The sequence below is a fragment of the Eleutherodactylus coqui genome, chromosome 2, assembly GCF_035609145.1.
Source record: "Eleutherodactylus coqui strain aEleCoq1 chromosome 2, aEleCoq1.hap1, whole genome shotgun sequence".
Classification (NCBI taxonomy): domain Eukaryota; kingdom Metazoa; phylum Chordata; class Amphibia; order Anura; family Eleutherodactylidae; genus Eleutherodactylus; species Eleutherodactylus coqui.
The window spans coordinates 248,396,467-248,540,645 of NC_089838.1; the positions used below are offsets into that span (position 1 = coordinate 248,396,467).

The window sequence follows — 144,179 nt, forward strand, 5'->3', positions numbered from 1 at the left end:
CTCCAAATACCGTATTAGTCTATTGGCCATTGATTCCTATTTGCTGCAGCAGCAATAAGGTCCATCCAACCTGCTACTTACCCAGACAATACAGGAGGGGGCCGTGTTTCCAATATACCCCCCCGCCCCTCCTCATTTCCCCAAGAAGTAAAAACTAAATTGCTACATTCAAAAAAAAATTGAATACACATATTATTTCTCCTCCACATACTTACTTTTAATTAATGAAACTAACATTAAATACATGAGGCATTCCCTTTATATGCGATTGATAACACATTTTAATGATGCATTTCCTAGGCTGCTTCTTTGTTTTCTGCTATGCAACCAACAATTAAGCTGTGGATTTTTAGAGTGAATGTTCTTTGAAATAAAATGAATTTACTCTATCCGTGCATTGTTTCTTTGTTATAAAACTATTTAGCTCACTTGACTTGGGTTTCATGAAATATATGAATGCAACCTCATGTTAAGTAAGACATATCCAACAAATGCTTCAGTATTGTTACTATAATACTGATATATCAGCCATCTATGGAAATATGAGTTTCAAGACAGGTGCCGTGAAGGGCTCCTGTAGTCTATTCATGGTGCTGGGTAAAGCTGCTGCGGGGGAGCTTGATTTCTCTACTCCTTTTTTGCTATATCAATCCTTTCTCTTAATGTAGCGATTTGGCTAATATACAATGAGTGCAAAAAGTCTTCAGACTCTCATCTTTTTTATATTTTGCTGTGTTGTGGCTTTGTGCAAATAAAAAAAAATTCAAGTATTTTCACATAATTCCGAACCCAGTACTACATAATGACAACGTGGAAACAGAATATTCAAAATCTTTGTAAGTTTTTAAAAAATTAAAAAATAACATTTTGTATTTACATAACTATTCAGACCCTTTGGTATGATATTTGAGATTTAGCTCTATGGGCCTCCCATTTCTCTTGATGATCTTTGAGATGTTACTACACCTTGATTGGAGTCACCTATGGTAAATTCAGTTGATTGGATCTAATTTTAAAAGACACAGCACTGTCTAGATAAGGTCTCACAGCTCGCAATGCATATCAGAGCCAAAGCTAAGTCATGAGGAAGACAGAACTGCTCTGAGACAGGATTGTGTGGAGGCACAGATATGGAGAAAGCTATAATACATTTTCTACTGCACTGCAAGTTCCCAAGAGCCCAGCGGCCTCCGTAATTCTTAAATGGAAGATGTTTTAAATAACAAGAACTCTTCCTAGAGCTGTCCAACCCACCAAACTAAGTAATCAGGGAAGAAGGGTATTGGTAAGAGAAGGGAGCAAGAACCTAATGGTCACTCTGTCTGAGATTCAACAATCTTGTGTGCAGATGGGAGAAACTTTCAAAAAGTCAATGATTACTTCAGCACTCCACCAATATGGGCTTTATGGCAGAGTAGTCAGAGAGAAGCCTCTGAAGAAACCAAGATTCAACTTTTTGGCTTCAATCCTAGGCAATATGTTTGGAGGAAACTAGGCACTGTTCATCCCCTATCCAATGCTATCCCTACAGTAAGGCCTGTGATGGCAGTACCATGCTGTGGGGATGTTTTTCAGCAGTTGGGAGACGAAGACTGGTCAGAGTTCTTGGATGGCTGAATGGAGCAAAGTACAGAGATATTCTTATCCACAGCGCAAGGTTCACCTTTCAATAAGACAATGACCGTAAGCACCCAGCCACGACAACACTGGATTGGCTTAGGGACAATTCTATGAACCAATCAAACATCTGTGGGGAGCCCCGAAGGAGCTTAAGAGAATCTGCAAGGAAAAAAATGGCAGAAAATTCACAAATCCGGGTGTACAGACCTTGTAGTATCATACCCAACCAGACTGGGGTCTGTAATTGATGCCAAAGGTGCTTTAACTAAATACTGAGTACAGGGTGTGAATACTTATGTCAATGCAAAATGTTAGTTTTTCATCTTTACAAAATTACAAATTTACAAAGATTTCTAAACTTTCTATCTATCTATCTATCTGCGAGAGATAGATCTGCGAGAGATAGATCTGCGAGAGATAGATCTGCGAGAGATAGATCTGCGAGAGATAGATCTGCGAGAGATAGATCTGCGAGAGATAGATCTGCGAGAGATAGATCTGCGAGAGATAGATCTGCGAGAGATAGATCTGCGAGAGATAGATCTGCGAGAGATAGATCTGCGAGAGATAGATCTGCGAGAGATAGATCTGCGAGAGATAGATCTGCGAGAGATAGAGAAAAAATAATTTTTTTAAAGAAGGAATCCGACTCCAAATTTTTTCTGCAACAGGACAACAACCTAAAACATACATCCCATTTAATTAGGAACTATCGTCAGTTTAAAGAACAACTTGGGGTCCTGGAAGTTATGATTTGGCCCCCACGGAGTCCTGATCACAACATGATCCAGTCTGTCTGGGATTACATGAAGAGGCAGAGGGTTTTGAGCAAGCCACATCCAGAGAAGATCTGTGCTTAGTTTTCCAAAATGTTTGGAAAAACCTCCCTGCCATGTTCCTTTAAAAACTGTGTGCAAGTGTACCTAGTAGATATTATGGTGTTTTGAAGACAAAGGATGGTCACATCAAATATTTACACCATATTGCATTTTCTTAATTGACAATAAAACTATTGACACTTCTATTCTTACTTTGAAACAGTTTTTCCACGCCTGCCAAAAACTTTTGCGAAGAAATAGCAGTGATACCCGGACCTTAGTGCCTTAGGGGGAAGGAAGGCCCCTGAAACAGTCTGGAGTCAGAGGTCCGGTGCTGTAACAGTTCCGATTAGTACAGAATGCAGTTCACAGATACCAGTAGTAAGGGCCGGCTCACACGAGCATATGCCTAAAATGTTGCATGTATAATGCAGTGTTTTACCTCCGTGTGAGCTGGCGTTTCGCTGCCTATGGCAGCAATTTTGGACTGTGCATGACAGCGTATCTCACGCATGCTGTCATGCACAGTCTTCCTGGTTCCTTTTTTTTTTAAATTTCTCGCTCTGTTGCTTAGCAATAGTGCAAATAAACGCCATACATATGCAATGAATATACACAAATGTGAATGGATCAATGAAACTCAATGTACTTTTATTAGATCCATTGATTATGTATTATGCGTGTGTATATCACAGGCATAATACATGATTAAATTACGCTCCTGTGAGCTTGTCCTTAGGGGTTTAGATCTTACAGTTATCCAGAGGTCAGTATGTCATAATTAGGTTATATTGTGATACAGGTTCAGGACATAATGCAGCAGATGGCGTTACAAAAATATGCAATATTTATTTATGAACCCAATTATGCAAGAGAATAGTCGTAAAATTACAAATAAATAGTCACACTTATCATCGAATCATCTGTTGCTAAATACGACTAAGTGTTCAAAAGAAACGTTACCAGGTGAATTAGACAAAATAATCGTAATACTCTTTTAAGGTCACTAGCAGCAATATTTCACAAAGCTCAGTTTCTTTACACCATAGTGCAGGCCTATCGATATACTATACAGTACTTCTTCTAAGGGTTAAAGGGGTTTTCCAAGCAAAAATACTATTGATGACCTATCCTCATGATAGGTCATCAATACTTGATCGTCTGGGGTCTGCTACACACAGGGATCAAACAGAAGTAACTGCTCCGACCCCTGCGTAGTGGCTGGCACTTGTTACTGCAGTGCACCTGCAAGGAAACACACTCCGGTTAGATAGGTGAGAGATTAGATTTGAATATTTCTTCAACTTCAGGGGATGGTTTGACAGATGGTCTCTCTATCCTTGTTGCTAGAACTCATGGAGGTCTCTGACTCAACTCAACTGAGTTTTGTTTCTCGCCAGCTGCGGCATATCTATAACTTACACAAGGGCCAGCTGCTCTGGGTCCTTAGCAGAGGCGTAACTTGAAGCCCCTGGGGCCCAATGCAAAACCTGTAACAGGGCCCCCACATATAATGCTTTATTCATAGTACTGGGCTCCCTATATGAAGAAGAGGGGCCTTATGGGCCCCCCAAGGCTCCTGGGCCCGGGTGCAACTGCATCCCCTGTATCCTCTATAGTTATGCCTCTGGTCCTTAGTGCAAATGCATGTGGGACATACCCTACAAACTTTCTCAATGGTTTCTTCTAATACAGTACACAACTGGCTGCAACCCCTGAAATGTCTTGATGACTCCAGAATGACCATTTTGTTCAGAAGCCTTCCAAAAGGCACAGAATTCAATGGGAGCTGCACTGTAGTACCAATCCAAGCCGCTAGGCTATGGCCAGCAAATTCTGACCACAGTGACAGTAGCCCCAGGAATCAGCTGATCATCAGGGATCCAAGTCGCATGTCTCCACCGGTCATCAATAGAGTACTCTTTAAACAGTCCAGGAATGCCCCTATGATACTCACCAGATCCCCGTTCCAGTGCTGTGTCCCCACAAAGTTTCCGCGAGCTCACAGCTGGCTGAGAAGAGTCACGCTGTGTGCGAATGGCAACTTTGCGCGAACCCAGTGCTGCAACAAGGGAAATGGTGAGTATCAAACACAACTCCCCAGGCTCCCTGTTCCCTCAGGGAACATAGTTTATGGGGCTCTAATGAAATGACAAGTTCCCTTTAAGCTGTATCCACTATTACTGATGATATGTATACATGTTTTTAACAATCATATAAATATGCATTTTCACACTATGCATTAATAATAAAATATAAGAATGCGGAAAGCTCTCAAGGTGACTTTGTCTTCTGACTTATTTCAGTTACATCACTGTGACATGGGATAATAATGACCCTAAAATCCTATTGCCAGAAGAGGCTTTGTATTATAGAAGCAGTAGACAAATTTATTTACAACTTACCAATAAGTCGAGATCTTAAACAAATCTCTTGGGGCTCTTTTCCAACTAACTAGTATATGCTTGCCGTCAAAGGGACTGTAAGCCACCTCCTTTGGGAGTTGTGTTGCTGCATGGAGGTCACAAGCTAATCTAGAGCTCAATGAGTGTTGCACACCTTTAAGTGAGCAAGAACAGAAATCGTTAGCTGCCCAATCTTTTTGCCATTCAGTAAATAAACTACATTCTGCGTTTGCAGCAGATGCTGAAATATGCACTTTCCCAAGCTCCCTCATATCTTCTCACGTCTGATTTTTCAGTTTTACAGTTCAATAATTTTCATTTAATAGGCTTCTCTGGCTTAGTATCAAGTCTTCTAAGCAGGTGAATTTACACACATTCTGAATGAAAGTGTCTTTTTAAGTGATGCAGTCATGTAGCAGTCATGGCACCGTTCCACCAGATTCTAGTAATTCTTTTTCAAACATTTGTTTAGTATTTAGTGGAAGCAGTAAATTCAGTCATAAGAATGTAACATGAACAGCACACAAAAGGAATAAAGACAGAAAAAAAGAATAGGGGATTTACTAAGCTAAATACGCCAGAAATCTTGCTCTATTTGTGGAAAAAAGCGGAGGCACTTGACTTGCACCACAATTAGGGTGGCTTAAAACGAGCGTGTTTTTGTGAGTACATAGGTGCGCAACCATGTACGTGCAAAAACACGCGTGAATGCAGCTCCATGCATTGCCTTCAATGGAGCCGCGGCTGCTGACAGCAGCTCCATTGAAGGCAATGGTCTGCCAGCACCCCTAAATTGTTTTCCACGGAAGGGCTTTACATATAAGCCCTCTGCTGAAAAACAAGAATTTTAGTGTAAAGAAAAACTAAATACTTACCTGTCCACTGCTGCCGTGTCCTTGTGGGGATGAAGGAAACATCTGCCTTATGCGGCAGATGTTTCCTTCATCCCTGGCAGGAAAAAGAATTCCCTGCTGCACCTGCCATTCATGAATGGGTGCGTGAGTGCTGCCTCTGATTGGCTGAGTGCTGGGACCAATCAAAGGCAGCTCTCAGCTGTCATTCAATAGCTGAGAGCTGCCTCTGATTGGTCCCAGCGCTCAGCCAATCAGAGGTAGCACTCACCCATTCATGAATTCATGAATGGGTGAGTGAGTGCTACCTCTAATTGGTTGAGTGCTGGGACCAATCAGAGGCAGCTCTCAGCTGTCATTCAATAGCTGAGAGCTGCCTCTGATTGGTCACAGTGCTCAGCCAATCAGAGACAGCCCATTCAGCAGGCGGGGATTTTTTATATTTAAAGCCCTTCCCTGAAAAACATTTAAAGGATACCGGCAGCTGGATCCCCTATTGCAGCTGTCATCTGTGACAGCTGTGGTAGGGATTTATTTATTCCCCGCAGGGATGAAGAATTCCTTTGCTGTATCTGTCACAGATGTGGCAGGTGCAGCAGGGAATTATTTTTCCTCTTGGGAATGAGGGAAACATCTGCCGCATGCGGCAGATGTGTTCTTCAGCCCCGCGGCGACACGGCAGCGGCGGATAGCGCATGTCTGTTATCCCTTAAAGTTCCTCCGTCTTTACTAAGGGTGGGAGTCTTATGTTGAGATTTCTTTAGATGTATTGTGCTGGCCAATACATTAAAGTGGGGGTTTATATAATCCACCTCCTTCTCTTAGAAGTTGCTGATTATAATCATTAAAGTATAATTATTCATCTCTTGTTGATGAAGTTTGTCTAGTTCATATGTCTCTTGGTGCCGTCATTCTGGTTAAGTAACTGCTGTATTTATTGATTGGTGTTGCTTCTGCCATTGCCCCTGCTGTCTATAGCTGTTACCAGCTGTTAATAGACATTCCCTGACTCCATCTAGGGTCAGTGCAGGTGACCCAGGTTTGGGTTGTGGGGCCATCCTTGTCAGGGCGATCGCCCCACTTTTGGCACGGTTTTTCCTTTTCTGACTGGTAGGGCTAGATTTTTCTCCCTTAGTTGTGTTTGGTGGTTTTTGTGTTATACGTGGGAGATACTGGTGTTTATTTGCTCTGTGTGAACACTGCTTAGCATCCATGCTGGTTGTGGTGCATAATGCTTAGCACAGATGTAACAGTCTCATACACCTACGTTGACAAAAAAAAATGTGTTGACCACTAGAACCTAAAATGGGAAGTAATTTTTGGTTCTTAAATGGGTTCTGTCTAGAACTCCCCACTGCTACCCCCCGTGCCGCCACGGCGCCCCCCGAATCTTTACGCGCGAGTACCGCTGTACTCGAAAATGGCGGTGCTCGGGTGCGTAAGTACTCGTAACGAGTACGTTCGCTCATCTCTAGTTCTGTCAGTCAAAAAAAAAAATCAATACTTACCTATTCCTCCGCAATCAGTCTTCTTACCGCATTTTCTCCTCGCCGATATTCTCCTGACTCCTGCCGTCTCCCCAGGTCACCTCACCTCCAGACGGCTGATTGTTCCTGTGATGAAGTGTCCATTGTCGGCATTCTCCTTCCTGCAGGTTAGTGTACGTTACGTCACTAGTGACGTAGTGTTTACTGGTTAGCAGGAAATACCGAACTCCTATACAGCGCTATTGCCGAGACTGCACATGCGCTGTCTCGCGACAGTACTATGTGAACACTTGTGGTGAGACAGTGTGCATGCGCAATCTCTGCAATAGCCTGGTGTTCCCTGCTAGGCAATGAACGTTACATCACTAGTGACTAGAGAGGAGCGAGCATACTCGCTAAGGACAATTGCTCAATCAAGCATTGTCCTTAGCGAGTATCTCCCCGCTCGGAAGAAAAGTTTCGGCTGCCCGCGCGGGTGACAGGGAGATGCGGCCATGAGCAGGAGGGTGCGGGGGGGGGGGGGGGACGGGAGAAAAAGATCTCTCCCCGCTCGCCCCCGCCGCCGGCAGCCGAATCTTTGCTCCCGAGCGGGCAGGTACTTGCTAAGGGCAATGCTCGCTCATCTCTACTAGTGACGTAACCTACACTGACCTACCAGAAGGAGACTGCTGAGAATGGACACTTCAAAACAGGAGGAAGAGGATCCGGCCGGCTGGAGGTGAGGTGATCCGGGAGACTGGAAGAGACAGGAGAAGATCAGCAAGGAGAAGATGCAATAAGAAGACTGATGGGGGAGAAATAGGCAAGTATTGATTTTTTTTTCTAATGACAAAACCCTTTAAGGCCAAAATTTGTTATGTTACTAAGGAGTTTAAAATGTATTTAAGGCAACTAAGTTCTGCGCCAAATATATTCACGACACATAAATTCAAAATCTACAACAAATAAACGACATTTTCGGGAGGCTTTTTCCAATTCTACCATGACTGTTAGGGGGTTAATGAGTCTTGACTGTTATTATAGACATACTTCTAGTAAATAGTCCTTTTGCACTAGGAATTCATTTAGATTAGAATGATGTAATCCCACATTGTGCCACTTGACCTAATATTACTTGAAAAATATGCTGCCCATGAATTCACATATCTTTCCAGGACACAATCTCCTTATTGCTGCTACTGCTACAATCCTTCTTTACTGACCTATTATGTGGGTAGCAAAGTAATAGTCAAACATAAGCTTTAAAATGCTGAAATAATGGTCCTTTAATAGCTCCATTATATGATTATCCTATTTTCAGATTATGGCATATATGTATGTGTGCTATATTATACAATATGGAATTGTTCCAGCTCATTTATTTCCTTAGGTTTCATATACCAATAAACATAAGTTGCTGCACATACTGTGGCTTCACAAATTAACATATGAATTAAAAGATTAATGAATGAGGTGGGATGACAGTTACATCTAATCAACAGTCCTGTAAATATAAAAGTGGTCCACACAGGAAACCAAACACAATGAATTCATGAATATGAAGTCAGGGAGCAATTTATTCTTTCTTCATCACTTGCCAACTATTTATCTTTCCATATTTATGTCCTGCTGCGTTCAAAGACCATTTAAGTTAAGTAACCTGAGAAGTATCCTTAAATGAATTGATTATGTGTATGACAGCATCACCTGCTCTGAGATCTTCAGAATATGCTCATGAGCAATCTGTCTGTAAAACGAGCCTGTCGCTAGAACAGGTTACCACTGCAAGCCCACGGCATGTTTCATATGACCCCAAAGCAAGAAAAAAAAAAATAGTATGCATTCAAAGAGGACTTGCCATGGCGTAGAATTAGCGGGCTCCACTGATTATACCCATTTGTTATTCATACTCCACTTCCTTCATCTGGATTTGTCTCTTGGTGCTCAATGTGTCACGTGGACAGTTCTCACCACTCTCAATAAGTTATGTTGGATTGTCGATCAAGTCTGATGCACACATTGAGAGACGTCAGTATAGGCTACCCACTTGACAGATTGAAGACATTGGGAGCTAAATCTATGAAGCCTTCCAGGTGAAGGATGGCAAGTATCAAACAAATTAAATGTAGAAAATGGTGTGGACAGCGCCTTGGTATAACAAAAATCTTGAGAGTGGTTTTCCCAGATGCTCACATAATCGACCTCAGTGGAGAGCCGCATGCAAGAGAGAATAGACCCCATCTAGTGGTGGGGGTAAGACAATGAGAAGATAGGTATAAAGATGGGCCTCCGGGTGAGCACAAAGGCTCTATTTGAAGGAGCCGAAATGCATTGCATACTGGGGTCCTCACCCGGAGGCCCGTCTTTATACTCGTCTATCCTTGTGAAGAAAATTTGGATGCCCCTTCTTCTGAAGACATGGTTCCGATTTATTGCTTCGGTTTAAGGAGATTCTGGATATTTCGGGGGGGGGGGGGGGGACTGTACACTAAGCTTTGCTGTTTTCCTCCCCTCTCATGAGTGACTAAACTCTGATCCTCTTGACATATAGAAGTCTGAGCGCATTGTTTTTTGTCTGTCTTCTTAAAAAAATTAACTGGGTATAGAGTCAACGAGATCACAGCTGTAGAGTCCTGCAGCCAACCACGCTGATTCTATGCCATGACAAGTGCCTTTTAACATCAACCACACAGTTTACTAAACATAATAGTGAGCATATGTAGACCTAAGGGTGTTCAGACTTGCTGCATGGATTCAATGTCACAACATGTAAATGACCAGCACCTCTACTTGCTGAAGAGAACCTGTCATGTTCCCAGGTCAGTAGGGCCAGCTGCATAGCCTTGCAGCTCTACTGCAGCTTTTATTTGCTTTCTACTTACTTCTTCCCCCCGTTCCCTAGTACCAAGTCACGTTAGATATAGTTCCCAATATTTTGAAGCTGACGAGTGAGTGCTCTCCGTTGTTTACAGTCAATGGGTTATGTCAGATTTAATTGACAGTGAGTGGTGGAGAAAAGCTATGATAGAGTCAGTGATCACCAAGCTGCAAAGCTATGCAGATTGCCCCGCTGATTAAAAGGACATAATAGGCCCTCTTTAAGTCCAGCTGCCGCCTGGCAATTCGCAGTGATCTGTATATGGTTATAGGGGATCACTGCAGCATGTATGAAAACCTTCAAGCAGCTAGAGAAATAAATCAGTAAGAATGGAGCCATTAGAATATGCCAATCTGACTAATGAGTACTCAGCCTCGGACTCACACACAGGGGGACAAGTTAATCCCCAGATGTGCCCTCAACCAAAAATGGGCCCCCTGCACACGAGGTACATCGACAGTAAGGCCAGGAACCTCCTTCTCGTAGTTGCTGTGGGGCTTCCATTACCAAGCTCCTTGCTGCTGCATGTGCTACATGAGCGAGCATGTATTCCCTGCTCACAAGTTTTCTCTCTATGGGTGTGCCCATGTAGGGGAAATGTAGAATAAAAGGCCAGGTATTTGCTTGCAGAGCAGCATTCTTCTGGCTCATAGTGACTGGACCTAAGGGGGGGGGGCGACATCCCTTTATGATGTTCATATGCCCTAATAGGACTTATAGACAGGTGGTGTCTTTATGAAACAGCCTCTTTAAATAATGACCTATTGGATGTACTTGGATAATTTTTTTGTTGTTCTTGCTTGAATAAAAAATACATTATTCTAAAGGCCCTTTTACACGGGACGATTATCATTCAGGGTTGTTCAAAACCCCGTGCTTCTGTGGAGTTGTGAATGATAGTTGCCCCGTGTAAATCCATGCACAGACTGAACGAGAGGCAGGTGGGGGGAGAGCAGGAAGATAATGCTTTCCGGCCAGCTCACCTCCCTGCTGGCTGTGCTGTGAGCGATCCAGCGATACTCACTCCTGGGTAACAGCATAAGTGCGAGCATCACAAGGATGCACTGTTGGGAAACCTCTGCCCGACATTCTTCCTGTGTAAAAGAGTCTTTAGCCTTAGATTCATTGTCCTTTTTTGAAAGTGCCTATTAAAACAGCCATGCATTTGGCTGATAACACTAAATGCACTGGTGTAACTATAGAGGATGCAGGGGATGCGGTTGCACCCGGGCCCAGGAGCCTTAGGGGGCCCATAAGGCCTCTCTTCTCCATATAGGGAGCCCAGTACTATGAATAAAGCATAATAGTTCTGGGCCCTGTTACAGGTTTTGAATTGGGGTCCAGAAGCTTCAAGTTACACCTCTGACTAAATTATATTTGTTTCTAAATAGGACATGCAATTCACTGTATCCATGAAAGTGGTTTTACACATAGCCAGTTTTATTTTAAAAAAAGCCCTAACAGTAAGGGCGCCCACCCACTGGCGATTTTTTTTTCTTTGCGTTTTGCGTTTTTTCTCAAGAGCAATTCGAATTGAATGTACTCCTGTCCACTGGCGTTTTTTTTTGCGTTGCGTTGCGTTTTTTAACAGGAACTGTCAGTTGCATATGTGTCCTTATTTTTCTCCTAATGCACCCATGAAAGTCAATGGAAATTAATGGAAAAGCCGCGAAAACGCGGCAAAAAACGCCGCGAAAAACACGCGGGAAAACGCTGCGTTTTTCACGCACGAAAAATCGCAAACGCCAGTGGGTGGGCGCCCTAAGGCTGTCCTTTTTGCCCATAGCAACCAATCAGAGCTCAGCTTTCATTCCTTAAACTGCTTTGAGACCCCATAGTCTTTGGAAAAACTGTGTTTTTTTTCCTTCATTTTTTAATGCTGTGGCCACATATTAGTTATAGGTCAATAGTAAAATTGAAATGCACTAGAGATGAGCGAACCTACTCGGCCACGCCCCTTTTTCGGCCGAGCGGCGCTTTTTGTGAGTACTTCCGTACTCGGGCGAAAAGTTTCGGGGGCGCCCTGGGTGAGTGGGGGGTTGCAGCGGGGAGAGGGAGAGGGCTCCCCCCTGTTCCCCGCTGCTACCCCCCCGATCCGCCACGCCTCCCCCCGCCCCCCGAATCTTTTCACCCGAGTACGGAAGTACTCGAAAATCGCGGTGCTCGATCGAGTAATTACTCGAAATGAGTACGTTTGCTCATCTCTAAAATGCACTAAAAACAGTGCATTTTTGTGTGGACTTTCATATAATTGTGCGCATATTTAAAGCATTCTCTATAGGCTTCTATATAGGAAATAAAAAAAATGCATGAAAAAAGCATGTCATAAATTTGTGAATAAAAGAAATGTCACCCAAAACGCCTGTAAAAAATGCATGAAAGTCACGCCACTTTTCACAAATGAAAATGCATGTGTGAAGACAACCAATCCTGCAATTAACCCACATGTGATGCCTCTTGGGTAGTCCAATGGGCATATACAGTGATCCCTCGCTATATTGCGGTTTCAGTGCATCCTAGATTTTAGATAGACCATATATAATTCAGTTTTTTTTCGCTACATCACGGAATTTTGCGGTACATGCAGGAAATACAGTACGCCACTGGTGCTTGCTAACGTGAGATTGTACACGGCACATTATTGGCTGACGGAATGTGTTCTGTATCCTGGGAGCTGATTGGCTCTCTGATCATAGCATGTTGTTCGTTTGTTCATTGTGTGTAAACTGCAGTTGCTAAAAAGCGCATGATTCATTCACTTTTGCGATTGTTTGGCAGTTCACCTGACAGATTGATTTGTGTAAATATAATGCCACTACTTCACGGATTTTCATGTCTCTGGAAGATAACTCCCGCGATAGATGAGGGATCACTGTACTGCTTTGCATTCAGCACATTTTTGTAGGAGCCCCCGAATGTAGGAGAAGTGAGCTGTTCAGTGCTAGAAAGCAATAAAAGCTTATTGAAAAGAAAGTAAATTAAAAACTTCATTAGGCCCCCTTTATATACTCTTTTTTTTGTTTTGGTGGTTTTTGCCTTTTTATATGTGCTTTTTTGCGACAGGGAGGCCTATGAAAAGAGGTCACATGAAGAGCATATTCCTTGATTTAAAAAAACTCCATAGACCCCAAAAAAGCACCAAAAGTGAGGGAAAACATCACAAGTTTCACTATTTGTAATGTGCTTCATATTTAACTGCTATCTAAGGCTTGTGTCACCCGAGCATATTTCCGCATTTATTTGCATGAAAAAATTTTGTGCGCAATACGCAGAATCACAGAATGGTAGAGTTGGAAGAAACCTTCAGGGTCATCAGGTCCAACCCCCTGCTCGGTGCAGGATCACTAAACCATCCCAGACAGATATCTGTCCAGCCTCTGTTTGAAGACGTCCATTGAAGGAGCACCTATTGATTTCAATGGTTAGTTCACATGCGTGCGCAATTGCATTATGCAAAGAAAACATGCAGCATGCTCTAATTTCCTTTGCACTTTTGCAGGATAAGAACACATCTTGACTCATTAAACCATTTCACTTGCTGAAATCATCAGTGCATGTTTTTTGCATGTGCAAATGCGTGTGCAAAAAGTACAGTAAAAACCGCTATTGCACACACAAATGTGCAACACCAGATGCACAAAAACACATTCGTTTTTGTGACACAAGCCCTACAGCTGGGGTGGCCACCAGGCTGGTAGGTAACTAACTTTTTCGATATTTATACTGGTAGGACTCTGCAGTGTATACAGACCAGATATTGTACAGTATATCTGAGATATAAGTTACATATGTATTTAGGAAGCTGTAGAGGGCGACTATGTGCTGACACACAGCCAAATCACATTCTTTTGTTAAGCCGCATCCCAAAGCCACACCCCTTTTAACTTTTGAGGAGAAAGGTGACAACCCCACTTACAGCGAACATCTGGCCACTGATTTTTGTAAGAAAAAAATACTGAAAAAAATTGCCAGTAAAAACGTTGCAAAAAAGTGTTTTTCTGTAACACCCCCTTATGAGCATTTATTCCATATTTTTATGAATATATTGCTTGTTATGTACCATACTCCACAGTCCCAGTGGGATTCAATCTACCATAATTTGATTACCCATACCTCATAAAAACTAGAGCCAGTATCAAAGGAAGGCAACTAACCAATCAGTATAGTTTGGGAGGAAACTACAGGACCCAGACGAAGCCTGCAAATACATCATGTAATGATGAACCATATGTTATGTGCAGCCGGGCAAGCAGTAGTTATACAATGCTTTATGTTACATTGTGTTCTACCCAGTTTCCCTGAAAATAAGACCTACCCTGAAAATAAGCCTTACCTTTACCTGGAAATATAAACCCTACCCCAAAAATAAGCCCTTGCTGCTCTCCGGAGCTCCGCTGTGCGTTTTGCAGTCCTCTTTCGCCCACAAAAGATCACTTCCTGGTCACAGGATTCATAAATCCCACCTCCAGGAAGCGATGGCTCTGATTATTTCTCGAGCGCTGCTCAGCCAATGAATGCAGCACTTGATGAACCAATACGATGGCTGTAATTAGTTCATCGAGCGCTGCATTCATTGGTTGAGCAGCCTTCAAATAACCAATCACAGCCATAACATTGTGGAGGCAGGATTTATGAATTGGCCAATCAATGCCATGGCTCAGCATGTCAGAGCCCTGGAGGAGCAGCGGGAGGAATGTGGACCGAGCCTGTTAGGTAAGTATAATGAGACATTCCCTGAAAATAAGACCTAGTGACTTTTTGGGGCACAAATTAATATAAGACAGGGTCTTATTTTGGGGGAAACACGGTAGATCATTTCAACCTTCTCTAATGACACGTTTTCCGACTACCCTTTGCAATGTCCATTTGCTATGAATGATTTTGCTCACAATTCAGTGCCTTCCTTTTCGATACATGTCAGTTGTTGCTATTGGTGGCTATTGTAGGATAGCAATTGGAGGATTTTGTATAGAAAGTCTATATTTTCATGAAGGGTGAAGAATGCACAATCCTCTATACAGTTTCCCAATGGAGCCCAAAGAGAAATCCAATAATCACTCAGGGGATCCTCTACCTGTAATGTTCCATATGCATATTTCATGCTAATCCTGCCTTTGCAGATTCCAAAGCAGCATCCCAATGCTGCAAGCCAACACTTAGCCAATGACGACTATGTTAATTTTGGTCTATAGGACAGGAATATATACTTTTTTAATTTTGCCTCTTTAGGGCTACTGCCCACAGCCGGATTTCCGCCGCGTAAAACGCTGCAGAAATCTGTGGCATATGCGCGGACGGCTTCCATTGTAGTCAATGGAAGCCGCCCGTCACTCTATACTTCAGCTGTAGCAGAGCAGAAGTAAAGCGTGAATACATGCCCCGCCCACTGCTGGCCGTGTCATATGATGGTGGTCACCCCCCCTAACAATTTACTTGGGCCAGACCATAATCAGCAAGGCACACGTGCTGGCACATCTTAGCTAAGCACCACACTAGCTGCAACCAAGGCCAATCACTGCCTGCGGATGACACCGCTGCCTCTTCTCCTGGGTTACATGCTGGCATTGCTGTCTAAACACCCCCCCCCCCCCCTCCCCTCCACATGAGCCTGTGTCCACAGCGTACTTCAATTTTTCCCAGCGCAGCGTTCAGCTGTTCTCATGCCACACGGTCGCTTGATGGCCACACCACCCTCATGTCTATTTATAAGTGCGTATTGGATAAGGAGGAAGCAGAGACACACACTGCAGAAGAGGGTTGGCAGGGCCTGGAAGTGACCCCCTTTGAAATTGTGGGTGATGTCCCACTATGCTGATGAGAATTGATGATAAATTAACGTATGATCAGAAGTCCAATCCCATGCCACCTCCGTGACAATATTGTTTGGAGCCACAGAAGTGGCCATAAAGGGGACTCAGATGCCAGCACTTCTACAGATCTCCACAATTCAGCAACACATTCTAAAACCAAAGATTGGTTTGAAGCAGGAGGTGTCGCAAAAGTAGCCACCACAGGTATACAGTGAACCTGTGAAAGTCTCATGATATCAGTTAAGCTTCCTTGGAATGCTACGAGGACAGTGTGATCTATCAAGAAATTTGAGTGGCCAAAGCAGGACCCCGCGCTGAGCAGCAGATCTGGAGCAGATTTTACATACCGACCAGCGCTGACCCCAGGGATGTGTGCGTTTATTAGGCCTAAACCAATCCTGCTGTTTACCACTCAGGGTATTTTACGTTCGCTTACATCCAAAAACAGACAGTGTGCAACGAGTTGTCTTGTTATACAGTGCTAATCAGAATTCCAATGCCCATGACACCTCCATCACAAAATTGTCAGGAGCCACAAACGTGACCATGAAGCGGGCTCGGATGCTAGTACTTCTACACAATTCTACAACGCTGTCAAAAACCAAAGATTGCTTGGAAGCAGAAGGTGTCACACAAGTAGCCACCACAGGTATACAGTGAACCTGTGAAAGTCTCATTAAATCAGTTACGCATCCTTTGATCGCTACAAGCACAGCATAAACCATGAAGAAATTTGAGTGGCCAAAGCAGGACAATTCTGTTACGATCGTGTGGGCAGGCAAAGCACGGGACACGATCGTGACCAAAGGGGAAGCACACGGGTATCACCAGGGTCACACGGGACTCACACCGGTTTCAGGCAACTGACCCTGTGCTACAAGGAGGAATGAGAGTGGCCCTACCTGAGCGAGGACATTGCCCCAATAAGGGCAGCCCAGCGGTCTTCGGATCTGGGCCCTAGCTGATCCTAGGAGCCACGCACCAGAACAGGATGCATTCACATGCCACATGACAGACCCAGAATGCACTGCATACAACATGCAACCACTAGTAACAGATTGGAAGCTGAATATAAATACCAGGCATTGGTTGACATTTTGTACAAGATGTTGAAAGCTAGCAGGCCACTTCACGGCTCCTGGTTAAACTGCTAGTCCCTACACTAACCAGGAGTCCAACAGAACCGGACACCATTCACACAGCACGCTGCAACAGGACAGGACACAGGTTGCAGGACACACATCAAACTAACACAAAACTGACAGAATTTAAACGTATGAAAAAACATGAACCAAGTCACACTGCAAACCTCACCAGACAAGTATTCATGACTGCTCACCTGAGGGGCCATGCAGTGACTGACCAGGGGCTGGGTTTATATGTGAGCACAGATCCAGGGGATTGGCTAGCAGAAAGTACCACACCCAGCCAGCTCAATCATTAACCCTGAGATTGCTGTGCTGCTGGAATCACAATAGTACATGTCTCAGCAGCACACATAACAAATTCATTCTGTGTATGTGTCAGACAGTTGAACATCACGCTGGGAAACCTTTGTGTACTCAGTGCTTGAGTTATCGACAACTGAACGCTGTGCTGGGACACATTGGTGGAGGCAGTGGAGGTAAGGGTGTGGGTGCAGGCCGGGAGACGCTCGTGCCTGCATCCTGAGAGGGGGATCTCAGTGACAGGATGTGACACAGGGGAAGAGGCAGTGGTGTGACCCACAGGCGGTAAATGGCCTTTGTTCCACATCGTCGGGTGCTTAGCCATCGTATGCCTGTGCATGCTGGTGGTAGTCAGGCTGGTAGTGGTGGCTCCCCTGCTGATCTTGGTGCAGCACAGGTTGCACACCGTTTGTCGGTCGCCCGCACTCTCATTGAAAAACCTCCAGACCTTCAATCACCTAGCCTTCTGCACGGTAGCTTGCCGCGAGGAGGTGCTGTGGGGAACAGTTGGGGGTGTATTTACTGTGGCCCTGCTTCTCTCCCTGACCACCCCACTGCCTCTTCCAACCTGTTCTGCTGCAGCACTTGCCTCCCCCTCTGAAGCCCTGTCTTCAGTAGGCTTAGCAACCCAGGTGGGGTCAGTCACCTCATCATCCACCAGCTCTTCCTTTGAATACTCAATCTGCTCCTCCCTCAGACTTACTGCCCTAACAACAACCTCACTGACAGACAACTGTGTCCCATCCTCATGATCCACAAATATCTCTTGAGACAGTAATTGGAAGTCCCCACCCTCACCACCGAGTCTGTAAAAGGTCCAAATTTTGGGCATTGGTCACGACAAACTCCTCACGTGGCTGTGGACCCGTTTTTCCCCACTCAGGGCAGGGACCCGAGAAGAGTTCTTTGGTGTATGCCTGTTCATAATCTCTTCTTTTCCTGGAGTGAACAGGCTGGGAGGAAGGAGGAGCAGCCTGAGGATTCAGATGTGCAGTCCTTTGGCTGACGTTAGTGGACTGCGTGGAAGACTGGCTGTTGGATAAAGTACTGGAGGCGTTATCCGCTATCCATGTCAGCACCTGAGCCCACAAAAAAACTAAAAATCAGAGAAATGATAGGAGATTTCTTTCTTCCTTTGTACTATGTGTACACCCCTGGCATTATACTGCATAAAACCTGTAACAGCATAATACAGCCGACATGCTTGAAAAAAAATTTGTGCGCACTAATGGTCCCAGCCAGCCAAAATGCTGATGCACACAATGAGAGGAGTAGTAATCCTAGAAAGGACTGTTGGGTTCTGGTAGTAAGGATCCCTGACTAATCGCAACCTAATCCCTACCCTAAAGCTTTCCCTATAGCAGCAGCTCTATCCCTAAGCGTATGTAGCATGCGTCTGAGGCGAGCCGCGGGTGGCCGGAGTTTAAATACTTGGCAGTCACCTGATCAGCCCAGCCACTCACTGCTGTAGACGTGCAGAGGGTTGACAGGTCACAGCAGCAAGTGGTAAAGCCTTCCCTGCATGTTTAGTGGCTAAAAAATGGCGCTAAACATGCGGGGAGGGGACATAAAAGTTTCTCGAGCACCTCGTGGTGCTTGAGCGAGTAACGAGCTCCATCGAGTATGTTAATGCTCGCTCATCTCTAATTCCAATACATCAGATCACATGGCCGAATTCCCGCAGCGTAAAAGCGTCCGGCCAGCCGGCCAATGTAGAGCCCGGCGTGCCGAAAAGATAGTCCTGGAATTATCTTTCTGGCCAGAATACGTCAGCTGCTGCATAGACTTCTATGGGAGCCTTTGACAGCTGCCAGAAAAGGGAGGTGGGAGGGAGTTTAGCAGCGTGACTGCTAAACTCTCTCCCTCTTCTCTCCTCTCCTCTGGCAGTTTGCAATGGGAGGGGGTGGGATGAAGCTAAGGTGCGCCCCCTCCCATTGCTGGCTGTGGACAAGGGGCGAGGAGGGGCATTAGATTTATGTGCCCGTTCACACGTTTTTACGGCGCCGGCGGGTGCATGAGGCCTAACAGGGAATGTAACTAGACAACCCTGAGGTTTGTTAATGAACTTTGATTGTATCACAGGGATTCCTTCACAAGCCCAAGCGCCTTTGTGCAATACGCATTGCGATTTTCCGTGTGTGCATGCATTTTACTTTATTTTTTTTGTGCGTATTTGCATACAAAAAAACACACAAGCATACTTCCATTGATTTCAATGGGCAATTAAGTTTAATTAGTTTAATATGTGCTATTTTCAAGCCCAATACGCATAAAAATAAAACATGGATAATTTCTTTGCGCAAATGAATTGTGTACGCAACATACGCTCAAGCAAATGCACAATATACAGTAAATAGCATCCATTGGTTTCAATGGCATCATTCACATGAGTGTATTTTGTGTGGCATTTCATTTGCACATAAAAATACGCAGAATGTTCGATTTTCTGTGTGTATTTCGCATGAACGTGACACATATTAAACTAACTTAACTTAATTGTCTATAGAAATCAATGAGAGCATGCTGGTGTGTTTTTTGTGTACACAAATACACACTACATGTGTGGGCAAAAAATACAGTAAAACACGCACAGGCGTGTACAAAAATGCAACGCCAGTCACACATATGCGCGTGTAAATGTGCTTACGCCCATGTGAAGCCGACCTGTTTCTATAAAAGTGGCAATCAGTGGTGATCATGGCACTCAAAGGGTCAAATGGCAGTGATCAAGGATTTCTCTGATCTGTGCGGTTAGGGCGAGCTCTGCCTGTCTATTACAGCTGTTACTCTGCTCCTGATCACACGCTAGCAGTGCCCATGGGACCAGTATCATGAGTGCCACCACTCTTGTTGAAATGAAAGGTGTCGAAGGTGCAACTATCCTCGATTCATTCATGGAACTTTGGAAGCCTCATTTTGGTGATCAGTGAATATCCCGGTGGTCTAACTCCCACCAAACTATCAGCTTTTATCTATCCGGTGACTAAGTGAAAACTTTAAAAAAAAAGTGAAGCAACCAGAATACCTCCATAAAGCTGGTATTACATGGAATCTAATTAGAGATGAGCGAACGCACTCGTTTCGAGTAATTACTCGATCGAGTACCGCTATTTTCGAGTACTTCCGTACTCGGGTGAAAAGATTCGTGGGGCGCCGGGGGACGGGGGGGGGGGGGCCGTGGCGGCACGGGGGTAGCAGCGGGGAACAGGGGGGAGCCCTCTCCCCCCCACTCCCCGCTGCAACCCCCCACTCACCCACGGCGCCCCCCAAATCTTTTCGCCCGAGTACGGAAGTACTCGAAAATCGCGGTACTCGGGCAAAAAAGGGGCGTGGCCGAGTACGCTCGCTCATCTCTAAATCTAATAGTCACAAGAAAACTAATATTCCCTGAAAGCCAAAAGCAACCTTGTGATGACAACTGCAAAAATGTTGGTAACCACTGTGTAGTCCCGCCATCATGAAAAACAAAATGTAAAAAAAAAAATCAATTATTAGTTGACTAAGGCCTCTTTCACACAGGCAACACAATATCGAGGCAAGAAAATCACAACAATATCGCATCAGTGGCTTGTGCGATATCGCTGTGTTTTATCACGGCAATTTTGCGATTTTGTGTCACTACAAAGTTGCACGTGGTGCTACAAAGTCGTGCAACATTGTAGCGCTCTTTTGCTGGGATTTTTTGGGGGATAAGGGGTCTTGAAATATAAGCCCTATACCAAAAATAATCCCTAGATGCATAAAAAAACAAAAAAAAAACAAATACATCACCTAACAGCCGCTATTCACTCCGCCACGTCTTCTCTGCAGCTTGTAGTTTTCTCTCAGTGCTTCCTCAGCGCTTGATAAACCAATTGGTTCACCCCAACCAATCACAGGCATTCAATGGATGACTGTGATAGGTTCATCAAGTGTGGGCTCTGATTGGCTGAGCCACAGCGCTTCAGAGCCAATCAGAACCACGCTCGATGAACCAATCACAGCCATTTTTTGTTTTTCTATGCAACTAAGGCTTATTTTAGGGGTTTTACAGTAGGATTTCCTACTGTAAAAGTTGCATTGCACCGTGTTTTCGTGCAATGCGATGCAACAGAAAGGAAGTCACCATAGGAAAACATGGGCTACAAAACATCGCAAAATGTGGTAAAATTTAACAACCCGCAATTTTTTTTCACAATGTCGCAGGCTATAAAACATCGCTAATGTGAAGGAGCCAACAGGAAAGGATGGGCTTCACATACGTGCGATATGTAGCACTGACACTTTGCGAGAAAATCTTGCGATTCTGTCGCACGTGTGAAACCTTCCATAAATACCTACGGTAGTAGACATGTTTAACTGGTAATATTTCTCTATACTGTTTAGCATGTATTTTTCATGTGTTAAAACAAAGACCCTGTTCTATTTTTAAAATCTACCCTTGAAATTCTTAAGAATTCTTGACACCTGAAGAACGGTGCTGGGAGAGACAAAGGAATTACATAGCTGGCGGGAAATTATATGATAGACATTAACTGCGCAAAATGAATAAAATAACACATTAACAACGCTCGTGGTAATATTTCACCTAAGGCATGAAGAGTTTCTAAATCATTGTCAAGCGTTCCATAATTAACATTCTTAGTGAGAATTTTCCTCTTAAGCTCCAAGAAGTCACAGATACTATACATCTCTAGTACCAGACTCATTTTAGATGCCTTAACTCCCTTTATAATACTTAATTCAAAGTTTACCCCATATACGTTTTTCAGGATAGATGGAAAAAGGAAATAGAAATTTATAATATACTACAGTAAGGTAAAGTCCCCTGGTGCAGTCATGACTGACTACAAGGGTGATGTCACATTGTGACGTTTTCTTGGCAGACTGTTTTTGCAGGGTGGTTTGCTGTTGCCTTCCCCAGTCATTTTTTACCCCCCAGAAAGCTGGGTACTCATTTTACCGATCTCGGAAGGATGGAAGGCTGAGTCAACCTTGAGCCGGTTACCTGAACCATGCAGGGATTAATCCGGCAACCTTCAGGTCGTGAGCAAGATCTTAGGACTGCATTTCTGCTTCCTTAATAGAGATGAGCGAACGTACTCGTCCGAGCTTGATATTCGTGCGAATATTAGGGTGTTCGGGATGCTCGTTACTCGTAACGAGTACCACGCGGTGTTCTGGTTACTTTCAGTTTCCTCTCTGAGACGTTAGCGCGCTTTTCTGGCCAATTGAAAGAGAGGGAAGGCATTACAACTTCCCCCTGTGACGTTCAAGCCCTATACCACCCCCCTGCTGTGAGTGGCTGGGGCGATCAGATGTCACCCGAGTATAAAAGTCGGCCCCTCCCGCGGCTCGCCTCAGATGTCTTGTGAGTTAGTGAGGGACAGTGCTGCTGGTGCCTGAGCTGCTGTAGGGAGAGCGTTAGGAGTTAGTGTAGGCTTCAAAAACCCCAAAGGTCCTTCTTAGGGCCACATCTACCTGTGTGCAGGCTGCTGCTAGCAGTGGTTTTTTTTTTTTTTTCCTCAAAATCGGCAGTGCAGAGCATTGCACCCGGCATTAGGGACAGAAGTGGTGCTTAGGCAGGGAGAGTGTTAGGAGTGAGTGTAGCCTTCAAGAACCTCAACGGACCTTTCTAGGGCCACATTTAACTGTGTGGAGTACTGTGCAGGCTGCTGTTAGCAGTGTTGCATATTTTTTTTTTCTAAAAATCGTCTGTGCAGAGCATTGCACCCTCCATTGATACTACAGGGACAGAATTGTGTAGGCAGGGCCACAACACAGTTATTGTTCATTGAATATCCGCAGTGGGGCCCTCCCTTTGCAAAAAAGCAGGGAAAAAATTATATTTGGCCTGCCTGTGTCAGTCCTAAGGTCTCCGTGTACGTGTGTGCTGCGTGGAGAACGTACAAAAATCAAACGCAACCAGCTACGGTTTACTGCAGGCTTGCGCCATTGTCTTTCCTGACTGGCAAATACCTGCTCTGCCAGAGTTAATAACTCTGCTACACTAAAGTTGTGTGACACTTTTTCAGGGCCACACCACAGTTATTAAACGTATTGTTCATTGAATATCCGCAGTGGGGCCCTCCCTTTGCAAAAAAGCAGGGAAAAAATTATATTTGGCCTGCCTCTGTCAGTCCTAAGGTCTCCGTGTACGTGTGTGCTGCGTGGAGAACGTACAAAAATCAAACGCAACCAGCTACGGTTTACTGCAGGCTTGCGCCATTGTCTTTCCTGACTGGCAAATACCTGCTCTGCCAGAGTTAATAACTCTGCTACACTAAAGTTGTGTGACACTTTTTCAGGGCCACACCACAGTTATTAAACGTATTGTTCATTGAATATCCGCAGTGGGGCCCTCCCTTTGCAAAAAAGCAGGGAAAAAATTATATTTGGCCTGCCTGTGTCAGTCCTAAGGTCTCCGTGTACGTGTGTGCTGCGTGGAGAACGTACAAAAATCAAACGCAACCAGCTACGGTTTACTGCAGGCTTGCGCCATTGTCTTTCCTGACTGGCAAATACCTGCTCTGCCAGAGTTAATAACTCTGCTACACTAAAGTTGTGTGACACTTTTTCAGGGCCACACCACAGTTATTAAACGTATTGTTCATTGAATATCCGCAGTGGGGCCCTCCCTTTGCAAAAAAGCAGGGAAAAAATTATATTTGGCCTGCCTCTGTCAGTCCTAAGGTCTCCGTGTACGTGTGTGCTGCGTGGAGAACGTACAAAAATCAAACGCAACCAGCTACGGTTTACTGCAGGCTTGCGCCATTGTCTTTCCTGACTGGCAAATACCTGCTCTGCCAGAGTTAATAACTCTGCTACACTAAAGTTGTGTGACACTTTTTCAGGGCCACACCACAGTTATTAAACGTATTGTTCATTGAATATCCGCAGTGGGGCCCTCCCTTTGCAAAAAAGCAGGGAAAAAATTATATTTGGCCTGCCTGTGTCAGTCCTAAGGTCTCCGTGTACGTGTGTGCTGCGTGGAGAACGTACAAAAATCAAACGCAACCAGCTACGGTTTACTGCAGGCTTGCGCCATTGTCTTTACTGACTGGCAAATACCTGCTCTGCCAGAGTTAATAACTCTGCTACACTAAAGTTGTGTGACACTTTTTCAGGGCCACACCACAGTTATTAAACGTATTGTTCATTGAATATACGCAGTGGGGCCCTCCCTTTGCAAAAAAGCAGGGAAAAAATTATATTTGGCCTGCCTCTGTCAGTCCTAAGGTCTCCGTGTACGTGTGTGCTGCGTGGAGAACGTACAAAAATCAAACGCAACCAGCTACGGTTTACTGCAGGCTTGCGCCATTGTCTTTCCTGACTGGCAAATACCTGCTCTGCCAGAGTTAATAACTCTGCTACACTAAAGTTGTGTGACACTTTTTCAGGGCCACACCACAGTTATTAAACGTATTGTTCATTGAATATCCGCAGTGGGGCCCTCCCTTTGCAAAAAAGCAGGGAAAAAATTATATTTGGCCTGCCTGTGTCAGTCCTAAGGTCTCCGTGTACGTGTGTGCTGCGTGGAGAACGTACAAAAATCAAACGCAACCAGCTACGGTTTACTGCAGGCTTGCGCCATTGTCTTTCCTGACTGACAAATACCTGCTCTGCCAGAGTTAATAACTCTGCTACACTAAAGTTGTGTAACACTTTTTCAGGGCCACAACACAGTTATTAAACGTATTGTTCATTGAATATACGCAGTGGGGCCCTCCCTTTGCAAAAAAGCAGGGAAAAAATTATATTTGGCCTGCCTGTGTCAGTCCTAAGGTCTCCGTGTACGTGTGTGCTGCGTGGAGAACGTACAAAAATCAAACGCAACCAGCTACGGTTTACTGCAGGCTTGCGCCATTGTCTTTACTGACTGGCAAATACCTGCTCTGCCAGAGTGAATAACTCTGCTACACTAAAGTTGTGCGACACTTTTTCAGGGCCACACCACAGTTATTAAACGTATTGTTCATTGAATATCCGCAGTGGGGCCCTCCCTTTGCAAAAAAGCAGGGAAAAAATTATATTTGGCCTGCCTCTGTCAGTCCTAAGGTCTCCGTGTACGTGTGTGCTGCGTGGAGAACGTACAAAAATCAAATGCAACCAGCTACGGTTTACTGCAGGCTTGCGCCATTGTCTTTCCTGACTGGCAAATACCTGCTCTGCCAGAGTTAATAACTCTGCTACACTAAAGTTGTGTGACACTTTTTCAGGGCCACACCACAGTTATTAAACGTATTGTTCATTGAATATACGCAGTGGGGCCTTCCCTTTGCAAAAAAGCGAAAAAATTATATTTGGCCTGCAGGCTTGCGCCAATTTATTTCCTGCCTGTGAAATCAAATCACTGGTAATACAGCATGCTGAGGGGTAGGGGTAGGCCTAGAGGACGTGGACGCGGCCGAGGACGCGGAGGGCCAAGTGAGGGTGTGGGCACAGGCCGAGCTCCTGATCCAGGTGTGTCGCAGCCGACTGCTGCGCGATTAGGAGAGAGGCACGTTTCTGGCGTCCCCACATTCATCGCCCAATTAATGGGTCCACGCGGGAGACCTTTATTAGAAAATGAGCAGTGTGAGCAGGTCCTGTCCTGGATGGCAGAAAGTGCTTCGAGCAAGCTATCATCCACCCAGAGTTCTGCGCCGTCCAGTGCTGCAAATCCGAATCCTCTGTCTGCTGCTCCTCCTTCCTCCCAGCCTCCTCACTCCACTACAATGACACATGCTCAGGAGCGGGAACACTCCCAGGAACTTTTCTCAGGCCCCTGCTCAGATTGGGCAGCAGTGGTTCCTCTACCACCAGAGGAGTTTATCGTCACTGATGCCCAACCATTGGAAAGTTCCCGGGGTCCGGGGGATGAGGCTGGGGACTTCCGGCAACTGTCTCAAGACCTTTCAGTGGGTGAGGAGGACGATGACGATGAGACACAGTTGTCTTGCAGTGAGGTAGTAGTAAGGGCAGTAAGTCCGAGGGAGCAGCGCACAGAGGATTCGGAGGAAGAGCAGCAGGACGATGAGGTGACTGACCCCACCTGGTGTGCAACGCCTACACAGGACAGGTCTTCAGAGGGGGAGGCACGGGCAGCAGCAGGGCAGGTTGCAAGAGGCAGTGAGGTGGCCAGGGGTAGAGGCAGGGCCAGACCGAATAATCCACCAAGTGTTTCCCAAAGCGCCCCCTCGCGCCATGCCACCCTGCAGAGGCCGAGGTGCTCTAAGGTCTGGCAGTTTTTCACAGAGACGCCTGACGACCGACGAACAGTGGTGTGCAACCTTTGTCGCGCCAAGATCAGCCGGGGAGCCACCACCAACAGCCTGACCAACACCAGCATGCGCAGACATATGATGGCCAAGCACCCCACAAGGTGGGACGAAGGCCGTTCACCGCCTCCGGTTTGCACTGCTGCCTTTCCCCTTGTGCCCCAACCTGCCACTGAGATACAACCCCCCTCTCAGGACACAGGCACGACCATCTCATGGCCTGCACCCACACCCTCACCTCCGCTGTCCTCGGCCCAATCCAGCAATGTCTCGCACCGCACCGTCCAGTCGTCGCTAGCGCAACTGTTGGAGCGCAAGCGCAAGTACGCCGCCACGCACCCGCACGCTCAATCGTTAACCGTCCACATAGCCAAATTTATCAGCCTTGAGATGCTGCCATATAGGGTTGTGGAAACGGAGTCCTTCAAAGCTATGATGGCGGCGGCGGCCCCGCGCTACTCAGTTCCCAGTCGCCACTACTTTTCCCGATGTGCCGTCCCAGCCCTGCACGACCACGTCTCCCGCAACATTGTACGCGCCCTCACCAATGCGGTTAGTGGCAAGGTCCACTTAACTACGGACACGTGGACAAGCACAGGCGGCCAGGGCCACTACATCTCCCTGACGGCACATTGGGTGAATTTAGTGGAGGCTGGGACAGAGTCAGAGCCTGGGACCGCTCACGTCCTACCCACCCCCAGAATTGCGGGCCCCAGCTCGGTGGTGGTATGTTCGGCGGTGTATGCTTCTTCCACTAAAGCACCCTCCTCCTCCTCCTCCTCCTCAACCTCTATCTCGCAATCTAGATGTGTCAGCAGCAGCAGGACGTCGCCAGCAGTCGGTGTCGCGCGGCGTGGCAGCACAGCGGTGGGCAAGCGTCAGCAGGCCGTGCTGAAACTACTCAGCTTAGGAGATAGGAGGCACACGGCACACGAACTGCTGCAGGGTCTGACAGAGCAGACCGACCGTTGGCTTGCGCCACTGAGCCTCCAACCGGGCATGGTCGTGTGTGACAACGGCCGTAACCTGGTGGCGGCTCTGCAGCTCGGCAGCCTCACGCACGTGCCATGCCTGGCCCACGTCTTTAATTTGGTGGTTCAGCGCTTTCTGAAAAGCTACCCACGCTTGTCAGACCTGCTCGTAAAGGTGCGCCGGCTCTGCGCACATTTCCGCAAGTCCCACACGGACGCTGCCACCCTGCGCACCCTGCAACATCGCTTTAATCTGCCAGTGCACCGACTGCTGTGTGACGTGCCCACACGGTGGAACTCTACGCTCCACATGTTGGCTAGGCTCTATGAGCAGCGTAGAGCTATAGTGGAATACCAACTCCAACATGGGCGGCGCAGTGGGAGTCAGCCTCCTCAATTCTTTTCAGAAGAGTGGGCCTGGTTGGCAGACATCTGCCAGGTCCTTGGAAACTTTGAGCAGTCTACCCAGGTGGTGAGCGGCGATGCTGCAATCATTAGCGTCACCATTCCTCTGCTATGCATCTTGAGAAGTTCCCTGCAAACCATAAAGGCAGCCGCTTTGCGCTCGGAAACCGAGCCGGGGGAAGACAGTATGTCACTGGATAGTCAGAGCACCCTCCTGTCTATATCTCAGCGCGTTCAGGAGGAGGAGGAGGAGCATGAGGAGGATGAGGAGGAGGGGGAAGAGACAGCCTGGCCCACTGCTGACGGTACCCATGCTGCTTGCCTGTCATCATTTCAGCGTGTATGGCCTGAGGAGGAGGAGGAGGAGGAGGAGGATCCTGAAAGGTACCCTGGCACACATGGCTGACTTCATGTTAGGATGCTTTTCTCGTGACCCTCGCATTCAACGCATTCTGGCCACTACGGATTACTGGGTGTACACACTGCTCGACCCACGCTATAAGGAGAACCTTCCCACTCTCATTCCCGAAGAGGAAAGGGGTTCGAGAGTGTTGCTATACCACAGGACCCTGGCGGACAAGCTGATGGTAAAATTCCCATCCGACAGCGGTAGTGGCAGAAGGCGCAGTTCCGAGGGCCAGGTAGCAGGGGAGGTGCGTAGATCGAGCAGCATGTACAGCCCAGGCAGTGCAACAGTCTTTAAGGGCCTGGCCAGCTTTATGGCTCCCCAGCAAGACTGTGTCACCGCTCCCCAGTCAAGGCTGAGTCGGCGGGAGCACTGTAAAAGGATGGTGAGGGAGTACGTAGCCGATCGCACGACCATCCTCCGTGACGCCTCTGCCCCCTACAAGTACTGGGTGTCGAAGCTGGACACGTGGCCTGAACTAGCGCTGTATGCCCTGGAGGTGCTTGCTTGTCTTGCGGCTAGCGTCTTGTCGGAGAGGGTGTTTAGTGCGGCTGGGGGAATCATCACAGATAAGCGTACCCGCCTGTCAACCGACAGTGCCGACAGGCTTACACTCATCAAGATGAACAAAGCCTGGATTTCCCCAGACTTCTCTTCTCCACCAGCGGACAGCAGCGATACGTAGGCAATACGTAGGCTGCACCCGCGGATGGAAGCTACGTTCTCTCTCACCATCCAAAACGGGGACATTTCTGCTTCATCAATCTGTGTCTAATATTCCTCCTCCTCCTCCTGCTCCTCCTCCTGAAACCTCACGTAATCACGCTGAACGGGCAATTTTTCTTAGGGCCACAAGGCTCACTCATCTAATTTTTAGAAACAATTTTTATATGTTTCAATGCTCTTAAAAGCGTTGAAACTTTAACTTGAACCAATTTTTCGTTAAACTGGGCTGCCTCCAAGCCTAGTTACCACTTAAGCCACATTAACCAAAGCGATTAATGGGTTTCACCTGCCATCTTGGTTGGGCATGGCCAATTTTTACTGAGGTACATTAGTACTGTTGGTACACCAATTTTTTGGGGCCCTCACCTACAGTGTAATCATAGCAATTTGTATGTTCTTCGCCTGCACTCATGGTACAGAAGTGTGTGTGGGGTTGGCCTACACTTTAGCTACATAAATGTAACTTGGGCCTTGGCTATACTAAGGCTACTGAAATGGAACTAAGACTGCGCTCCCACTATACTGCTGCTTCGGAATTGTTACTGGGGCCTGTCTTGAGTGCTACTATTGCTGACATGGAACGAAGACTGCGCTCCCGCTATACTGCTGCTTCGGAATTGTTACTGGGGCCTGTCTTGAGTGCTACTATTGCTGACATGGAACGAAGACTGCGCTCCCGCTATACTGCTGCTTCGGAATTGTTACTGGGGCCTGTCTTGAGTGCTACTATTGCTGACATGGAACGAAGACTGCGCTCCTCCTATAATGCTGCTAGTGATATGTTAGTGGGGCCTGTCCTAATGCTACGGCTGAAATGTTACGAATTATGGGCTCTGCCTATACCGCTGCTAATGGTATGTCTCTGGGGTGTGGAAACAGAGGCTTCCCAAAGACATGATGGCGGCGAGGCCATTTCCCACCAACGTGGTTACTGTTAAGATGCATATAACCACGGACACGTGGAGAGGACACGTAGTGCCTCAAAAACATCCCCCTCCTCCTCCAACAGGGAAAACATTCTTGGCAAATGCCTTTGCATTGGTTCGTCTGGTGGCAGTCCAAGAATTTCACCTTTACCAACACTACAAGAGAGCCCCCCCACCATCCCCCGCCACGGCCCACTTAATCCTGGCCACATTCCGAAAACCAACAAAATAAAACCGCGCTACTAGGTCCGCAGTCACCACCACATTACCACCAACGCGGTTACTGTTAAGGTACATATTACCAGTCTGACTGGGGCATGCAGACACCTTGACAGAATGAATAGTGTGTGGCACATAGGTTCCCCATTGCTATGCCCACGTGTGCAGCTCCTGATGGCGGTGGCACAGGATTCTATTTCTCATTGCTTCTGTACAGCATTGTGGGCTATCGCCCCGCCCCTTTTAAAGAGGGTCGCTGCCTAGCCGTGCCAACCCCTCTGCAGTGTGTGCCTGCGGTTCCTCCTCATGGCAGACGCACTTCTAAATAGACATGAGGGTGGTGTGGCATGAGGGCAGCTGAAGGCTGCGCAGGGACACTTTGGTGTGCGCTGTGGGGGGGAGGGGGGGCGGTTGGTCAGCATGTAACCCAGGAGAAGTGGCAGCGGAGTGTCATCCAGGCAGTGATTGTGCTTTGTTGTAGCTAGTGTGGTGCTTAGCAAAGGTATGCCATGCTAATGAGGGCTTTTCAGAAGTAAATGTTTTTGGGAGGGGGGGGGCCCCACTCTTGCCGCTATTGTGGCTTAATAGTGGGACCTGTGAACTTGAGATGCAGCCCAACACGTAGCCCCTCGCCTGCCCTATCCGTTGCTGTGTCGTTCCCATCACTTTCTTGAATTGCCCAGATTTTCACACATGAAAACCTTAGCGAGCATCGGTGAAATACAAAAATGCTCGGGTCGCCCATTGACTTCAATGGGGTTTGTTATTCGAAAAGAACCCTCGAGCATCGCGAAAAGTTCGTTCCGAGTAACGAGCACCCGAGCATTTTGGTGCTCGCTCATCTCTATTCCTTAACACTTGGCGCGACACGGGGCTCATTTATACTAAAGTAGGATCGCATAATTGTCCAGTTCTAGTAAGAATTAGCACTGTGGAATATTTGCAACTATGTTGACCGATTTCCATAGTTTTCTTACCACTGATTTTCATTACGAGTGCTGATTTACTGCTATATTAACCACAAACGTATTTACTGACCAGCACAAATTTTACAAGGCCTGAAAGTTGTTACAAATGCCTGGAATGAAACGTTGGAGTAAAATTTGGTTTACCTTGGCAATTGCAAATGATAGTGAAGCACGATATGTTCAGTAATTCTGTGTATGTTAGTTAAAAAAAGAGAAGAGGCCTACACCTGATAGTGTATTTCCTAGTACAGAGATCTGTATAAAATCAAGTGGCCTTACAAGGTCCTCTTTATAAAGAGGTTTATTACATGAAAATCCCAACTTATTTGTTTTTTTCCTACTACTATTGCCAAGACAGTGGACCTACTGTGCCACAAACAGATTTGGCTTAGGGCAATTTCTATGAGCAGCAATTGGGGTTTCCTGGTATTCATCCTTTAATCACACAAATTGGGATCTGGTCGTCATTGCAGGAACTCCAAGACCATTAACCCAGAAGTAGTCTTGAAGTTGTGGCAACAAAGGTTGTCATGGTTAGTGTTGAGTAAACTGAATCGGTCAAACCCTCTTTTAGATCAAACTTTACTAAAAGTTTGGTTCAGAGTGGGAGGGTTCATCCTTCCTAAACTCACAGGGGGAGGAAGGTAGTGGTCCATGGTCAGATTTGAACCTAGGACCCCAGCACTGCATGGTAACTGTGCCAACCACTGAGCCACAGAACCACCACTGACATTATACTTCTATTTTAGGGTTGTTGGTGAAGTTCTAGATTAGTTCAAACTAAATGAAGTTCGGCAAACCAGCTAAACCAAACTTTTTAAAAGTTCACTCAATACTGTTGGTTCTGGGATTGCTGCAATGCTGATCGGCTGGTGTAGGTTTTGCAGGTGGTTTTCCATCTTCTGGCCCTGGTGGGTGTGGTATTAGGTTAGACATGCTGTTACGTGTGCTGCTGGGATCTGTAGTTCTAAGCTTCCTAGCAGCAAAGCCCTCACAGAGTTAATTGATTGAGCTGGCTGGGTGTGGTACTTCCTGCTAACCATCTCCTGGGTCTGTGCTCACATATAAACCCAGCTCCTGGTCAGTCTCTGGCTGGGTCCCAGGGTGAGCAGTCATGTTACTTCTGTATTCTGTAACTTGTTATCAGTTATGTGCAGCTTGTTCCCACTCTGATCTGTGTTTGCAAGTAGATCTTTTGTGTTTCTCTGCTTCCTCTAGATGATTTGGACACCTGTAGTCCTGGTCTGCAGCACATGCAGCTTCCCCCTTTAGAGGTGCGGCCTCCAAACATCTTATATCTTACTCTGTGTGTCAGTTGCTGGATCCCTAGCACAGTTCCCTATGTCAGCTTGTGTGGCTGATTGTCTATCCCCCCTATATGAGGACACATGCACTGCTGTGAGTTTCATCTGTGTGCATGTGAGTTCTGGGTGGAGTTCATGCGGTTTCCACTATATGTTGTAGTCTGCAGTTAGCCTGTGCCTGTAAGCAAGTATCCTGTGCTCTGTCCTGTTCCTGTTGCAGCTGGCTGTGTGATCTGTGCTCTATCCTGTTCCTGTTGCAGCTGGCTGTGTGATCTGTGCTCTGTCCTGTTCCTGTTGCAGCTGGCTGTGTGATCTGTGCTCTGTCCTGTTCCTGTTGCAGCTGGCTGTGTGATCTGTGCTCTGTCCTGTTCCTGTTGCAGCTGGCTGTGTGATCTGTGCTCTGTCCTGTTCCTGTTGCAGTTGGCTATGTAATCTGTGCTCTGTCCTGTTCGATGTTGCAGCTGGCTGTGTGATCTGTGCTCTGTCCTGTTCCTGTTGCAGCATGGTGTGTGATCTGAGCTCTGTCATGTTCATGTTGCAGCGTGCTGTGTGAACTGTGTCTGGTTCTACTGGACTCCTGGTTAGTGTAGGGACTAGCGGTATAACCATGAGCCATGAAGTTGGCCCGCAAGCTTCCACGTTTTGTACAAAATGTCAACTAATACCTGGTATTTACATTCAGTTTATCATCTGTTACTAGTGGTTGCATTTTGGCTGCTGTATGCTATGTATTCTGTCTCTGTGTGTCCTGTTGTTCAGTTCCTGTCATGTGGCATGTGAATGCATCCCTAGCGAGTACCTGCCCGTCCGGAAGAAAAGGTTCGGCTGCTGACGCGGGTGAGAGGTGAGTTGCGGCAGTGAGAAAGGGGGAGCGGGGGGGGGGGAGAGGGAGAGAGAGATCTCCCCTCCGTTCCTCTCCGCTCTCCCCCGCCGCTTCCCGCCGGCAGCCGTACCTTTTCTTCCAAGTGGGCAGGTACTCGCTAAGGGCAATGCTCGATTGAGTAATCGATGGTATGCTCGCTCATCTCTAATCATAACTGATAGCAGGAGGGGGTTGGACATGCCGTCAGCCAAGATCAGTGGCAGTAACAATTATGTTACTTTCTTCACATTAAAACAGTATTAAAGATGAGGTCAAGAGTTTGCATCTCATTTGCTCTGAAGAAGCAATGATACATTGTAAAATGTTGAGCTCATTTTAATACTGTTTTAATGTCAATAAAAACAGGAAAGAAAAGGCCGAGTTGAGTTTTTCATCTCATGGTTTCTAGACTGCCAAAAGATAATGAAGAACTCAGGTTATCTCCCACTGTAATAAGTCACTTTCCAATGAGCACCTTGTAAGTGCAAATTCTTTTATATGGATTGCTGTACTTGAAAATACTACACTATCAAGCTCAGGTCTCTCTCCTCTATTTTTCAACTATTACAGACTACTCACCTGATTTCCTTCTTATAGCAGGGGAAATGCCTTGAAACAACTTATTTAGATTAGATAAAGTTCAAGTGAGACGATTTCTTGCACATATTTAGGCAATGTATCTCAGCAGCTCAAGAGTCATGCGAATTTTACATTGGCCATCTTACACACCATATGTTCCTTCCCAGTAGACTCCCAACCCATATCTATGAGTGACATTGCTATGAACATATAAAGCAAGTAAATACCACTTTATAATTAAGACTACAGATTAAGGATTTATTTAAAATACCAAATTAATTTTAGCCAGACTTAGTATTCAAGAACCTATTACATAGGTAGATAATGCCCAAAAAAGTGTTCTTAGGAACTTTCATTCCAGATTATCACTCCATGTAAATAAGGCAGTAATCAGCTAAAAAACGAGAAAACGCTCATTTCTCATTTGATTGGCTCTTTTGTTGCCGGCAGTATAGCTTCCTGTATAAAGAGGGAATGTGCTACATCTGCAGTGGCTGAAGTTGTGGTATGAATGTATGTAACTGACTGTTGTGAATGAGTCCTGTGTGTGTGTCCCTTTAACTGCGTGAATCACATGATTAAAAGGCTTGGGTCAGGGGCGTACTTAAAGGCTCAGGGGCCCAGGTGCAAAAGTTCAGCTCGGGCCCCCCCCCCCCCCCCCCAGGCACTTTTCCCTGGAGAAGGAGCATTTTGAGAGGTTGGCTAAGGAGGAAGCTGATCGCCGAGTGTTGCTGCAACAGACGAATGTTCAGTATGAACAGCGCTTAAAAGAGATGAGAAGTAAGAAAGAAAAGTTTAAGGGATATCTTTCATCAGCCCATGAAGAGATACAAGACCTCAGAGATGTAGCCAGAGATGAGGCTGACTGCAGAGTATGTCTGGAGGCACAAGCTGCGCAGTATGAACAGGACTGTAAGAAACTGCAAATGAAAACCCAAGAGTTGGAGATGACGTGTTGCAAGTTAGAAAGAGCTTCTACAGATGCACGTAATCAAACTACAGGTTTGCAGAATCAGGTTGCAGAGTTGAAAATGCAGCTAGCAAAGAAAAATGGTGACTGGGAGTGCCAAGTAAGTCAGCTCAAGGAAGAGCTGGAAATACAGAAAGCTGCATGCAGTCAGACCAAAAAGCAAGCAGAGTTCTTGGAAGACTTACTGGGTCACAAGGAAAACCAGGAAGTGCTGCTTGAGAGACTGGTGTCCCAGCTACAGACAAGCTTGGATGAGGAAGCTGAAGTACATGGAACCCAAATCCAGGAGCTGGAACGGAGTCATGCTGTAGCTGTGGGAAAACTGTCCAAGCTGTTGAAGCAACTTGAAAAAGTGAAAGAAACATTGGAAAGTGAGTGTCTTGAGCTGTCCCAAAAGGTGAAGGGGTTGTTGGAAGACAAGTATGCATATGAATGCAAGAAAGACACAGTAGAGATGCAGCTTCAAGAGCTACAAATAAAGATAACGAAAAGTGACAGTGTGCAGACCGCATTGTCTGAGCAGGTGAGCAGGCTGCAGGAGAAGCTGGAAGCTCAGAGTGAAGAGTCTCAGAAGTTACTGCAAGAACAGAAGCAGCAGAAGCTTGGCCTCAGTGTACACCTGAAGGCTATGCAAGATGAGAAAAATGTGCTCCTCAAGCAAGTAGGGGAGGATGCAAAAGCTAAGAGAAACCTATCAGAGCAGATTGCAACACTTCAGGCTGAGGTGGTGGATCTGGAAGATAGAGTGGAGAAGAGTGCTTTGTGTCTGGATTCTGTGGAAGAGCAGAAAAGAGAAATACAAGGAGAATTAGAAACTACAAGGCAGCAGTGTGAAGAGAAGATAGCTGCTTGTGATAAGCTCGAGAAGGTTAAAGTACATCTTCAGCAAGAGATAGAAGGTGCTTCTGTGAAGCTTGGTCTCCAAAAGGACCTTGTGTCCAAACTAAGAAAGACACAGCAACTATGTGAACAGCAGCTTACAGAGGAGAAAATCAGGTCGGCAATATATGTCACTGAATATGAGCGTGCTGAAGAAAGGGTCTGTATGAAAGAGACCGAAGTGTTAACTTTAACGCACACCCTGAAAATGATGTCAAAGAGGGAAGAGAAACTGTATGAGAACCCTGCATGCTGGGTCACGGTTGAAGAGCAAGACAGTGAAATCCTAGAAGTGGAAGCGCTAAATCAGCTGTTTTGTCTTCAAACTGATGTCTATGATGAACTTGAGAAGTTTACAGTGAGTCTTCAGCAGGAAGTAGAAGACATTAGTGTGGAGCTTGGTTACCAATGTCAGATGGCATCCAACTGGGAGAAGAAACAAAAGATGTGTGAACAGTGGCTTACTGAGGAGAAGTCAGTGTTTCCTAAAGTTGCAAAAGAAAAGCGTAACAAGCTTGTGCACACTGAAATGCAAGGCTGGATTAGTGCTAAGACAGATGCTGAGAAGAGAACCCGGGTACGGGAAAAGCCCAAAGGTGTGTTCCAACGACCGGTAGCAAAAATGGAGATCCTGCTGGAGAATATTAAGAAAGAGACTGAAGCGCTAACCCTGAAGCGCCCCCTAAAAGTAGTGTCAGGAAAAGGAGCAGAGCTTCAGCAGTTCTCAGAGAAGTTGTGCACGAAGATAAAATGCTGTAAATCAGATAGCCAAGCGGCTGAAAGAAGTGTTCTGAGACCAGACATGTCTAAAACCCAGTTCAGACAGAGAAGAAAAAAGGGGATTTTGTTAAAGAATCTGAAAAAGTTACAAGTAGTAAAGAGTGCCAATTTATGTTTACAAAAGGAGACTACTGAGGCTCAGAAGGTCTCACAAGTGGACGCAGAAGTCTTGAAAGAACTGCTGCAAAAGAATAGTGACGTACAAAAGCAAACCCCAAAAGTGAAGAAACTGTTTGTCCAAGTGGTAGAAGCCTATCACAGGGATGCTGGCTCCAAGGACCAGCTCATCAGCGAACTGAATACTACCAAGAAAAAGTCAGTCAGAGGTAAAGGAACTGGAAGAACATAGAGACAAGGTTCTTGCACTAGAAAGAGACCCCCGAGCCTGGAGCTTTGACCCTGGAGGGCCAAGAAGAAAAGACTTTGAGCATGGGACCAAGGCCCAACACCCAGGCCTTGTCGAGGACGCATTTCAGGACAGCTAAGTGTCCGAACCCACGGGCTCGAACAGAGGGGGAGGGTATGTGAGACAGTGACTGACAAAGTGCTGGAGGGTGGATACGTGCCACCGAGCGGCCTGGGCTCGGTGGAGGAAGCCAGCATTTCTGTGTCAGTAACGTTATGTTACTGACACGTTGTAGCTTTGTAAGTGGCTCCAAGCCGCATAGTTCGGGCCGGCTTTTCCTGGAGTGGTCAAAGCGAAGGGTGGGATAGCCACTCCCACGTACCAGGTGAGGCTGGTACCAGGCCTTATAAAGCCTGGGCCTGCAGGTCAAAGACAGAGAGAGTGTCTGGCTGAGAGCCAGGGAGAGAGTGTCTGGCTGAGAGCCAGGGAGAGAGTGTCTGGCTGAGAGCCAGGGAGAGAGTGTCTGGCTGAGAGCCAGGGAGAGAGTGTCTGGCTGAGAGCCAGGGAGAGAGTGTCTGGCTGAGAGCCAGGGAGAGAGTGTCTGGCTGAGAGCCAGGGAGAGAGTGTCTGGCTGAGAGCCAGGGAGAGAGTGTCTGGCTGAGAGCCAGGGAGAGAGTGTCTGGCTGAGAGCCAGGGAGAGAGTGTCTGGCTGAGAGCCAGAGAGAGGGCTCTGTGGAGCAAGGAGCCCAGCTAGCCCAGCGTGTGGGCTGAGAGAGCCAAAGGCGAGGTTGACAGGGTGACGCCCCTAACCTCAACACCCAGGAGGGTGTGGTGAGACCTCCACAGGTCTGAGGACCGGACTGGCTGTGTGCAGCAAGCAAAAAGTATTCTGACAGTGAGTAGTCAGGAACAAGTATATGTATAGTGAGTGCTCAGACGAGCAGGTGTTTATTTCCGTTTTGGTTTTGTTTCTGCTGCAATAAACCCAGGCAAAGCCTGAACTAAAGAACGTTGTTGCCCGGTGTCACTGTCTCTGGCCGCGGATGCCCACGCTGCTACTGCCCCTAAACGCTAATCCCTCACGATAGATAGATAGGTATGAGATAGATAGTTAGATAGAGAGATATGAGATAGATAGATATGAGATAGATAGATATGAGATAGATAGTTAGATAGATTGATAGATAGATATATGGGATAGATAGATATGAGACAGATAGATAGATAGATATGAGATAGATAGATAGAAAGATAGATATGAGATAGATAGATAGATAGTTAGATAGATATAGGAGATAGATAGATAGATAGATAGTTAGATATGAGATAGATATGAGATAGATAGATATGAGACAGATAGTTAGATAGATATGAGATAGATAGATAGATAGATAGATAGATAGATAGATAGATAGATATATATAGGGGATAGATAGATATAGGAGATAGATAGGAGAGAGATATATGGGATTGATAGACAGACACATAGAAAGACATACAGACAGGCAGACAAGCAGATACATACCCTGGTGCCCGGACTACCTCTCTGCTGAGGAGAGCAGCTCTACACATTGTCGGCCGGACTGAAGCAGCAGGGAGATGACCTCATCCCTGGGCCACTCGATGTCTTGCTGTGCTGTGCCCGTGTGCCGGTAAGTCCTCTCTGCTCTCCCCCCCTCCTCCTCTTCCCCTGTCTTCTCTTCAAGTCCTCCCCCTCCCTTCTCCTACTCTAGTCTCTGGCTCGTGCTGTCGGCCGGCCGGACCGCACTAATTTAGCAAGCGGCGGCCGACAGCGCGAAGTGAAAGTAAAGCAGTATACGCTGGAGGGGGGCCCCTGGGCCCCCTCAAGCTCAAGGGCCGGGTCGCCGTTGCGACCCCGGAACCCCCTGACGGTACGCCTATGGCTTGGGTAGTTGAGGGGCAGAGTTTAGAGAGAAGAGTTGAGAAAATGTAGTCAGAGGTGGTGGACGTTCCGGCGCTGAGCTAGGCATAGAGTAACGGGTCTCCTGCCACTGCCAGATAACTGAGACTGAAGAAGTCTAGTGTTCGTAGGGAAGAGTGTCTCCTAGAAAGCCTGTAACATTGAAGGTGTGGAAGAGAAGTGAATATCTTTAAAGAAGATTAACCCCTTAACGACCAGCCCATAGTGTTTTTACGTCCTGCCCAAGTGGGCTTTATTCTCTGAGGACGTAAAAACACGTCTCCTGCAGAGAATAAAGCCCCGTGGGCTCTGGATGTGACAGCTCCATGCTGTCGGTGCCCGCAGGTAGCCGACAGCATGGAGCTGTCATCCTGGGCTGCGGGCAGTCCCCCTCGGCATTGCGATCGGCGTAATCCAATGGATAGCGCCGATCGCAAAACAGTAAATAAAAGTGCCTTAAAAGTTAAAGATTCAGCTGTCCTGATGGATCAAATCCATCAGGGCAGCTGAAAATACTCACCCAGGTTCTCCGATGTCTGCCGCGGAGAAAGGGTCCTCCGGGACCCGGCGCGGCTCTTCTGAGCATGCGCGCCAGACGAATGATGTCACGCGTGTGCGCAGAAGAATGGGAACCCCAGGGAGTTTAAAATCTCCTGGTTCCCGGCTCCTGAAGGTAGCCGGGAACCAGGAGATGTCCCCAGGGACCGCGGCGAGCGGTCCCCGGACCAGCGATCGCCGCTATCCAATGGATAGCGGCGATCGCGAAAAAGTTTTTAAAAAAAGTAAAAATCAGCTTAATTTCACCTCCCCTCATGGATCGGACTCACCCCCGGTCCTCAGCGGCGTCCCGGGACCTGAGCCCCCTTCTGCACATGCGCGCCCGATGTCAATCATGTGCACAGAGAGGCTCAGGGCCCGGGAAATTTAAAATCCCTCTGCTCCTGGCTGCCATGTGTAGCCAAGAGCAGAGGGATGTCCCTGCAGAGATGATCACTGTTATCCAATGGATAGCAGTGATCATTTAAAGTTAAAAAAAAAGTATAAAAAAGTAATTAAAAAAAGTGTAAAAAAGTTTAAAAAAAAGTTTAAAAAGTAAAAAGAAAGGTTTAAAAAGTAAAAAAAAAAGTTTAAAACGCTTACATTTCATCTCCCCTCACGAATCATATCCGTGAGGGAGGATGAAATTACGTACCTAAGGCCCCCGGATTTATCCGCGGACCTTACCACAGCTTCTGCGCACGTGGCCGCCGCCAAAGCGGCAGACGCATGCGCAAAAGCCGTGGATTGCCAGGATAACTTAAAATCTCCCTGCTCTTGGCTACAAGCGGTTCCTGATCATGTGTTCGCCGTTATCCAATGGATAATGGCAATCACGTAAAAGTTTTTTTAAAAAAAGTTAGTTTCATCTCCCCTCACCAATGCGATTAGTGAGAGGCGATGAAACTTTTTACCGGAGGCCTCCGTATTTGCACCCCGACGCGATCCTCATCCGTGAACTTTCCCGGATTCTGCACATGCGACCGCCGGCAAAATACCGGACACATGCGCAGGAATTGGGGAGCCCAGGAAACTTAAAATCTCCTTGCTCCCAGCGACCAACGATCGCCGAGAGCCTGGAGCAGTGACGGGTGGCCTCGTTGAGCGGTCCCCGGTCACGTGATAAAAAGGTAGCGATCTACCTTAGGTCGGTCTCACATGACCGGATACGAATTACGGATTCCGCATGCCTCTGATCTGCGGTAATACGCAGATCAATCGCATTGGATTACACAATTCCGCTCACATTAGTGGGTTGGAATTTCGTAATCCACTCGCAGAAAACAGAACGCAGCAGGTTTTATTTTACTGCGGATATACGCAACATAGAGCCCATTGTGCTCCATGGTCACAGATATACCGGCTGCCCATACACAACTACATTGTATACAGGCTGCGGGTACCCGCGTCATCGCTAAGCGACGGTGCGGGAAATACAAGCAAAAAAAAGTACTGCGCATGACCACCTGTGTGGGTAGGCAGTTATGCGCAGTACATTACGGGTCCGTAAGCAGGGTCACAGCCGGGCTCACAGCTGGGATCCGCTGCCGGCCTCCGCAAGCGGATTCCACCTACGGCTGCGTGAGCCCGGCGTTATTCAGACCGCTACCTGTAATACGTAATTTACAAGAAGCCCCAGGAACGCTCGCCTTCATGCAGTTCCAGGAGCAGCTTGTTGAGTGCCTTCTGTGTGAGACCGCCGCACCTCAGCAAGCTTATGGACACTCACAGAGCGCCACTTTTTACACCCCATCCCCACCGCTGAGGTAACAAAATACCCCCAAGCGAGAGAGGAGGGGGAATACCCGGTTTTCTTGCCCCATGTGCCCAACCCAACCAGTCTCCGTAATTACCCGTCTTCAGACATAAAACGTGGTTTATATTATTACTTTTATCTAATATTTAGGGAATGCCAAAAAAATGGGGATGGCGGGGGAGGGGAGGGGATTATTTTTAGGATGTCAATTTTTTTTCCATATAAGTGGGCAATGGGGCCTTGAATTTATTCAGTTGTACCCTGAAATCCAGCGGGCATTCCCTCCATTATGGGCCTAGCCATGTGTCCTGTAAGTAGTTTAGGGCCACAATGGGTATGTTTCTGAACATGGGACAAACAGGGGTATACATTTCGGGGTGAAGGTCTTCATTCCTATGTGTGCTGTACAAAAAAAACAGTTTTTAAATTGACAAAATTGCCAAAAAAATGAAAATCGTAATTTTTTCCTTCTGCTTTGCTTAGATTCAGTCAAATACTGTGGGGTCAAAATACGCAGTACACCCCTAGATGAATTTGCTAAGGGGTCTAGTTTTCAAAATGGGGTCATTTGGGGGGGGGGTTCTTTTTCGTTTTGGCAGCTCAATATCTCTACAAGTGGGCAAGGGGGCCTGGAATTTATTCAGTTGTACCCTGAAATCCAACGGGTGCTCCTTCCATTATAGGCCTAGCCATGTTTCCTTTAAGTAGATTAGGGCCACAATGGGTATATTTCTGAACACGGGACAAACGGGGGTACCCATTTTGGGGTGAACGTCTTCATTCCTATGTACACTGTACAAAAAAAACTGTTTTTAAATTGACAAAATTGCCAAAAAAATGAAAATCGTAATTTTTTCCTTCTGCTTGGCTTAGATTCATTCAAAAACTGTGAAGTCAAAATAGTCATCGTACCGCTAGATAAATTCATTAAGGGGTCTACTTTTCAAAATGGGGTCACTTGTGGGGGTTCTTCATTGTTTTGGTCACTCAAGGGCTCTACAAGTGGGCAATGGGGACTAAATCTCCTTCAAGCAAAATTTCTGTTCCGAAAGCCACCGGTTGCTCCTTTCATTTTGGGCCCCATTGTGCATACAGACGTAATACTGGGGCCACAATGGGTATATTTCTGAACACGGGACAAACGGGGGTACCCATTTTTGGGTGCAAGTCTTCATTCATATATGTGCTGTACAAAAAAAAACTGCTTTTAAAATGACAGAATTACTAAAAAAAATGAAAATCGTAATTTTTTTCCTTCGGCTTGGCTTAGATTCATTCAAAAACTGTGAAGTCAAAAAAGTCATCGTACCCCTAGATAAATTCGTTAAGGGGTTTACTTTTCAAAATGTGGTTACTTGTGAGGGTTCTCCATCGTTTTGGTCACTCAATGGCTCTACAAGTGTGCAATAGGGCCTAAATCTCCTTCTAGCAAAATTTCTGTTCCGAAAGCCACCGGTTGCTCCTTTCATTTTGGGCCCCATTGTGCATACAGACATAATACTAGGGCCACAATGGGTATGTTTCTGAGCACGGGATAAACAGGGGTATCCATTCTGGGGTGCAAATCCTCATTTTCATGTGTACTATAGAAAAAAGTCCTGTCTTTAAAATGACATATTTGCAAAAATATGAAATTTTCGTTTTTCTCTTTTAAATTGCATTGACTCCTGAAAAAAAAACTGTGGGGTTAAAATACTCATGACACCCCTCAGTGAATACGTTAAGGGGTGTAGTTTTTAAAATGGGGTCACTTGTGGGGTATCTATCATTTTGCCTCCTATGAGCCTTTGGAATCTTGGCTTGATGTAGGAAAACAGTGTTCCTCAAAATGCTGAAAAGTAATGTTAAATTTGTACGTCTCCTAAAAGGTTAAAAAAAAACGAAAGTTCTTCCAATGTGCGCCCAAAATAAAGTAAACGGATGGAAATATTTATCTTAGCAAAAATTTCTATATTATGTTTGCACATATTTGAGATATTGCGGTTGGAAATGTGAAAAAATGACGATTTTTTCAAAATTTTCCCAATTTTGGCGCTTTTAATAAATAAACACAAATTCTATCCGTCTTTTTTTTCCGCCTAAATGAAGTACAACATGTGGCGAAAAAAGAATGTCAGAATCGCTTGGATATGCAAAACCTTTCTGGTGTTTTTCCATGCTAAAGTGACACATGTCAGATTTGCAAAATTTGGCCTGGTCATTAAGGAGCACCCAGGCTTGGTCACTAAGGGGTTAATATATCTGCACAATTTACTACTTGTTGGAAAATCCAAGCTAAAAAGTTAAATAAAGTACAACCGTGCCCCTCCAGTTGAGTTCCTGGAAAATTGGTGTTGGACTGAGGACTCTTTATTTCACGCCATGTAATTACCAGCCTAAAAGAAGTGCTGGCGTCACGTGAAATTCAGATTCTTTAATACTTTGTTTATGTACTATGAGCAACTGGGCTAGGCCAAGCTGCCGCCGCTGATTCCATCTTGTTTCCCCGTGGTCGCCCCCGTCTCAGCGCACCTGCCACTCGGGTCATCGCACATCCTCCCCTGTGGAGGTTGCATTAGTATATTGGTCTATTCGGCTTCAGTAGCCAGGAAGCAGTAGATTTCAGATGTCCCATGCCGATTGGGTCGTCTGCATCACTATTTTCACTTAGGTGCGCATGCGCACAAAACGGCAGAGGATCCGTTCTGGACCAGATCATTGTGGGGCATCGCGGAGGATGGGGGTGAGTAGTTTCAGCCCCCCTCATGGATGCGATCCGTGAGGGGAGCTGAAACTAACTTTTAAAAACTTTTTACTTACTTTATTGCGGTCAGCACTATCCATTGGATAGTACCGATCGCATAACTGCTTCATGTTGTCTGCTACCTCCGGGAAAAGACAGTATGGAGCTGTCCCGTCCTCAGCTCACGGGGCTTTAATCCTCAGGAAATGCATGTTTTTACGTCCCTGAGGATTAAAGCCCACTTAGCTAAGACGAAAAAAACACTATAGGCCGTCACTAAGGGGTTAAAGTTCTCTGGATTGCTAAAAGTCTCAGCAGATGGACCCCCAGCAGTCAGACATTTATCCCCTATTTTGTGGATAAGGGGATAAATATCTTTAGTGGGAAAACCTTTTTAACCCTTTCATGACGCGGCCCTTTTTTTTTCCATTTTCATCCCCCCCCCCCCCACTTAAAAAATCATAATTCCTTTATTTATCCATCGACTTCGCTGTATGAGCGCTTGTTTTTTGCGGGACGAGTTGTATTTTTCAAAGGTGCTATTTAATGTACCATATAATGTACTGAAAAACTTTTAAAAAATTTGAAGTGGAGTAAAATGAAAAAAAAAAAGACATTTCGCCATCTTTCAGTGCATCATGACATGATACCTTTATTCTATGGGTCGGTATGATTACTATGATACAAAACTTGTATAGTTTTTTTTTAACTACTCTTTTTTTTCAAAGACATTTAAATTTTTTTAAATTATTTTCTGCGATCATCTTGTGCGCACAATAACTTTTTTATTTTTCCATCGACGTAGCTCAGCGATAGCTCGTTTTTTGCAGGATGTCCTGTAGTTTCCGTTAGTAAAAATTCAAAATACATACGACTTTATGATCGCTTTTTATTGCGTTTTTTCTGGGAGACAGGGTGACTGAAAAAGTGCATTCTGGCGTTCTTTTTTTTTTTTGGACGACGTTCACTGTGCGGGGTAAATAATTTACTACTTTGATAGATCGGACTTTTACGGACGCGGCGATACCAAATATGTATTTTTATTTTATTATTTAGACTTTTTAATTATAGATATGGCAAAAGGGGGGTGATTTAAACTTTTATTACTTTATTGCTCTTTTTTTTAACTTTACTTTTAAGTCCCCCTGGGGGACTACAATATGCGATACTTTGATCGCTCCTGCAGTATGACGTAATGCTATAGCATTACGTCATACTGCATTCTGACAGGCAGCCTATCAAGCCACCCACATGGAAGGCCCCCGGCAGCCATGACACCTGCACGGCTCCTGCAACCTCTCTGCAAACATACCCCGATGCTCCAGGACGTAAATGTACGTCCTGGAGCGGGAAGGGGTTAACAATACACTGACATTCGAAAATTCATGGGATAGCTGTTAGCATGCAGCGTTTGCTGGTTCTCCCGGGACGGCGGTGTGCAGGGTCCCGCGGTCAGGGCGTGTCCCCCCAGCTTGTTGTCCAGCTGCCGGGGGAGCAGGTGCCTGGCGGGCGTGGTGCTGGTAGCGCACTGCGCCACGCGCGCGCACCTGTGAATGCAGCTGCCGTGCATGAGCTTTCTTTTATTATGTTCTTTTGGGAGTGGGCTGTCTCCCTCTCTCTGCCCCTGTGCAGAGACTTTTGTTTAAAGGTCGGGCAGAGACTGACAATCACTGCCAGTTATTGGTTTCCCTCAGTGTGCTAGCTAGTCTGTCTCTGTTGGTCTCCTGCTTTACTTTGCTATTATTCGCCAGGTTTTTCCATCTGCCTCAGTTCTGCTTAGTATTGTTTGTGTTGGTTACTTACATCTGCCTTTTCTGTCAGTATTCTACCCTTTCCATCCAGGTACGCCAGCGTCCCTTTTTCGGTCCCTAGTAAGAGTAGGGATCGCCGCCCAGTTGCCCACCTGGAGTTAGCCAGGAGTGGAGGCAAGTAGGCAGGGACAGGGGTTGTGGGTGAGATCTAGGACACCTGGGCTGGCGTATTAAGGGTAGTATACCGTAAAATAATAACTGGCCCTTAAAATTGCTCTCCAATGGAGGCCATGAGTACCCTCGCAAGTCAGCTGCTGGGTTTAGCGGTCGTGATCCAAGACCTGTCCGGTCGTATGGCAGCCCAGGAACAGGGGGAGTTAATGCATGTTTCTACCAACCCTTCTATTCCTGAGCCCAAGTGTCCACTTCCTGAGGTATTTTCAGGGGAGAGGAGCAAGTTTTTTGTTTTTTCAGTAGGCATGTAAATTGTATTTTCGGATGCGGCCCCGCTCCTCTGTCTCAGAATCCCAGAAAGTTAGATTGATTATGTCCTTACTTCGGGCCCCCCCCCCAGACATGGGCCTACTCCTTACCCAAGAGTTCAACTTGCCTGCAGTCAGTTGATTTGTTTTTTCGGTACTTGGAAGTACTTCTGATGAGCCAGACCGTGCGGGTTGGCGTCATCCCATCTCATGTCTCTACGGCAGCAGTGGGTAGAGAGCTATTGCTCAAAATTTAGACAGTATGCAGGTGAAACCTCTTGGAATGATAGCTCCCTTAAAGATGTGTTTTTGTTGGATCTTTCTGACATAGTCAAAGATCTACTCATTTCTTATCCCGCTCCTGTGACACTCAATGATACGATGGAATTGGAGGTCAAAGCTGACAGGAGGCTGAGATCTAGAAAAGAGGAACGTCAGGTCCGTAAGGCTACGGAATCCGGCAGACCCGCTTCCACTTCTCCCATGCCAACTTCTGGTGCTGAGCCTATGGAAGTGGATCGCCTAAGTCCCGCGGAACGGCAACGGTTCTGGATGACTCATCGCCTCTGCCTCTATTGTAGGAAAGCCGGACATCGTGTAGCGACCTGTCCTCAGAAGTGTCTACAACATCAGTCTGAACCGGTGGAAAACTTGAGATCCTAGGCGATTTTTGGGAGGATAGCCTAGGATCACAAGTACTCCTCCCTAAGTTGTTGGTGCCTTGTCAGATTGGCTTCCGGAATTCCACTCGGTCCGGTCAAGCTTTTATTGATTCGGGGGCTGCCGCCAATTTGATTTGTTTAAGTTTTGTCAGGCCTCTGATGACTGAATTCTCGGCATTAAAGATTCCCATACGCTTCAATAGTAGCGATTCTACCCCTCTACCTGCAGGGGTTGTACAATGGAGGACTCCCATGTTACAGATCACTGTGGGTGTTCTCCATTCTTCGAATCTGTTGTTCTTGGAAATGGAAAGGATGTCTGTTGATGTAGTACTTGGTATGCCCTGGTTGGCACTGCACAATCCCTGCTTTAAATGGTCCACTCGGGAATTGACACTCGGGGTTGTCCTGTCATAGTCACTTAGCTACTATATCCATATGTTCAGCAGATACCATACTTATTCCTGAGTATTTGTCTCATTTTCATGATGTATTTTCCAAGAAACTGTCTGAGACTTTGCCTCCCCATAGGGAGTGGGACTGTGGTATTGATTTGATCCCAGACAGTCCCATCCCTAAGGGAGCCATTTTCAATTTGTCTGGGAATGAGCACGAAGCCCTTAAGTCCTATATTTTGGAGTCTCTGGCCAAACAACACATCAGGCCATCCAGTTCCCCTGCTGGGGCAGGTCTCTTCTTTGTAGAGAAGGATGGGACATTGAGGCCTTGTGTGGATTATCGGGCTTTGAATAAAATTACAGTGAAGAACCAATGCTCCTTGCCCCTGATTCCTGATTTATTGAACCAGGTGGAAGGGGCCCACTGGTTTTCCAAATTGGACCTAAGGGGGGCTTACAATGTAATTCGCATCCGAAAGGGAGATGAGTGGAAGACCGCATTCAACACCTCGTTCGGACATTTTGAATGTCTAGTCATGCCCTTCGGACTTTGTAATGCCCCCGCTGTGTTCCAGGTATTTATGAACACGGTCTTCCATGACTTCCTGGGGGTATTTTTGGTCATATATCTCGATGACATTCTGGTGTATTCCCCAGACTGGGATTCACATGTGCGGCACCTGAGGCTGGTTCTGACCCGTTTGCGTGAGTACCAACTTTTTGTCAAGTTGGAGGAATGCATTTTTGGTACTAAACAAGTGTCTTTCCTTGGTTATGTGATTTCACCCACGGAGATTAAAATGGAGTCTGATAAAGTGGCAGCAATCTCCCAATAGGTCAGACCAGATAACCTGAAAGCTCTCCAGCAGTTTTTAGGTTTCGCAAATTTCTACTGTAGATTCATTAAGAATTATTTTGTTATTGCTCAACCCCTGACCGATCTTACCAAGAAGGGTGCCGACTTGGTAAGATGATCGCCAGAGGCCCTAGAGGCTTTTCGTCGTCTTAAACAGGCGTTTACTGCTGCCCCGGTCCTAGTACAGCCTGATGCGCGGCAACCATTCTTCATTGAGGTTGATGCGTCTAAGGTGGGGGCGGGGGCTGTATTGTCTCAGGAAGTCAGCGGAAGACCTGGGTATAGTTCATGTGCATTCTTCTCGTGGAAGTTCAGTTCGGCCGAACGTAACTACGACGTGGGTAATCGTGAGTTATTGTCGATTAAGTGGTCTCTAGAAGAGTGGTGTCACCATCCTGAGGGGGCAAGGCATCCCATTACCGTGTATACTGATCATAAAAACTTGGTATATCTCGCCAATGCTAAGAGACTCACAGCTCGTTAGGCCAGGTGGGCGTTGTTTTTCGCCAGATTTAACCTCATTGTTACATATATTCCAGGTGAGAAGAACGTGAAGGCAGACGCCCTCTCACGGAGTTTCGATTTGCCGGAAAGTGAGACAGTGGCTCCCGAGAATATCTTGGCACCTGGGGAGTTGGTGGCAGCTGTAGAATCTGATCTTGTTCCTCAGCTACAAAATTGTCAGCAGGACGCACCCTCGGGGGGGCCGGAGGGCAGATGGTTTGTGCCAGAGACCTTGCATCTCAGAGCCATTGAAGAGTCTCACTCATCTGTTTTCGCAGGCCATCCAGGGGTTCAGGGAACTCTGGATCTTTGTACTAGACACTACTGGTGGCCAGGCATGTCTCGGGAGATCCGTGACTTGGTTTAGGGATGCTCTGTCTGTGCACGCAGTAAAAGTCGGCGGCTGCATCTGGAGAGGCCTCTGAGACCGTTACTGCTGCCTTTTCGTCCGTGGTCGCATTTATCGGTAGATTTTACCGATCTACCTGAGTCTCAGAAGTTCACCACTATCCTTGTTGTTGTAGACTATTTCTCAAAGATGGCACATTTCGTGGCGCTAAAGAAGCTACCTTCTGCGATAGAATTTTCCAAGCTTTTTTTAAAAGAAATAATTCGTCTACATGGGGTTCCCGAGAACATTGTATCTGATCGCGGTGTTCAGTTTGTTGCGCAATTTTGGCGAGCCTTCTGCAGAAACCTGGGAACGTCACTTTCCTTCTCGTCAGCATTCCACCCGCAAACTAATGGTCAAACTGAGCAGAAGAACCAGGATTTAGTGCAATATTTATGGTTGTTTGCTAGCAAAAAGGCTCATCAGTGGGCAGAATTCCTGCCTTGGCAGAGTTTGCGCTAAACAACCGTACTTGTTCTTCCACTGGGGTATCTCCATTCCTGTGTGTGTATGGTCAGCATCCTCGTTTCCTTACAGCTATTTCTACTCCATCTGCCTGTCCTGCAGCTGATGTCACCACAGATGCGCTGCAGGGGGTATGGAAAGAAGTACTGAAAAACCTGGAAGCAACGGGGGCTTGTATGCAGTTGCGTAGTGGGAAGAGTCTGTCAGTATCTGAACTTTACAGGATGGGAAGGTATATTTGTCTTCTAGAAATCTCAAATTGAAGGTTCCGTCTTTGAAACTGGCGCCGCGTTACGTGGGTCGCTTTGTCATAATGCATGTAGTAAATCCGCTTGCTTATGAACTTAAATGAAATAAAAGAGAAAAAAACCTCAGCGCTCGCACCGTAGAATAAATGAAAATGGAATGTACTGAAGTTATGTCACTTACTTCCAGGAGGCGCCTTTAGGGTAGGCGCCTCCTAATCCAAATAGGCGTATCAGAAATGGCACCGATCAACAATGATGAACAGGTTCCACGATTTTAATAAAATAAAATAAAATAATATATAAAATAAAATAATATATAATACACAACGCGTTTCGGCCGCACGGCCTTTTTCAAGTGTACACTTGAAAAAGGCCGTGCGGCCGAAACGCGTTGTGTATTATATATTATTTTATTTTATTTTATTAAAATCGTGGAACCTGTTCATCATTGTTGATCGGTGCCATTTCTGATACGCCTATTTGGATTAGGAGGCGCCTACCCTAAAGGCGCCTCCTGGAAGTAAGTGACATAACTTCAGTACATTCCATTTTCATTTATTCTACGGTGCGAGCGCTGAGGTTTTTTTCTCTTTTATTTCATTTATGTCTTCCTCCTTCATGCCATGACTGGAGTTTCCCTCTAGCTGCTCTCTCTCATGAGATTGTTTACAGCACCTATGAATATTCATCTTCACCTGGGAATCAAGACTACTCACCTACCACACTCTCCAGTATCCTTCTAGTGAGCGCCAAATCCTTATTTATCACCCTGCTTATGAACTTGATTTGCCAGCTACATGGCGGGTTCATAGGGTTTTTCATAAGACATTATTGAAACTTTTTGTCCCTATTATGTGAGTGAGGTTGAACACTGGCCAACCTGCTCATGGCAAGGTGACGTCAATTATCGGACTTAAAACGAGGCATGATAGTGGGTTCCAGCAGGATGGAGCATTCAACTTGTGAAGTTGTGCAAGCATTTAACATTCCTCGACCCATAGAGTCACTTATGTATTGGGAATACATCATTTAAGATATTACCACCCACAGTGGACAGAGCAGCGGCTACCAACAAGTGCTTAATGATCGAGACTAACGGCGTCTGGCAAGAATTGTATATGTAAACATGACTCCACAAGAATTCACATTGATATTTAAAGGGGTTTTCCACGGAAATACTATTGATGATCTATCCTTAGGATAGCTCATCAATAGTTGATTGCCCAAGGTCCGCTGCTCGGAACTACGACCGATCAGCTATGCGAGCGCATGCGGTCAGCGTCACAATCACAAAGCGGAAATCAATGAGAGCTGTGCCTGCAGTTACAAGTACCGGCCACTACATGGGAGGAGGCTTCCGCTCCGACCTCTGTTATTGCGGCGCTGACAGCATGCGCCTGCACAACTGATCAGTCGGGATCCTGAGCAATGGATCCCGGCGATCAACTATTGATGACCTATCCTGAGGATAGGTCATCAATAATATTTCCACTGAAAAACCCCTTTAATGCAGGAGGTCTCACATGCAAATCCTGGAGGTTCTTAAGCTTCCATGGGATATGAGAAAAGGAGACCCACCAGAGTGCCTCTTTAAACAAAATAATAATTGGACCTAGAGAACTGGCAACAAGTTGGCGTTGTCTGATTAATCATGGTATCAATTGTTACAGGCTAATGGTATGGCACAAACCTTGGACCCCAGTTTTCAACAAGGCACTGTCCAGGCTGGTGATAGTTCCATACTGGTGTGGGGTGTGTTCTCATGGCATAGGTTGGGTCCACTGGCCCACCTAAACATGTCATTGATTGATGCCCGCTTTGTTTCACTGCTTGGTGACCAATTGCAGCCCTCCATGGACTTCATGTACCTCCACAATAATGGGATACTGCAGCAGGATAATGCACCATGCCATCACACCCAAGTTGTACAGAATTGGTTCAAGGAGTATTCGAGAGACTTCCTACAAATAAGGTTATAGGATGTGGTGAAGAGGTCCATTCGCACCAGGGTCCTGCACCTACAAATACCAAAGAGTTGTGGATGGTTACCCAGATGGCACGGCTCAACATCCCTCCAAACATCTTCCATCTACTTGTGGAATCGATGCCATGTCAAGTTGCTATACTTTGCCAAGCTAAGTGGGGGGAGGGGGGTAAATATTAGTTCCCATGTCCCATGACCTTTGGGATGTTAGTATATTTTGGGAGGGTCACTGATTGTTTACTGAGAAAATGGTGGTTTACTATCTGCAATCTGGATATCTTTTGGTCTGAAACACTGCAATACAGCAGGGCAGAACATGGTATTCAAGAAGCTGATAGTGCCCCCTCTTGGTATAATGCCCTGGCATGCATGTTCATGTTTAAAGACCATCTCCTTCGCATTTTAAATGACCTAAAAAATTATTAAAATGCACAGATTCCATTTGACTGGGAAGTAATACTGGATACACTATCTTATATATAGTATACGGTAGTATAAAATAGTGCAACCGATAACCATTGGTATAGTAATCTCATAGCACGGTTCTGTGTCGGCATCTTCATTGTGCGGGCATTCACACTGGCACTGTTATAGCTCTGTTATGAGGTATGGTTTATCTGCATTTTTCTAAAAATGAAAAAAAAAATTCTTAAAAGTTATGCCAACTATAAAGTTACATTTTTCGTTGCAAAAGTTTTTTTTTTTTTGGAACTTCCTTCCATGTTATACAGTCTGCAGGTAATGGACGCAGGTCCCTGGGCAAAATGACAAACCATATTTGGACTACAGCGACTACGCTATACGGCGCACACTAAGAGAGGCAATCGCAAGCCCCAAAGACTACCCTAGCGCATGCGCCTGGTGACGGAAGCCGTGTACGCACGCGCAGAGAGTCGCTTGTTACCGGTGGACAACTGAGCATGCGTGGAAGAGTTTCGCGTTTTGCCTAGTTAGCGCTGACAACGCGAGAGTGAAGTCTGCGCATGCCCGGTCCTGAACGGTGAGTACCCGGAGGTCCTAGCGCTGGAAGCTTATCAGTGCTGAGCACCGTCACTTACCGGCGGGGAGTGTCAGTGCGGCCGCTATGATGAGCTTGCTGTGTGCCGGGCGGGGGAGTCAGCAGATAGACGCTTCCTTTCTTACGCTTCTTAGTTAACCGTTTGTCTGCCGAGTTTACGAATACTTTGTAGTGGGGGGAGCCGTCCGACGTCCCGCTGCTGCCTGCGGGGGGAGGGGGTGGGCGACAGTCACTATAAAGTGAAGGAAGTGGCCATGGGTAATGCAGGCAGTGACCCTTCACAGCTGAGGGTTCGTTACAGTGGGGTGTAGTAATCCCCTGGGAGTTTACAAGCAGGAGTCACAATTATTTACACTCATGGATACTTTGTTGCAAGTGCAGAAGTTGTGCTGCTGATGGATCCGTGGGGGGAGATGGGCCGCCTGCACATGAGCGTGTGGTAAATGGCCGTGTGAGCCTGTGTATCGCCACGTATGGCTGCCCGCACACAGCCAGGTCGGGTTCTGACCTGATGCCCAGCCGGTGACCCCGCGTACATGTCCGGATTCTTGTTATCCCTGCTGAGGATCTACCGGCCGGCGCACATGCGCAGTGCGGATAATGCAGCACCGTCGGTAGGCGATGGTGCGAATCCCGCGGCCTTTCCGCAGTGATGATTGGGGAAGGGCCGCGGGCCGCGTGACTTCCATTGACTTTAATAAAACCGTCTACGCTGGAATAGAACATGCTGCGATTTTCCCTCTGCAAGCGGAAAATCACAATTGATTTCCGCTCATGGAAAGGGAGAAGCAGTTTTTAATAGCATGCTATGGCGGTATTTGCTGCTGGAATCCGGAGGTGGATCCCTCCCCCTCCCCCCGTCCGCTCCAGATTCCACAATGCAAATCCGCCCGTGTGCAGGAGGCCCATTGCAGCGATTTTACCCACAAAGCCCAGCGTATCTCACGCATGCACGGCCTCTCTGGTGTCCTTTTTTTAAGTTTCCCGCTCTGTAGTTTAGCGACGTTGCGTTCTAAACGCTGCTCATACGCAATGTGGTAGTGTATGTCCAGCTTAGAGAACGATAGGGCTCTATCGTGTAATACGCGGTAAGACAGAACAGGCCGCTTTCTTCTTTATTCATTGCGTGTAAACCGCACGTAAACGCAATTGTGAACGGATCAATGAAAATCAGTGTACTTTCATGGATGCCATTCACCGTGCATTATGCGCGCATTTATATAGCGTGCACGCAGTAAGAATGCACCCATGTCAATGAGCCCATAATGGGAGTTTAAAAAAAAAATTGCCGTTTTTTTTTGGGGGGGGGGGGGTTTCCGTTGATTCTTCAAGAATCGCGCATTTGTTTTCTATGAAGGCATGAAAAAATGCATTGACATTGCAATCTATGTGATTTTCGTGCGAGAGTGATGCATTTTTAATGCAGGTTGTCATGGGGACCATATCAAAAAAGGACCAAGAAGCGCATGATAAAATCGCATGAGAGTAGCAAAAAAAATTGCATGGAAAGTGGTCAGTTTTTCACAGATCAAAATCGCGCTCATTCTGACGTGTGTATATCGGCCGGGGGTGATAGACGCTGTCCCTCTCTGCAGGGGGAGGAGGCGGTCTGGGCCGAGAGCAGTGCACTGAGCTCCCGCCCCCTCTCCGCCCCTTGCCACTGTTTGCAATGAGAGGGAGTGGGACTTAGCTCCGCCCCCATCCCTCCCATTGCAAAGTCCCACTCCCTCTCATTGCAAACAGCGGCGAGGGTCGGAGGGAGCTCAGTGCACTGCTTCCGGCCCAGACCGCCTCCTCCCCCTGCAGAGAGACGTTAAAGTCCCAGTGAAATCAATGGGTGATGCCTTTCGAGGAACGAGAAAAAATAGTACATGCCGCGATTTATTTTCCTTGCAGCATCGCTATGAGGGAAAACCTCGCTCATGTGTATGACTCCACTCAAAAGAATGGATTTCATATTTTGTGAGTCTCTCTCCGGCCTCGGAGCTCCTTCAGACGACTGGATTTGCCCATGCAATATGTAGAGAATAGGACTGATGGATTTCAGTGGGTTTGTTCTTTTCGCTGTATTTTGCACACACGGAAAAAAAATTTGACCTGCTCTATTTTTCTGCATATTTGCGCAGCAAGAGCCCCTAAAAGTCTATGTGAGGTGCGCAAATGCAGGAACGTGTGCAATACACCATGTAATTCCAGGAAGAAGAGGGCACATGTGGACCTCATGAGGCTAAATAGCCTTTTAAATCACGGTGGGGGTGTTTTACTCGCAAATGTGAACAAGCCCTGCGTGCGCAAAAAGTACAGTACTACACGCAAATCAAAGCCGCTCATTGCGCAAATACGTTCCCAAGCCTTTCACGGCTGCACATACGGTTGTCTAAAGCTGCCCTAAGGCCTCACTCACACAGGCGTTTGCAGAAACGCAGCGTTTTTCAACGCTGCGTTTACTGCAGATTCCGCCTGGTTTCAGCAGCGCTGGCATACTTTATGCCAGCGTTTTGGCTGCGTTTTTAGCACAAAACGCAGCCAAGGATGCTGAAAGAAAAAAAAAGCAATACTCACCTAGCCGCTGCAGTCCGGGTCTATGCCGCTGGTCTCTGCCGCTGATCCAGGCTTCCCCTGCACTGACAAATCTAATGCTGTAGGCCGGGTTTGAGAACCCCGCCTCCAGCAATAGATTGCTGTGATTGGTTCTCGGCGCAGGCTCGATGCCCAATAACAGCCCTTCATTGACTGCCTCAGCCAATCAGAGCTTGCCGGCTATGATTGGCTGAGGCAGTCAATGAAGGGCTGCGACTTGTTCTCGGTGCTTGTTCGATGCCCAATCACAGCAGCCGCGACCTGGATGGCAGCGGCTAGGTGAGTATTGTTTCTTTTTTCTATCTAGATTTTCGGGGTAGGGCTTATATCGCAAGCCCTCCCCCCTGAAAATCAGTGTGCGGTTAACGCTGCCAAAAACGCAGCACCAAGTTTTGCTGCGTTTTCAGCTGTGCCCATTCATTTCAGTGGGTGAAGCAGGGCTGAAAACGCCAAAAGATAGAACATGCATCGCTGTCAAAGCGCAGCGTTAAAGATGCTGCGTTTTCAGCCTTGTGTGAGCAGCCCCATTGAAATGAATGGGTGCGTTGCCCAGCATTTAGCGCAGCGCTAAAAATGCAGCGCTAAAGGCTGTACAGAAACGCCGGTGTGAGTGAGGCCTTGGGCTTTGTGCACATCAGCGTTTTTCTTTTTGTTTTGTTTTTCTGATTCTTTAAGGTAGCAAGAAAACAAAAGTGACTTGCTGAACAGATGTGTCTTGGGACAGAACCAAGCTGACCCGGTTATAACAGGTCCATTTCTGTCCAGCGTTGTACAGGACGAAATCATGCTGCATGCGGCGCTATATTATCCTGCTTTTTAACTAAATTTCTTGACGGATGCTCCGAACAGATCCTCCAAGCCCTACTCCTGTCCAATATCTAGAGAGTTGCCATGTCAGCCTGACCAATGATTCTTCTCTTTCTGATAACAGGTTTTGAATTACCCCGCCTCCAGCAAGCAAGTGTTGTGATTGGATCGAGCACCAGCCAGTCAGAGCTCGACCAGTCACAGCCGTTCAGTGAAAAATAAGACTGTGCCTCTTTTGGGGCAAAATTCAATATAAAACAGTGTTTTATTTTCGGGGAAACACAGTAGTATTCAGTTAAAACTTTAGAATACCTTGAGTATCATCCTTCCACTTTTCCCCGCTGACCCTCCGGTTCCTGATGAATTTCGGGAAGGTAATGATGACATCATAACGCTTGGTCATGACAATACTTTAGCTATTTACCATCTGAAGGGAGCCAGTGATTGGCTGTAGCGGTCAGATGACCCTATTGTCAGGGATGTGATCGCCTGCCTCCTGCACCCGGTAGTAGGGACAGGAGAGCTGGCAGTGGTGGGAGAACAGGATGAGTACTTTACTACTGCAGGCTGAACTAGGTTTACAGAATACTGTGTCCCTGGATAACCCCTTTAATAAAGGCACGCACACTATATGATAGATTTGGCTCATCTTGGAAGACATTAGACATCTACGGAATACTTGACAAATGACTAATCACGGGAGGGTAGGGGGCTCCAACCAAGTCCATCTGGAGTAGGGCAGCACTTGCCTGACCACGGCTCCTTTCGCTTCTATGGCACTGATGGAGATGGCAGTCAGTAATCTGCAGCTTCCCCCCTTGCAGCGCTGCAGACTGAAAAAATTACCTAAGAACCAAATATTACTTTTAGTCATTAAAATGAAAGGAGTTGTCCAGGACTTTTGGATCTTAATTATTAATATTCTATCTGGGATCCCTACTGATCAGCCGATGTTGTCACTAAGGACTGTGCAGGAAGCAGATCGTGCTGACTACAATGCCCTGGGTTGGGATGGTTGGCGCAGATCCCAATAAATTCAGTAGCAACTGCGCCTGCAATAACAATCCGCTGCGCTATGGTCAGTGCGATCTGCTTACTGTGCTGTCCATAGTGATAGCAGCACTAAGAGTCAGCTAATTGCCATTGGTTATGCCATAAATGTTGGCCTATCTGTTTTGGATATCCAAGTGTTGGGGAACGTGGTCCTGTGACCCCTGTGTTCGGCTTAATATCCACAGAGGGATCGGAATCCGCATTCGGGAACCCACAGTGGAATCCGACTCTGCCTATGGCCAAGGACCCTGCGGGTTCTCTGCTTACCTGTCTGGATCTTCATTTTCCGCGGATGTGTGCGGAAGTGCCGGCCAGCACGCCACTGCACATGTGCAGCGGAGATTTTTTTTAAAAATCTGCTTTCTTGCAGAATCTGCAGCCCATCAGCAATTCAATTGCGAATTGGACGGCTTCGATTGACTGCAATAGAAGTTGTCTGTGAGGGATCCACAGCAAAATGGAGCATGCTGCGAGCGATTTGTTTTCTGGACCAGAAGGTCCGCAAAACAAATCCGCATGCTATAATTAAGCTGCAGATGCCCATGTCTCCCTGTGGGTGGCTTGAATTGCGGATCATCCAAGTGCGTGCTGCAATTCAAATGCGCCCGAGGGCATGAGGCCTTATTTGGCTACATGTGTAAGGTCTTATGTCCACGGCACGCAAGGATTTTTCATGTGGACTTTCACACCGGATGCACTGGGACTTATTAAATTGATTTTTTTATTGTTTGTGGAAGATAGAAGATGTGATTCAGGTGGGCATGGAGGCTGTAGTACCCTGTTATACCGCCGCTAGCTTGGATACAAGATGTGATACGGGTGGGCATGGAGGCTCTAGTACCCTGTTGTACCGCCTCAAGTTTGGATACCAGATGGGATGCAGATTGGCATGGAGACGCTAGTACCCTGTTGTACCACCTCTAGCTTGTATACAAGATGTGATACGGGTGGGCATGTAGGCTCTAGAACCCTGTTGTACTGCCTCTAGCTTGGATGTAAGATGTGATACGGGTGGACATGGAGGCTCTAGTATCCTGTATGGTAGCCTGTGACATATCAGTCCTCATTTGCTGTAACTGAGCCTCTAGATCGTGTAAACTCATAGGCTGTCAAAGTTGGCACCCCAGATGGTCCCATACATGTTCTATTGGCAATACATCTGGCGACTAGGCAGCAACGGAAGTGTGGTAATGTTGTAGAAGCTTTCCTGTGACATCCTTGTGTGTGCAGCCGAGCATTATCCTGCTGGAAAATGCCTTTTGGAAGCCGTCATGAGAGGAACACGTGTGGCTGCAGGATGTCCTGAACATATCGCTGAACTGCCATTGTCCTTCATACCACTACTAGGGGTGACCGACTGTTCTATGTGATGGTCCACAGAGCATCGCACCAGCAGTGGGGGACAATGCTCCACAGTGCCTGGAAATGTTTCCAACAGACATAGAGGTGTAAAGATGGTGACACCTGTCTTGGGATGGTGGACAATGAAACAGTTGGATCTGCTCGTGATTGTCGAACGATCAGACGATGCTCTCTACAGGTGGTCTGTTGAGGATGTCCTGAGCCCGGTCACCTTGTGTGCGCCCTCATGAATACACTTGTCCCAACACCTCATAACTCTGCTCAGAACAGCCCAGGTGGCGGGCGATTTGTCAATACGACTGTCCAGCTTCTTGCATTCCAATAATGCATCTCCTCTCAAACTCTGTTAACTGGGATGAAATGTCTTCGATTGCGCTGCAGAGCATCTAGTGGTCAACAAGCTCTACACAAGCGGAAAAAGGTGTCTACAAGGAGCCTCTGAGAGCCTTTATTTAGGCCAAGGGTGGAACCACTTTTAGGGCTTCAGGTGGCAAGACCATTCATCTAATCATGCCAAAATAAATTGCATATCTGCCTGCGGCCGGGCTCACACGAGCGCAGATCGCGGCATGCCACCCACGGGTGACACATGCTCAGCATGCAGCAAGTATGCAATGACATTGTCTGAATGTCATTGCATACTTGCATGTATTATTATGCTACAATTTTTCTTGCACACGTATTTCATACAATTCGTCTATGGGAGATTGGTACAGCACATTCCTTGCACAAAACCCGCACACAGAATACACTGTAACAATATGCTGGTGTTCGGCTGGCCTGTGATGTAACTGTATGCTGAGTTTTGCAGAAAAATGACAACTTCTTTTAGGTGTTATTTTTTTTTTTTGACAATGAGTGTAAATCTGTCATGTTTGGTTCCTTCAGTCATAGATTTCCCACTTTTTCTCTAACTCCAGCTAATAAACGTTTCTACAATTGCATCACACTGGAGTGCCTATAATAATTCTTATCAGTAAATATTGAGTATCATTTGCACGGCTCATCTCATGATGGATATACTTGGCATATTATTACTTTCATAGTATCACTGATTTGCCAAAGTTATGGCTTGTTGAAGATCAGCAACTCAACGTGATTGGGTTCTTGTTGGATGAACATGCAAGCCACACCATTCGTAGGAACTTTCAAACCAACTCTGCACAGCTTGGGCTTGATGGCATGGTGGATTATCCTGTTGGGATATCCTATCATTATGGGGGTTCATGAAGTCCATGAAGGACTGCAAGTTGTCACCAATCAGCGAAACGTATTAAAGGGAAAATTGCATTCTCCTTTTGACCAAAGTGGTGCTAAAATATTGTGATATTCGGTTTCTAGAAATGATCAAAGAACACAATGAATCAGCTGTAGGTGCACATTATGTGGGTGATGGGGTGGATCATTCTCTTGTCCTCCATAGAAATATCATCAAAGAAGTCAACAGCACAAGAATCCTTGGTGCACATGTACTTAGACATTTTAATCACTGGTCTCGGTGCAGTGCCCGCTGGGGGAAGATTGGGATGAATTTATTAAAACGCTCACTCCTCTTGATAAATTCCGTATATCTCTGGCCATGCCATGTAATAAATTTGTCGGGCTGCTGGTGACCCTACCACTTCCACTAAGCCCCTCCCTGTTTTTAAGGTAAAAAGGACCAAAAAAAAACTTTTTTTTTTTTTTTTTAACATGTGTCTGGCTTGTACAAAAATGAGTGGTTTACTAGGCCAGAATTCTGGTGCAAGGTTCTTATTAAATTTCCCCTTTCATTTTCAAAATGCAAGATTGAATCCTGGCTTATTCCCAACTTCATGAACACGCAACATTTCAGCTGCAAACACTTAGTGTTACAAATGACATATAAATTGTATAACCAATCTCTTATAAATAACTTGGGTAAAAGGTCGTCTGTGGAGAAGCTTGACGTATGGCAAACTGAGAATGCAAATGCCGTGTTAATGTAGCCTAAGCTAGAGGAGTGATAGTTGCTTGTCAACATAAATACTCTTTCACTCAAAACACTGGAACATATTGGATACTGAATCGCTAACTTGTGGAATATGAGCGGAATATTCAATGGGCAGAATTTCAAAACCAACATATGAGCCCTGTATCTGTATGTAAGGCTAAACTCACATCCGCGCTAGGGTTACCGGATTCCTGTTCCATTATTGGAGCAGGAGAACGGAATCCCCTGGATGAACCCAACTGTGCCGAACTGACCCCTTGACAATAATGGGGTCTGTTCAGTTCCTGTACCTGTCTGGCAGGTTTACCCGATGAAAAAGTCCTACGAGCACGACTTTTTCTTCTGGTGTTTAATACCAGACTTGCGCCAAAGGTTCTGAAGCCTTACATCTACATTATACATGTGTTGGTCTGCTGAAAAGTCCACTTTAAAGGAACATTTAGCTAAATAAGGAAACCTTAAGGTAATTACTAGAGATGAGCGAATATACTCGTTTCGAGTAATTACTCGATCGAGCACCGCGATTTTCGAGTACTTCTGTTCTCGGGTGAAAAGATTCGGGGGGCGGGGGGAGGCGTGGCGGAGCCGGGAACAGGGGGGAGCCCTCTCTCTCTCCCTCTTCCCCCCCCCCCCCCCCCACTCCCCGCTGCAACCCCCCACTCACCCACGGCGCCCCCCGAATCTTTTCACCCGAGTACGGAAGTACTCGAAAATCGCGGCGCTCTGGCGAAAAAGGGGCGTGGCCGAGTAGGCTCTCTCATCTCTAGTAATTACCTTTTATGATTTGGTAATGTTTTGTGATATAAAGTTTCAATATTGTTCCGGTTTTGCTGACTTTTTTTCAAATTTTTTTTTTTTTTTTTTAATAGATGAAGTCATGTTTAAGATGGATAATGACGCCCCTACTATTAGACCTAGAAGAATTCAGAACCAAAATGTAATCCATCGCCTTGAACGTCGGAAGATCAGTTCTGGGAAGCCTGGTTCTCACTGGCACCAAGTTCGCATCTTCCATCAGAATGTATTTCCTAACTACACGGTGGTCAATGTGGAAAAGCCGCCTTGTTTCCTGCGCAAATTTTCCCCTGACGGTAGATACTTTATTGCCTTTTCCTCAGATCAGACGTCTTTAGAGATTTACGAGTATCAAGGCTGCCAGGCGGCTGAAGATCTTTTAAATGGGTACGAAGGAGAAATCTTAGCAAACTCTAACGATCAGAGGTCTGTGAACATTCGAGGACGCTTATTTGAGCGCTTTTTTGTTCTCCTCCATATCACTAATGTGGCTTCAAATGGGGAGCACTTGAACAGAGAATGCAGCTTATTTACTGATGACTGTCGTTATGTCATTGTGGGATCAGCAGCCTATCTGCCTGAGGAACCGTATCCACCTTTTTATGAAATTTACCGTAACAGTGAATCCGTGACTCCCAACCCAAGATCTCCACTAGAAGACTATTCTCTTCATATAATAGACCTCCATACAGGCAGACTCTGTGACACAAGGACCTTTAAATGTGATAAAATCATCCTTTCGCACAATCAAGGCCTGTACTTATATAAAAACATTTTGGCTATTCTCTCTGTGCAGCAACAAACAATCCATGTATTTCAGGTGACCGCAGAAGGCACGTTCATTGATGTACGGACAATAGGACGATTTTGTTATGAGGATGACCTTTTAATATTGTCAGCCGTTTACCCCGAAGTCCAACGTGAAACTCAAACTGGAATGGCAAATTTATACAAAGAACCATTTATTAATTCGTTGAAGCACAGACTTCTGGTATATTTGTGGAGGAGAGCAGAGCGTGATGGTAGTGCTATGGCCAAAAGACGTTTTTTCCAGTATTTTGACCAGTTGAGGCAACTCAGGATGTGGAAAATGCAACTACTTGATGAAAGCCACCTATTTATCAAGTATACTAGTGAGGATGTGGTTACACTACGAGTCAACGACCCATCACAGGTACAGGTATAAAGAAACTCCTAAATTCCTTTCATAAGGGTGGGAACATGTTATTTAAAGGGGTTTAGTGAGTAGGGGGATGGTATAAAATTAAATAAAACATAACCACCTTAAGTCGCTCCCCCGCCAGCCAGTGCAGAAGCACTGATGCCTGCTGCTCCGAATCCAAACAAAGCTATGGCAGATGTGCTGTTCATAGTGCTCCACTGAGCCAATCACTAACTTGTGGAAGCCTGTGATTGGTTAAAGCATCATGCATAATCACAGGCTTCGGTGGTCACATGCTGTTCATGGCAAAATCGCTCCTAAAGGCTATGATTTAACAAAGTGGTCACATGCACAATGAGCGGCACATGACCACCGTAGCTTCTTCTGGGATTGGAATGGTGGGATCCGAGGCTTCTGCTCTAAACGAAGCAAGGCATGTAAGGAGGGAGGTATGGCTTATTTCTATATTTTACACAAACAAAGATGGCCGCACTACCTCTCTAACCACCTGATACACAATGTGCATTGGCATGCATCATTAGCCTAAGACATCTCACCTACTTTGATTGACACGTGTTGTCCACGTGATTAGCATGTAGTGTCTTAGACTACTGATGCATCCTAATGTACAGTATGCATCAGAAAGTCAGAGACGTGGTTTGGCCATCTTTGTTTCTCCAGGACTGAAGGGTTGCTTTACTGCCAGAAAACCCCTTTAAAGTGTAAAGGTACCTTTACACTGGACAGCTGCCCAATGGACTATTGCTCGATACACTGGAGTGACAGTTATTCAAGTGAATGGAGGTGGAACGGGCTGAGATCATTCCGGTTGCCAACTTCCGTTCACAGTAAACAGGTGTTGCTCAAACATTGAGCAGCTCCTGTGTACACGGCCCGACAGTCGCTTCGTTTTTAGGTGAGATTTCTCGCTCAGTCACCTGTCGGTGGCCGCATCTACATGGGAAGATTATTACCCAAATTCGCTGTTGCCAGTAAGAATTCGGGCAATAATCGCCCCGTGTAAAGGTAACTTAACTCTTGGTCCAGTTTTGATTGGTGTATGTTGCAATCTTCCCTGTCTCTGCTGGGTTTCATAAATTGTTACAGTACATAAAGTCATAGTTTTAGCTTGGTATTGCCAACGGAAAAGCATATACCTACAAAACACATGAAACTTTTTTATATTTACATTCATCTCCTGTATATCCAAACAGACTTTGTGGCTCGTTATCTGAAAAGAAGGTTAAAGGGATATCTCCATCGCAGCATGTTATCTAACTTGCTGATTGGTGGATTCAACCCTTTGACCCCTCACCGATCCTGAGATTTAAGCCCTGAAATGTCTCCAAGTTCTGGCAGCGGTGTGAGCCTTCAGTATTTCAGAATGTTCCGGGGCTGAAATCCCAGGATCAGTTGGGTCCCAGCAGTCGGATCCCCACTGAGCAGCAAGTTAAAGGGGTTGTCCCGCGCCGAAACGGGTTTTTGTTTTTTTTAATAGCCCCCCCCGTTCGGCGCGAGACAAACCCGATGCAGGGGTTAAAAAAGAAAACCGGATAGTGCTTACCTGAATCCCCGCACTCCGGTGACTTCTTACTTACCTGGTGAAGATGGCCGCCGGGATCTTCACCCTCGGTGAACCGCAGGGCTTCTGTGCGGTCCATTGCCGATTCCAGCCTCCTGATTGGCTGGAATCGGCACGTGACGGGGCGGAGCTACGAGGAGCCGCTCTCCGGCACGAGCGGCCCCATTCAGAAAAGAAGAAGACCGGACTGCGCAAGCGCGTCTAATCCGGCGATTAGACGCTGAAAATTAGACGGCACCATGGAGACGAGGACGCCAGCAACGGAACAGGTAAGTGAAAAACTTCTGTATGGCTCATAATTAATGCACAATGTACATTTACAAAGTGCATTAATATGGCCATACAGTAGTGTATAGACCCACTTGCTGCCGCGGGACAACCCCTTTAATACCTATCATCCAGAAGGTAACTTGCTGGGATTGAACCGCCCCTTTAAGAATCTGCTTTTGTTGGCCCTTGTCGGCTAATGAAGTACATTTCGTGCTGAGCTGCCCAGTTTTCAGTTTCAGAAACTTTCAGCCTTTATGCATCCTTAAACATGGGACTGTCATGTCTTCTGGTCCATAAAGTGACACAAGTAAGTGTATTATGGATCTATGTTGTATAGATCCCATATATGATGCCCATAAACTGCTAGGAGCTCACATTGTACCTCCATGCGCCCTGGATTTCATAAGGAGAGGCTTTTTTTTTTGCTTATGAATTCCAGCTGAATTCATGGGACAGAAAATTTTGGCATATTCCGACAGTACTGGCTGACTATCCCATGTGTATGGGGAAAACCATGATTTCCTCTTTAACAGTTTTGCTATTTGCTTTCGATTACATCCATTTTTTAACGGATCCGTTATGTTTTTCTAACTTTTTGAGAATGCTCCTTTTAAAAACGGATTCATTAAGGCCTCATGCCCACGGTCGTACCATACTCGCCTCTCTGGATCCGCCACTCAAGTCGTTTCCGGTGAGCCGGCATGCATGCGCTGTACAGCGCATGTTGCGTCGGCAGTGACACATAATCATGCAATAATTGATGGCCGGCTTCCATTGACTACATTGGAATCCGGCCGCACGTTTTAAAAAAATGCCGCGGTTTCTTTCACACTGGGAAATTCTGCAGCGTGAACATTGAGCTATTGGGTTCAATAGAACCTAATAGCTGCGGGATAACGTCGCGGTTTTCCACTGCGTTTCGCGTAGCAGAAATCTGCCCGTGGGCATTAGCCCTAAGATATTAAAAGCAAAACCAAACAAGTTAATTCATTTCTTAAGACGAAACAGCTAAACAAAAAACAAATGCGCGGGTGTACATGAGCCATATAAAGATGTGTTAGCAGCTTATTTTTGGATGCTAAGAACATGACCAGTTCATAAAAAAGCCAAATATGCCTAATATATTCTTGGAACCATTTTCTCTGCATTAAAATCCATTTATTATAATATATATATTTTTTTAGTTTTTAAATCTAATTGATCGCACCATTGAGATGGTTGTGAATAGTAAAGGAAAGGCAATAAACGAGCGATTGGACTTTATAAAGCACTTTGGTTGTGTTAGGGCTGCTAATTTGCCTCATGTCCTCCCTACCATTTGGCCCTTCAATCATTCCATGCAAAGTACATATTTAGAGCTCTTAGCAACTTTTAACATTTTAGAAAAAAATGCACAGGGAGCGAAAACTGCTCGTTGGAAGATTCCGTAAGTGAAAAAATGTGTAAACCTGTGCATGCAATGAAGAAATGACAAGAGGAATTGTGGAGGAGCAGATCAAAGAACAAAATTATTTTTAATATACTTTATATAGTAAGTAAAAACAAAAACTGACATGGCAGCCGGATAAAGTAGCAGAAATAGATTGTTACTAAGGTTTGTAGAACATACAATATGGTAAATAGAGACTCTTCTCAACGTAAAAATGCCCAGCCCCAACCACCCATGTGGGCTGTATGAAGACGGATGGCCCCAGTGATCAGATGACATCAGTTTGACTCACAAGGAAGACAGTCGTTAATTAGAGCAAATTTAAATTCTACATGTTTAACTACATTGCGAAATTGCAAAACCTAAACGGAATAGGTCTATACTAGTGCCTGAACTACATACAACTACCCTTCCTTGGTGCAATCTGCTATATATTACATATAAGCCAAATGACCAGTTAAAGTGACCCTCCGGTTTTGGGGCAAGATTCTGTCCCAGGACCAGAGGGGCTGGTAGGTGGTATGTTGGCTCTGTTTTTTTGTTCTCTCTGCCGGCCCTCTGATCTGCTGATTCTAGGTCCCCTTTTCAGATCTTCAAGATGGCCGAAGCAATACCCCACGGTGCATTGGCAATGTTAGACTACCAATGTACTGTGCCTGCTTTCTGATTGGCCATGGGTGCTCATGTGATTAGCCCTGGCCAATTGGAGAACAGTACACAGTGTGCATTAGGTAGTTCGAAAATTGCTGTGGCCATCTTGCAGGTAATAACTCCCCCACCCTCCTGCTCCTGTACGGGGTCAGAATTTTGTACCAAAATTGGAGGGTCACTTTAAATATTAATGATGCTTTCCAGAATTATTAAAAGTTTGATAATTTATTAGGAAAACATGCTAATTAAACGGCAATACATGTATAAAATAGGTCATCAGACACCTCTGGAAGCAGATAGTGCTATAAATATTGCAGTGGCCAGGGTTGGTACCACAAGCACGACTCGTGTTAAATTCAGTGGGAGCTGTGCCTGGAGTACCAAACGGAGCCACTGCAGTACAAATAGTGCTATCTGTTTCCAGTGCTGTTTGCATTGACTTGGTAAACTGTTGTGTGGGATCCCCGCTGATCAGCTGACCTCAACTGTTGATAACCTATCCTAGGGATAACCTAAGGATAGGTTATCAATAGTAAAAGTCGCAGCAACCCCCTTTTGAATATCTATGCCCCCTCACCATTCCCACCCTCAAACCCAATAATACACAGGCATGCTGGGAGAGGGGAAGAGGCCACTCCCAGACATTTCTGGTGGCAGTGTCTTTGAAGAAACCTAAAGATTGGGCATGTTGAAATCCAACATGCCCAATCCTTCTTTGCTTTCTGTAATCAGACAAGACTTGGGACAACCCCACATGTTAGATGATCAGCTGATCCCATCAAAATCAGAAGGACGTCATTTGCATTAGATGGCTAGTGGATTACATGACATCAGCAGGTTTGGCGGTATTAATGTGTAAGGACTGATCTGTTTTTGAGAGCAAGTCTTTACCTGCCGGTGGAAACATGCAAAGTTAGACTTAGTGCAGCAAAATGTGGTAAATGATTTTTTTCTGAATATTTCATACTCTTCTTGTTTTGTTTTCTCAGCCTTCCTTCTTTGTGGTGTATAATATGGTTACCACAGAAGTCATAGCGGTCTTTGAGAACACATCCAATGAGCTGCTGGAGCTTTTTGAGAACTTTTGTGACCTTTTCCGTAATGCTACCCTTCACAGTGAAGCCGTGCAGTTCCCTTGCTCTGCCTCCAGCAACAACTTTGCTAGACAGATCCAGCGCAGGTGAGATATACCAGTCTGTCTTCTGATGTCCATACATGTAAAAGGCTTTAATGATAAATCTGATGAAATGCTACCATTGTATTGAAGCCCATAAAAGTATTGGTTTTATACTACCTTTTTTGAAAGTGTAAACCACTTAAAAAACAAAACCCTTCTTCTGGTGAAGGAAGAGCCCAGAAGAATAAGTGGAGGTTGCAGCCAGCAGTCTTGATGGGTGTGTTGCTCCCCAGATTCTGTCCTGCATTGCGGATCAAATGCGTTCACAGAGATCAATGGAGCTCATATGTGCCGAATCCGCGGTAAAATAGAGCAAGACGGTGAAAGTCGATGCATTTTAATTTCCTCGTATTACCACGTAGCATATGCATGGACGGAGATCGCGGAATCCGCAATTCAAATCCGTTCATGTGAGACCGGCCTTACAGCCAGACAAAGGACAGTGTGGAGCAGGATAACGGAAATCATACCTGCTCTCCTGAGAGAACCTACCGAAGCTTTCCTTATATACACTGATCAAACACAACTTTAAATCCACTGACGTAAAGGTGGACTGAGGTGAAGGTAATAACGTTGATTATCTCATGATAATAAGACTTGGTGGTATATATTAGACAGGAAGTGAACAGGCAGTTCTTGGAGTTGATATGTTGGAAGCAGGAAAAATAGTCTAATTTGTCAGTCTAATAGCTGGACAAAATGGGTAAGAAGTAGAGATGAGCGAGTATACTCGCTAAAGGCAATTGCTCGAGCAAGCAGTGCCTTTAGCGAGTACCTGCCCGCACGAGACTGACGGTTCGGGTACCGGCGGTGGGCAGGGAGCTGCGGGGGAGGAACGGAGGGGAGATCTCTCTCTCTCCCCCCCCCCCTGCTCCCTCCTGCTGACAGCCGCTACTCACCGCTCCCCCGCGCCAGCACCCGAACCTTCAGTCTCGAGCGGGCAGGTACTCGCTAAAGGCAATGCTCCCTCGAGCAATTGCCTTTAGCGAGTATACTCGCTCATCTCTAGTAAGAAGATCTCCAAAACCTCGTGTCTTGTTTCTGGTATGCTGTAGCTACTACCAAAAGTGGTCTATGGAAGGACAAGCAGTGATAGGTTGATGGGCGCCCATGGCTCATAGATGTGCATGGAGAGTAAACTCTTTCCCGTCTGGTCCTATCCCACAGAAGAGCTACTGTAATACAGATTGCTGAAACAGTTTATGCTGGCTGTGATAGAAAGGTGTCAGAACACATAGCGCATTGCAGCGTGCTACGTAGCCGCACACTAGCCTATCTTGCCTTTGTCCACTTCTGAAGGATTTATAGTAGCGCCTACTGTAGGCGTCAGAACTGGTCTATGGAGTAATGGAAGAAGATGAGCTTGGTCTAGTGAATCACATATTCTTTACATCATGCGGACAGTACTGAGTTCAGAGCCACTGGTCAGGTGATGGCACTTCACTAGTGGGTGCCGGGTGAAGGAGTGTGCTGACAGCCGAAGACTTTGGATGTTAGAGCTGTAACATTTGAAATAAGTTGCAGGTATGCAGTTGATTTTTGAGTCAAAAGCTGCGGAATTTCCGCTGCGGACATTCTGCATCATTTCCGCCCCATGAAGACGCACCCTCAGGAAATAATTTCTAGGATCTTTTTATTTTTTGTGCATATTGTATGATTAGTGTACTAGTTGATCATCAACATTTATGCTATGGAATGGCCGTGTGTATTACCATTCTCACTAAGGTTGTTCACACACATTTCAATGAAGGTTGGTGGATCTGATAATCCTGTTTATGGGAGATGTCCTGCTTATCCTCCAATAGCTGATGATGTGAGGAAGATGAATTAAAGGGGTTGTTTGAGTTGTATATATTTTTTTAATTGGTTTTCTCCATGCCCAAACAATAAAACTGCCTATACTCACTGATCCTGGCTCCCCATATGTCCACTGGACCTCTGTACTCTGCACCCTGTAATCAGACCTGGTGCAGAGTCAGTCCGTGAAGGGGTCGTCCTAGGCTGCTGCAGCCAGCACAAGGTCTACAGATCCATCAAATGCATAGGTGCCGATAAACCACAGCTGTAACAATACAGTACAAGCAGTAATACATGGCAACAGCACTCATACACATTTCATATCAGAATAAAAATGCATAACTCTTGTATATACCAACCACATAAAAATGCAAGGCTCTTAGCACATATTTTGATCAAAAGATGTAGGCCCATCTGGCACATCCAGGTGACCATGACTTGGGAAAGATAAGTTTCCTACCTTTAGCAGACCCCTCTCTTTATGCCTGAAACTTGAAATGAAAGCGGGTAAAGTAGGATACCAAACTATATAGTCTATAGATGGCTCTATAGTGTTTGTACATCCTGCAGATGCAGGATGTGTATAGAGGGGTGTTCACAGGGTGACCTCCCTTTATACATCTCGCAGCTGGCACCTGGCAGAAACAGCTGCAATGAGCTGCACGGCTAATCAGGGCTGTTAACACTTTAAATGCTGCTGTCAATTCGGACAGCGCCTTTAAATCCCCCGAACATCCTACGGGCGCCACCCACCCCCCACCAAGCAAGAGGCGTTCTGGGGTGGCTTTATAGACTGCCTGTCAGATCATAGTATGATGTAATGCTATGGCATTGCATCATATTGCAGGAGCGATCAAAGCATCGCAGGTTGTGGTCCTCGAGGGGGACTGTGTGGGGAAAAAAAGGAAACAAATAAGATCAATAAAGTTTTACTAATTGCAAAAAAAAGTAATAAAAGTTTAAATCAGACCCCTCTTTGCCATATTTATAATAAAAGATTCTAAATCATACACCAAAAATGCATATTTGGTATTGCACCATGCACCATCCGTAAAAGTTCATTCTATTAAACTAACAGAATATTTAACACGCATGATGAACGTCGTCAGCAAAAAAAAAATTAGGAACGCCAGAAATTGACACTTTTGGTCACCCTGTCTTAAAAAAAAATGCAATAAAAAGTGATCAAAAAGTCGTATCTATTCCAAAATGGTACCAATGCAAACTACAGGACGTCCCGCAAAAAATGAGCCCTCACACAACTATGTGGATGGAAAAATAAAAAAGCTATTGCGCTGAAGATGGCGGCAGAAAATAATAAAAAATATATAATATTCTTATATATTTTCAAAAAACCTCAATATCTTTGAAAAAGAAATACAAGAATTATAGCAAAAAAAAAACAACTGTTTTGGTATTGTAGTAATCACACTGACCCATAGAACAAAGTTATCAGGTCATTTTTGTTGCAGTTTGTGTGCTGTAGAAACAAGGCGCACTGAAAGATGGTGGAATGTCTTTTTTTTTTTTTTTTTTCAATTTCTCTCTATTTAGAATTTTTTTAAAGTTATTCAGTACAGTAAATAGAACCATTGAAAAATACAACTCGTCCTGCAAAAAACAAGCCTCATACAGCGACGTCGATGGATAAATAAAGGAGTTACAATTTTTTTTAAAAGGGGGAGGAAAAAATGAAAATAGAAATAAACAAAAAAGCCCCGTCACTAAGGGGTTAAGCTCATAGGACTTCAGCATGATGCATGCTTTTACTTCTGCAAGTAGGTAAGCTGTCGGCAGAAGTGTCTGGCTGCGGCTTGTTTCCCTCTCCCAGCTAATAAATGTGCGCTCGTCTGAGCTGATTTTCCAGTGAAGATTTCTGCATAATTCTTTTTAGGTAACAAAGTGCAGATTTTAGGCCTGCAGCAAGACGAAAGGAGAAGCATTTCTGGGGTTAAATATTTGGATCATACATGCAGATTTAAAGGATATACTGTACAAAGCTGTTTCCAGCCATGTTGTATTATATTATAAACTATGAAAATACATTTTTTGCCCGTTTCTATCCTGCTATCTTAGATTTCTTCGATAGATATCTGTTGTACCGAAAGAGGATTATTTTTCTCCAAATAAACTTTCACTGTGATCCTTCTAAACTTCAATCAGCATGGCTGCCCATAAAAATTACCATACATACTCAAGTATAAGCCTAGTTTTTCAGCACATTTTTTTTTATGCTGAGAAAGCCCCCTCGGCTTATACTAGAGTGAGGTAAAAAAAACAACAACAAAAAACCCTCAATACTCACCTCCCAGCAGGCGTCTGTGTCCCCGGCGCGATGGTCTCCCCGGCGGTGCGGCAAGCTGCTTGAGAATTCTCCCTGCTGTCATCTTCCTGCTCGGTTTTGAATTCCCCCACCGTCAGCGCTGTGTAGGTAAGTGCTGTGATTGGATTGAGCGCCAGCCAATCACAGACGGCGCTCAATCATTTACAGCCATTCAGTGGATGACATCACGGAATGTCTGTGATTTGGTTTATCGAGCACCAGCTGTAATTGGCTGGCGCTCGATCCAATCACAGCGCTTTCTCCAATCACACTCTCAGACCAGTAAGCAGTTCCTCGAGAAGAGCGATGCTCGTTCGAGTAACTGCTTTATCCGAGCGTGCTCGCTCATCTCTAAGGGACATCTTTTATGAACTTCCAAGAAACAAAGATGGTGACAGATACCGTAATCTATTGTAGCAAGAGGGGAAAAAAAGTTTTGTTTTTTTGGGGGTTTTTTGTGGCCTGAGCTGTGTATTGCATTTTGTTTTGTGTACTTATTGATGCACCTTGTAGTAGATTAACTTGTATCTCTCTGCTTCTAGGTTTAAGGATACAATTGTGAATGCCAAGTATGGAGGTCATACCGAAGCAGTGAGGAGGCTTCTGAGCCAGTTGCCTATCAGCGCCCAGTCCTATAGCGGTAGTCCTTACCTTGACCTTTCTCTCTTCAGCTACGATGATAAGTGGGTTTCTGTTATGGAGAGGCCTAAGACCTGTGGAGATCACCCAATCAGGTATGACAACGCTCTGTGCGGCCAACAATACACTTGCGGACTATCATAGATATATACTGGCCTGTATACCCTATTATGCTGGTAGTTTTCTATTGTGCTGATATCCTCTTCATGATCACATGCCCATGTTTTATAAAAAAGAATGATTGTGTACCTCTAAGGGTGTAGTAAGAGATTACATTAAAATACTTTTAAAAACCTTAGCATCAAAGGGTTAAATCCTGCTAATATCTGGTCGAAACAATACATTAAAAACTGACCGAACAAGGCCATAGACTTGGTCAAACTCCCTACGTTATTCTATACAGGAAGTCAAGCGGAAACAAACGGAAACCGTGCAAAACCGACAACACAGAGGCGTCGGTTTCCGCAATACATGTGAAAGGTTACATTTGTTTCCGTTCACGGTTTCCGCCACAGTGCTGTTTTCTACACCTGTGACAGAAGGCCATGACGTAATCGCACAGCGCACTGAAAAGCGATCCCCCAACGGCCACAATCAAAGAGAACACAGAACACGTCTGTTAACCCTTTAAATGCCCCAATCGGCGTTCTCATTGTGGGGTATTGTCCAGATGTGGTAGCCTTCTGAAGGCCTCTAGGACTTCCATGAATGAGTGCCTATTAAGACGAGCTTGTGCCTTGTCTTAGTTGAATGCCAGTCAGAATGAAGAATACTCTATAAGCTATCGGAGGATTGCAATTCCAAGTCCCCTAAGGGGACTAAAAAGAGAAAAAAAAAAAGTTTAATAAAAAAATACATAAAATCTTTATTTTACTTATTACTAGAAAAAAAAAATAGTAAAAGTTTTTTAAAAGCCCTATTCCCAGCCATCTCATCATAAAATAAATTAAAAGTTGGAGTCCAAAAAAGTCCAGTTCATTCAAAATCTCAAATTTTCTATCGACATATTAATGTGACCCAATGAATAAAGATATCATGTCATTTTTACTGCACCTTGAATGTCGTAGAATTAACCCACCCCCGCCAAAAAAGTAGTGCGATAGCGTGTTTTTTGTCATTTTTCCCAACTTAGAAATTTTTAAACTTTTTTCAGTACATTTATATGATATGTTAAATGGTACCACTGAAACATACAACCCGTCCCGCAAAAAAAACCAAAACCCTCGTAGTTATGTCAGCAGAAAAATAAAAGCGATATGAAATTTTGAAGGTGGGGAGCTAAAAGTGGAAAGGGAAATCAAAAAAGGGCTCAGACGAGTAGGGGTTAAATCTTGCAAATCCTTTTAAATGCCAGTGATTATTTGTTGCGGCATTAAAAAAACATCTAAGTGGTACCATGACTGCATGGAGCTCTGCCATGGTTTTTATTCTGCACTTTTGGTACATTTTTCGAATACCAAAACTCAGTCTGAACTACTGGAAGTCTTAGAAAGTGTTGCTGTTACAGACATGTGATAAAGTTGATTACTTTTTGTACATGTTGTCGAGGTGACGCATAACGGTGTTGTTCAGGAGACTTACTCCATATCTAGAGACATAACTTGAAGCTCCTGGGCCCCAATGCAAAACCTGTAACAGGGCCCCCAACTATAATGCTTTATTCATAGTACTGGGCTCCCTATATGGAGAAGAGAGGCCTTATGGGGCCCCTAAGGCTCCTGGGCCCGGGTGCCATCGCACCCCCTGCATCCTCTATAGTTACGCCCCTGTATCTATAAAACAACTTTTAAAGGGACACTAAATACTTGACTGTTAGTCCGTATTAATTTCTGAAATGCACAGTGTGTTATTTCCACCCTGGATGGCCTAGGACCCCTGCTGCCTGGGACGTGAGCATGCAGGCCGCTGGAGTAGTTTGGGCAAAGATTGTCTTAGGTCTTGAGGTTCAGGAGTCCAGGCAATTTCCACCTCTCTGAAGCACACTTGCATCCGTATGCTCTAGAGTTTGTTTGACGCATAAGCTTAGTGTGGGATGAAACTAGTGTACCAAGAAAAGATGAGCAAGTCATTGTTCCATGTCCACTCGATATAAATATGAATGTGGGAGTATATTAAACCCCTTATTCACTCCAATAGTAGATTTGTCATACACTTCCTGTCCTCCATTATACATTGTTGAAAAAGATTTATCTTTACTAGATGGTCCACAACTAGGCTCTATACGTCCAGATAATATATATTACAGTTCATCTTTGTATACTTGGTGCAGTGGTTTGTATTGGAGCATCGTAAGTTATATCATGGCTCGGGCCGGACAAATGCCAGAAACCCAATGTGTCCAACTTACTGGCTTCCATCATCTTGGAATAATGTGCACATATTCCTATTATGACACTAGCGGGTTTTTGGCAGATACTCTTTTACAAAAAATTGAAACATGCAAAACAGAAGTGAAATGGGAATGAATATAAAGCATTATTTCCTTTTTTTTGGGTAGATCCATCAGACGAATCCTTCAAAAGAAAGCATGCTTTCCATTCATTTCCATTTTATTTCTGTCTTTTAGCCATTTAAACGGATGCCTTTTGGTTTTGGTCATTGTCTCCTGCCTTCTCTGCATGCTCAGAAATAAAACCTGATACAAATGCGTAAAGCAAAAATGGATGAAAACCCATTGCTTTCCTTTTTTTTGTTTGTTTTTGTTTTTTTTTTACAATCTGGAATTGATTGCAATGTAAAAAAAAAAGTGAATCCATTTTTGTTTTATTTTTTTGAACTGGAAACAAAAGCACAGCAGTTAGAGATGAGCGAGCATACTCACTAAGGGCAATTACTCGAGCGAGGACCTGCCCGCTCGGAAGAAAAGGTTCGGCTGCCGGCGCGGGTGAGAGGTGAGTTGCGGCAGTCAGCAGGGGGGAGAGAGGGAGAGAGAGACCTCCCCTCCATTCCTCCCTGCTCTCCCCCATCGCTCCCCGCCCGCCGCCGGCAGCCAAACCTTTTCTTCCGAGCGGGCAGGTACTCGTTAAGGGCAATACTCGATCGAGTAATTGTCCTTAGTGAGTATGCTCGCCCATCTCTAGCAGCAGTCTATTTTCTGTTTAAAAAGGGCAATGGAGATGGAGAACAGAGAAACTTAGCAAAGCTGAAGGTCTTTAGTTTCAATACATCTCTATGGGCAGGAAAGCGCAAACCTTTTCTTCCCGTTTTGCTGCCCCCATGATGGAACAGCTAGACCGAAAGCAAAGTGATTGGTGTGTAATGGCCCTTCCTAGGAGACCTGCTTGACTATTCACTTCTACAATGTTTTGTCCATCAGTGCAGTCCAGTACAGCGGGCTCATGGGGTTCTGTGTTCCTCTAAATACATGTACGTAGGAAAGCTACCGGCTTGAATGAATTGAGAGGGAGAAGTGCCGATTCCACTGTAGTGATACTAGATGAATTGTGTCTCTAGAAGATTCATTCAGTTTTGCGTGTTTTTTTTTTGTAGACCGGTCTCCTTAAACTTCTTGAACTGTAGCAGAATTCCTTTACTTGTTATTTCCATCAAATACATCCCCTCTTGTCATTTTTAACTCTTCTGTTCATGCACATAATGAGCAAGCGGCACACAATATTAGTCCCAGGGGTACGTTTTTAGATTGTGGCGCTTGTAAAGCTGTCAAATAGAGGATTTGAAGGTACTCTGTTACTGCAAAGAAGAATGACCCACAGGCTGTGAGCAAATGCCCCATGGCGAACCTGTGTCATACCTAGCTTTCAAGTACATTAACTGCATGGTGCTCTGTAATCCCCCCTCAACAGGCCACTTACCTAGCCCAAGGCTGCCATACAATAAAAGCAAGATAGCTCCTAGTCTTCTGAGCTGTGGACACCTGTATGTTAATTTTACATAATCTTGCATTTCAGCCCACATTTAATGTCTGTAAATGAGCGTAACTACCTCAAAATGGCTTTGATTACCGGCTGTTTAAATGATATTTTTAGTTGTTGGTAACATTGTCAGAAATTGCAGAGAATTTGCCCCGTGTGCTGTAAATTGCTTCACATCAGAGATCTACAAACATCATTTTGCTAATGTTTTCAAAAGCAAAAGCTTACCTTTTTAGTACTGAAAATGGAATCAAAACAGAAAATAAACATAATCGCTGCCTTCAATTATACAGAAAATATTGTGGCGATCTCTAATGGGAAGAGCAAGAATTCCAAGTTCGCATCATAATTTTTTCCCCCCGATTTTGTACTTTGCTGTTTTTGGTTGTTTTTTTTTTCCGGCTGTTTTGGAATATACCTAAAACCAAATTCAAGATCTTCTGTAAAGAGAGGTATGAACAGCTGGAGAGCTTTTAGCCAATGCATAAATCAGCTGTGTAAAAGCATAAAGGAGTGCGGGCGTCTCTTGCATGTCGGCCCTGATTATTATTCACGTTGCTCTCTGGTGGGTTTTACACTATTAGCGGAATGTTTGGATGTGTACATAAGGCTGATATGCTACCACTTGGGTCAAGCAAATAAATCTCCGCTATCGACGCTGTATGAGGTTTAATAACAAGTGGAATTCTGTACTTTTTTACCCAGAAACACACAGATTCAAGGCTTGCTGCTGATGGCATAAACATAGGCATGACGCTCCTTTTAGAGAGGACCGGTAAATCTAATTGGTTACTGTCCAACTCATGGCATGAAGATCTTGAAGGTTTCTACTATAACTTCAGAAGGGTGTTGATCCCGGGATTATTCCACTTGCCAGATTGGATTCAGGAAGGGATTTTTTTCCCTTAATAGGGGAATTTGACTTCTTCCTCATTGTTTTTTTTTTTCCTTCCTCTGGATCAACATTGGGGTTAATAGCCTGAACTGGATGGACATATGTCTTTATTCAGCCTTACATACTATGTTACTACTGGTTCAATGGGACATTAGTCATGTAGTGATCTGCTTCATCCTCTGTATAGGTGTTCAGGTTTTTAAACTATGCTTACCACGCCAGAAAATATAAAGAGATGGATCTCTGGGACCCGCAGGGATCAATAGTTGGATTCGCCAAGTGAATGAAACAGCAATGCATATGTGTGATCGACACTCCAAACGCAGTCTATGGAGATAGCTGAGCACAACACTCTGCTACCCCCATCAGCCCCATAGGGGTGAATGGATTGGTCATGCATGTGCACAACTACTCCATTTACTTAATAGATTCTAGATGCGCTGTTCTTGTGTTCCATAGGGGTCCCAGCAGTCAGATCCAAGCAATCTATCATTTATCACGATGATGAATGGTTTTGGTAGGATAACCATTTTAACTCATTCTGTGATAGTTGTTATTGTGAATGGTAGATTTTTTTTTTTATTATTAAATATATTCTAGAAAATCTTCCTAGATCTTTTTATTTGGCCAACTACCATTCCTCCCAATTTCCCTATAGGCATGCATGTATTTTTAATGGGGTGAGGAGAGGAAGTCTTCCAGACACCCCTGGTGGTGCCCTATCTCCTCTGAGAACAAAATGATTGGACAAGATCTTTTCTTTCCCTGACATCTGTTGGAGGAGAGTTGGGAGGCCCCCTTCATAAAAGATAGTCAGACGTGTTATGTGTATGGGTGTCGTAAAAGGATTGTCTGATGGGACCTATTTTCTTCTGACCAGCTGGCGCAGGTGTAAAATAAGAAACTGAGCTCTCCACCTGTTCTGTTCTTCCAAAGGCTGGACAGACATCTGTCTGGGATGATTTAGTGATCCTGCATTGAGCAGGGGGTTGGACCCGATGACCCTGGAGGTCCCCTCCAACTGTACCATTCTATGATTCCACCTTTCCAGTCCTTTTCAGCCTCTGCATACTTCTAGGTAGCATGGTCACATTTCCGTCTAGGCTTGTGACCACTACTGCCACAGTGACTGGTTGCAGTTCTAAGCCGGGCTTCACACGACCGGATTCCTACTACGGAATCTATGGTCGACATCCGCACAGAGGATCTGCAGCAGATCGCATGCATTAAAAGGTATGTACTTTTCGCCTTTTCTTTCACACTCGTGGAAACCTAGTGGAGGAAAAATCGCAGCATGCTCTATTTTGCTGTGGACTCTGCGTGGACTGCCTCCATTGAAGTCAATGGAGGCCGTCTGACCCGCAGCCCATCTGTAATTGACATTGCAGATGGGCCATGGGTAGCTACATCATTGCCTAGCAATGGTGCTGGAAATACAAACATTTAGGGGAAAAAATCTGTACTGCGCATAACAGACAGCGAGCATCTGCGGTCATCCGCAATACAGATTTTGCAAGTACGTGGGGCACTGGCTGGGGTCACAGCCGGATTTAGCTGTGGGATCTGGATAGGCCGGCTGCGCACGAACAAACAGAGGACTTATGCAGCTGCTGGAGGGGAGCAGAAGAGATGGGGCACAGAACAGGTGAGTAAAGCTCCATTTATTATGTTATACCTTTGCCATTCTGTAGGAAAGAATTACTATCATTAGGCAATCCCTTTAATCTAATCAAACTGTAGACAGGAGACTCTTTGTTCGTGTCCCTAGTAGTGTCCCACCCAGAGTGCCCAATGCTCCCAATGAAGAGTACCTCCTTGATACATCATGTGATGAAGCATGTCACTACATTTTCCTTGTGAATTCCATGTGACAATCCATATGTAGTTGGAGGCACATACATTTACATTATGAGCCTATAGGAGTTTAAGGGCACTATATAATGGATCCATATTACGACCCTGTGCTTGAGCACTAAATATTGAAAAAAACAAAAAACGACGACTTGTAAGAGCATACTATCTAAAGCTGAGCTCTCTAACCTTTTGTACTTTATCAGCTACATTTACCAATAGAGGAGATCCATGTTAAGGGTGCGAAAAGCAAGAAAACATGAAGTTGCAAACCTTTGCAGAGAAATTTTAAGTGTTCCTTTCCTATCTACTTATAGGTAATTTGCATAGAGGTTGCCCGCCTTAACAGTAAAGACTAGAGATGAGCGAGCACCAAAATGCTCAGGTGCTCGTTACTCGAGTCGAACTTCCCGCGATGCTCGAGGGTTCGTTTCGAGTAACGAACCCCATTAAAGTCAATGGGCGACTCGAGAATTTTTGTATATCGCCGATGCTCGCTAAGGTTTTCATTTGTGAAAATCTGGGAAATTTATGAAAGTGATGGGAACGACACAGAAACGGATAGGGCAGGCGAGGGGCTACATGTTGGGCTGCATCTCAAGTTCCCAGGTCCCACTATTAAGTCACAATAGCGGCAAGAGTGCCCCCCCCCCCCCCCGCACGGTCAGCATAAAGATCGTTCTCCTCTGCCACAGCTGTAACAGCTGTGGCAGAGAAGAATGATGGTAGCCCATTGAATTCAATGGAGCCGGCAATACAGCCGGCTCCATTGAAAGCAATGGGCTGCCGGCGAGCGCGGGATGAATTTTCAGGAAGGGCTTAAAAATATAAGCCCTTACCTGAAAATCATCCTAAAATGTGTAAAAATAAAATGTATACTCACCTTTCCGCTGAAGCTGGAGTTCAGCCGTGTCTGGCTGGCAGTTCTCCTGAACTGCTCTGAGTAGTATTCAGCAGCCGGGGATTTAAAATCCCCGCCTGCTGAATGAGCTGCCTCTGGTTGGTCACAGCCTCACAAATCAGAGACAGCTCTCACTCACACCCATTAATGAATGGGTGAGTGCTGCCTCTGACAGCTGAGAGCTGCCCCTGATTGGTCCCTGCGCTGAGCCAATCAGAGGCAGCACTCACCCATTCATAAATTCATGAATGGGTGTGAGTGAGAGCTGCCTCTGATTGGTGAGGCTGTGACCAATCAGAGGCAGCTCATTCAGCAGGCGGGGATTTTAAATCCCCGGCTGCTGAATACTACTCAGAGCAGTTCAGGAGAACTGCCGGCCAGACGCGGCTGAACTCCGGCTGCAGCGGAAAGGTGAGTATACGTTTTTTGGGGTTTTTTTACACATTTTAGGATGATTTTTCAGGTAAGGGCTTATATTTTTAAGCCCTTCCCGAGAATTCATCCCGCGCTTGCCGGCAGCCCATTGCTTTCAATGGAGCCGGCTGTATTGCCGGCTCCATTGAATTCAATGGGCTAACATCGTTCTTCTCTGCCACAACTGTTACAGCTGTGGCAGAGGAGAACAATCTTTATGCTGACAGTGCGGAGGGGGTCGCACTCCAGCGCTCGCCGGCAGCCCATTGCTTTCAATGGAGACGGCTGTATTGCCGGTTCCATTGAATTCAAAGGGCTAACATCGTTCTTCTCTGCCACAGCTGTTACAGCTATGGCAGAGGAGAACGATCTTTATGCTGACTTTTTTTTTTTTACACATTTTAGGATGATTTTCAGGTAAGGGCTTATATTTTAAAGCCCTTCCCGAAAATTCATCCTGAGATCGCCGGCAGCCCATTGCTTTCAATGGAGCCGGCTGTATTGCCGGCTCCATTGAATTCAATGGTCAGTGCCCGTTTAATCGAGACGAGTACCGCGTGGTGCTCGTCTCGAGTAACGAGCATCTCGAGCACCCTAATACTCGAACGAGCATCAAGCTCGGACGAGTATGCTCGCTCATCTCTAGTAAAGACCCTTTTGCACCAGCTAAATAATTGGCTTAATGTAGGGGGTGCCAGTTGTCATACATGTTGATCGGCAGTTGGGTGTAATTCTATTTCATGTGCACTGAGAATCGGCTTATGGTGACAAAGGATTGCTAGCTTGAGGAGATCTTCACACATGGAGATTAACAGCCAATCAGCGAGCATTTCTGAAAATTCATGATTAGCCAACAAATGAGCGTTCGCTTGTACGTTGGCCCTTTTATGTAGTCCAATTGAGCAAAATTTAGTTCCGAAATTTAGACACTGGGAAAAACCTGCAATAATAAGTGGTATCTGGAAGAGGACTAATACTTTGCCATATCAGGTCTTAGTCATTTATTGAAATAAACCTTTTTTTGTTCTCATTTATTATTTGCGTGTGATAGAAACAGATCTCCCAATTGTTTCTAGAGTCATCTGCTTGGTTGTATCTTTAAATGTTATTGTTGGGTCCCCCTACAAACTACATTCAAGTCCTATTTATCCATGCTAAGAAAGCCAGCTTGTTGCTAGGCAACACATCATATTAAAATCGGCGCAAACACACTCATGCTAGACCTCTGTTTGAAAGAATGAAAACAAGGTACATACATTTATTGAATTTTTCATGTTGAAGAATGGTTTGTCTGCCCAGTAGATTATTTCTACCGTAGTGCTGCAAATTAAAGTAGAGGCATTACTAACGATGAAAAATTAGTACTTTTTATTGCAGAAAAGTGATGAACAGATTATTTATTTTAAGTCTTGAAGGTCTGTGTTTTTACATTTTCATAGACCATTTCAAAAGCTCCTGTAAATACACAGGGTCTTAAATGCATTTTTAGCAAGGATTGGTTGAATGCACCTTTTCTTAGCAGGTTATTCTTGTATGAACAATGTGGGAAAAGTTACATTTTTCTGACATATCTATTTATATGCATCATTTTTTTTTACTGGCAAACAGACCGTTTTATGTGGGTCTTCTATTCATTATTAGATACATGATGGAAAATGTTCTTACATGAAGTAACTCATTTATTTTTGTCCTTCAAAAAAAAAAAAAAAAGCTTTCCATCACTTAACTAGAGATTCTCCTGCCGTTTCTACACCTTCAAAATCGACTGAGTGTGCATGGGTATGGGGGGGGGGTGAGGAATATCTTCGGGCTGAATGAGCCCTCGTATGACAACTGACTAAACTGTGTGGACCCCTTAAGACTAATGATGCAAAGCAGCATCAAGTGGCTGTTGCTGTATAGTTTTATACAGTGTACAGATAAGTAGTCTTATAGTCTACTGGTTACTACCTAACCACTATAAAACTGTAGATAAACCTTATATACAGCTTCCGGTTAAAAGATGGCGAGCCCATAGAACGCCTAGGCTCACCAATGGGACAAAATATTTCTTCTTTTGTGATTGTATTAATACTAATATCGATGGCAGCTGGTTTATAGTCAAAAGGGTTTATTGTTGTCTTGGTTGTAAAGAGCATTCAGGACAGAAGGGCTAAAAACCACTGATGGATCTGCTAGTCAAAGGTTTTCAATGGGGGCGGGGTGGGTGGAGCTACGTTCCTGGATGTAACTCCGCCCCTCCCATTGCAAATAGTGGCAAGGGGCAGAGAGGGGGTGAAGAGGAGGCGGGAGCTCAGTGCACTGCTCCGGGCTCTTCCAGCTTCCTCCCCCTGCAGAGATGGACGCCGTATAACGTCTGGGCGTGAAAACCCAGCCGATATACGGTCGTCTGAATGCACCCTAAGGCTGGGTTCACACAGGCCAGAATTGCCATGGCATTTCCGTGTGGTCCCTCCGCACAGAAATTCTGCTCCATTTTTAAAACTGACTAAGCAACAAAGTGACCGAGATTTTCAAAAATCTCGGTCACATGCTGCCAACAAGCTATGTAAAAAATGACATGCAGTGCGGAATTCAAATTCTGCGCCGTAGCTTGAATGCCCTGTGAAACATGCCAAATAGAAATCTTGCTAAATTTCCGTACGGTCCCGCTCTGGACATTCTGTTAGATTTCTGTCCTGTGAACCCACCTTAAAGGGGTCTATAGCCTGTAAAATACTTATTTTTTTCTTTTCAGTGAAATTTTTTTTTGTTTGTTTGTTTGTTTTTTTTTTTAGAAAGAATCTCCTTTTGTGAGCTTTTCAAAGTAAAACTCTGGATCTCTAATTCAGATATTGCATACTACTACTTCTAACATAATGCTACCAACCTATTTATATGAATGGTCAAATCCACCTTTAGATTTTATGGATTGCAGAAATTGCTGATCTGAATTGAAAGGTGACAAGAAAAGTAGGTGTCGTCTCCAAAAAGTCTTGGAGGGGAATTTATTAAAGGGGTTCAGCTGATCAGGCACCACAATCGGTGCTGCAATGCACAGCTGCTCCGACCGACCCTGTTGTAGTGGCCGGTGCTTGTAATTGCAAGTGCAGTTCTAATTGAAATCAATGGCAGCTGCACCTGCAGTCACAAGCATCAGTCCTACAACAGGGTTGGAACAGCAGCTTGGCTCTGACACCTGTGTATCCCCGTGCTGATTGTGGGTTCCAAATCCGATGATTACCCGGGGTCCCCGGCTGATCAACTATTGATCTTGTCGATGGGTCATTATTAATAGTATATCTACCTGGAAACCCCTGTTAAGATCTGTGTTTGAAATGCTGATCTTAATCTGATTCCCATCGCTGCATGATGTGCCTAGTTTATAAAGCGGTGCACGCCTCTTCATACCTTAAGCACATTTCGGCACCTGTCTGTGCCTCCACAGAAATGTACACCAGGTACTATCTAGTGTAGATTTACAGTATAATTTACCCTAGCTTCTGCCGTAAATTATACATAAGTGTTTGGGGACAGGGCATCTACTCCTATCTTTTCAAATAAAGTGGAGTAGAATAATGCCGAAAGCCAGAAGTCTCACAATTGTTACACCAGCATCTGGCCTAAAGTGTTTTATACATTCTGCCTATATTTTATAGGGCTTGTGCCAACAGACACATGCCTATGCAAGAAAACCATACCCAGAGCCAGCAGCTGATTGTCTCAGCTCCCACTTGTGGCAGATACCTTGATTCGTTCAGTGGGTCACTATTTGCCACTGTCATCTCTTGCAGTCCGGGGTCCTCGGATCTACGAGCAGCAGGCTAACTCCCTCTGGCCAATGATTGACAGCCCTCTTCTCTACTGTTTATAGTTAAAGCTGCAGCGCATGAAGATTGTGGCCTGCAGGGCGGCGCACATAGTGGAGAGCATTACATCCTCACGTGCTCTGCAGGACATGACCTTTGGTTTCAAGAAAACTGCAGAACCAGATCAAGTAAGCGACCCATCGAGGGAATCGGGGTCATTGTCACTAGTTTATGCTGCCTTCGGATACAGCAGTACAAACTTTAAGTGAAAAGGTGTCAAATCCCTGGCACAAATCTACAAATGCGCATAGTAGGTATAAATAGAATTTTCTGACAGCTTAAGAGGTCAAAATGTGCCAAAGTAGGCATTTATCGCAAGTCACTCCCACCTATATTCTGTCTAGTGAGGCTGCATTTACATTGGCCAGTGCGATGTTGCTAAGTGAAAATCTGACATCATTGCTCATTTGCCAGTCATTTTCTGCAATTTATTTTATTTTTTTCCCATTCCTTCTTTCCCCGTACAATGCATTTTGGCATTAACACACAATCACAATTCGCATAGATGTACACGGGCATGTGGTTCCTATAGTTTAAAACGGAAAAAAAAAAAAGAAAAAAAAAACTCGTTGCACTTGCACTGCCGTAGCAAATAATGGGTAATGCTTGAACAAGAATCGCCCAGAAATACGGCATGCTGTGATTTTTTTTGATCTCTCAGGGCTCATTCACAGGAGCGTATTTTAATTGCATACAATATGCGGTACATCACAACAATTCACATATATATATTGATTTTCAAATGTTCCACTCATAATAGTGTTTTTTTTTCATTGAGTATAACACGCGCTTAAAAAAGAACGCAGCATGTTCTATTTTACCACCTATTACGTGCGATAGAGCCCATTGTTCCCCATAGGTGCGTAATAAACGCAACGTGATTGCGTATGTGCGACGTTTAAAACTCAACGCCACTATGAGATGGAGCGGGAAAGAAAACTAAACAAAAGTAGTCACACTGCTCATGGCGGCGTACAATCAACGGTGAAGTATGGCAGCATCCAGGTATATTTGGAAAACACAGTCCTTTATTCTGCCATGATAAAAACAGCAACGTTTCGGTCCAAGAAACAGGACCTTTGTCAAGCTCACCCACAATGAATACATGCAATACTTAAATAACTCATATGGTGGTAAACCACACCTACACAATTAACATGTAGCCAATTACAGACATAAAGTAACAAGTGCAACAAAGTATAAATGCTAATTTCAGGGGTACCTGTCATCCATGTCCACACCAAAATGGCTCCCATCGGCATTATAGTATCACTACTGAGCATGTGCGAGATGTGTATAATCTCGCAAGAGTATCAACCCCAAATAGTAAAATCCACATAGATGGTAAAGCCTTTAACCAAGATGGTGCTGGAGACTATGATGTCATAAGGTATAGCCTATAATGCTGAAATAGCACTGTCCCCATATCAAAAGTAGTTTCAAGTAGAAAAGAAAGACTTCCTGGTGTTATAGTACTTATAATGTAGCAGTACAGCGGGATATCAAAACCGCAAGTCTACTGCACATATGCGTGACTATTCTAATCGCATGGGGCTATAAAAATTATATAGAGTATGGGCATGCCCTCAATCAAGATGGCGTAATAAGTATCAGTATATCCAGGACCATACCGAACGCTGTAGTAACCCCAACATGCTGTAATCTAGCAGTACAGCGGGATATCGGGACAGCAAGTCTACTGCACATGAGTATTCTAATCGCGTGAGATATGCTGTCATACGCACTACACAATCCAAGCCCTATGCAGTAAAAGCTATCTCACACAGCGGTAAAATGCTTCGTAATACACACAACTTTTTATGCATACGGCTGTGCGAATGAGTCCTGCCAGTCTTAGGCCACCATCACAAAGCCCTATGAGCGCTGTGTTTGAAACGGCTCGCTAAAGGCAGTACAACACCTCTATTGATTTCAACGGGGCTTTATAGACTAGCACTTGAACGCGGTGTTTCTAACCCCACAATTTTCGAGGGCTGTCTGCTCTATTTTCATGCGTTTTAGCTTTTTTTTAACGCACCTAATCACCCATTACAATGATGGGTTAAACCGCTGTCAAACACAGTAGAATGTGTTTGGAAATGGTGCGCAAAATCGCGGTAAAACGCCCGAGAGTTTTGGTAACTCATATGGTAGCCGCCTTAGAAAATGATTGCTCATGTGCATGAACCCATTCAGAGGAATGAATTCTTTTCCCGTGTGAGTTCCATCCATATCACAAGCGAACAAATCTCGCACAGGAATATCGCCCGTGTACATACCGCCTTGGACTGGCAGAAGAAAAAACATCAGTCTTGGCAAATCTTTTTCTATGTTCATAAACTAAGCCCATGATGGCGAACCTATGACACGCGTGTCAGCACTGACACGCATAGCCATAGCCATAGTCGCTGACACGCAGCCGCTGTCGGCAGTTCACCCCATTAGTGGTAAATACCGGCAGGCGCCGCAGCTCCCCTGCCGGTATTCACTAAGCAGCGCTACTAGCAGCGCTGATTCCTGGCGCACACTGTGATGTCAGTGTGCAGCCAGGATCCTCTTCCCTCCTCCTCTGATGTCTCCTACCATTTGGTTCCGGGAGAGCAGGGGGAAGAGGCGTCCGGCAGCACACTGACGTCACAGAGTGCGCCGGAGATCATCGCTGCAAGCAGAACGGAAGGCAAAGCAGGAGTGAAGCTTCCCTGTGGTGGAGGGGGTAAGTATATGGGTCTCGGGGGCCACTGTCACTGCTGGGGGCCGCTGTGTGAGGCCACTGTCACTGCTGGAGGCCGCCCATTGCTGGAGGCCGCTGTGGGTGGCGCTGTCACTGCTGGAGGCCGCTGTGGGGCGCTGTCAGTAGTGGATCCATCGTGTGATAGATGGATGCCAATGACTTGGACGGGGTCAGTCAAGTTCCATGGTGGTGGCCGTCATATTATTGGTAAGAGTAGCCCTAGAACCCGAAGACATGTGATCACGGCCTTATTACTAGCAGCAAGAGTATTTGGCTGTTCCTCGTTGAAATAAAGCGTAGTATTTAGTTTCACAGGCTTGTGCATCCTTATCGTATTATCATTTAGGGGATCGGTTGGTAATTTCTCATTCCTGTAGAGATGAAGTGACTTTGGTTAGGTCGCTAACACCGTCTTATTACATCGGTTTGATCCGTAAGCAAGTTGTCGTTTATATCGGGGGCTAGTAAGCCGCACGAATGTTCAGTTTATAATCAGATCTGCTTTTCTAGAACAAACAGAATTATTCCATTATTGTGATTTTTTTTTTTTTTTTTCTTTCCTTTTTTTAACCTTTTTCAAGATTTACCATGTTCGTTCCTCAAGGTGAGTGGCTTCTGGACCACAAGAATCCATATTTTTGTGCCAAAAGTGGGATTTCTATCCCTTTTTTTAAATTTTAAAAGGAGAAAGTAATCTCACTATAAAGGAAACCTTGATGTTTCACTCACCAGACTGGCATCCTCACTATTGTGCAGTCACTTCATACACCGCGTCTCCGCTCCTAATTATCGGAATATTCTATTAAGCCGTCACACAGAAGCAACATTATATGACACAAATGAAAAAGGGATGTAATCCATTTGTTACAGCTGTAGCAATACACCAAAACACCCCTGTCATTGCTCTATGGCTCCTTCACCCGCTTTTGTCTTCTCGTGAATACAAGGAAACACTGGTTGCCATGGAAACATTTGCTTTTATGGTACTTATGGTGAATAGGCTACACTTCACGCCTGCCTCTCTCTTCTACACAGAAACCTACTTCTCGCCAAGCCTTGCCCATCTGCTCAAATCCTGCAATGCACGTAGGAAAAAGATGAAATGATGATTACAATATTGTAGTTTGATCAGTGAACAAATATATAGAGGTATAAAGGCCGCAGGTTTACGTCATGTGACTTGCGGTATTTGCCTCTTCATTGTCGTTTTTTTAAATCTTCTTTGTTTTGGTTGATGCTTTTTTATTCTTGCCGTTCTAAGCCATTATTGATCTAGGCGTCCTTTTTATTTGGAATATTTTGTCTGTGATACAAGAGAATTTAAAAACGAATCTAGAAATCTGTACATGTTGTCGAGATCTTCTTTTTCCTAATGGATAATCTATAGTAGACAGAGAGATCATAAAAATGCTGTTTTGGACATACAATGACAGTCATGTCAATTGCTCGTAAAGGGGTTGTCCAGGGTTATAAAAAATATTGCTGATTTCTTCCAAATATAGCGCCACCCTTCTCCATAGGGTTGTGTGTGGTATTGCAGCTCAGCTCTATTGAACTGATACCAAAACCAAAGAAATTCCCTGAGGGTGGGTGGTGCTGTGTTTGGAAGAAATCAGCCATGTTTCTCTAACCCTGGACCACCCCTTTTAAGAATCTGTCTTTGGTATGAAAAGATTTTCATGGTTTTCTGCTTAAAGAGAACAGTGCCGATTACATATTTAACTTCAAATTTAATGTGTGTGTATGTGTGTATATATATATTTTTTTATTTTTTACTGTGCTAACCTATTTATGACTCCTATATGTAGACTAACTTGACCACTCCTACCTTTTCGTACTTTTGTTTCCTACATAGGCAAACGTAGAACTGTTTTCATTCTTATTTGTCCCATAATTTTAGTTTCAAAAGTTTTCTTATTTCATTTTTACATAACTACATAATAAAGAGCTGGGGGGCTTTAGTAAAAACAGACTTAGGACTGTAAATAGTTGTTGAACAAACAACATTAAACCTATCCTATAGGTCTCCGCTCATTATAGTATCTGTAAGAAAATTATTCTCATTTGTACATAGGATGCATTATCTGTTGTGTTTCAGATTTTCTCCTATATATTGGGATATATAGATGGTCAGACCATGGTTGCCATGTCCTAAGGAAGCCTTCCATAGATTTTTTTTTACCATAATTTTAAGATGTCGGTTTTAGTTATCTTATATTTCCACCAGTTTTCCATAGCATATACGCATTTTTGTTAATGTCCTTTTTTGCTCAAACTAGTACTTTTACTGTTCTTCTTTAACAAAGCTATTTTACCATAGCACTGAACTGATTTATGTGATCGTATGAAACTTTATCTGTTTCATTAACAATCTTTTAGCTTGGTAAAAGTAGTAAAAAGGTATGAATGCCTAATAGGTTTCATTCCACCTCTGGCATCTAAACCTCAGAAACTAGGGGCCTCCCTTCACTGAAGCTTTGGGAAGACCTATCTCTCTGTGCTACAGTATCTGTTTAGGCTGTTACCAAAGCATCTCCCGGAGTTCGAAAGTAGCACTCTTTGCAGGCCTGCCTATAGGTATTTATCCTGTGTCCTCACAGGGTAGCTACCTATACATGGCACCAAGACAATTTTTCTTCCTACTGGATGAGAGCTATTTTGCATACTTTATCCTAGGAAGTAGTGTTGAGTGAGCTGAACCAGTAGAACCCCGTTTAGGGTTGAACATCACTAAAAGTTCGGTTCAGCGAGAACCCGAACCTAGCTTTTAGCAAAGTTCTACCCGACATAGGCTTCTACTGGTTCTGTTCATTCAACACTGGTCTTAACCCCTTAGTGACCAAGCCTGTTTGCGCCTTAATGACCAGGCCAAATTTTGCAAATCTGACACTTGTCAATTTAGCATGGAAAAACACCAGAAAGGTTTTGCATATCCAAGCGATTCTGACATTGTTTTTTCGCCACATGTTGTACTTCATTTAGGCGGAAAAAAAAAAGACCGATAGAATTTGTGTTTATTTATTAAAAGCGCCAAAATTGGGAAAATTTTGAAAAAATCGTCATTTTTTTCACACATTTTTTCACATTTCCAACTGCAATATCTCAAATATGTGCAAACATAATATAGAAATTTTTGCTAAGATATATATATATATCCATCCGTTTACTTTATTTTGGGCGCACATTGGAAAAACTTTCGTTTTTTTTTTTTAACCATTTAGGAGACGTTCAAATTTAACATTAATTTTCAGCATTTTGAGGAACACTTTGTTTTCCTACACCAAGCCAAGATTGGAAAGGCTCATAGGAGTCAAAATGATACCCCCACAAGTGACCCCATTTTAAAAACTACACCCCTTAACGTATTCACTGAGGGGTGTCATGAGTCTTTTAACCCCACAGTTTTTTTTAGGAGTCAATGCAATTTAGAAGAGAAAAACTAAAATTTCATATTTTTGCAAATATGTCATTTTAAAGACAGGACTTTTTTCTATAGTACACCTGAAAATGAGGATTTGCACCCCAGAATGGATAAGCCTGTTTGTCCCGTGCTCAGAAACATACCAATTGTGGCCCTAGTATTACGTCTGGATGCACAATGGGGCCCAAAATGAAAGGAGTAACCGGTGGCTTTCGGAACAGAAATTTTGCTAGAAAGAGATTTAGGCGCTATTGCACCATTGTAGAGCCATTGAGTGACCAAAACGATGGAGAACCCCCACAAGTGACCCCATTATGAAAAGTAGACCCCTTAACAAATTTTTCTAGGGATACGATGACTTTTTTGACTTCACAGTTTTTGAATAAATCCAAGCCAAGCCGAAGGGAAAAAATTACGATTTTCATTTTTTTGGCAATTGTGTCAATTTAAAAGCAGTTTTTTTGTACAGCACATATATGAATGAAGACTTGCACCCCAAAATGGGTACCCCTGTTTGTCCTGTGCTCAGAAACATACCCATTGTGGCCCTAGTATTACGTCTGTATGCACAATGTGGCCCAAAATGAAAGGCGCAACCCGTGGCTTTCGGAACAGAAATTTTGCTTGAAGGAGATTTAGTCCCCATTGCCCACTTGTAGAGCCATTGAGTGACCAAAACGATGGAGAACACCCACAAGTGACCCCATTTTGAGAACAGTAGACCCCTTAACGAATTTATCTAGGGGTACGATGACTTTTTTGAAGGAAAAAATTATGATTTTCATTTTTTTGGCAATTGTGTCAATTTAAAAACTTTTTTTTTTGTCCAGTGTACATAGGAATGAAGACGTTCACCCCAAAATGCATACCTCCGTTTGTCCTGTGTTCAGAAACATACCCATTGTGGCCCTAATCTACTTAAAGAAAACATGGCTAGGCCTATAATGGAAGGAGCACCCGTTGGATTTCAGGGTACAACGGAATAAATTCCAGGCCCCATTGCCCACTTGTAGAGCCATTGAGCGGCCAAAACAATAGAGAACCTCCACAAATGACCCCATTTCGAGAACTAGACCCCTTAACAAATTTATCTAGGGGTGTACTGCGTATTTTGACCCCACAGTATTTGAATGAATCTAAGCAAAGCAGAAGGAAAAAATTACGATTTTCATTTTTTTGTCAATTTTGTCAATTTAAAAAAGTTGTTTTTGTACAGTGTACATAGGAATGAAGACTTTCACCCCAAAATGGATACCCGCGTTTGTCCCGTGTTCAGAAACATATCCATTGTGGCCCTAATCTACTTTCAGGACACATGGCTAGGCCCATAATGGAGGGAATGCCCGCTGGATTTCAGGGCAGAACTGAATAAATTCCAGGCCCCATTGCCCACTTGTAGAGATATTGAGCTGAAAAAAAATATGAAAAAAATTAGACTTCCTAAAAATAATCCCAAAAAATAATTTTTTGGCATTCCCTAAATATTAGATAAAGGTAATATAAACTGTGTTTTATGTCTGAAGACAGGGGTAATTACGAAGGCTGGTTGGGTTGGGCACATGGGGCAAGAAAACCGTGTATCCCCCCTCCTCTCATGCTTTTTGGGGGGTATTTCGTAACCTCAGCGGCAGGTATGGGGTGTAAAAAGTGGCGCTCTGTGAGGCTTTGTAATCTTGCTGCGGTGCAGCGGTCTCACACAGAAGGCGCTCAACAAGGTGCTCCTGGAACTGCATGAAGGCGAGGGTTCCAGGGGCTTCTTGTAAATTACGGATTACAGGTAGCGGTCTGAATAACGCCGGGCTCACACGGCCGTAGGTGGAATCCGCTTGTGGAGGCCCGCAGCGGATCCCATCTGTGAGCCGGCCGTGACCCTGCATACGGCCATGTAATGTACTGCGCATAACTGTCCACTCACACAGGCGGTCATGCGCAGTACACCGTTGTTTGTTTTTATTTCCCGTGCCGTCGCTTAGAGATGACCCGGGTACCCGCAGCCCGTACACAATGTGTTTGCATATGGGCTGCAGGTATATCCGCGGTCATAGAGCACAATGGGCTCTAGGTCGCGGATATCCAGGGTAAAATATAGCATGCCGTGTTCTGTTTCTGCGAGTGGATAACGTAATTCCGACCCGCTAATTGAGGGGAATTGTGTAATCCAATGCATGTGATTGATCCGTGGATTACCGCTGATCAAGCGCATGCAGAACCCGTAATTCCTCTCCGGTCATGTGTGACCGGCCTAATGTTGTATCGCTACTTTATCACGTGACCGGGGACCGCTCAGCGAGGCCGCCGGTCACTGCTCAAAGCACTCAGCGACCGTTGGTCGCTGGGAGCAGGGAGATTTAAAATATCCTGGGCTCCCCGGCTCCTGCGAATGTGTCCGGCATTTTGCCGGCGGGCGCATGTGCAGCAGCCGGAAGGCTCCATGGAGGATAATCGCATCTGGATTCAAATGCAGAAGCCTCCGAGAAGATGTTTCATCTCCTCTCACCGATCGCATTGGTGAGGGGAGATGAAACTTCCACTTTTTAAAGAACTTTTACGTGATCGCCATTATGCATTGGATAACGGCGATCACGTGACCAGTAACCGCATACCGTGGCTCCCCGTGACATCTCCAGGCTCTTGGCTACCTTTGGTAGCCAGGAGCAGGGAGATTTTAAATTTCTTGGGCAATCTTTCACTTTTGCGCATGCGTCCGCCATCATGCTGACGGGCGCATGCGCAGAAGCTGGGGTAAGGTCCGCGGATGAACGTCCCATCAGGGAACAAATCCGGGGACCTTGGGTACGTAATTTCATCCCCCCTTACGGATATGATCCGTAAGGGGAAATGAAACTAACTTTTTAAACTTTTAACTTTTTTTTTACTTTTTAACTTTATATGATCACCGTTATCTGATGGATAACAGTGATCATATGACTGGAAACCGCATACAGCGGTCCCCAGTCATATCTCCCTGCACTCGGCTAACTGTGACAGCCGGGTGCAGGGAGATTTTGAATTTGCCGAGTTCGCCGGCCTTCTGCGCATGCGCACCACATCGGCACATCGCAGAAGCTAGCGGGGGGTCCGGAGACCAGCCGTAGGACATGGAGGAAGCGGGGTGAGTATTTTCACCTCCCCTCATGGATCCGATCAGGGCAGCTGAATATGTAACTTTTTTTCAACTTTTATTTACTTTTTTGCGATCGGCGCTATCCATTGGATAGCGCCGATCGCAATGCCGGGGGAAGGGGGGGTCCGTACAGCCCGGGATGACAGCTCCATGCTGTCGGCTACCTGCGGACACCGACAGCATGGAGCTGTCACGTCCAGAGCCCGAGGGGCTTTATTCTCTGCAGGACACATGTTTTTACGTCCTCAGAGAATAAAGCCCACTTCGGGAGGACGTAAAAACACTATGGGCTGGTCGTTAAGGGGTTAAACATTGATGTAAAACACTAAGAGCCATAAAAGCCCTGTATAATGCAGTGTCTTACACAGGGCTTTTATGGCCCTTAGATAGTGTGGTTTACACCAGTTTTAGGGGTTTTGGTGGGTCTTGTTCAGCTCAAACTAATTCAGACAACCACATTTTTGCAAATGTTGAGCAAAGCAGATGAACCAAGCTTTTCAAAAAATGTGCTCTTCGCTGCTAAGGAGTGTTGCCATAAAGATTTTATATGAGGTAATTCTATATTGTTGAAGTAGTATTTGCTAGACATTATTAATTTCCAGAAGAAAGCCCACAAGCCTTGACAGAAATTGCACCATTGCTCAAAACACAAAAAAAATCTGAAAGAATTTATTAAAAATGTTTAATTAGAACAATTAGAATGTCATTAAACCTGTTAATTAATGTGCCTTTTAGTAATTATTGTTTAGTTACATTTCTCTGTCTTTTAATTATTTTGTTTCTTTTTCTAGGTTCTATGCAAGAGATTCTGGACTTTTAAAGTTTAAAATCCAGGCTGGCCTTCTTGGGCGACCTATCAACCACACCGTGCGTAGGCTTGTGGCTTTCACATTTCATCCATTTGAACCGTTTGCAATTTCTGTGCAGAGGACTAATGCAGAATATGTGGTGAACTTTCACATGAGACACATTTGTACATAGAAGGAATTCAGAGATGTAACCTGCTGCCTTAATGTCATCCATTTTTTTTGTTTATAGGAGACCAAAATCCAATGTTCACATCAAAAAGCTCACAGTACAAATCATGAACAGACTATCTCAAAATATACCACATCAATATCTTTAATGTTGGTGCAATTTTTTTTACTTGTTTAGTTTATGAATTGCAATGCACCACAAATACGATAACTACCTCTCCGTGAAGTCCTCTTCGGTTTCTTGTCGTACTAGATATAGGAAAAGATCACATCCCGGTTAGCCTTCCAATGAGTGGCCAAACGACATAATCTTTATATTCAGCCCTTGCTTTATTCATAGGGATTTCCTGGGAATTCTCATTCATGGGTTATGCTTTAGAAGAGGCCATCACTATGTCATTGGTGGGTGTCTCAGGGGTTGGAAAACAAATCAAAAAGGCCATGTTGGGGCTCCTTTAATGTTCGTCCAGCCACTTCATTGTGTCTGTCCACGTGGGTGTGCCTGGTACTACAGCTTAGCTTGGTCCTTTGGATCTGTTGATTGAGAACGAATGGATATTAATGTGTTTTCTGAAAAGAACTCTTTAACCCCTTAGTGACGGCCCTATAGTGTTTTTACGTCCTGCTGTTGCAGGACGTGTATGGAGGGAGATAGCACTGCTATCTTCCTCCATTCAGTGCGGGCATCAGCTGTTTATTACAGCTGACACCTGCGGGCAATAGCCGCAATGGGCCGTATGGCTGATCGCGGCTATTAACCCTTTAAATGCCATTGTCAATTCTGACAGCGGCATTTAAATCCCCCAAACGACATTCGGGGGTCCCGTACGGCCCCCCCACGGTGAGATTGGGGGAGCCGTGCAGGTGTCATGGCAGCCGGGGGCCTTCTGAAAGGCCCCAGGGATGCCTTAGCAGACTGCCTATCAAGCCATTCCTGTGGGGTGGCTTGATAGACTGCCTGTCAAAAAGCAGTATGACGTAATGCAGGAGCGATCAAAGCATCGCTGGTTGTGATCCTCTAGGAGGACTAAAGGAAAGTGTAAAAATAAGAGCAAAAAAGTTTTACTAATTATTAAAAAAAAAAAAAAAGTTATAGTTAAAAAAAAACCTTTTTGCCTCATTTGCAATGAAAAAAAATCTAAATAATAAACCAAAATTACGTGTTTGATATCGCTGCGTCCATAAAAGTCAGATCTATCAAAGTAATGCATTATTTACCTCGCTTGGCGAATGTCGTCCGAAAAAAAAAAAATAAAGAACGCCAGAAATGCACTTTTTTGGTCACCCTATCTCCAAGAAAAAAAATGTAATAAAAAGCGATCAAAAAGTCAATTGTATGCAAAAATGGTACCAACGGAAACGACAGGAGGTACCACACAAAATGATCCCTCACTCAATTATGTCGACAGAAAAATAAAAAAGTTATTGTGCACAGAAAATGGACACAAAAAATTATTTTAAAAAATTAAATATCTTAAAAAAAAACACAAGTAGTACAGCAAAAAAAAATTTTTTATATATAAAGTTTGGTATCGTAGTAATCGTACTGATCCATAGAATAAAGTTATCAGGTCATTTTTGTTGCAGTTTGTGCGCAGTAGAAACAGGATGCAGTGAAAGATGGTGGAATTTCGTTTTTTTTTCTATTTCTCTCCACTTAGAATTTTTAAAAGTTTTTTTTTAGTACCTTATATGGTACAATAAATAGCACCATTGAAAAATACATCTCGTCCCGCAAAAAACAAGCCCTCATACAGCGGCGTCGATGGATAAATAAAGGAGCTACGATTTCTTAAAAGGGAGGAGGAAAAGACGAAAATGGAAAAAAGCAAAAATGCTCCGTCACTAAGGGGTTAATAAATTATAGGTGTGAAAAACTGGTATGAAATTGAAATCGGGTCCGTGCATTACAATATTTTTTTTTGTGAAACATCTACTGCTAAAGTTACTCTTTTTAATGAAAACTGCTATTTTAATTGTAAAAGTATACTCCTAAGGCCTCATGTCCACGGGGAAAATCAGATCCGCTGCAGATTGTCCATGGAGAATCTGCAGCGGTTCCCTCCTGCCCCGCGGACATGAGCGCTGAAAATAACAATAAATAAGAATAAACTCACCTCCCATCCGCTCCGTTTCTTCTCTTCGCTGCGGCGTCATCTTCTGTGCGTCGCGGCCGGATCTTCTTTCTTCGGCTCGGCGGATGTGCAGGATGACGTCGGTGACGTGCCCCGCGCATGCGCCGGCCCGAAGCAAAATGATCCGGCCGCGACTGAGAGAAGATGGCGCCGCGCAGAAGAGAAGAACCGGAGCGTGTGAGTAAACTCTGATTTTTGTCTCCCGCGGATCCGGACGGCTTCCATAGGCTTCAATAGAAGCCCGTGGGAGCCGTCCCCGCGGGAGACCCGCATGACAATGGAACATGGTCTGGATTTTTTCATGCTCCATTTTTTTTTAAATTCCTTTTATTGACGATCCGCGGGTATTTATCTACCCGCGGGTGGTCAATGCATCCCTATGGGGTGCGGATCCGCGGGCAGGAGAAGAGTTAAAATCCGCTGCGGATTTTAATTCTTATTTTGCCCGTGGACATGAGCCCTAAGTCTTTCAGTTTAGTACATGCTGTATTTCAAATACAATATCCTACCACAAGTAATTAGACATATAATCAAAAATCAAAAGTAGTACTTATTTACATATGTTAATACTTAGTGAGGCTTCCTTTGGCCCTAATAACATTGGATATTATTTTTGGCATACTCTCTACTAAGATACATTTCAACAAGTATTTCCCTTCACCTTCGTTGAGAGAGCTTGCCAGACATTTGCAGGATGAATGAACGCTATTCATATTTCCTGATTTGGTGTTCCAGTTTGTCCCAACGATGTTCATTAGAGTTCCCGTTCGGACTCTGTGCAGACTAGTCCAATAGTGGAACATCCATATACTCGAACCAATGAAAAAACGCATTGGATTTGTGACTAGGATCGCTGTCTTGTTGGACTTATTACTGTCTGTTTCCAAAGTATTGCCACATTGTCAGCAGCACATTATTGTCTAGAGTGCCATGATACATCTCCGTGTTATTGGTTCTTGCCACTACAACCAAAGGGACTCCAACCATGCCACATAAAACATCCGCAGACCATAATGGAACCTCTGCTGTTCTTAACTTTTGGCACAATGGACTCCTGCAAAAGGCGTTCTCCAAGCATTCTCCACACCCAGGTGCCTTCATCAGATTTGAAGATTCATCACTCCATAAAGCATTTTTCTATTGCTCAACTGTCTAATGATGATGCTCCTTGCATTTTGTAGACAGAATGATGCATTGCTCCTCATGATGTACCTCTTGTGTGCAGCAACATAACCCGTATATCCAATAGCATGCAGTTCTCATCACAAACTATGGCTGACACCTCCAAGGGCCTGCATCTGATGTAGCATGGCTTAGGTTCAGTGGCATGCTAATAAGACATAATCCATTCTACAGAAAGGGGTGTCCAAATACTTTTCGTAGGACAGTGTACATCCATCACTGGAAAAATGCACTGAATATTGACATCAGAAAGGTGAAATACAGTCATAATCTTAAATGTGATATACATGCATAGGCATAATTCCAAAGGCATATGTGTTGCCTGTCCTGACCCCCCCCCCCCCCCCCTTTCTCGACTAAAAAAAAATTATATACATGTAGTTATCATAATCATTATTATTCTTAGGTGCAAACATTACCACAGTGCAGTGATTTAAATATTACCTCTAGAACACTTATCAAAGACCAATATTACCCCCATATAGTAACCATAAAGCGGTAGATACCAGTTCTAATACCCATGGTAGGGCCCTTTACAAACTAATAATACCCTTTTGCCCTTTAGACTATAATAATTCCCTTTGTGTGCCCATAGAAATTAAGTCCATCTTTTTGCCTACAAGACAATAAAAATTTCCACTGGGTCCTCCTTAAGTATTAATGGTCCCTTGATGAGATAAAATGCCTCTGCATGGCCCATTTATGAACTAATAATGCCCCAGAGTGGCTTTTTTTATTAAACAATAATGCCCCCTGCATAGTCCAGGAAAAAAAACAAAAAACTTTCTCACTGATCTCCTGTCGAGTATAGTTCACCTATTCATGTTCATGTAGTCAACTGCCAAACGCAGGTGGCATAATAAAGTGACATTATTGCACTGGGACACTGATGTCCTGGTGGCCTGTGACCTACAGTGGCAATGGTAAGCTCTACTGTGCTATTCAACTGTATTGGTATATGCATGGCACCAATACAGGTAAATGCTGTGTTTGCCCAAGGAATCATGACAGCAAGCCAGAGGTTTGGGGCCTATGCACTGGATCCCTGGTGCTGGCCTTAGCTCTGTTTACTGTACGAGGGGCTGCTGATAAGTCTTTGGCTTTACCCAGAAAGAAACGAGATAGGAAGATGAAACTTTACATTTATTCCACACCTTGAGGTGTTTCTTCAAGTTTGGAAACAGATGATAGTCGGAGGGAGCTAGATCTGGTGAATAAAGTGGGCAGTCAACCAGCTGGAAGCCTAGCTCCACTAGTTTTGCCGTTGTCGCTTGTGCAGTGTGTGCAGAGGCATTGTCTTGCAGGGACAAGATTCCTTTGGACAGCTTGCCGCGCCTTTTGGCCATCAGACCTGCCTTCAATTGGTCCAAAAGTTCAATGTAATACCTTGCATTGATGGTGGAACCATTTTGAAGGTAGTCCACTAGCAGCACGCCCTCCTTATCCCAGAACACAGATGCCTTCACCTTAGTGACTGATTTTTGCACCCTGAACTACTTTGGGCGTGGAGAACTACTGTGCCTCCACTCTTTTGACTGCTCCTTGGTTTCAGGGTCATACAAATAAATCCAGGCCTCATCCATAGTGACCAGTTGATCCAGGAAGTTCTTATCAGTCCGGAAACGCTGACAAATGGACCGGGAAGTTTTCACTCGCATGCTTTTCTGATCCGTTGTCAAACATTTAGGGACCCACTTTGCAGATAGCTTCTTCATGTTCAAATGTTCATGGATAATGACAAAAACAAGTTCATGAGAAATCCCCATGATGTCTGCTATTCCTGCAGCTGAAATTGGCCGATTCTCCAGTATGAGGTTGTGCACAGCATTGACGATCTCCGGAACAACAACCTCTCTCGGTCGCCAAGGATGTTCCTCATCATTGGTGCTGAAGTGTCCCATTTCAAATTTGGCAACCCAATTCCTAACTGTAGGATATGAAGGGCATTGATCCCCCAATGTCTGCGACATATCACCATGAACATCCTTCGTGGACTTTCCTTGCAGAAACAAGAATTTTATCACTCCTCTGCTCTCATGTGCTGTAAATATCGCCTTAGACTCCGCCATTTTGTTTTCCCGCGTGCCTAGATTACTGTTGCCATAAGCCACAAACACAAAATTTTGAAAACGTATATTAGACACATGAGGCTTTCATGTAATGTAACATTCGTTACCATAGAAACAAAAAAAGAACACAAAGCCAAAGACTTATCAGCAGCCCTCATACATGTGAGAACATCATATTGATGAAGTCTGTAAACGATGACTACCGTCGATGGGTGAATGGGCTGTATGGAGCACTCAGAACTAATTTGGCACTGCTAGAGGTTTGTTTCTGAAAACCTGACATTTTAAGGAAATGTCAGTGCTTAGAATGTTGTCAGAATGTTCCTAAAGTGGTAACCCAGAATGACAACTTAGCACCTATCTACAAAATAGATAAGGGTCTGACCATTGGGACCCCCCACCAATCATAAGAACAGAGGTCAAGTATCTCCCGTTTGAATGGAGCATGCATACTGCTGCAGTTCCCTTTGAACCATCTATGTGCAATGTCAAAGGGTTTTAATTTTTTTTCTGGAAAGCAGTGCTGTTCTGAGATTACAGACTCCACCAATATGACCACCTTGCATATATCTAAGACCTATCAAATGATTATTTTGAATAGATTTCCTCTTTAAAGAATTAAAGCAACTGTTTCCTTATAAATCTACAGCACAACTATCCAGACTACAGATTAGATGGTGACTACTTGTTGTTTCCTCCATCTCTCTAACTCTGTTCAGTAGACATTGTAATGTGAAGGAATTCTCTGACTTGGCTTGGAAATTAGGCAGAATGAGTTGATTAAGCAAACCAGATGGATGGGCAGGGAAATCCTCACAGTGCATCTCCTTCTTGACTAATACGCATATGGTTATTTCTAAAGGGGGTTTACTGGCAAAAACTTATGACCTATCCTCCAGTAAGAGTGCCGGATGTGTAATAGCCAGCTTCAGCTCCTATTGATTCCAATAGGAGTGAAGCCCACTAGGACACTTCCTCTCCCATCGCCTTTGAAGCACATCTGGCCCACTACACTGACAGCAGACTAGGCGATCAGCCCATAGCCGGGGGTCCCAACAATTACCTATAGATGACCCATTCTGAGGATAGGTCATTAATACCTTTTGCCTGCAAAACCCCTTTAAGCAAATGGTGTGCATATCATACTATGGATAGTTTTTTAGATCAAGTATTTGTCTAAAGTGCGCCAAAATACAGCCATGTAGAACAGTAGAACTTTCCAGTACTTGTCAAAAAAAAAGTACTGGAGCTCTTTCTGAATCTCATCAAAGTCAATGGAGTTTGCCAGTATCCATTTGAAAACTGCAATAACTTGGCTGTTGCAAACTGAGGCTGTGATGATAATATGAACAGAGCCTCAAATGAATGTTTCTTCCATCAGCTGCCCGCACTGTCACATCAAAAAACTACTATGTACAGAGTACATTGTTCAGTATTCTAGATATTTTTACAACCACCCACATTTACTCCTTTTAAGCAGAGATTTTGGAGTGTAAAGCCCTTTACATGGGCAGATCATCGGAAATTAATTTTTATTTATCCGCCAGGTGAGCAAATTTGCCATTATCAGGTGATTGCATCCCTTATGCAGCACCAAAAATCAGTTGGAATCACATCACCCTGTATAAACAATGTGCTGACAAATGAGTATGGAACTGTATGTGCCGCTAACGAAAGCATTAATGATCGTTTGGGCACAGACAGTGCAACTGATTTGATTCACGTAAACGGAGCTGAATGAGTTCCGATTGTCTTGCAAAAAGTAAATCGGCGCTCGTTGGCGGCAAAAAATTTGCCAGCCTAGATCGACCTTATCTTGTTTTCTGAAACTAAAAAAATTAAGGACATTGGTGTGAAATGGCTGCACAGCTTTCTGGTCTAAGGGCCACATTGCCATACTGAACCACTTCCAAGGGCCGCAAGAGTATTCCCATCACTGATATTTATGGTATATCCTAAGTTAATGTTTCCCAACTCTAGTTTTCATGGACCTCCAAAGGTCCTGTTTTCTGGATTTCCTTAGTATTGCACAGATGATGTAATTATTGTCAGTGCCTCAGACATTGCAACAGGTGTTCTTACTATAGGATATCCTGAAAACATGACCTGTTGGGATGCCTTGAGGACTGGAGTTGAAAAATACTGTCCTAAGTAAATGCCATAATAAATCGAAGTAAGTTCCCCTTTCAGGACCCCCACGTATTGGGAGAATGGGGGTCACGTTTCCGCCTAATCAACACTCCGCGTAGGATATAATGTATGTGGCTCTCTCCATTGTACGTGATTGATAGCGAGGTAGCTGCTTGACATTTCAGAAGTCCTATACACTACAATGGAGAGAGCTGCTTCTAACTCGTATAATCCTTTCTGGAGTGCCAAATGGGTCAAGAGACTTTATTCTTCGAATATATAGAAGAACCAGACATAGCTACAGAGTACGACCTTAGTTCTTGTCTGTTCCTGTTGTGCTGCTATGTTCCACTATCCTTTACCCTGACATGAAACTACATGTGAGCAACTATGCATGATATTTCTGTGTCCAGATGATTGGCCGCATTGTGGGCGGCATGTTTTTACCCCTGGTGTAAAATAAAATAAGGCATACTCGCCTCCTTCAGTGGATTCCCCCATCTAATACAGGAATCCTGGTCTCTGCCATTTCGGTCGTGCAAGTAGATTTTTTTTTTTTTTAGTCATGCACTAATTAACTGAGCATGTGACCACTCAGCAAATCACTGGCTTAAGCAGAATCGGCTCTCAAAAAAACTTTTTCTTTACAGAACTTATATTATGTATGTTGTTACGTAACTATGGGGAAGAATAGAGAATCATTAAAGTGGCTATTGTGGTTTTAACAATTTTTTGAGTGCACAGGGAGACCTTTCTTAGGATTATGGTTTTTATAGCCAAAGCGTTACATTGGGTCACGTTTCCATAATCCATGTATTTCCTGTATGACATCCTGAAGGTTAGCAGAAGGCTCACATTCTGCATTACAATAATTGGGATATTAAATAACACATAAGGGCACTTGTGTCTTTGTTTTTTTTCTCTTTAATCTCGACCGAGATAGAAGAACATTGGACAGTGGTTAGTGTGTATTATATTTCATTTTAATAAATGGGAATTATCTTCCTGCTGACTTCTGGGTAGTTACCTTTTCGACTTTGAGCTAAGCAATATTTGGCTATGTCTATACAGTATTTTCTCTTATTGGCAGAGTTAAGTTTCCGAAGTTCAAGACTCGTATTAAGATGCAAAAACGGAATCAAGGACTAAGTTGACAATGATTGATCAAACACTTTTTTTTGTCTTATACCTTTGATTGACTTGTTATCAAAGAACATACAAACATCCATAGAATTTTTATATCTCCTCTACACTCCCTGTAAACCAGCAGGCGCATCAGAATCTAAAATATATCAAGATTTTCAGCGTTAAAATTATCTGACGGCAGATGCTAGCTGCAGATACACTCTGAAATGGCTTTTTACATCTTTCCCTAATGAAACCGTAATGGGTATGTTCCGAAAACATATACTGTGCTCCTTTTATATAAATGAAATTCCCTCGTTGTCAGATACTTAACACCTGCATGATTATATAGCTCAGCTGTGGCATAAATGGAACTCTATGGACAAAATTGACACTGTTAACCCTTTCCAATCCACTGCCTGATGTCTGAAGACATAATTTAAGGCTGTACAGCTCCGATGTTAGAAGACGTCCATCGGGGTTCTCTTACTGTGTATTGCCAGCCTCTCTGCTGTCGGAGCCTGTTTAACGTGTCACCTCATACAGTACTGGCTTCAGCTAGCAGGATAGTGCTGTTGTATAACGGCAGAAAAAGAGTAAGCTCCCTAGGAAATCCTGGATACAAATTGATTGGAAAGGGTTAAGCCTAGTTCAGGGATGGGGAGGGGAGGAGTTGGTGAACGAAATGGGGAATTAAAAAACACTAAGGAGAGAATCCTTTGTGTGCTGCACCACTCCATTGGTCCCTCCACTAGTAGAATAATGTATCGGAAAGCAATCAGATCCCAGACATTTTTGGGGTCTAGATTAGAAAATATAATACACAACCTGACATTGTGGACAATCGCTCCCATTGCACTACTTTTTATACATCTTCCTCAATGGGTGGAGCTGAACATTGCCTTCCAAAGAGCTTTCTTACTGCAGCATAGTTACTGGGTTGCCTAGGCTTTAACTGTACTTTCAATAAAGTTTTGACCCAGACCTCTAGCGTTCAACACATTCGACGTGTCACTATGACATGTCAAAAGTTTGTTGAAAGTATAGTCCTAGTTTTAACGGTTTGCTATTTAACATAGGTGCACTTATTTAATCACAAGCAATCATTCAAAATATACTTTTTTAGTAGTAAAAGGTGGTAGATTGAATATGCTCTCAGCAAGTCCAAAACAATCAGATAATCACCATAGACAATAGACAATCAGAATTATCCCCGAGGCTTGTTTTTGTAAAGCAACGCAGACATGCTGTTTTTTGTTCCGTTGCAGCTATGTACATTTTTTTTCTTTGTCCTTGGAACAGTTTTCCATATGAAAATGATGTAAAAATCAATATGACAGTGCAGACATAGTTGTGCCCTTCTCCACAATCATGGGTCTTTACTGCAAATCTGTCTGATAGACTTTCCAGAACTCACACCGATCAAGCAAAAAGATCCATTTCTACGACCAGCTTTACAGAGGTTGATGTCTCTGTATGCCATGCTGTTCTGCTTTGTATTACATTTGGTACACAGTATATTAAATGTTCTAGGCTCTCTCTAATCTTTGCCGATTCCAAGGACCTTTCCAAAGATGGCACAAAACAATAGTAATTCAATTATGATCCCTCTAACGCACTTTAGTATTTTTTTTCATCTAATAGTGCTATTGAAGGCTTTAAAAAGAAGTAAAGCTCAAATAGATAAAACCTGAGCAGAATGTGGGAAAACCTTGTAACGTTTTGTGCTTTTATAGTGCTGTAAAACCAAATGCAAAAGTCTCTTTAAATAACAAATATATTTAGTACTAAGGAGAAATCCATTTTCTGTTAAGCATCTCCTATAAAGATCCTCACTTCATGTCAAACCTTTTAACCTCGAGGTTTAACTGGAACTCTGTGTCTGTTCAGCAAGCCTTTGTCTTCTGAAGGTGAAATCTGTGTGGGCGTGATAAAGCTATAAACACATGTTATTTAAAAAAGGCATGTTCATGTAAGCCTTTAAAGATCATATTTTCTAGCTTGATCACTTTGTCTTTATGCATTTTAAGCTTTTATTTTTTTAAGACTGTATTTTCGGCTAAAGAAGAAGCAAAATGTTTTTGATTGTAGAATTCCAGATGCCAAAAGTGGTACTTTTTAATGTACTCTGTCAAATGACCATATTTTACAATGTATCGATGAACTATAACCATATACAACAATGTACTTTTTGTATACACGTGTATAGATATTTGTTTTTATTTAAATAAAGGGATTTTTACATATGGGAGATTGGCTTTATTATTGCATGTAAACACATATATATATATATATTTTTTTTTTTTTATTTTATTTTTATTTATTTATTTTATTTTTTTTAAGCAATTTCTTGGCTTAATGAAAACAAATTAGTGGAGAGTTATTAAAACTGGTGTAAAGGAAAAGAGTAGCCTAGAGCAAAATCGTATTACTTCTTAAATGTTGAAGGTTCGGCAATCTGTTGAAAAGTTCTTTCATTTTCTTTTGCACCAGTTTGGATGATTCCCCACCCCCTCCACCACATTCCAAAAAAAAAAAAAATTTCTATGAGTATAGTTATGACTATTCTAACATACTCAAATATTTTTGGATGCCTGCAATGCACCTCTTCCTCCTTTCCTTAGATGGACATAATGCAATGACCATATGCAGGGCTGCAATATACATGTAAAGTCCTATGGGAGTAGAGCGTTTTCTGAATGGGCACGTTGTGTACAATGGTGAGAGTTTATATATGTTGTATTACGGAACTGTCGCAAAACACTTACCTGTACATCGCTTTGGTCATAATTCTTGAAACTACTATTTTTCATCACAGAGATGTGCATGTCTAGCAAGCATGGAGCTCAGAAGAGTATTGGCTAGTATTTTGCAAGAGATGGAAAATAGTGGGTATCCGGAGAAACAAAAATTACTGCTCAAAAGGAGGGAGATCTAGTGAAAACTGTGCAAAGTGGAGCAATTTGCTTACGCAACCAATAAGATTCCATGTCTCATTTTTCAGAGGTCTAATACAAGCAACAAACTTATTGGTTGCTACCATATAAGCAACCGCCTCATGTTCCCCCAATGTAGTTGTGTTAATGGCAGCTTTTGATTCTGGTGCTACGTCATGGAAGCCTATACTATCAAAATGGAGTGATTTTCCTTATACAGCTGTAGTGGGAACATACGCTGTGAAAATGTCTTCCTTCACAATATGCAGCACAGGAAAGAAATATGTGCCTCAGTTTGTCCGATGATAACATTCCTGCACGACCAGCCTCTGTGCACGCTTGGAACCTCCGAACACATCTAGCTTAAACGTGTGTAACTCTATATCATTTGACGCGACGCTACTCACCACGCCTTCAAACCCTCCATCGAACGCAGAAGATGGCACCTGCATTCTGTCTGGAGACACGTGATAGATGATGTTGATGGTGACAGATGCACATGCAAGACCGGATGCAAGAAGACCTTATACAGCTTACCCAACCATATGCTTATACGTATCGCTTACACAATTTCCAGCGTGCCCATAAAGGGCAGTTACTTTGTAATGATATAATATATGCTACATGCCCCCTAATAAACAGAGGCAAGGAAGACTTCACATACTGATCATCTGTGTCAGAGCGATTTCTTCTGTGCATGCACAATATCTCAGCATAATTAGGAAGGGTGCAAAGCATTCCTCTGGACTACGCTGTGGACCTCAAAGACGGTCCACCACACCGCTACTAATCAGGAAAACATACAAAATGCCACCAAGTGAGCATCTAATATAAACCTGCCTACAGGCTTTTTCTTGCACCACAGTGTGACCCCTTTGCGCGTGACCTTTGGTGGATGGTATCATTAGATTTGGTATATGCTTACAACCTTCGTAGGATCATAAAATTTGATTTTGATGCATTTAGTGACTGTCAGGTCAGGTCAAAGTTCCTATGTTAAGTCTAGCGGCGCTGTTGTTCTTCAGCCAACAGCACCGCTAGGGAGAGTCTGGGCTCCTTCTTACTGGCAAGAGAGAGATTGGGTCATGAATCATGTCCTGATATCACCCTCACAATCCATGTGGAAAACCATGGATGCGAGGCGATTTTACGTGGAAACAGCCTTGCATTCCTGCGGGGCTGAAGAAATACCCCGGTGTGGCAGGGGATCGCGATATTCTCCCATTTTTTTGCAACGGGACCGGCTCTGCTGCTGCTGGCCCCATTGAAAACAATGGGGGATATTGCAAAAAGAAAAGGCATGCTGCAATTTCTTTCCCTGCATAGCATCGCAACGTGGTGCCATGCAGGTAAACGTCGCAAATATGAATGAAGCCATTTTTGTGAACAAGGCTTGCGTGTTAAGTTGAAATGCGTGTTCTGCTTGGAAAGCATGATGCAAGCATATGAAGAGGTAAAGGAAAATGATTTTTTGCATCTTTATAACCTGAACCTATTTTTCTGTTCGCGTAGCGAACATCATGTCAATCTAGTTACATAAAACATGCAATTGGCTACGTGGACTATTGTTGGGTTAGAGATGGGAGAAACCGGAATTAGTTACCAACAATTTTGCAGATTCTTTTATTTATCACTTTTCGGAGGTTTGTCAATACCGACAATGCCATAAGAAATACAAGCAATCTTCATTTTAAAGCAAGCGCATACATTGGAAGCGTTCTTCCATGACTTAAAAGGGAATCTGTCACAATCGTTATGTTTTCTTCTCTGAGGGCAGAGTAAGGTATTGACAGACAGATTACAAAATGTTTGTTTTATGTATTTGTGCAGTAATTTGTCTGAAGCTTAGATTTTGTTAGTAAAAGCCAAACCGAGGACTAGCCCTCATTCCATGAGCCTCGGCTACTATGTCAATCAGTGGCTGGATGGGTGTGACTAGTCTACAAGTGGGCAGGGCTAGCCTCAACTCATGAATATTGATGATTTGTCCTAGATGCCAGACTCGGTGAGGACAGCCTAAAATGGTGACAGATTCCCTTTTAAACACTGATGGATTTTCATGTAACCAATTACTGTAGTAGCAATTCCTTATATCAATAAGACACTATTAATGAAAAGGAATGGTCACACCATGTTAGGAAATTACATCAGGGGCAAAGTTTTAGAAAGTATGAAATCGTCACCTTTTATTTATATAGTACATATTGCACAGTACTTTACACCATGTGTTGTGCTCGTCTTTTCTTTATGTTTATACATTAGTAATAAAGAAGTATAAATAAAACAGACTAATAATTTGCAATACAATTGAGGCAAAGGTGTGCCAAGCTAAAATCACCTGTGGCACATGTTGGATTAATGATAGTCTTGTTAGGCATGTGTCACATGAACGTTCATGCACAGTGTTGGAACCCATTGGTTTTAATTGGTTTGTTCACATGTACGTATTTTAAGTGCCCATTTCAGTCGCACAAAAGTATACGCAATGGGCTCTTTTTTTCTTTGGAGCATACATTATGGGACTTTCCAAGTGTGTGTGCAAAATGTAAAGCCAAGACGCAATGGGAAGAAAAAACAAAAAAAAGGCTTGGTACTGTGTTGGCCAATAGAGCAAAGTGTAATTGTTCTCAGTAAGAGAAACCACGTAATCTTGTAGATATGATACCTTTTAATGGCTAACAAAAACACATGATGTTATAGTGCGCTTTTGGATCTTCCATGGACCCTTCCTCAGGCTTAATGAAACTGATTTGGATGGGGCATATATGTATATATAAAATGCAGAGACGGCACCCCTTTTGAGCTAAATACAAATCTTCACACACAGAAATTTGAGACTGATTGGCACTTAAAACAAACAATACCAGACAAGCTGAGCGGAGGAGTAAATACTTAATCAGTCCACTGAGCTAAGGAATGCGACAGTTTTATGGTGTGTGTTATCCCTTCTTCAGACCTGTGCATAAAGTAGATGAAACAATACCTCTGCAGCAGAACCTATTGGATGGCAGCATTCCTTTAAATCAATGTAGGCATTTTCAAAAAACAATTATTGGGAACAGGACATCCCTCTTGACCTCCTTCAGAATTTTCATATTCTGCACTGATGCAAGAATCCCACTCCGAGATTCATTCCGTTCTTGAGGGTATCGAAAATAGTCATAAATTGAAAAACTGTCACTGCATACAACAGCTGTCTAGTCCAAAGATGGTGTAAACCTAGCCTCACAGTATATAACATTAACCCATTCCCGCTGCAGGGCGTAAGTTTACGTCCTGGGAGCGGGGTACTTCCCGCAACAGGGCGTAAACTTACGTCCTGGAGATAGCGCTGGATCATATGTGATCCAGCGCTATCCCGCAGCGGGAGCCGGCTGTCAGTCACAGCCGGCGTCTTGCTGCAGCAGCGGGGGGACATCGGAGACGCGCCCGCCACTTTTAACCCCTTCCCTGCCGCGATCTAAGTAGATCGCGGCAGGGGAAGAGTTCACAGATGGAGCGCGGCTCCCTCTGTGTCTCCGGCCGGAACTCGCGATGTCATCGCGAGAGCCCGGCCTGTCACCATGGCAACAGGATGCCAGACACTGACGTCCTGTATTGCCTATGCCTGAGATCGCTGTATGAGCGATAAGGCATGGGAGAGCAGTAGCTCTGCCATGCCTTATGACAGCGATCATCAGGGCAGTGATTAAAGTCCCTCAGAGGGACACAAACAGTGTAAAAAAAAGAAAGATTTAAAAAATGAATTTAAAAAAATGTAAAAAAAAAAAGAGTAAAAAAACCATTTTTTATGCTTTTTCTCAGATTAGCATAAAAAAAGGTAAAAAAAAAATAAAACCCCACATATTTGGTATTGTCGCGTCCGTAACGATGCGTACAATAAGTTGCACATGCTTTTGACTGTGCACCGAAAAAAACGCTAAAAAAAAAGCTAAAAAACTGAGGCAAAATGCTCATTTTTAGCATTTTCCTCACTAAAAACGCAATAAAAGTGATCAAAAAAGTCGTATGTACGCCAAAATGGTACCAATAAAATCTACAGCTCGTCTCGCAAAAAATAAGCCCTCATAGAGCTCTGTACATCAAAAAATAAAAAAGTTACGTGACTTTGAATGCAGCAATTTAGAATAGAAAAAAGATTTTAAAAAAAAAGGGTTTTTATTGCAGAAAAGTGGGAAAACCTAAAAAAAATGTTAGAATTTTGGTATCGTTGTAACCGTACCGGTCTGCAGAAAAAATGGAAAGTCTCATTTATGCTGCATGATTAACGGTGTAAAAAAAAATAAAAAAATCTATGGCAGAATTGATGCGTTTTCTCTCTCTGCTATCATTAAAAAAAAAAAAAAAAAATTTACAATATAGTCTATGTACCCAAAATTGGCATCGATAAAAACTACAGTTCGCCACGCAAAAAACAAGCCCTTATACGTCCGCGTCCACGGAAAAATAAAAAAGTTATGGCTTTTGAAAAATGGAGATGGAAAAATACCAAAAAATCGCTTGGTCCTCAATGCCAAAATAGGCCATGTCATGAAGGGGTTAATACAGGTTTTAAAATGTACAAGTAAGGGCTCGTTCACATTAGCGTTTAGATTTTAGTTTTGAATAGAACCCTTTCTTGGTGTTTTATTGGTTGGGCTGCATTTCTTTAATAGTGTCACTTTATTTTTACATATATTGTATTGAAAACCTGTTTAAAAAATTTGTAAGTGTGCGACAGGAAAAAAACCCACAATTGTGTTTTTTGGGTTTTGTTTTTCCTGTGTTGATGGTGCAGCAAAAAAACCATGTTAACTTTTATTCTGTGGGTCAGCACAAATGTGGCAATACATTTATACAATGTTTTAATGTATTAATACTTCTAAAAAATAAAATCCTTTAAAAAATGGATTTCTGTCACCATATTTTAAGACACAATTTTGTTTTTCCGTGGAAATGGCTGTGTGAAGGCTTGTTTTTGTGAGGGACGACTTTTGATTTTTTGTAGTGTACATACAACTTTTTGATAATTTTTTATTCATTTTTTGGGGGAGATGGGTTCCCCCCCCCCCCCCCCAAAAAAAAAACTATTCTGGCATTATGTATTTCTGTGTGGAACGGGCACCTTGATCTGGCCATTAAAGAGTACCTTCATTCTTTTTTTAACATGCATAGTAGGTGACTAAGCATTTTTGCAATAGGTTCTATTAGCCTATTCTGTACATTTTTTTTTCTTACAAAATCCCTCTACTGCTATGCCGCTAGATCAGTGATGGAAAACCTTTTAGAGACCGAGTGCCCAAACTGCAACCTAAAACCCACTTATTTATTGCAAAGTGCCAGCACATCAGGGGGCGGGGCTTATGATTTTACCCCCGTCGTTCTAAAAAGGACAGGGCCGCTTCAAAAAAGACGGGGTGCAGGTTTTGACTGCTTTTTGGATGCGGAAACACTGCAGAACGTCCTCAGCTGAAATTTCTGTGGAAAATTCTGCAGCATTTCCGCATCCAAAAAGTAGTCAAAATCTGCACACTGTCTATTTTGAAAGAGCCCTGCCCATTTCCACCACATGTAAACATTCTCCAGCGGTAATAGTGACCCCCCCCCCCCCCAGCAGCCCCAACGGTAATAGTGACCCCCACATCACAGCGGCCCCAGCGGTAATAGTGACCCCCACATCACAGCGGCCCCAGCAGTAATAGTGACCCCCACATCACAGCGGCCCCAGCGGTAATAGTGACCCCCACATCGCAGCGGCCCCAGCGGTAATAGTGACCCCCACATCACAGCAGCCCCAGCGGTAATAGTGACTCCCACCCCCCAGCAGTAATAGTGACACCCCCCCCAGCACCCCCAGCGATAATAGTGACCCCCTCCCAGCAGTAATAGTGACCCCCACCCCCCAGCGATAAGTGACCCCCCACATCACAGTGGCCCCAGCGGTAATAGTGACCCCACAGCGGCCCCAGCAGTGATAGTGACCACCACCCCACAGCGGCCCCAGCAGTGATAGTGACCCCCACCCCACAGCGGCCCCAGCAGTAATAGTGACCCCACAGCGGCCCCAGAGGTGATAGTGACCCCCACCCCATAGCGGCTCCAGCGGTGATAGTGACCCCCACTCCACAGCGGCCCCAGCAGTAATAGTGTCCCCCACCCCCCAGCGGTAATAGTGACACCCCCTAGCGGCCCCCCAGTGCAATAGTGACACCCCCTAGCGGCCCCCCAGTGCAGTAGTGACACCCCCTAGCGGCCCCCCAGTGCAGTAGTGACACCCCCCCCAGCGGCCCCCCCAGTACAGTAGTACAATAGTGACACCCCACAGTGGCCCCCCAGTGCCGTAGTGACACCCCACAGTGCCCCTCCTGAGACCCACATACTTACCTCCTCCTCCTCCCTCTCCTCCTGGAAGCTCAGCTCCTCTTCTGGTCAGCGATGGTCCCGGCATGCATATTAACTTTTTCTTCCCCACTTCTGCCTCAATAGGTAATTCCCAGCAACCTGATTGGTTGTTTGGTGAATCAGCCAACCCAAACAACCAATCAGGTTGCTGGGAATTGCTGATTGCTGCAGAAGTGGAGAAAAAAGTGTTAATATGCTCCCGCACACACTCTGACACACACGCTGCTGGACGCCTCCCCCCTCCCGGCGGAACCAAGTAGTAGGAGACGTCGGGGCAGGGGGAGAGGGATTCCTGCTGCATGCTGAAGTCACTGTGTGCCGGGATCAGCGCGGCTAGCAGTGCCGTTTGTGAATGCCGGCAGGGGAGCCGCGGCCCCTGCTGGTATTCACAAGTGGTGAGCGGCCGATGGGGCGCGTGCCAGTAGGGAGGGCTCTGCGTGCCGTAGGTTCGCCACCACTGCGCTAGATGAAGACTGAGCTGACAAATCCATCTTCACCTCACCGCATAACAGACATAACAGTAGAGCGTGCTCCATCCAGATGTGTCTGCACATGTTCTCTATAGAACAGCTGCAGATACAACTGTTTCCTTATTACAGTTTAATAATGTCTGTATTATAACTAATTTATTTTTAGTAGCCCTGTGCCTTCTGTGTTCCTCCACTTCTGGTGTTTTAATGCTCTCCCCACTCATATGCTGCTGTACTCTGTCAGTGTGCTGTGAAGTAGAGAAGCCCTTCTGTTCTGCAGACAGCTTTTCTCCTCACAGTGCTCACTCCTTGTGGGACCCAATGCAGTGACAGAGCTCTCAGTGAATTGCTTGTACACTATGTGTCACAACCCAATGCACTGAGCCCCTGACAGTACATTGGGTCAGCAGGGAGGCGGTGCTGTGAGGGGAGAAGCTGTTTCCAGAATAGAATGGCTTCTCCTCTTCACAGCATGTCACTCACGGAGTGACAGCATATGAGCAGTGAGAACCACAAGAGGTGGTTGGACACATTTAAATGCATTGTCAATAAATCCTTTTCTAATTGACCAATCCTCTGGATCGCTGTCAGCATGCTGGGGATTCCCTTGTTTCCTCTCACTGCTAGTTCTATACTGGAGTTTGCATTCACTTCACCTGGGAAGGCTGTGACAGGCATGTTATCAGTGTGCTATGCTGCTGCACAACCATATAAGGTACCAATATTCTTTCCCTTCCTCCTTAAGGTTACGATATTGGGCTGAGAAACTCGGCCCGGTATTGCGTTTGTCAATGTGCATTTTACCAGTGGATGTGAGGAGTTTTTCACGCAAAAATATCTCCCAGCACTTCTGTGAAATTGCGATCCTCTTGTGCGACTTTCATGCGCATCAGACTATTGCAAGTGTTTCCCATTTATTTCAATGGGAAACCTCACATCGCACGGCATGGAAACCATTGGGCAATGCTCTACAAGGAAAGCGAAAAAGTAGGACCTGCAGCAAATTTTTACCTTGCAGCATTGCTATAAGGGAAAAATATTGCTCATGTGTATGACTTTATTCAAAAGAACGGAGTTCATATTTGCGCGAGGTTCGTGCTCGTGTGAATATAGCTTAATTCTCTTGCCTCTCTGCATTATGGAACCCTTTTTTTTTTTTAATTTTAGTGTTCCCTAGTCACTTACCTGCCATGTGAACCCATCAGTATCCAGCAATTGTGTCCCCCCCCCCCCCCAACACCCCCATCCAGCTGACTGCTTGGATGCGCTCTAAAGTTTGACAGCGGCATCTAAACCGTTACTGCAGCAATCCGTGCCAACTCTGTCATAAACAGCAGGCACCTGCTGACTATGGAATGGGCATGGCTCCCGAGTCCGCTCCATATACCACCCACGACTGTCCACAATATATTTACAGTGAGCGGTCTCTAAGGAGTTAAAAAAACGGAAATCATACCCAATGCAGGCAAACTGAGCTATATACTTCAGTTCCCAATTAAATCAATGGGACCTTAAGTAGAACCGTTATTTCCAGTTTGGCCGCAGCTCGGACGGAACAGCAAAACGGAAAACAAAAGCGCAGATGTGAACAACCCCTAAACCGTGACATCTTTATGTCCTCATGTAGATTCCAATAAGCAATTGAACAATAAATATACAGAAGCAAGATGATGATTTTTTGCATTTGGAAAGCAGATGGTTCCTTTCTTTTAGTAGGAGTATAAAGTCTAGTTGTTTATCACTGTGAGCCTAAGGGAAAGCATCTTGAGGCTGGCGCACGCTTTATTTGGCAGCCAGCTGCCAGATTCTCTGCTTCCTTCTAGCTTCCAATAATCAAGGACAGGGTTGGGAGGATTAGATGTACCTGCTGACCTTGGTTACTGTATGTGGAGGTACAGAATGTCTCTCCTCCCTCTACACTGACTTGATATTTTAGCCTTTGCTAATCACTGTAACCATGGCGACCAGATTGGCTGCAACGCTAAGAATAGCTATTAATAAGGAAATAAATTAGTTTGGTCTGTCCTTCACTAGGGGATGGATTTGCAGACAAAAATATTTTGTGCAAACAACAGGAAAAAGAAAAAAAAAATTTTTTTTTTGAAAGGCATTGATAAAAAAATAAATCCATGTTTATTAATGTGTACTATTGTATTACCGCATCTAAAAGGGACTTCAATGTATCAAGTTATGGATACAGTTTATTTTAGGTTTACAAACTTTTTGTTTGTTTTATATTTTAATGAAATGACAAAAAAATGAAGCCGAATGACAATCTGAAAAGGGAACCGTTACATCATTTGGTTCTTTAGTCCAAGTTCTGTGATACATTATGTACAACCCACCAGGCTCTACTAATCGGTGGATTAAAGTAACTAGTCATTTGCTGAAGTACGTAACTGGGTTCTCACATAGTGGCGGCTGATGCGGATGATAACTGCACCGACTAGCGGGTGTTACTTCAAAGAGGTGCGGTTTTTAAACTAATTGTTATTAAAGGGTCATTTGCGTTAGTGGTCGAAATTACTAGTTTTTACCCTGGATGGGTGAAAATTTGCAATTTTGCCCACTAATTCGAATACCCCTTTAATGGCCGCCAGGTTTTGTGAGTTATGCTGGACTCCCATGAGTACATTGATTTTTATTGATTCATTCACACTTGCGAATATTCATTGTGTGTGATACGTGCGCTAAAAGGAACGCAGCATGGTCTATTTTGCCGCGTATTACACACAATAGAGCCCATTGTTCTATGGGGGAGCATAATCAACTCTGTACGTACTCCATTATATTATGTATGGGCAGCGTTTATACGCGCCATTACAAAAAATGAAACCAGGAAGGCTGCGCATGACACTGTGCATGAGAGATACGGTCATGCGCAGCGATAGGCCGGCTCACCGCGGCGTTTTACGCTTCCGATCGTGTGAGCACGGCCCTAACAGCAGTTTTTTCTGTGAGACTGCACAGCAGTTACCAAATCAATTTGGACTCTTCACCGGTATGTGGTAAAACGACATGCTCCGATTTTGCCGTGGCTGTGTGAGGATCCAGCCCCTTCTTTGCTCTTCTGTTGTACCCTAAGCATACGTTTTATACTAGAAAACCCCTCTTGCTATATGGTTGTGTATAGCGCTCATTATGCACATGTTTTCTGGCTCTCCCAGGTAAGTGCAAATTGTCAGGCGAATTAAGTTTTTAAATGCCTCTCCAAAACCCATATTTTTTTGTTTTTTCTTTATCCCATAGGAAAGTTTTTTTTCATTGTAGTCCCCTTGGACAAAACTGTGATTTTCATTTTGTCTCTGATTTATCAAAAAGAGTTAATTAAAGGGGTATTCCAGGAATTGAAAGTGAAAGTTATACGCTTCACAAGGAGATAACATCATTTTGCAATATACTGTTCTAACCTGTTTTACAAGGCTGCAGAGATATTGCTTTACCTGTGGTCTCTCCCCCGCTTAATTCTCCTTTGGTATTAAGTGGTTATGATCTGTATGCTCTGTTGTTTACTGGTCAGGCATGCTTAAAGGCAGCAAATTCTGTAATAGTGACACAGTTTGTACAAGTGTGAATGCGCACTCATCAGTAACTGGCAGTGGGGCATTGTGGGAGATGTAGTTTTTGCACTCTTCGGTGGCCATTTTGAATCATGATATAGATATCTGAAGCCAGCTTAAAGCAGCGATGGTGCAGGGCAGCCGAAAAGGTACTCGAGTTCAGTTTGATAATTTAGATGGAAATTTGAAATAACGGCAATAAGTGGAAACATTAGGGAAATTTTGAAAATTTTGCCCAGTCTCTGGAATACCCCTTTAAATATATAGCGGACAGGTTAACACTTTCCTATATCTGCTATGTAAGAAAGGCTGTTTTCTTTAACAAAATTCTGTTCCAGAACAGGAGGGTGTTCTTCTCTGCCATTCCTCCAATCTGCTGGTTCAAGCCCCATTTTCAGCTGTCCAAGATGGCTACAGCAATTTTCTGTCTTTCTAATGCACACTGTGCACAGCCCTCTGATTGGCAAACACTGGTCATGTTAGCAGCTCCGGCCAATCAGAGAGCAGATGTAGTACATTAGTAGTCTAACACTAACAATGCACTGTGAGATTAGGTAGTCTGAAAATTGCATTGGCCATCTTGGATAGCCAAGATTGCAAAGGCTCATAGGTGTCAGAATGATAGATACCCCCACAAATGACCTCATTTTAAAAACCTCACCCCTTAATTTTATCGTATTTATTGAGGGATGTCATGAGTATTTTGACCTGACAGTTTCTTTTCAGGAGTTAATGCAATTTAGAGGAGAAAAAATACTATTTCATATTTTTGCAAATATGTCATTTTAAAAACAGTTTTGTTCTATAGTGCACATGAAAATAAGTATTTGCACCCCAGAATGGATAGTCCTGTTTGTCCTGTGTTCAGAAACATACCTATCGTGGCCCTAATCTTATGTCCGTATGCATAACGGGGCCCAAACCGAAAGGAGCAGCCGGTGGCTTTCAAAACTGACCCTTTGCTTTAAGTTGTTTTAGGCCCCATTGCCCACTTGTAAAGCCCTTGAGCGGCCAAAAGGATAGAGATCCCCCACAAATGACCCCATTTTGAAAATTAGACCCCTTAACAAATTCATCTAGGGGTGTACTGCTTATTTTGGGCATGTTTTTTTCTGGGATTTTTTCTCTAAGGGCCTCTATAGGACTTGAAAATTGAACATACATAATGACACTAAATTTAAAAAAATCTGTAAAACCCCCTAATCAGAACAGCATGAGATACAGGAGAAAAAAGAGCACACTAATGGAAATGCACACTCTCATAATAGATAAATACATACCTGCTTTTATTAAGGACACAATCAATTAAAACACTTAAAATGCATAGCTGAAGAAAGCATACATAGGTCAGAACATAATGTATCTGAATATACACATACAAGTAAATGGGATCAAAACAGAGGTCAAAATCATGCAAAAAATAAGATGTGTATAAAGTGCATAAATGTGAAAGGAGCCCATATATTGCACACTGCCCAGGGAGATTACATAGTAATCCCTCCAATAGATCCCAAACAATGAATAAAGGATAGAGAGTTACAATACTAAACCAAAGGTTTCAATGCCCGATTAAACAAGGATAAATGACTCAAAATACAACTACGACCAAATACTCTACAGAAGCTTCATCAAGGAGATATCTATCTATCTCTCTCTCTCTCTCTCTCTCATATTTCTTTCTCATATCTCTCTCATATCTCTGTCTCATATCTCTGTCTCTGATCTCTCTCATGTCTCTGATCTCTCTCTCCCTCTATCTCTCTCATATCTATCTATAATCTCCATGCTCAGAAAAATTAATGCTGGCTCAACTAAAACAGTGGGAGAACATCGTGATCCCCTGCCATGGCTGTGACAGCCACGCAGGGGATTACCTCAGTCCCGCAGGGATGTAAGGCCATTTTCATGGGAAAATGCTTTGGATCCAGGGGTTTCCACATGCATTTGCGAGTGTGATATCGGCCCAAGATTCACGGTTCGATATCGCCCTTGCCAATGTGAAGAAGCTCTGACTCTTCCTAGTGGCGCTGTTGGCTGAAGCACAACAGTGCCGCTAGACTTAACATAGGAACTGGAACCTGGCCTGACGGGTCACTTAATGTATCAAACTCAAATTTTATGATTTTTTTCGGTGGTGGTGAGGATGTCACAAATCTATAAAAAGTAGAAGAACCGGCAGCATTCAGAGGTGATATTAAATGAAATTTCAAACCTTTATTGTTCCATATTTAAAAAGATCTGTCAGATTTCATTTAATGTCACCTCTGAATGCTGCCGGTTCTTCTACTTTATTGCTGATTAGCTGAGAGCCAATCAGAGGCAGCACTCACTCACCCATTCATGAATTCATGAATGGGTGAGTGAGAGCTGCCTCTGATTGGTCAGGGCTGTGACCAATCAGAGGCAGCTCATTCAGCAGGCGGGGATTTTAAATCCCCGGCTGCTGGATACTACTCAGAGCAGTTCAGGAGAACTGCCGGCCCGCCGCGGCTGAACTCCGTCTGCCGGGACAAGGTGAGTATATATATATTTTGTTTTTACACATTTCTGGATGAATTTCAGGGAAGGGCTTACATTTTTAAGCCCTTACCGAAAATTCATCGTGCGATCGCCGGCAGCCTATTGCTTTCAATGGAGCCGGCTGTATTGCCGGCTCCATTGAATTTAATGGGCAAACATCATTCTTCTCTGCCACAGCTGTTACAGCTGTGGCAGAGGAGAATGATTTGTCTACTATATGTTCTCAATGGGGTCGGCGCTGCTGCCGCCGGCCCCATTGAGCGCATATAGAGAAGAGAACAGGAATCGCAGATCACAGATAGGTGCAATCTGCGATTTCTGTTCTATAATTTATCGGACGAGCGCATAAAAAGCGCTCATGTGTCCGATACCATTGCAAAGCAATGGTTTTATAAAATCACCGGACGCATGCGCATGCGCAAATCGCGCGGAAAAACGCCCGTCTGACCGAGGCCTAAGTGTGTAGTTAAAAGAAAAGAAATGTCCAGCTCACCTCCTCTATAATGGGAAAATCCAGTGCCATGCGTGCATATATGTACGTAGCATTAGACACGCGGCAATTGTAGACATCAAACATGATAGTGTCAGCTCCACATACAAAATATGCTTTATTTCCTTTATAGACAGGACATCATATAGCACAGAAGACATGTTTCTACCGACAAGCGGTCTTGATCATCGTCCAGACCGCTTGTCTGTAGAAATGCGTCTTCTGTGCTATATGATGTCCTGTCTATAAAGGAAATAAAGCATCTTTTGTATGTGGAGCTGACACTTTATTGTGTTAAGTGTGTAGCTACATAATGCATCCACATGAGGGCAGAGTTGATTGGATAAGAAACCGCACCACATCATAAAATATGTAAAAGAATATGCATTTTAAAATGCCAGAAAATTACTCTGTTGAAAAGGCCCTAAATCGGTTACTTTTGGCGGAAAATAAATAGAGGGATTATTGCCTGGTGTTTAAACAGGTTATTGTGATTACACTGAAGTAGAACATGATGATAATTAGCATTCTGCTAATGTGTTCTTATTAGTATGTGAGCTGCAGACATACAGGGGGTAGACAAAAAAATGGAAACGCCGTGCAAAATGCATTCCTTAAAATTAGTCTCTACATGTCTTATTGAAATATAATTTATAATTCCATGTAACTTAAGTGGAGGTAATATGATAAAGATGCTGCCGGGCAGGAGTGACAAGGTTCCATTGGTCAGGGGTTTCAGCCACTCAGCTTCTGTTACCAGCTGCTCCCAAAACCACCCAGAGCAGGGTAAGAGGTGAAGTAAACACAAATTTGTCAGGAAAGCTCTCAACCAAGCAGGGCTCAAAAGGGCAGCATAGTGTTAATAATTAAAATCCCACACATTTTGTACAGTGTTTCCAAATTTTTGTTGCCCCCCTGTATATCACTTATACTTCCAAGGGCTCTTTCACATGAGCATATGCTACTGCGAATTGCATGTTCTGGTTTTTGTGTGCATTATATGCAGTACTTATCTCACTTTCAATTGTGCCTGTCACACACATTGAGCAAAATGCGTGTGCAAAATAGATCACGGCATGCACTATCTTGACTTGTCCTACGCGTGCATACACGCCAAGATAGTGTATGGGGATTGTCGCACACAACAAGTACGTGCTGCAAAAAATGCTTGTGTGAGAGAGCCATAATAATTTCTAGTTTTCCAGTTTGATACTAAAAATGTAGGTTGTTTGTGATTTTTCTCCATGCTGTCCAGAAAAAAAAAACATTGACATTTCCCGTTCTGTCGTGTTGACTCCAGATGTAGATGTGGAAACCTGAGGTTGGCCAATAACACTAACTGTATGGAAATCTATGGCTAAATCGTATGCAACAATGGATACAGAGTACAGACATTCTTTACAATTCAATGTAACATTCAGTATATGGGTCTGTTTAATGTTTTGCCTTAAAACAAGCCTCCTAAACCCCCTCCTGTTATAGAGGCTCGAATATTAAGCCGTAGGGAACAAAGTGGTTAAAACTAAGCGCTAGGGTCCTTTGTATTTACTGGTGCCAAAATGAAAAAGCACACCAGCTATCTGGTGAAGCAAGTAGCTCTGCCTGATTTCAATTCAGGTCACTTACTTTTAATACACCCTACAATCGTTTTGTCTTTCCTGCTACACTAACTTATCCTTTTTTCTAGTTAGAGTAAATCAGGAGGTGATAAGAGAGCCACACGCATACAGGAGACGGCCTTTTGGAAACCAGTTGCTTGGTTCTTTGAAATTAATGGATTGATTTGTCAGTGGTGACCCAGTTAAGCTCTTAATAGCACCTTCAGCACTGATTACAGGGAAGGTGAGATTGGCCTAAATTGCACTGAATGCTCCTTTGCCAGTCATGAAATAGGGCACTGAATGGTTTGCTTTGATGCTGTTAACTTAAAAAGAGAGAGAGACACTAGCAGATCTGCTTTTTGGAAAGTCACCAAGTATGGCCACAAGAGTTGTTCTGCTAATTTCACAAAAGATCCTAAATGGCATAAAAACACCATTTACATAAGCTTATCTACTGACAGGTTTTTTTTTTAATTAACCCCGTAATGACCATGCAGAGTTTAAGACTTAAAATTTAGATACAAAATCTCTAATTTATAAGATATACTCTATGGAAATCAGTATTTCTTGCCCCTCTGCAGTCATTATTAAAGAAAGGACACGTGGTAACCCTAATTTAAAATTACATTGTGTCCCTAAAATGGGCTTACCTTTTTCTCCAGTCTTTTGTAATACATAACGTGTAAAATTGCAAGAAAAAAATAAGTTGAGCCCTTTGGAATTATCTGGAGTTTTGCATTGATTACTAATAAAATGTAGCCTGATTGTTATAGGAATCACAATTATAGACGAACCTAATCTAACTTAACTTATAGTACACAAGAGTTGTACTACTCATATTTTTTATTGAACACATGGAGTAAACATCCACAGTACAGGGAGAAAAAGTAGAGGTAGTCAAGTCAACTAAACATTTCCTGTAGCTGCAAATATGATTTGGACACTGTTGAGGGGGGAATCTGTACCATTCCTCTTTGAAAATGTGTTCCAATTCATCAATATTTCTGGGATGCCTTGCATGCACCGCCCATTCAGTTGATTTACTTGTGTTCTTTGATCATTATATTGTTCCATCACTCAAGGTCTCTTCAGGTTGAGGACTGCTGCCCTTACATTCTTATGTAAAATATTTGGACCACTATAGAATTCATTGTTCCCTCAATAATCAGAAGCTCTTGAGGCAGCAAAGCAGCTCCAAACCATGATGCTTCACTCACCATGCTTTGGGGTGAGATGTTCTTTTTCCTCCAAATATGGTGTTGTGGATTTGTGCTCAAAATATCCATTTTTGTTTCATCAGTCGTTAGCTCATTTTTACAGAAGCACTCTGGAATATTGTAGCTACAGTTCTGAATATTTTTATTTGTAGAGATAATTAATCTAACCATCAAATGATGACACCTTTTAGGAAAACAACAAATTTATCAGTAACCAGGCTTTATATGTCTTTATATAATATGGAAAGTATCTCTGAAACCCATACTTCTAATCTTATCATCTTAATTGAGACACCTTATAATAGAATCCTAGAATGGTAGAGTTGGAAGGGACCTCCTGGGTCATCGGGTCCAACCCCCTGCTCAGTACAGGATTTACTAACTCATCCCAGTCAGATATTTGTCCAGCCTTTGTTTGAACACTTCCTTTGAAGGAGAACTCACCACCTCCTGTGGTAACCTGTTCCACTCATTGATCACCCTCACTGTCAGAAAGTTTTTTCTAATATCTAGTCTGTGTCTCTTCCCTTTCAGTTTCATCCCATTGCTTCTAGTCTTTCCATGTCCAAATGAGAATAGGGCTGATCCCTCTGCAGTGTGACAGCCCTTCAGATATGTGTAGACAGCTATTAAGTCTCCTTTCAGACTTCTTTTATGCAAGCTAAACATTCCCAGATCCTTTTGCTAATTAGTTCATGGGGAAGTCTTTAAAGGGCATGTGTTTTCACCTTTACACCCCATAAACTACGTTATATAGCTTAGAGATGGGGAAACGAGGGGGGTCCATGGAGCTGCTGTGTTTTATAATCACTGGGTTCCCTGTTCCAGGGCTCAGCTCAACAATTTTTCACAATGCGGTCTGCATGTGTTCTCTTTCATCTCTATAGGAGAAAAAATTGAGCTGTGTGCATGTGCTGATTTATCAGGAGCACAGCACTGGAATGGGAGACCCAGTAAGTATAAAAAGCAGCTCCCTGGACCACCTGCCTCCTCAATTTTGAGCCCCATAACACAGTTTGTGGGGCTCAATGGTTATGACTAGAGATGAGCGCGCACCAAAATGCTTGAGTGCTCGTTACTCGAGTCGAACTTTCAGTGATGCTTGAGAGTTCGTTTCGAGTAACGAACCCCATTGAAGTCAATGGGCAACTCGAGCATTTTTGTATATGACTGGTGCTCCGCTAAGGTTTTCATTTGTGAAAATCTTAGCAAATCACCAAAGTCATGTAAAAAACACAGAAATGGATAGGGCAGGCGAGGAGCAACATGCAGGGCTGCATTTCGGGCTCCGAGGTCTCGCTATTAAGCCACAATAGTGGCAAGAGTGAGACCCCCCCCCCCCCGCACTGTCAGCATAACGATCATTTTCCTCTGCCACAGCTGTAACAGCTGTGGCAAAGCAGAACGATGTTAGCCCATTGAATTCAATGGAGCCGGCAATACAGCCGGCTCCATTGAAAGCAATGGGCTGCCGGTGAGCGCGGGATGAATTTTCGGAAAGGGCTTAAAAATATAAGCCCTTACCTGAAAATCATCCTAAAATGTGTAAAAAGTAAAAAGAAAATATACTCCCCTTGTCCCCGCAGAACGATGTTAGCCCATTGAATTCAATCGAGCCGGCAATACAGCCGGCTCCATTGAAAGTAATGGGCTGCCGGCGATCGCACAATGAATTTTCGGGAAGGGCTTAAATATATAAGCCCTTCCCTGCAATTCATCCAGAAATGTGTAAAAATAAAAAAATATATACTCACCTGGTCCCGGCAGACGGAGTTCAGCTGCGGCCAGCTGGCAGTTCTCCTGAACTGCTCTCTGTAGTATTCAGCAGCCGGGGATTTAAAATCCCCGCCTGCTGAATGAGCTGCCTCTGATTGGTCACAGCCTGACCAATCAGAGGCAGCTCTCATTCACCCATTCATGAATTCATGAATGGGTGTGAGTGAGTGCTGCCACTGATTGGCTCAGCTCAGCTGTCATTCAGTTCAAAAGTTTTACCATACATTATATGGTATGTTAAGTAGTACGATTAAAAACTACAACTCATCCAGCAGAAAACAAGCCCCCATGTGTCACTGGAAAAAAACGTTTAAATTTGAAAGTGGTAATGAACAAAATCGAAAAAAACAAAACATGCTGCAGTTGGAAGGATTTAAATATCCATAGTCTGCCCACTCAATACATCTCTGACCTCCCCACATGTCATCTCTGGCCCTTGCAAGACCTCCGTCTCAGCTCTCCTCCTGTCTTATCCTCACATGAGCATCTCCAGGATTTCTTCCACGCATCACCCATCCTCTGGTACTCACAACCTCAACAAATCAGGAAAAATACATACAATCCAGGCAGCAGGAGATGAAGTAAAAAACTTGTATACTTTATTTCTCCATAATAAAAGAAACACCAGCGACGTTTCCACCCGTCAATGGGTCCCTTCCATTTGTCGGTGGCTGTTCTGCATATGTAGGTTACAGTATGCAGAACAGCCTCTGACATTGGAGCTCTATCCTGCAAAGTGTTAGAAACGTGTCGGCACTCGTCCGACATCGAAGCAATGCAGGGAAATTTTTTATGTTGGAAGAGGGTCGACACTGGATTGGAAAAGGTTAATTCTCAAAAAATTGCTTTTGTACAGCACCCCGGAATCACCAGCAATAATATTATGTGCTACTTGTGAGAAGCGCCTTGAACAATGCTGTGGTCATATGGATTTTGTGTGACTTGTATGTCTCCAACCACATTGACATCTTCTATTTTACTGCTCACCCCACCTCTTTCCACCACCAGTGACTGGCAGCTGCCATGTTTCTGTAAGTAATATTCAGTGGTCCTTTATACAGTTCTTGAAGTTAATTAAATGTGTGCTAGATACCTTTCTGGGAGGAGCTTAACATTTCATGTCTCCTAGCACAAGCTACAATGTAAGATGTTTCCACTTTTACAGAGGAACTACAGAATTTCAGGAGGGCTAAATCAGCTTGTAGACACCACGGAACATACAAGCTAAACAGAATACCTTTGCAGTCATACGGTAGTAGAGAAGCATTGTAAAACCTAAATACAATAAGAAACCAGTAAAATATGCCGTTAAATTGCTAAGATAACGAGATGCTAATGAAGTGTTCATAAATTTAGTAAGGAAAATAGAAATGACCAAATTAAGCCGCACAGAGACTCATTGCCAAAAATAAAACAATTAAAAATGCTTACCAAATATACGAATAGTAGAAAAAAATCTAATAATCTGCATGGGAAGTTTGAAGGGGAGAATAAAAAGGTCAATCTATCCAACACCTTCTTTTTTACTTTATTTACATTAGAAAATGAAATGTCAGGGATTAAGAAAATTCTTTTTTAAATGTCACCTTTCTAACCCAAAAATCAGTTCAGAGCTGCCGTAAAAACACTAATATGGACAAATCACCAAGTCTAGGTGGCGGTCCAATATTCAAGGATTTCGTATTGAAATAGTTTGTTCCTCAAGACTCGTGTAAAAAAAAACATCATCCATATATAATTAACGGGGGCAAAAATTGTACCTGTAAAATAAATGCAAGTAAGGTTAATCTCTATTGTAGGAAAAATGTTTGAAGTTTTTTTAAGGTTTGTCATCCTAGAGTTTTTGCCATATTTTTTGGACTATAAGACAATTTCAAGTTTAGCCAACAGAAAATAGGGAAAAGAAACATTTAATGCTAATTAAAACTCCCCTATAAAGAAGTGTGGAGGTATTAATGTTTTTACTGTTCTAGGGTAGAAGACTAGGTTCATATTTTATTTCATCTTGGTCATAGTAGGGATTCAAACCTTCACACAAGGCATAATTGCTGCAGGCATTCTGCAACAGAAAACCCGCAGCAATTACACTTAAAAACGGCGGTGGCCAGATATACACCTCAATAGTGTCATTTCAACACAGTTTTTCTTGCAGATCTTCTATGAGATTTAGCTCTTGAATTTCAAGCATTGAATTCCGCAGCAGAAATTGGCAAAAGAAATAGACAATGTTTTTCAAAAACACCGCAGATTCGTTGTGGATCACTTCCCTACGATGTGGAACCTCCTCCAGATGGCTTGTGCTGTAAACTGTAAATCCGCTGGGAAATTCTACAGCATTTATGACCCATGTGCAGGCACCCTTATAGGGTATATTAGGGAGTCAATACATTTTTTTAACCTTGGTAGTCTAGTGTAAACTGTTATTTATCACCCTTTCCCTGATATCTTCCTCAGGGTTAGGGGGTGCCCCCAGCTATCACCCTCACCTATTTTCTTTCTCAATTGCCTTCTTATTAAAGAAAAAATGCTACCCAGCAGAAAGAAGTTGTTACATGAATGCAATATAAAAGTTATTCGCTATGAATAATGGATTAAATTGTACAACATTCAATTGTATGAAGTAGCTAATGTCCATCCATTGTCATGGAAAGAAGAAAAGAAGTCCTTTTTCTGTATTTCTATTATAGGCGAAGTCTGTTATAAGAGAGAACCCGTAACTAAAAGCCTAGTAACAATATTTCTTAACTTAACAGTCCACAATAGATTGGTCTTTGGAGTCCAACTGTACAGTCATAGCTGAAAGCGAAGGACAATAGAGTAGATTAGAAAGAGTAGGAGAAGAGAGGAAGGCAGAAAAAGAAAAGGAAATGGAAAAGTTGATGGTAACAGCATCTGGTGATATGGATCGGGGCTAGGTGGTCCAGTACTTACCCCAGGGTCTCTAAATGAGGCCATGTCCTCGTCCTGCTGCACTTTTACCCTATAGTGTTTAACGAACGTGTGGGGTTTCTTCCAGACTGCGGCTTTGCATATCTGCTTGACCGAGGCTGAGCTATGTTCGGCCCATGAGGATGCTACTGCCCTTGTAGAATGGGCTTTAAGAGCTAAGGGGATTTCCTTCCCGAGGGCCTTATAGGACTCTATGATGGCTAGGCGGATCCACCTGGCTATGGAGCTTTTCGCTGCTTTGTTCCCTTTATTTGGGCCACTGAACTGGACGAACAGGTTGTCATCTCGTCTCCAGTGGCTTGTCGCCTCTATGTAGCCTAGGACTGCTCTCCTAACGTCCAGGCAGCCTAGGGTTTTTTCTTCCTCGTTTTTAGGTTTACTAAAAAATGAGGGGATTATTATGTCTTGGGACCTATGAAAATGTGATACTACTTTTGGCATAAACACCGGGTCTGTTTTAAATACTAATTTGGTGTCCGAGATTTTCAGGAACGGGTGGCGAATGGACAAGGCCTGCAGCTCGCTAACCCGTCTTGCGGAGGTGATGGCTACTAAGAAAATGGTCTTGATAGTAAGCATTTTTATGGGTAGTGCTTCGATCGGCTCGAATGGTACCGTTGTCATGGCCCTTAGAGCCCAATTAAGGTTCCAGTCTGGAAAAAGATTTATGGGCCTAGGCCGTAATCTAGTTGCTGCTGCTAGGAACCTGTTGACCCATCTGTTGTCTGCGAACTTTGTGTCACATATGGCGCTAAGAGCTGCGACCTGGACCTTCAGGGTGCTTGGAGATAGGCCCATCTCTAGGCCCTCCTGCAAGAACTCTAGGATTAGAGGGATGTCCGGGATAGAACCCCCGCGATCCCTTCCCTGTTTCCATGAGGAAAACCTTCTCCAAACTTTCTGGTAGATAAGGTGGGTCGTCTTTTTTCTGCTGGACATTAACGTTTCTACTACTCTCTCTGAGAATCCCTTCTCTTTTAGTGAGGATTCCTCAAGAGCCATGCTGTTAAGTGGAGCTTGTCTAAGCTCGGATGGTTCAGTGGCGCCTGCGATAGAAGATCTGTCCAGGTAGGGAAGGTGACTGGGTCCTGGACGCTCAATGTTGCTAGAAGACTGAACCAGCTTCTCTTGGGCCAGAAGGGGGTCACCAGGATTAGTGTGCATACCTGGGTTCTGAAATGTTGTAAGACTCTGGGGATCAACGGTATAGGAGGAAAGGCGTACGCCAGCCCCTCTCCCCAGTCTTGGCCTAGGGCATCTACTGCTGTCGGCCCATCTCCCGGCCGGAGGGAGAAGAAGTTGCTTACTTTGGCATTTTCCCTGGTTGCAAACAGGTCCAATTGTGGGGTCCCCCACCAGTTGGTCAGGATTCTGAACACCTCCAGGGAGAGAGACCATTCTCCTGGGTCTATTTGCCTCCTGCTCAGAAAGTCCGCTTTTTGGTTTAGCGTCCCCTTCAAGTGGGTTGCCGTGATCGAAAGGATCCGGCCCTCTGCCCAGTGAAAGATTTTCTGTGTGATGTATTGCAGGGCGGGAGATCTTGTGCCCCCTTGGTGTCGTATATGGGCGACCGCGGTGATATTGTTGACGGTATCTTTATATGCCGGTTCCGTAGCGAGTTCCCTAACTGCTGTAGGACCTGCCATACGGCCTGTAGTTCCCTGTAATTTGAGGACTATTCTTTTGTCCTTTGAGGCCAGGGGCCCTGGAAGAACTGGTTCCCCACATGCGCTCCCCATCCCCAGGCGCTCGCGTCCGTTGTGATGTGAGTGGCTGGGTTTTGTAGCCAATGAACCCCTCAACGTAGGTTCTCTGGGGATGTCCATCAATGCAGGGATGTTTTCACCATGCTTGGGATGTACATTCTTGTCCCTAGAGAGGACTGCCTCTTGTCCCACAAGGATAGGACTAAGGCTTGCAGAGCTCTGGTGTGAGCCTGGGCCCATGCCACTCCTGGAATGCATGACGTCAAGCTTCCCAGGAGAGACATGGCTTCCCGAATTGTGCATAATCGTCTCCGTAGGAAGGTCTTGACTAACCGTCTGATTTTTTGTATTTTTTCCTCGGGTAGGCAGGAGCATTGCAATTCTGAGTTGAGCGTTATTCCCAGAAACGTCTTCTGCTTGTCGGGATCTAGGCTGGATTTTTCCCAGTTTATGATCCATCCTAAGGATTGGAGAAGTTCTAGCACTATCCGCAGGTGTTCCGTTAGGAGTTCTCTGGACTCTGCTATTATTAAAATATCGTCCAGGTAGGGTACTATTAGGACCGACTTCTTCCTCAGGTAGGCGGCTACCTCTGCCATAATTTTGGTGAAGATTCTGGGTGCTGAGGAGATCCCGAAGGGCAGGCATCTGAATTGATGGTGCTCTATTCCCTTGCCCATATCCACTGCGAACCTTAGGTATTTCCGGGACCCCTCGTGGATCGGTACGTGGAAATAAGCATCCTTTAAATCGATGGATGCCATGTAGGCTCCTTTGGGAATCAACTTTGTTGTTGAGGCGATGGACTCCATCTTGAATTTTCTGTATCTGATGCAGGTGTTCAGAGGCTTCAGGTTTACTATCATCCACTGCTTCCCGCAGGGTTTTCTTACTAGGAAGAGCCTGGAATAATGGCCCTGGGTTTCCTCGTCTTGCGGTACGGGGGATATTGCGTTTAGTTGTTGCAGGTCCCGAACGCTTTGCCTTGTAACTGTTGTTTGGAGCCTCCCGTGATAATAAATTTTCTTCTGGGGAGGGACACCAGCTCTATCCGGTATCCCTGCTGTAAGATCTTTGGGATCCATGGGCCTTCGCAAATCGCGGCCCATTGATCCACAAAGCTCCCCAGCCTTGCCCCTACGGGGATGGCGTCAGGGTCTCTGCTTTGGCTCCCCCTGGTGGGGGTTAAAGAGGATGTTCCTTCCTCTGCCCCCCTTGGGGTAACTCCAGCGGCCTGTCTTGCCCTTGCCTCGGTAGGCCTCGGGCTGTTGCACTGGGGTCCGGAAGAAGGTCTTCCCTCTCTGTGGCTTTTCTTCCGGGAATCCCTTCTTTTTGTTGGCCGCCTTCTCTAGAATCTTGTCTAAGTCCGGTCCGAACAAAAACTGGCCGTAGAACAGGAGGGCACATAGCTTATTTTTTGAGGCTAGGTCGCCTGACCACGATTTCAGCCATAACACTCTTCTGGCTGAGTTAGAGCGGGCTGTAGCTTTCGCCGAGAGTTTGACAGTTTCGGCCGCGGCGTCCGCTAGGAAATTCGTTGCCATACGCAGGATCGGAAGGGAATTTAGAATGTTTCCTCGGCATCTTATTGGTTAGGTGTAGCTCCAGCTGCTCTAGCCATACCCCCAGAGTCTGCGCCACACAAGTGGCTGTGATCCGTGGCCTAAGTATGTTTGCCACTGCCTCCCATGATTTCTTTAGAAGGCCCTCCGCCTTGCGATCTATGGGATCTTTCAACTGTGTGGCGTCCTCAAAGGGCAGGGTCGTCCTCCTGGCTACTTTGGCCACCGGGACGTCTACCCTAGGTACTTCCTCCCAGCTTGCGCAGACTTCCTCCTCGAATGGGTACCTTCTTTTTACCCCTCCAGCGGAGAAGGAGCCTGCGTCTGGTTTCCTCCACTCTTTCTGGATTATTTTGGTGATATTCTTGTGGACAGGGAAGGTATGCTTGCGCCTCTCCCCTAGTCCCCCGAATATCTCGTCTTGTAAAGTACGTGGCTCTCTGGGCTCTTCCATTTTTAGTGTAGCCCTGACTGACTTAATCAATTCCGTTAAATCGTCCTGATGGAATAAGTATCTTTTGGGGCCCTCATCATCTGAGGACTCCTCGGCCGCCTGTTCCTCTTGCTCCGACCCGATAGAACTCTCGGAGTCGGAAGGCTCGTCGGGAACATACGCCTTTTTCTGGCGTTTCGCTGGCGGTGCCAGCTGTGACGTTAGGGCTGATCTAACTTCCTCCTTCCTAATGTCCTCCATGAATTCCCCCGATTCCTCTCTGACTAGCCTAGCTATGCATGCCTTGCATAGGGGCCTCTGGTACGTAGCTGGCAGTCTCGTCCCGCATTCCACGCATTTTCTGGGTTTTGTTCTGGGGGGGATGTCTTTTTTTATCCCCCTGACAAACAAAGCATTTTTGCGGGTAAATATGCAATTTTTCCATACACAACATACTGGATATTTGCATTGTATTTTTTGCCGCACTGGCTACTTACGGCCGCTGAGGCTGAGGTTTCAGCTGTCTCTGGGACTGGAGCACTCATTTCTGTACCGGTGCTGCAGACACCCTGCGACCTGTAGTGCTGGCTGTTCTGGCTTCTCTCAGGTTCCTATGTTTTTTAAAATGTTTGCGCTCCTGCGCTAAGCCCCGCTCCTGATGCAGACGCGATGATGTCATCGCGCTGGACACGTGACGCGGCGCCCCGCCCCCTGCCATCAAAGGGCTTCCTGGAGCGCCGCGCTGTAACTTCTGCAGGGAGGACGAGGGGGACTGAGGCTCCCGCTTTGTACCCCCCATGGGCTGCCGCGGGAGGAACCTGGCCCGGGGGTTACCACCCCATGTGGCGTCCCGGGAGTCATCTGGCTTGGAAGGGAGGACAGGCTGACCCACTGCCCTCCGATCCGCCTGTAAGTAATCCTGGCTGGCTTCTCCACAAGCCCCTCTCAGAGATCCTGCCTCCTGGCAGGACAGGAAGACACTGAGGAAAGTGGGGAAGGGGGGGAGCTTTTAACCTCTGTGTGTTCCTGTCCTATCAGGAGGAGGCAATCTCAATTGGTGTTGTCGTGGAGACGACTGGGGAAATAATTTTGGTAGCTAAAGGGAAGAAAATGGAGCAGTAAAACCGCCACATGGGTAAAATCCCTAAAAAGTGTCTGGTCCTTAAGGTACAAAACAACCTGGTCCTTAAGGGGTTAAAGGGTTGTGCAGCTCAAAAAATAATTGTTTTAATCTGCTAAAAAGGATAATAAATGCATCTTACGACCCTTTTACACAGGAATGTGAAGCGAAGCACTGAACGAGAAGTGAATGATTTATCAGCTATGATCAGCCTGTCTAAACATTCTGCAAAAGCGCAATCAACTGTGAATGAATTAGCTGTGATGTCACTCTCTTGTGTGCTTCTTCAAAAGACAATCGGGTCATGTAAAAGGGGCATTACTAATAGCATTCCAATCAGAAAGGCACCCTGATGATAGCACCACTTCTGGTCCTTCTACTCATAGACTTTGACACCACACAGAGCTTCCTTTCCCATCTCTGCCATGTTTATTTAATGCGAGAGAACGTCTTTTACACAAAAAAGATACTACTGTATTGTACTGGAGATGAAAAACAAATGACACAATTACATATAAAATGCCAAAACCTTGGATAGAATAGACATATAAAGGGATTTTGCTAATTGGGAAATGGTGAATTTACCTGTAGCAACCAGTGCCAGGTAGCTGCTGCCAAGGAAAATACAATCAAGGGATGCAGCAAATGAGACTTTGATGCATATGATGCGAATATAGTTATACCTTTAGGGTGTATCTCTAGTGCTTGAGTTTTCTCAATAGTTTCATAGCTGAACCTAAAGGCGCAGACGGATAATTTTGCTATTACCCAAGTGTTAACTGCGCTCTTGTAATAGTGCCCTTATGTATGTCACTAATAGGACCACAAATGGAACCTTGGCATTGTGTACAGTTGCACACACCTGTGTTTAAGACAAGTTAACTTGAGTAAGTTCAGAGGCGAGCAACCAAAATAGTGAAAGTGAATAGTTAGATATGATTTACCACTTTTTATACTCAGACTGTACCTATAACAAGGAGATATCTACTACATCCAGGGGGAAGAATGCTTCATCATGAGCATAGAAGGGCATTCCTACTGGAAGAGCAGTGAGACTACGGAGCTCTGCCAAAGGAAGTTGCAATGGTGGATTCAGTGAAACATTTTGAAGACTCCTGGATGCCTTTCTTGTAAAATATAATAAAGTTGAGGCATTTAATGCCCTTTTAACCCCTTGAGTGGCGGGTTTCCTACGACCCTGTCTTACCCACCAGGGCCGGTTTTTTAAATGGTCTAATCATTGAATTTCAACTAATTTTGCAGTCGTGTTCCAAGAGCCATAACTTTTTCATTTTTCCATTGACACGGCCATATGAGGGCTTGTTTTTTGCGGAACAAGTTGTACTTTTTGATGGCATCATTTTTGGGTATATATAATGTATTGCATAACTTTTGTAAAAACATTTGTAGGGAGATTGGGGGGAAAAAAAGAAATTCTGCCATTTGTTTTTTGGATTTCATTTTTACGGCGTTCAACATGCAGAATAAATAATGTGATATCATTATTCTCTGAGTCACACGATTCCGGCAATACCAAGTTTATACAGTTTTTATGTTTCGGGGAGGAAAAAAAGAAATGGGGAAAAAAAGGGGCCATGTCATTAAGGGGTTAAATAATGTACCAACTTCCTTCTCTGGGTCATTACGACGCAGGGATATCACATGTGTGATTTAATTTAACATTTTTTACAAAGTAAAGGGAGAAAAGTGTTTTTATTTTTATTTTTTTATAATTTTTTTACTTTTATTTATTTTTTTAACTTTTTTTTTTATTTTTGTCCCTTTAGAGGACTTCCACAGGGACCCATCAGGACCCCCTGATCACTTTCCAGGGGTCTGATGGTGACAGCCCTTTACATGCTGCAGTGACAGCCCTTTACAAGCTGCAGTCACATAGACTGCAGCATGTAAAGGGTTAACACAGCAGAGATCAGAGGTTTTCTCTGATCTCTGCTGTAAGAGCAGGTGCCTAGATGTCCTTTCCCTGCCACAGAGACCATCGGCTTGCTTCTGACAAGCTGATGGTCTCTACGGCAACCTGTAAACAAAGCAGGAGACTTAGAAGCAGGAGATTGCCGGCATATCGGCAATATCTTCCTGCTTCTCAATGTCCTGCTTTGTTCTCTGTGGGACTGTGCAGGCAGAGCACAATGTCACAGCTTGTGGCATTGTGCTCTGCAGCTCCCATAGTGATACATAGCCCGGAAATCTTCCGGGCTATATCACTATCGGCAGTGGAGCTTGTCCCGGAAAATTTCCGGGCGTGCCACTCAAGGGGTTAAATGGGCCAATGAATGGATTATGTGAATAGGCTGCCAATTGGCCGATAAACCAGCAATCACTTGTTCATTGGTTGATTGGATCTTTCATGCGGACATAAATATGCTCACTTGTTGGCAGCACATCTTGTGTTAACAGGGAGATATGCTGCAACACAAGCAATCTATGCAGGGCCAAATGATTGTATTGTTGCTGGTATCATCCCCATACCAGCGATCCTTTGCAACATGTGAATGGTAGAACAAGCATATGGGATATCGTCAATTGGTGCTTGTTAAAAATGGGAGAGAATTGGCCCATGTAAATACGGCCCTTACTTTGACTGCTTTATTTCAGCGTTGGGAAGGATATTTTTCCCCCTAAAATGAGGAAAATACATAACTGCCACATAGGTGTCATTTTGTCACCTTCTGGATCAACACTGCAGGTAATAGGTTGAGCTAAATGGATTTATGGTTTTCTTTCAACCTTCTGATATTATATTGTAATTCCTTTACCTTTAAATAGAACAAGTCTGTAATTATAGAAAGGTCTTGAGTAGTTTTTTGTTCTTCTAGTTTTCAAAGACATTTGACAAGTGACCCTATGAGAACAAAGGCCTGAGTGGTAGGGATAGTATTTATTATGAGCACCTTTACTACACGGCTAGACATGCAATACTAAGGGGCTGTTCACAGCACGGTTTTAATATCAAGTATACGTACATGAAAAATTATACAAATGTATGCAATTTTAAACATACCTGCACTCTTTTTAGTGTATGTGTTACACATAGTTATGTTTCCATACTTTGTTACCATTTCTCCATTTAAAAAAGTATACATTTCTTATTATAAAGTGCAAATAAGAAAGATGGAACAATATCTTTGCAGTTCCACCTATTTCAATTTCCAGTCATTGTTATAGGACTTATATAAAGAGTCTAACATTGGCTTGCAGGAATGTTGCCTTTCAATAGGTGGCGCTGCAGAGGTATTGTTCTATCCTTCTTATTTGTATTTATTACACAGAGGAGCATGCATAGCCTTATAAGTCTCCTAACTCACCTTCTAGGTGCTCTCCTTAAGGAGAAACGATACCCTTCCCGACTCATTGTAAAGTAACACTTTTTTGGCATTTAAGAACAAAAAACATATATGCTAAACATATGGAAACTTATATTTTCACACCTTTCCTATTTACTGTAGTGTAGGGAAAAAAATTTATACATCGAGTAAGTTTTTTTTATTTGCAGCACAGAAGAGGGTGGTATGCTATAGTATGCTCTTCAACCCCATTAAAAAAAGTTACATAAACGTAATGGAGGTCAAAAGTATTCACTTTTGAATTCCGTCTGACCAAATATAGTTTATGCTTGTCGAGCAATACGCTTTAGGACATTTTTTTAAAATTAAAAGGTATAAGCTCCACTGATGGCTAAAACATGATTTTTCGGATGTCATCAGTCTAGTGTTATACCAGGTACTTGTTTTCTCCTTTCATAAGATGCTGTCACAATTTTTTCTTACACTGGGTGTACTGCCTGGTGTTTACCTGCAGTTATGGCTGAGTTCAGCAGGAGAAGTTTGTCTGATGAGGTATGCCATTTTTTAACCCATTTAGGACCAAGTGCCATAAATCAGACCAGGACCAAGTGAGCAGAGCAGCCGAAGAAGAAGACAGAAGTGTTTTTAACCGCTTCTGTACAAGCAGTACTGATTCCTACACGACACCCAGCGATCATGTGATCGCCAGTGACCCCCAGCATGTCAGAGCAGCAGGGTTTTCGTAGACCCTTCACCAGCTCTGACAGTGACAACTGTCACACTAAGGGGTGTTTTTCCCTGTGACTGGGGTTCCTATACATGCTTCAGTTACAGTGGAAATAAAAAAATACAGTGTGAATGTCCCCCAGAGGTCATATATGATATCATGGGGAACATAGATGTTAAAAAAGTTACAAAAATAAGTAAAAAAACCTAACATAATAAAATAAAAATGTAAATAAAAAAAAGAAAACGACCCATTGCCACATCCGCCCTGTAATCCGGGATTATACAAATTATATATCAAAACGTACAAAATAAATTGGCGAACTCATTCACATACTTTATTTTTACATAAATATGATAATTTTAAAAAGAACTATAAATTGAAAAAAATCTATTTATTTATTTTTTGTACACATTACCCCCTAATAAAAAAAAATGGAAAAAAATCTTCTGTGAAAAAGGGCATTATAAATACCAGTATTTGATGGAAAAAAGTACAGCAAAAATAGTTTTGGCAGGTCAGGAAAAAAAATAAAACTATAAAACCACCACATGGGTTAAATCGCTAAAATGTGTCTGATCCTTCAGGATCGAAACACTCTGGTCTTTAGGGGGTTAAGTCTGTTACTAACGTTGAGAAGGAAACTTTTTTTCCCTGTTACATGAATGCTGCTTTTACTCATTGATGATGAACCTCTGGTGGGGAGGTAAACAGGTAATTATATTATAAAATTGCATTTTCTGCATCTCTCTAATTTAATTCTGTTAGCTGGAACAATCTCCTGCCACAGTGGAGAAACTACAGGGAAAATAAATTCCCGTCAACAGGCAACATATTATTTTGGGACAGTCTGTTGCTTGCCTGAAATCCATAAGCAACATGTAAACAACATTAAACAGCACTCTACGGTCTTTTGACTGTTCCAGGAGAAGCCATTGGCTTCCCACATGAGCTCTTCGAGATGCACCATAAGGTTAGTCAAGTGTTAAGGCCCTTTTAGACACAACGAGAATCGCTCAAAAATTGCTCAAAGCCATCTTTTGAGCGATTCTCGTTCTGTCTAAATGCAGGGACATTGTGCAGTTTTCGTGCATGAGTCGTTGATCACTGAATTCTAGCTTGCTAGAATTGAGCGATCAGCTGTTATCAGCAAAGCAGGCTACACTGATAAGATTCTCTGTGCCTGTTGTGACAGTTTTGAGCGATCATCTTTGCATACTTTATAGTAGCTAAGTAGTTACTATAGAATATGCAAGCAGAACGGGACACTGCCGCGGCCGCTAATAGAAGAATTGTATATTACTGAATAACAACAGCCCAGATGCCCCCTCCTTTGTCTTCTGTTGAGAGAGAGAAAGAGTTGGCCATCCCAGTACTGGGCCCTGATTGGGATAGGGCATATTTGTTCTCACACAAGTTGCCGGTGGAATGTGCTGCCCAGGAAAAGAACTATAAGATCATTTCTAGATGGTATAGGTGCCCAGTCCTAAACCACCGTATATATCCATTAGTCTCACACCACTGCTGGCGATGTACAAGTGTGGTGGGGATGATGCTCCACATATGGTGGGAATGCCCAGATCTAAAGACCTTCTGGAATAAGGTATTCTACCTGTATGAAAAGGTGACACATGGAGTGGTCATCCAATCACCACAGTTGGCACTGCTCTCCATCATCCCTGGAAGTCTGTTAGTGATAAAAAAAGAGCCTCTTGCGTCACTTTCTCGCAGTAGCGAGAGCCGTGATCCCTTGGCACTGTTGAAGAACCGCCTCCCTACAATAATCGAATTTGCTCAGGAATTGCGTCACCTGAAATACATTGAGGAACTTAGGGCTATCATGGCAACCATGGGCACCATGTGATCTCATCACTGGGGAAGATGATGGGGAGTCGGAGGGGCACAAGTCTGTGTAATTATTTAGTGCCTGCCATAGTCTTTTTTTTTTTTTTGCTATTTGTAAATACTGATAAGTCACTGTTTTAGCACAATACTGATAAGTCACTGTCTCAGCACAGTCAAAAGCCCCAGCTTTCTATAAGTACTCAAAGGAAGAAATATATAATTCTAAAAATGCTGTCTTCCATACTACTGCTATTGGTCCTCAGGTTGTATTTCAATTCAGAACACAATAGCAATAAAATACACTCACTGTCAAAAAATCAAGCACCTAGAAGGAGTTATTCGAATTGAATAACAATATCGGAGCAAAAGGATAATTTGTTACAGAAAGCTGAACAGTTGAAGGGAGGCTCTATTACCCTGTTTTACTGCTCTATGCACGTTGTGATATGGCTGAGCATAGAGACATACAGGTTCCTTATGGTATCTAGCAGCACATCAGTCCACATTTGCTGTAACTGAGCCTCTAGTTTGTGCAAACACGTAGGCTGTCGAAGTTGGCATCACAGATGGTCCCATACATCTTTTATTGCTGATTAATCTGGTGACCGGGCAAGGCACAGAAGTGTGGCAATGTTGTGGATGCTTTCTTTTGACATCCTTGCTGTGTGCGGCTGGAAAATGCCTCTTGGAAGCTCTGCCATGAGAGGCAACACATGTGGCTGCAGGATGTCATGAACATATAGTTTAGCTGTCATTGTCGCTCGTACCACTACTAGTGGTGACTGACTGTCATGTGATGGCCCCCAGACCATCACACCAGCAGTGGGGGCAGTGTGCTGCTCCACAGCAAAGGTAGGATTGAGGCTTTGTCTCCAGACATGAACACAGCCAACATCAATGTCCAAACTAAGCTGGGATTCATTGTTGAAGACAACCTGGTTCCACTCAGTTGCAGTCAAGTTTCATTGCTCACAACACTGCTGTAAGCAGAGGCAATGGTGAGTGGGTGTTAAAGCATTACACATATTGGTCACCGTGAGACCAAATGTTCTTCAGCCAAGTGCCTGAAAATGAGTTTTGATAGACTCAGGGGTCTGTAATGATGATCACTACCCGTCTCTAGAATAGTGTTTCCCAAACTCCCCTCCTCATGGACCCCCACAGGTCATGTTTTCAGGATATTCTATAGTAAAAACACGTGGGACAATGTCTGAGTTATTGATAATAATTACAAGACAAAAACCACACAGCAGCAACTGAAGGCCAGTCAAACCCCCTGGTGTCCTGTAGATCCTGTTATAGGCAAGGGGGGAAACAAGTGCAAAGCCCAGCCAGGGTCTGAAGCATGACCCAAGTAATTATTGATAATAATTACATCACCCGTGTAAAACTGAGAAAATCCAGAAAACATGACTTGTGGGGGTCTATGAGGACTGGAGTTTGGAAAACTCTGCTCTAAATGGTGGACAGTGAAACAGTTGGATGCTTGTCGGACGATCAGATGCTCTTTTCTACTGGTGGTCTTTTGAGGTTGCCTTGTGTGCGTACCCTGGTGTATCCAAAAGCCCTAACACCTCCCAACAGTCTGGTCAGAATGGCCCAGTTGGCAGGGAATTCATCAATACAACGATGCAGCTACTCACATGGCAATAATGTGCCCCTCTCAAACTCTGCTAACTGGCTAAAATCTCTTGTCTGTGTCGTAGAGGCGTCTAGTGGTCAACAAGCTCTACAGAAGCGGAAAAAGAGGTCACTACACACAAGGAGCCTCCGAGAGCCTTTTTAGAGTCCAAGGATGAAACTACTTTTAGGGCCTTAGGTGGCAAGACTGTTCATCTAATCACACCACAACTCCAATAATTTCCAGATCTGAGATGTAACTGCCTGCCAAGATTTACAGCAAAACAATTCCTTCTAGGTGCTTGATTTTTTTTTTACAAAGAGCTTTTGTATCTCAGCAAGAGGTGTGGGAAAAAGCATTAATAAAGGTGAAAATCAAACTTTTTAGGAGGCAAAAAACGTAGAGTAGCAAATATTTCAAATTTTTTAAAAATAATTATTTTCTTTGAAGTGTGGCCCTGAAGCTCTTCTCAAACATACATCAAGCACTAAAATTCATAACATTCTGTGATCCACACAGAAGTTCTCGAAAAAAATTGGGTCTGTTCAGGTAAAAAGCGCAGGTTATTCTGTACAACAGTATTAGTCTGGCTTCCAGTTAGTTTTCTCAGCAATGTGCAAGCATCAAAATCAAGCCCTTCCCTAGATGGAGGAGTTAATCTAAAGCTGATTTGCTAGTCCATCTTCTTGAAGTACCCATTCTCCATGCTTGCTTCTTTATAATATCAGACCTGTATTTCTTGTAAGTGCCTTTTTCTGAACCTTAAAATCAGCACTTCTCAAATTTGGAGACATTAATTGTCTTCATCAGATAAGAATGCAAAGCTTAATCTCTGCTCCCGCTTTCCAATTTCTTTAAGGCATCCAGTTAGATTTTTATGCCCATTACATGCCCTGCTAGCAGGAACAGCACATGACAGAAACTGATCAGAATTACATGATGGTTATTATTCAGGCTGATAATGGCACTTAGCAATCATGTGCAACTTGATTGTCAAGTATACAATTACCCAATTACAATTGGCGCAGTCGTAACTGAACCACACCATACAATATCTCTTCTGCATTGTCTGCCCTTTACATATTGTTTTACCTTGGCTCGAAAGAACTGTCTGTCTAGCCAAAAATCCAACATCGCTAGTTGTTGATTCAAGCCATTGTTCCAAGCGATAATGTCATATTAGACTCCAAATATAATTGGTGGAAAGAGTGAAATTTAGCTTTCTCTGTTATGGCATTGACACACTTGGAAACCCAATTTTAAAAAAGCTCATGTTTGTCCCTTATGAGTGGACTATCCTTTTTTAGCAAAAGGCATCTGAGTCACATGACCTGTCAATAAAGTATGGATGGGATTGATCGGTGTGAAAACTGCTTGAAAAAAAGTGTTGCTACCTACTACCATCTTTAAAACAAGTTTAGCTATGTCTTTTAAGACACAGTGGAACTATTACAGACACATTAGATACATGTAGCAACATGAATGCCCCATAGGATATGTCAACCCTGCTCACTTGCTATTGGTGTTTCACTTCTCCTGTCGTTTTCTCCACGGCATGAATGACAAAGTATCTAGAGATGAGATACAAAGTGAGCACAACGAGTAAGTACTCTAACCTCTATGAAATGTAATTTATGTTAATGAATATGGAGCAATTCTTCATATAACTGCAGAATGAATGGATTACCCTTCTATACAGTTATATTATTATTTTCAACTTTTAAAAAAAAAATGACCATTTCCTTTTTGTCTACAGTATTCTTGACAACATGGGGGCGATTCAGGAATTAAACAGAGCATGGTCAGCGCCAAAAGGGATTCAGATGTTTAATATTATTATTAATACTAGTACAACAAATAATAAAACACAACTAAAGTGTTCTGCCTTATTTCATCTGGGATTTCATGCTAGATCTTTTATGGGGGCTCTGGATGGAGCTTAGGGCACAGAAGTGAACATAGCGTAAGTTATACTTGGAATCACTGCCTCCTTGGATTTCCTTCTTGTGCCTGATTTATATATGTTTGCATTGTAGTGGAAAGTTATAGTAAATGAAAGTGGTTGTCTGAGTACAAAAAGATGTGGCTAAATGTCCGGGCATGCGATAAAATAACAAAAGAATCAATACTTACTACTCTTCTCCCTTCACTCCAAACTCCTGACATCATGGCACCCAGGTGTGATCATTAATGCCAGGAATACAGGAAGTGATGCTGCAGCCTCCGATTGGCTCCAGTGGTCACTGGCCTGTGCTGACCGCAGGATCTCCATTGGAGCTGTTCTCCAGGGAAAGACGTGAGGTAAGTACTGACTCTTTTGTCATTGTATTACATGCCTGGCCATTTAACCACATCTATTTATATCTGGACAATCCCTGCAAAGAAAATTTATCATCTACTTTTAGCCCTATAAGCTAAGCTTCAAGGCTCAAAGTAGGTGGTCTGCTGAGTCTGGGGATAAAAGTTTTATACTTACCTTCCCCATTGTTCCACCAGTGTGCCCGCTGAAAGTCGCAGCTCAATGCATTGAGCGGCACTGCTAAATAGTCTGCCCGTTCTATTTTTATAAGGGGCGGACTACTTAGCAGCACCATTCAGTGCACTGCAATGGCAGCTTCCAGCACTCACACTGGGCAGAAAGACGAAGGAGGTAAGTATAACACTTACATCCCTGGATTCAGTGGGTTACCTATTTTCAGCCCTTAAGCTTAGCTTATAGATCCAAATGTAGGTGACAGGGTCTCTTTAAGTGTGGCGTATGAAAAGTAGTGTAGGAGAGATCTAACTTTTGCCAGCGATGCGGTAATATACTATAATGCACAGTTGTGTGTGTATATATACTGTATGCTGCTAGTTTATATTTTATATGCAGTTAGGAATTAATTAGAATTTGTTAGCTAATTATGTTATATTTTACCAATATAATACTTGCACAATAGTCTCTTACAGCTATGCGAGGGATAAAAAATATTGCAGGGCTTTTGTATGGAATTTTACATTTCTGGAGATCAATTTCAAAGAAATGTATCATCAGAAAAATATTAGTTAATTCTGATCTTCATTATTAATAGTCTTTCAAAAATGTGATCATTTCTTATGGGACTCTCCACATAAAAAGATTGCATTTTCTAGTTCTTACACTGGCCACTACAGCAGACATAATAGGTTGATATGCCTTGTTTTCTACAGTTCACTTCTCTATTTTATTTTGTAGACTGGCACAGCAGATGGTGAGGGACGGACGATCTGTCCCATATGATAACAAGACGTTTCCTGGCAAGCCACAAAGCGCCCTTAAAACAATCCAGGTCTGCTGGATAGACTCAGCAACAGAATTCCCAGGAAGCAGTCCATAAAGTACCAAATGCTACGATAGACTTCCATTGGGAAGAGAGTCTTTGATTTTATTTTCCAGAGCATCCAAAAGCACCTGTGCAAACAGGCACTGCCAGAAGAGGTTTAAGGGTGCTTCCTCAGCTAATAGGCTCCTCGGGCAATACTTTACACTCTTTAACAAAAGTAGGCCAAATCATTTTAATTAAGCCATTTTACTGACATGGTGTATGCAACTGCACCTACTAAATGTCACTTCATTGGCAAGGATATGTGGACTCACCTGTGGCTATTTTCTAAACCTTCACCTTACTGAAATAGAATGTTGCAATGCGTCTTTTTATTGGAGCCAACTACACTTTGTTCCAAATTATTATGCAAGGTAAATATTATAGTTTGGTAAAATGAGCATTTAGGTTTTATTTTTTTTTAATAATGTGTTTGTTTAGTTTTTCATCTCCTTTTTAGATGTCTTGTATTAATATCAGACAGGTTTGTTAATTAGATTACCAGGTGATCTTGATTAACGGGAATATTACTTAAAGAGAATGTTCCACATTATTAAGCAAGTCACAGTTCTCATGCAATATTGGAAGAAAGACCTCTCCAAAGATGAGAAACATGAAATAGTCTAATGTCTTTCAAAAGGCATAAAAACAATTGATATTTCATGAAAACTGAAGACAGATCATCGAACTGTGAAAAGATATGTGACTGATTCACAGCTCAGGCGAATACAATATGATAAAGGCTTAGTAAGGAAAGGTTCTGCCAGACAAATTAATCTTATTGAAAGAATGGCTGTAGAAATGCCAATGATGAGCAGCAAACAGGTATTTGAAGGTTCTGGTATCTTCAGAGTCTAGCCAACTTCTGGATAGAGATCCTCCAGAGGCTGGAAGTTGTGCATAAAGCCATAGTTTGGCCACTCTTAACCAAAGTTCACAAAGAGAAGTGTTTGCAGTCTGCTCAGAAATACATAAAATACTAATTTTCAAACAGTTTTATTCACCAGACAATGTTGTGCTACACTGGATGATCCTGATGGATGGAGTTCTGGATGGGTGGAAATGGCCACCCTATTCCTACAAGGAATTGGTGGAGTGATACTTTGTTTTATTGGGAAATGAGGTGGTAGCTTCTCAGGTCCTTTTAGGGTCCCAGAGGTTGTCAAAATGAACTCTGAACAATATGTAGAGTACTTAACGGAGCATTTTCTGCCATGTTATACGGAGAAGAATCATACCTTCCAAAACAAAATCATTTTCATGCAAGACAATGCACCATCCCCATGCTGAAAAAACAAGGAGATAAAATCATGGTCATCTCCTGACCTCAATCCTATTAAGAATCAGTGGAGCATCCCAAAAAGGAAGCTATGAGAGTGGCCATCAGTATACCTCAAAACAGTAGCACTGGGAGGCAATACTGGCATCCTATACTGAAATATAGGCAAAAACTATGCAAGGTCAAGTCATATCAAAGAAGAGCTTGTCTACCAATAATATGTAACTTTGCAAAATTATCTGTGCATGCAGCAAATAACAGATTTATGTGTGGAATGATATGAATGTCATTATGTATTAATAAACCGAATTTAGTATAATACTTTGTAACAACAAATTTTGTATTCATTTCAAAATATAAATTGTCATTATCACTACTTCCACTTGTAAGACCCTCCACGTTGTAATATAATGGTTGAGGATAAAATAAAAATCCTTGCACATCCTATCTTGGAAAAGCAAACAAAAATGGCATGTGCATAATAACTTGGAACAG

General features: G+C 44.0%; 1 protein-coding gene across 3 annotated transcripts; it reads left to right on the forward strand.

Moving 5' to 3' along the window:
• The first annotated feature begins 52,543 nt into the window (after window positions 1-52,543).
• On the forward strand, window positions 52,544-95,317 carry DET1 (DET1 partner of COP1 E3 ubiquitin ligase). 3 transcript variants are annotated; one of them, XM_066592814.1, is made up of 5 exons: window positions 52,544-52,553; window positions 61,215-62,320; window positions 67,224-67,414; window positions 72,074-72,265; window positions 94,019-95,316. In XM_066592814.1, exons 2-5 carry the CDS (start codon window positions 61,223-61,225, stop codon window positions 94,206-94,208), a joined length of 1,671 nt encoding a protein of 556 aa, XP_066448911.1. In that variant the 5' UTR covers window positions 52,544-52,553; window positions 61,215-61,222; the 3' UTR covers window positions 94,209-95,316. The 3 variants fall into 3 exon arrangements, with proteins under 3 accessions (XP_066448911.1, XP_066448913.1, XP_066448912.1); XM_066592816.1 differs by having other exon boundaries at window positions 61,215-62,314; XM_066592815.1 differs by lacking the exon at window positions 52,544-52,553 and adding an exon at window positions 56,320-56,332 and having other exon boundaries at window positions 94,019-95,317.
• The last annotated feature ends 48,862 nt before the right edge of the window (window positions 95,318-144,179 follow it).

Bases quoted from the DNA above. Each gene is read 5' to 3' on its own strand.
- DET1 (XM_066592814.1), top strand. From the start codon at position 61,223: ATGTTTAAGATGGATAATGACGCCCCTACTATTAGACCTAGAAGAATT. The intron at 62,321-67,223 runs GTATAAAGAAAC...TTGTTTTCTCAG, and splicing joins ACGACCCATCACAGGTACAG to CCTTCCTTCTTTGTGGTGTA. The intron at 72,266-94,018 runs GTATGACAACGC...TTCTTTTTCTAG, and splicing joins TGTGGAGATCACCCAATCAG to GTTCTATGCAAGAGATTCTG.